This window comes from Heloderma suspectum, chromosome 4 (assembly GCF_057233095.1).
Source record: "Heloderma suspectum isolate Gila_16-S chromosome 4, 16-S_ref, whole genome shotgun sequence".
NCBI lineage: Eukaryota > Metazoa > Chordata > Lepidosauria > Squamata > Helodermatidae > Heloderma > Heloderma suspectum.
The window spans coordinates 140,517,252-140,661,430 of NC_139461.1; the positions used below are offsets into that span (position 1 = coordinate 140,517,252).

Consider the following 144,179-nt stretch of genomic DNA (forward strand, 5'->3'; position numbering starts at 1 on the left):
GGGTGGCCAGATGATGTCCTCTTCCATTTCTCTTACCACCCCACCAGCCAAAACCACCGAGGAGGGAAAGACAGCATAGCTTGACAATGTCTTTTAATTGCTAGGGTAGCACTAGGAGCCATCCATCTTGAAGCATCCCTAACAGGGCTACCCCTTGGAAATATGTGATAAGGTAGTGCTTCAGAGAAGTTTGCCTCAGTTGTTATGGCAAGTATAGCAGAGTGTTTGTCATGGGCATACTCAAATCTAGGACTGGAGGGCATGATCTCCAGTCCAGGGCCCCTGAGGGCCTTGACTGGAGTACATGCAGCTGGAAGAAAATATTAGTCTGTTGATTTGGTAATAACAATGCCAAGCTAAATTTAATTATTTATTATTACATTGGTAACCCACCTTTTTTCCTCTTGCAAGGAACCCAAAGTGGGTAACGTGGTCCTCCTCTCCATTTTATCCTCACAACAACCCTGCGAGGTAGGTTAGGCTGAGCGTTGGTGATTGGCCCAAAGTCACCCAGTGAGCTTCATGGCAAAGTGGGGATTAGAACCCAGATCTCCCAAGTCATAGTCCAATACTCTAACCACTACACCACATTGATTCTCTAGATGTGATATGATGGTGGCAACCATGTTTATGTGTCTGCTCTATCCATATATAAGTGGGGGGTCTAATATTTTTATAATAAAAGGTGAGGAAAATTAATGCTTTTCCTCACCCACCTTATCTCTCCACACTGTGCTGCTTCATACACTTTTCTCCTAGCCTGACTCCAATATCAGAAGTGAGCTGGGAGTGGCAGGCAGTGGGGGGAGTGCTTCAAATGACAATGTGGTGATGTATCGGGTGGTGGTGGGAGGAGGGTTCACTCATGTTCACCTTTTGCTTTTAAAAAAAAGCTGATTCCCACCACCGCCACCTCTCATACTATAATTGAATGGGGCAGAACATGAATAAACATGTAGTCCTCATCTGTAGTTTGGCCAACAGAAGGCCAGGCTCCCAAAATGTATACCAGATGTGGCCAATCCTAAGGCTTCATACTGCCTTCCAATCACAGGGAACAATGTAGCACACTATTCCCATCTGTACCTTCAGAGGACCCTCAAGCCTAAACGCACACAATCCTAGGTCTCTCACTAAATTAGATCCCAGCCCAATCTCTGGAATTCCTGATCATGGTTTCCTGTGCCTTAGTTTATGCCTCCAGTGAAGTCAGTTACCCAGTAAATGGTGTGCCAGGCCAACCCGAGGTACCCATAGTACTCATGGTCATAGGGTTACATTTTCACTGAGCAGGGTTACTGCCTTGGAAGCAAAAGGATCTGGCATGTTGAAAGATATTACTGCTTGTGTTGATGTGGCTGCTTCCTTGAGTGAAGGAAGCCTGGGGCAATTGTCCCTACTGTGCCCCCTTCCCCAGCTTGGGAATTCCTGATAAGATTCTGTTGAACCCAGGTTCCCCTATAACAGTTTGAAAACCGTTGCACTAGCCAATTGATGACAATGTAAGCAAAGTGCAATGCAGAGGAGGGGGAAGGGGCAGTCATATCAACTGCGGAGTTCTCATTATTATTTGAGATAAGGAGCATTTCTGTAGGGGGTGTCTTGTTTCAGTTGCTCAAGCCATCTGGAGTGACCTGCAGGGAACCTTCTGCACTGCACCCACTTCATGCTTGTGACCTCAATTGCATAAGATGTTCTCTGGGGGACCGGCAGGGATCCAGTCTAAACATTACTGGATTTTTTTCAGAGAAGAAAGTATAGAAAACATCCATCAGAAGAGAAGGCACAGACAGCGAGTTTAGTCAGACCACCTCCAAGGCTGAACCCATAAAACTCAGTTCTTTCCTTTCTACGTGTTCGTTAAGATGGTTCGGAAGTTAGGCACACAGGTTCAACATTAAAACGGTGAAAGGAAGAGAAGGCATAATCAAAGGGCTGGTTTTAGTGAAAAACAAAGGAGATCCCACAAACCTGGCCAAACACCTCTGCAGTGAGTGGCAAAAGCCTCCTGACAGGGCCAGCATCAGAGGTAGGGATTTAGGGGCACCTGCCAGGGCCCAGTCACCTGCTGGGGGCCCACTGTCAACAGCCCCCCCGCCGAGCCTTCTGGCCTTGCTGCTACTCCTCTTTGCTCTCACTGCCTGCTCAGCAGCCCTTTCTCAGCACGCAGTGATGAGAATGAGGAGGTGGAACAGCTTCCTTCACTCGCCTTCTGCTTTCCCTTTGGGCAGTTGTACGGATGGGGCCCAGGAGGACAGAGCAAGCGAATGGGCAGTGGGGACAGACATGAGAAGGAGGCAGTTAGGGAGACATCTTGGAGGCTGCAGGGCCTCCGGAAACTGATTAGCTGCTGATGTGGTGGTAAAACTTTGGCAGTTTCACCACGTCATCATCATCATTATCAATAATAATAATGAGAGGCAAATGTTCCTGGGACTGGAGAAGCAAGGCTACACACATTCACCAACCATGGGCTTCCTCACACATAGGCTTCTTCACACGGAGCTTTTATCCTGCGATTTGAGATTGCTCCTTCATGGAAGTTTGCGGGCTCTTTATATGACACCGTGAACCTCCAGGGCGTCTCCTGCACTAAATGCCCTTTGTTCCATTTTTAAATAGATCGCAGATACTGAGCTATCAAATTACCCTGTTGTGTTCCGCTTGAGTTGTGGAAAAGGAAAAGCAGAAAGAAGAGGCGCGAGATCAATGAAAGATAATGGAAGACTCAGCTATGGGTGAGAAGGAGGGGGGAAGGGGTGGGGGGAAAGGAAGCACGTGAAAAAGGGAGTCGTCGTGATCCTGCATCTAAAACGGAAGCAGAAAGCCCCATTTTAAATGCAGGATTTTAGGCTGGTGTAGAGATGCCCACAGAGCTTTTATCCTGCTATTGAGACTGCTCACTCACGGAAGCTTGCAGGCCCTTTAGATGACGTCATGAACCTCCAGAGCATCTCCCACACTAAATGACCTTTATTCCATGTGTAAATAGATCAGGGATAATGAAGTATCAAATTACAGAGATCAATGAAAGATAATGGAAGACACAGATAAGGGGGAGAAGGAGGGGGGAAAGGAAGCACGTGTCAAGGGAATCTGTTGTGATCCTGAATTTAAAAAGGAAGCAGAACGTCCCATTTTAAATGCAGGATTTTCAACTGGTGTAGAGACGCTCCATGCCGTGACCTTTTCCTCTGCCCTAGGAAAGATGATTGCACCGCAATCAATTCACACCCAAAAGGGTTATAAAAAGCAAAAACAAAATGCGCAGCACTTGAAATAAATGTCACAATAACAGGGAAAACACAGGAAAGCATTGGTTTGACATCTGATTTGTGTGAGCAAAGGGTACCAGAATCAGATAAAATGGCTAGCGTGGAACCACCTGAACTCATCCCTGGAATGATGTACATTCATGTGTGAACTGACTCTTTTCACCTGGTTGCTAGAGAGGAATAGGAAGGAAGAGTTTCCTGAGAAGACCCAACATTTTGAAAGAAATAAAGAGCAATTTCTTTCATCAAAATATGAAATGAACTTTAAAAAAAGTCATTTTATTAATAACTTATAGATTTGGCTATGAACTTTTAGTGATATCTAGCAGAAGAATGGCAATTCACACTGTTTAAAACAAACAGACAAGACAAACACTTTATCTGAGTCAGCTAGAAAGAGTGGTATGTTTTGGACAGATGACACACACACACATCGCTTAGTTTGCAACATCCCCACCTATTGACCTGCAGATAGCCTCCCGCACCCACCCACACTTCCCCTCCCCATGCCTCTTGTAGCCTTTCATCAGGACAGAGACACCCTCACTATGGAAACCAAGAATATTTGGTAAACATAACAGCTATTTCCCCCTTCCTCTCCCCATCTTTCTTATGTTCATCTGTCAGAGATTACCAGTTAAGTGTCCTACAAAATCTCTCTTTTTTTCTTTTTTGATGGAGAAAGCAGATGTTTAAAAGGTCTAGCACTTCAATTAATGCTGTGTGTGTGTGTGTGTGCACACGCACACGTGTGCATCCATGCAAAGCCAGGTTAGAGAAGATAATGGTGCTTTTGTATTATCATCGGCAGTCTGGTCCAAAAGTTACTCAACCTGAAGTCCTTGAATTTAAATCCAAGTGCTTTGGTATAAAAGAATTATTTTTGGTGAAATAAATGTTTCTTATACATTTTATTACTGGGATGATCATCGCAACTGAGCCTTGTCTATTCTGAAAGGGAGTCTATAAAGATAAAAATTATTTCCTGAGCATTCCCAATTCACAAACCACTGAATGTATTGCTTTTTTGGTTCCAGTTTTTCCTGAGAATTCTCTTGCAATCTACATTCTTAACAACAACACACAAACAAATACACAACAACATGGGTTTCCAGTCCCAGTGCCTTCCTGCTGTTCACTTCTGGTACTAAATTGAATGTAGATGTCATTCTGCCACTGCCTTTGCCAATGGCAAACAAATAGAGCTTTTTACACTAGACAGGTGCAGGAGTAGAGCTAAAGTGAAGTCCTGTCTACATCCATAGCCAGTCCAATGGTGGCTTTCAATTCAATTCCGGAAATTTAAGCTGTGTGTCACACTAGCCTTTTTCTTAACTCTATGGGACAAAAAAATAAACAAAGAGAGAATCAAATTTTCATCCTGGCTTAACTAATGTTCTTGGATTTCAGATAGTTTAAGTCCCATTGATCAAACTGTTCTTTGTTCGTTTGTTTAAATCAAGGGAATTGAGAGATGCTTTGCCTTTGAAGCTGGTGTTGTTGCTTGGTGGTGGTCCTGCAACACACAGTCATTTCAAATTTCAGGGCAGGACTGTCAGCAAGAACAAAGGCCCATGCTTGCATATATTCAAAATTAAAATTTCAATTAAAAATAGCCTTTGCCCCATCACCCAGGTCAACTTTATTTATTTAATCAATTTTTATCTTGCTTTTTAATAAATCCAAAGTGCCTTATACTTAGGGGCCATATATCCACAGAGAGAGATTTCTGTGCATGCACCTCTAGCTATATGAGGAACCACATATGCAAATGGATGCTGCACGTGATTCATCCTCCAGTCAAATTGCAGAGGCTCTGTGCATATAGAGCCCAGTTCCAAATCTGTTGGTTGAGCCATTCGGGTGTTCAAGAGAGAAAACTGGGAGCATGTATGTGTGGATTGTTCCCTTCTCCCTGACAAGGCATGGCCTTCAGGGGAAACCCAGATGGCTGGATTGGGGCCCAAGGAGAGCCGGATTTGGCCCATGGGCCTGAGCCTCCCCACCCCTGGCATATTGCCATCATGACTAGTAGCCACTAATAGCCTTATCTTCCATGAATGCATCTATCCTATATTATAAAGGGTTCACTGAAATACCAAAGAGCCAACTGTTGCAAAATGTGAATTACCAAAGTAATTACTGGTAACACCCACCCCCTCCCACTGCATTGCAGCAGAAAAACAGCAGCTGGCAGTCTGAGCCTCATGGTTCCAGACCAAACGATAGATCAGCCCCAAGAGAGTGACCTATAAGGCACCAAATCTCCAACTGAAGTCTCACTTACGCCATGATTCTACGAAACAAGCGAACGAAAGACACTTTCTCAGTCCCGTGCTTGCAATTTGGGGATAATCGGATGGCTCTACCTTACGGGGTTGTTTGTAAGAATTCCTGAGATATGGTATGTGATGTACTTCAAACACCCAAAAAGTGCTATAAAATGCTAAATATTATTAATTCCTTCTCTGTCTGCAGCTCCACAAGTGTTCATCCAGATGTAGAGTTAATTCCTCCCAACCGCAGCATGTTCCCCACAGTTGTCATTTCTTCCTTTCTTTTTGTTTAGTTTGATTCTGGATGATATTTTGTTATCGTCAGGACAACCTCATATGATGCTATAACCCCCCCCCCCTAAAAACACACTATGCCATAACTACGTTATAAATGTGCGTAACAAAGACTCCATTTTCATGTACCTTGAAACATGTGCAGATCCAGGGTTGCCATTAATCTGTTTCAAGAAAAGCTGCTGAGCGTGCCAACTTTTGCTCAGCACCAGCTCTCCATCGGTGATATCATTAGCAGAAGGCTTGCCAAAGGGAATACTCTGATAAATAAACTAGCCCATACCAGGCTAATAAGGAATCCTCCAGTGTAGCTGGGATCCATTTTTCTAGGGCTGGTTTTTAACTTGGGAGGGCTCCGGGGTGATTTGTAGAAGTGAAGTCCTCCTCTATATATCGTTAAAGAGAAGGCTGACATTTATTTAGTGCATATTTCACATAAAAATGTATCATTGTGAGAGCGGCAGAGGCCATTTTGTTGCTCTGCAGCCAGTCAGACTACTTCTGAGGTAAGCTCTCGAAAAACAGTTCTGAAAGCTTGGTGTTTGCAGCTTGAACAGTAAAGATCCATTTGTGGAGGGCCCCTATTGGCTGGTGCCTATATCACAAATAGTGCTTGGATTACCTTTTGCGATAGCCCCCTTTGCTAATGTTTTTAGAATTGTACGGGGGCGGGGGGTTGACTAAAATTGGAGGGGGTCAAGGGTTGGGGCTTGTGGATTTCATAATGACCCCCTGATCTTTCCCCACATAATTTGAGCTCTATTCACGAATGATCCTTCCTCTCCAATCCCCAGAGCTCTTTTGCAATGTTATTTTAAATCTTTGTGATTTATTTTCTTTGCAAGGCAAAGATCTTTTACTTGTCCATCAGCAGTACAGTTAAGGCTAGCCCTCATAGTCCCATGGCCCTCTTCCATGTTCTTTCAGTGCATGGAGTGTGTCTTGTGAACCTCCCTTATGTGTAACTGCAATAACTGCATATTCCTCCACTGTCTACCCCCGTTCCCATTTCCCTTTCTTTCTTCCATTGTCCCCCTTTCACCATTTTCTAGATTATAAGGCCCTTGGGGCAAGGACCTGTCCTCTAATTTTTTATATTTTTGTGTAAAGTACCATGTACATGGATAAATAATGAAAGTAAATGTGCATGCACTGCTTTAAAAACAATACCATGGCGTCACAGATTTCTTGGTGCAAGATAAAGGCACAATTTTGGTAAGATTTCCATTCATGCTCTTGGATATATTCAAGAAGTGCTTGAATTGTGGAGGAAGAGGTAGAGGGGTCCTTAATGAAATTCACAAGCCTCAGTCCCTTCCTGCCCCAAGTTTTAGATACGTCATGCTCACTGTAGTGTCTTAAAACAGCTGCTGGGGGGAGGAATAAAAAAAGGCAAGGAGGGCAGGTCTCCCTTATTCCATCCTGTAAATTGATCTTATATTCCCAATTAAATTACTAAAAGGTAACAACGCAAATTCAGTGGTCGCCATTTTGTTGCATACAGGCCTATTTACTATTTAAGGGTGCAATGTTGGCTAGGGCATGCTGGGAGTTGTAGGATTTTTTCTGTCTCAACATGCATAGAATTGTGCCCTAAAACAATAGTCAACAGCGTGGGTTGTCAAGAAACATAAATGCTCTTGAGGAGAATACGCGCACAGACAGACTGGGCGGGGGGGGGGGAATGTCACTCTCTCCCCTCCCTAAATGACATCCTTGAATATGTCCCTGGTCAACCCAAGACCTTGTGGTGCCGGGTGGCATTATGCCACTGCCATGGAGCCGCATAGAGGCTAAAGCACAGTTTTCAATATCTCCTGATGAAGACATTTTATTTATAGAAAATCCTGAAGGAATAAGAACAATTTGCATGGGTCATGAGTCACAGTTTGGAGGCTAGAGATTACCAATTTATAGGTTTGATGGATTCAAGATGGACATTTGTAGTTTAATAATGTGGGATGCATAATTTCCCCAAAGGGGTGCAGTTCAGATGATATTATTATTATTATTATTATTATTATTATTATTATTAGTAACAATTTAAGAAGAGCCCCTGCTGGATCAGGCTGAAGGTCCATCTCTTCCAGCAGGAATCCTGTTGGCAATGAGATGCCTTGGGGAAGTCCCCAAGTAGAACATAAAGGCAACAGCCTTCTCCCATTGTATGTCCCTACCATCTGGTATTCAGGAGTATACCACCTCCAAACACAGAGGTTCCATTTCGTTATCATGGCTAATAGGTCTACCAGCAGCTGTCTTCATGAATTTGTCCAACCTTTAGACTGGTTAACAGCTTCTGCTGTATTGAAAGAAATGCTTGCTGGTTGGTTTCATGCTTTTAGCAATTCGATAAACAAATTCCTTCTTGTTTTGCTTTATCATGAATTTACATTTGCTTTGTCAGGGTTTGTGCTCTTTTATTATTTTACTCATCTGAGCAATACTTTCTTTTCTAAGCCTTCTCGATATTGTTACGCTGGCATCCTCTTGGACTTGTTCATACCCTTTCTAATTTGTAGTATACATTTTTTCTGAGCCCTGATGATTTGACTTTTCTCTCACCCACCTCCACTGCCCCACCCTTTTTAACTAATCCATATATATATATACACACACACACATATACATACATACATACACACATACATACATATATATTCCCTCTTCTGAAATGAAATGTGATTGTACTGGACATTCGAGGCAATTTTCTGCTCACAAACATGTTGAATGTTACAGTATCGTGGTCACTTTTCCATGTGCTTCAGCACTGCACAGTATTCAATTGTTCTGCTTCTCCTCTTGTCAGCAGCTCCACAACTGTTACAAGGTACAATTTTTTTTTTTTTATCATATCTAGATTTTGTTTCTCTTTGTCATGACCTGGATAAATGTATATCCAGCTGCCTTCTGATTTTATTTTCCATCACAACATGGTTTGAGCTTTCGTCCAGGGGGTGATGGTCTCTCCCCAGTATTGTTTTTTGCCCCCCCCCTTTTACCAACAATGGTTCTGTAACGGTTTTTGTTCTTCCTAAGTTTCTAATTTGTCGCACTCAATCACGTCTTTAATTTATAGAGCAATGCCACCATCAGTAAGGTACCATTTATTATCATTTATAAAGTATCTGCAATTGACTGGTGCTGCCCGCAGGTTTATAATCTAATAATCAAATCTGTTCACCTAGTCTTATTAATATCTCTTTCCCTCTCCTCTTTTTAAAAATGCTCTCTAAATAATAGGTTCTCTTTCATCATCTTACTTTTTTTCTTCATTTTATTATAAATGGATGAATGCGTTATTTTCAATTTTGCCTTAAATATATAGTGAAGAATCACAAGACATTACAGTAAAATTGGTAGAGATGTAATGAGCATTTCTCATTAAATAAGTTTTTATGAGACAAAGGGAAATGCATTGTGTCACAAATGTTGGTTATGGATAATCTGGATATCAGGTGGAAATTACTGTAACTTTTAAAAATGTAAGTAACTAGTAGATAGGGGAATCTCAGGTTCAAATTTCCTCTATTTGGTTTATCAGTTAGTTTCAATAATCTGCACTATGCTATATTAACATTTGTTACTGCTACACTGACTCCTACACTGTCTGTAGGAGTCTTTCCTCGATAATCTTTGGTGCCATCTGGAGTATGTTACCTGGAGTTACAAGCCTTTATTAAACTGCTACAAAGAAAGCCCCATCACTTGTTGCTTGAATTTGCATATTTCTGTGCCCTTAATTACTAATGTGAGATTGTCATTTAGCTTTCACAGATTCTGGCACCTTAAACCAGGTGTCTCCAACCTTTTCGGGCCCATGGGCACATATGGCATTTTGAAAAAGAGCCCTGGGCACAACCACAAATTGACTGCTGTAGGGGGGTGAGGAACCAATCACAAAAATGTTAAGAGAGCCCCTTATCTGTGTTTGTGTGTACGTGCATGAATGTGCAGCCTGTGCATGAGCTACCCACTCTGGCTTCTCTCTCTTTCTTTCTCTGGTTCCTAAAGCTTTTGCAAGTGCGGACTGTGTCAGTGTGGTCCTTGAAAGTCCAGCTGAGCCACTGCCATGAAACTTTGAGGTCTCATCCAGGATCTGGCATTTGGGATAAATGACCATCCAAGGTCTCGAGGGACCCCGGCTCCAGCCATCCTGGGAAAAGAGGGAACCCATTTGAAAAATACCCTTAAGGGCTCGGATTCCTAAAAGACAGTGTGCGTCCTCCTTGTCCCTTGCCCAGATTCACAGCGGCAACATGGTGCTGCCCAGGACGGACTTTTGAAATGGTGAGCTCTGTCTGAGTCTCTTGTTAAGATGGGATGGTCTCCGGAGAGACCATAGCAACTTGGTGAAGTTGCCACCAGGAAAGGGGGTGCCCATGGAAAGGCATGGGTTTGTCTTGTTTCGTCTGTCTTTTGCGTTCCTGCATCAGCGAAGACGCCCAGTGAAAGCCACTAGCCAATCCAGGCATGGAGCTGGAACGATGGCCAGAACGTTGGTGAAGGAGGTGTTGTATTAGTCTCTGTTTACTGAGGAGATGGGGTCAGGACAAAGAAAGAGGATTCCCATGCCATCACCAGGAATGGGGATCCTGGTGACAATTATAGTCCCAAGACTTGTAAATGGTTAAACAAGTGCAACAGGGACATTGCAGGAGATCCCCAGCTCCAGTTCCCAACTGAGGATAGCTTTAAATTAGAAATCATTGTGTGTTTCGGAACCCAATTAGAGGGTCAATGTTCAAGGATAAATCAGCCTCAGAGGGACATATATTATGATTGGTACACAGAGAATAGTAAACATTTGAAACAGAAATTAAGGGACTTCGGAATTCTGGTCAGAAGTTGCAATGGAGCACCCCTAGACAAGATTTTACTGAAGATGAGACTCCTGAAGACTTTCCTTTTGATGCCTGCAGTCAGTCACCACCATGCAGGCCACCGCCTGGCTCCACTACATGGGTTCCGGTCAGGACCAAGAGAGGCCAGAGGAACTTCAGTGTTATGTGTGCCAAGTGCCTTCCGGGGATGAGAAAAGGACAGTGTTACTACATGCCCCATGGTCTCCACTTGATTTGAGGAACTTAGTCAAACCGTTCCCTGATCCCGGGAAAGACCCAGAGAAATTTTAAAAAGAAGAATGCCTTTGTGTTGTGAGTTGTTAAAATCCTAGTTGGGCTGATGTCAATCAGTGAACGCGTTTAACTGTTAGCCCAGTAGACTGGAATAAGCTGCAAACCCAGTCACAATGGCCGCAGAACCCACCCGCGGACCATGACACCGTGAAAGCCCGCCTAGATAATCTAGTGGCAACATTTGACCAGGTGTTCCCAGACATCTGTAATTGGGATAAAATACACAACACTTCCTCCAAGTGCCACCTCCAAGGGAGGCTCAGAAATTGGCAACAAGGTAGAGGGCCTTCTCAGTGTTAGCGCCCAACGGTGATCTCCTGGTGCTGGAGATCTGAGGCCCCAACTGAGGGCCACCTGGTGCTGACACTGTCATCTTTCCGGCATCAGGTTAAGACTGCCATCTACTCCCAGGCATTTTATGGCATATGATGGGGCATCTCTGTCTGCTGTTTTGAACAGGTCTATTAAAGAAAAATTGTTGACTTAAATTGTTTTTTAGCCGTTTTAAATTTTTTGTGTTAAATTTTTTTAGCCTGTTTTTATCATAATGTCATACTTTGTATTTTTAATGAGTTGTTGTAAACTGCCCAGTGAACTTTGGTTATGGGGCAGTATGGAAATGAAATAATAATAACAACAACAACAACAATAAAAAATATCCGTCTGGCTCCTCTCTCTCTGTCTCTAGCTATTCTTTCTTTCCTTCTTTCCTTCACTCTCTCTGATTCCTCTTTCTTTCCTTCTATTTCCTCCTTCTCTCTCTCACTCTGGCCCCTCTTTCTCCTGCCCCAGTGCCCTTCTCTGGCTCTTTTTTCATTCTTTCTTTCTCTCTGATCCCTCTTTCTCTCTCTTGCACACACTCCCTGGCACTGAATGAAGCAATTTCTCTATTCATTTGCATGGGGTGAGAAAAAGCCCCCCTGCCAACAATTGGCTGGGCGGGGGGAATCCATCCCACTGCCAGGGATCCTGTTGTCCCAAGGGTCCTTGGTGGGAGAGGACGTCACTCAACCTGTAGCTGTTTTTCGGCAGGGGGGCTGTTTCACTCCGTATGCAAGCCTATGAGGAATTGCTCCATGAGCGTACAAGGGAGCAAAAAAGCCAACTAAAATGAACTGCCCTGTGAAAAGGAATAACAGATGCTGGCTGCTGCCCCAAGTGGAGCTGGTTGTATTGTTCAGTTTTGCTTTTGTTTTGAGTATGTGGGTCTGAATCTGCTGTATTTTATAAAATATTAATAAATATTATAAAATATAAATTTTATAAATATAAATTTTATAAAATTTATGTTTAAATTTTAAATATAAAGAGAGTCACTGTAGTGTAGTGGCTAGAGTGCTGGACTGGGAGTCGGGAGATCCGGGATCTAGTCCCCACTCGGCCATGGAAGCTCACTGGGTGACTTTGGGCCAATCACAGACTCCCAGCCCAACCTACCTCACAGGGTTGTTGTTGTGAGGATAAAGTGGAAAGGAGGAGGATTATGTATGCCGCCTTGGGTTGCTCAAGGAGGAAAAAAGGCAGGATATAAGTGAAATAAATCCAATAAATAAATAAATTATAGGCCACTTCGGAGACTCTAGTCAAAAAGCAGGATACAAATCTTGTTGTTGTTTATTTGGTCAGTCGCTTCCGACTCTTCATGACTTCATGGACCAGCCCACGCCAGAGCTTCCTGCCGGCCATCGCCACCCCCAGCTCCCCCAAGGTCAAGTCCATCTCCTCCAGAATCTCATCCATCCACCTTGCCCTTGGTCGGCCCCTCTTCCTTTTGCCTTCCACTTTCCCTAGCATCAGCATCTTCTCCAGGGAATCCTGTCTTCTCATTATGTGGCCAAAGTACTTCAGTTTTGCCTTGAATATCCTTCCCTCAAGTGAGCAGTCTGGCTTTATTTCCTGGAGTATGGACTGGTTTGATCTTCTTGCAGTCCAAGGCACTCTCAGAATTTTCCTCCAGCACCACAGTCAAAAGCATCTATCTTCCTTCGCTCAGCCTTCCTTATGGTCCAGCTCTCGCAGCCATAGCTTACTACGGGGAATACCATTGCTTTCACTATGCGGACCTTTGTTGTCAGTGTGATGTCTCTGCTCTTAACTATTTTATCAAGAGTTGTCATTGCTGTCCTCCGTAGTAAACGTACAGAAGTAAACGTCTTCTGTACTTTCTGATTTCTGTAGATTGCTGATAGAAATCTACTAAATTAATAATCCCCACCCCCACCCCATGCATACATGAACCTGCCAACTTCAGGTTAACTCCTCATGCATCTGATGAAGCGACATTGTCCATGAAAGCTTCTGCCAGGTATGGGAAGCCTTTAGGGTTGGAAGGGGCCTACAAGGCCATCCGTATGCTTTTATGTAAATGGTTCTTGAACTTCGTATATTGTATTTTAATGTTTAAAGTTTTGTAAACTACCCAGAGAGGTTTGGCCATGGGGCAATATAGAAACGTACATGACAGTAATATTAATTATAGAAGGGCCAAATTACTTCTGGGCAAGTACTGCGGGGAGGGGCATCCAGCAGTGGGCGGGGCCATGCCCCGAATGGGCGGGGCCCCCGCCGCTGGCGAGGGCCCAACCGGCTCGCCCAGGCCACATTCACAAGCACACACATAGTCACACCTTCTGTCGTGGGAAACGCGTTCGTCTCGAAGGCGCCACGAGACTCTTCCCCGCTTTAGCGCGAACTAACGCGGCGTCCCCTGTGGAGATTCTTCCCGCTCGGTCTCTGCTTTCCTCCAAGCGAAAGGCGGCGCTCGCGTTGGATGTTGGGATTTGTAGTCTCCCTCGCCCGCGCTGCCTGTGGCGGGCGTTGTCTCGGCTCGAACAAGGGGGTGTCCTCCGAACTGCCTCGTCAGGCGCTTCGGAGGCCGAGTCGTTGACGGGGGCGACGAGCCGCCGCCGCGCGCCTCCCTCTGGAAGAAGCGCGGCGCCCTTTCCGTCAGGCAGCGCGAAGGCAGCCCTTCGCTCGCGCCCGGGGCCCTTTCTGGCGGCGTGTCGCGGGCCGGGGCGCGACGTCGGCCCTTGCGTCCGGACTTCCTTCACCGCATCGCCGCCGCCGCCGCCGCCGCCTCCTCTAGCGGGCGCCGGATGGGCGCGCGCGGCCGCGGCGGGAACCATGATGCCCGGGGAGACCCCGCCGGCGGCGACCACCACAGCGGGGATCGCGGCGGAGGCGGCCACGGCCTGCGCCAACTGCGGGGCCCTCCAGCAGGTGCGGCAGCCCCGGTGGGAGGCCCCGAGCTTGCCTCGGCCGCGGGGTGCTTATTTCAGTGCTGTCATTCTGTGCTGTTCTGAAACGTGCCTCAGAGCATGTAAAGAGGTCCTTTGGCCTTACATCCTCAGGAGCTGTACGCACAGCCTCCGTCTACGTAGCCTAGGGCGCGATCCCATGCGTGTTTAGACAGAAAAAAGCCCTACAACTCCCGGCATTCCCCAGCCAGCATGGTTGGGTGGGGCATGTTGGGAGTTATAGGACTTCTTTTGTGTCTAAGCATGCATAGGATTGCACCCTTAGCACGTAAATTCCCTAAAGGAAGCCATGTTAGCCAGTCGTAGCCAAAGCCGTGTCATCTTGTGGTACCTTACAGACAATCCTATGCATGTTTGCGCAGCAAAAAGTCCTACAACTCCCAGCATTCCTCAGCACCCGAACACAACTAATTCTGGCATCAAGGTTTCGTTGATTACAGCCCACTTTATCAGATGCCTGGAATCTTTTGGAGAGTTTCAGATTTACCAGTGTATATGGGGAGGAGGGTGAGAATTGTAAATAGTGAGGTTAGAAAGAAATTAAATATAAAAAGTGACAATCACATTATTAACAGTGGTCAATAATGTTAATTATTATAATTATAATATAATTATAATAAAGTTGTTGCTGATGTCACAAACACCCTGGCACTAAGTAAGCCAACCAACACATGTAGTGTGATAAAAGTGTTAATTATGTGATTGTAACTCTTTGTATTTAATTTCCTTCTGACTTCGTGGTTTACAGTTCTCTCTCGCACACACCCTTGCTCCCACATGTATATAAACTTGAAACTCCATAATACTCCATGCATCTGATGGTGGGCTATACATTCCACAATAAATTTGTTAGTCTTTAAAGTGCCACAAGACGGTTCATTTTAGCGCATAAAATTATGCTCTGTGGTGTATTTATGAATTTTAGAGTGTGGTGTTTGTTTTATTAGAAGAATGTATGAATGCATGAAATTATTTTAGTCATGGGAAAAGTAATCTGCCAGTGTAGAGTTGTCATATTAATTTGCTGGTTTCTTTCAGCACAATCCTGTGCATGTCTACTTGGGAAGAAAGACCCATTGAGTTCAATTTAACCTACTCCCTGGTAGGTGTCTATAAGATTACAGCCTCAGTGGTTTGATCATCTTTCCTGAAATAAACTGAGGTTCCCAACATGGTCTGTCCTAGGTCATGGGGTTTACTTCCAGTTAAATATGTATAGGATTGCAGCCTTAATATATCTTGGCTTTTGCCAGTTGGGAAAAGAGAAATGAAATAAAAGCCAAAAATAGAAACCATCAGTATTGTTGTGAACAAAAGGAAGGTTTTATTATCTGATCTTAGTATGTATACTTTGGCATTATCATACAGACATAGCCTCCCTAGGTTCAGTAAATATTCCTCTGTATAGAGTTATACATTTTGGCATGGATCTGATCTGTTATTCTTGTTGGTTAAGGGAGCAATCCTGTGGCCCCTAGGCATTGTCTGAGGGGCCGTAGGTACTGGAGATTCCCTTCTCCAAGGTCTGAGACAGCGCTTTGACCTCAGCATGGGGAGTCAGAAATCTGATCCTCCCCTGCCCCCTCACAGCTGGCACAGAGAGAACTGCACCAGCTTCCCTTTCAGGTTGGAAAATCGATCTTGGAGAGGAGGAAAAGGAGGCATTCCAGTGGACAGGGAGGGGAGGAGACCAGAGAGGCCAGGATACGAGCTATCCTGGGCCTCTGCCAGCCTCCTCCCCCCCCCCCCCCCAAGCACCATCACTAGATGGGCTGAAAAGCCAGCCTAGCAAAATATGCAGGGTGGGAGGATGAGGAGGCGAAAATTGCTTCTGCCACCGCTCCCATCCTGTGTTCGATGATTGGAAGTCTCCAAGATCGAGGGTGCCATTGATAGGATTGCTTGCACCCTAAGTGTGTATTTATTATTGGATCTTAAAAGGAGGAGAGTATGGGATGGTGTTCATATGCCTTTTCTGTTTGCTGATGATGTGATATTTTTTCCTTATGTAATTCTTTCCCTGAAAATAATTGTAAAAAAATACAAATGTAAACAGTGAGAAATAGAGCTGTAAACGCATATCTTCTAAAACGGGGTGGGAACTTGTAGCCTTCCAGATGTTTTAGCCTTCAATTTCCATTAGTCCTAGGCAGCATACTCAGTGGTGAGAGATGATGGGAGCAGTAGGCTAAAACATTTGGAAGGCCACATGTTGCTCACACCTGCCCTAAAAGGGAGCTAACAGTGCAGTCCTATGCATGACTACTCAGAAGAATGTCCCATTGAGTTGCAGCCTTAGTCTATCTGTTGTTTTGCCAGTTGGGAAAGATGAATAAAATAAAAGCTAAAAATAGAAAACATCAACATTGTTGAGAGCAAAAGGTCTTATGTGTATCTTGGCATTATCATATAGAAACTGAAGGAGGCTGTATTAGAAAGAGTTCAGAAAATAAATATTACTATAATGAAAATAAGGAATAGCATAAAACATAACATGAAACTTATTTTTTATTTATTTTAGAATATTTATATACCATTTCCCATTTTTAAAAGCCTGAAGTGGTTCACAACATATTGCAAAACAGTACATCATTAAAAGCAGAACAGCATTTACAGAAGTTAATGGTTGGGAAAAGTGGGTAAACAACATTTTAGTAATCGTCAAAAGCCCTTGATTGTCGACGCCTGACATATCACAGAGAGGAGGGTGTTCCAGATTGAGGGCACTACTACAAAGAAGGGTCATTACCACTAGACAGTGTGGGGCACAGACCGCATGGCCTCCCCTGAAGATTGTAGTGGTCTAACACCAGGGACCAGTCTCGCGGAAGACAATTTTTCCACGGACCGGGGGTGTGTGGTTTTGCTGGCGGACTTCTGGCCGCTGGGACGCAAATGGCGTCTGCATAGCAGACGCCATTTGCGGCCCTGTTCTTTGCAGTAATAGGCTACATAAAGATTTACATAGTCTATTACTTGAAGAACAGGGATGCAAATAGCATCCGCTACGCGGGCGCCATTTGCATCCCAGCAGCCAGAAGTCCACCAGCGGCTGGAGCCGGCCGGTAGCTCTGCGGACTCACCGCAGAGCGGAGCCAGCCAGAGCCAGTGAGGATTTGTGGGGGGGGGGACAGATAGCCCCCCCCCTGCTTACCCAAGGTATGGGGGTTTCGCACACCCCTGTGTCTCTCCTCAAATATTCATTAGTTTATTTCAGTTGAAGCAAAAGATGGAGGAATCTGAGGCAAATGAGAAGCAAAAGGATTTGGAGGCTATGGGTACAAAAAGCCTTTCTACCTCGCTCCTGGAATAAAAAACTTTTTTCCAGGAGCAATATGCTTGGCAGACTCCTCAGTTACGTGCTCCCTAGACCAAATATCTGACGTTGCCCTGTATTCTACAACATTTGAAAGTACTTTGGCAACATCAAGTCTTAGGAGTGTTGCTCGTTTAGGAACTTAGCCAAATGCTATCACAATTCTATCCCCACTAATATTACTGCCTTTGAATCTTGGATACATGGGATCTGCAGAAATATGAATAGGCTGTAGCAATATTCTTTTCACAAAATGCTTGTTTCTGAAAGAGAAATATTTCATACATAGTATTTACATTTCTCCATAAATTTCCAGTTTACCCATTTCAGGCCTTAGGGTGGGGATATGTGAGGAGGTCTTTTTCTAGGCCTCCTCATTTATATTTGGGATTTCAAGCCTTTCAGGAATAAACCCCTGAGCAGTAATTTATTTATTCCGTATGTCTGTAGCTTCCATGGTTCCAGCCTTCTATTTTGACTTTCTCTGCTCACCTTTTCCCTTCCATCGAAATGTAATGTTCCTTCTGGACTATCAGTCTTTCCTAGCCAGTATGTTATACAAATTGTTTGCTGATTTTCTTCTTCAGATTCCCTCCACATGCATAAAAATGTTCCTTTACAACTTTTGACTCATGTGTCTGATGCGAAAGGCTGTCTTTGTTACTGCTTCCAGCAAAGCTTTAAGTGGATATCTAACACTGTGTGGGAAGTTGCTGACCCAAACAGTTGTTTTCACTCTTCTCTCCTTCATACAGATTTCTGTTCACATTACCTGCAGCTGGGAGTATAGTAGTTACTGCCACCTCTAGTCAGTGGAGTAGTGGCCACATTCCTGGCTGCAGGAACATTTAGAACACTGCTTAATTTATCCAGAATCAGGAGTCTAATGTACACTACCAGAAGTCTGTAGGGTATGGATAGGTAATTGATGGGCTTGGGAGCAGAACTGATTTAAGTTTTATAGGGAGAACGGATTAATCCAGAAGATGGTTGTGTGTTTTTTTAAATACTTTTTATTCTATTTTTTAACTTTATAAATGAAATAAATAATACCAACAACCTAATCAATAACTACAGTTTCCCAACAATACAGTATTCTTAAGAGGACACAGCAATACTGAAAGAGAAAACAGAAGGAGAAGGAAGGGGGGGGGAAAGAAAAAAAAAAGAAAAAATATACAGAATTATTTAAAGAAATTAAATTTAAACTCCATTACACAGAAACTTCAAATCCCATTCTGCTTAAAAATTATACCTATAACATTGGCAATATTACAATTCAGTACAGCATAAATAATCAACCTAACATTTCAATATCATATCAGCCTTATAGCAAGGAAGCAGGCCTACAATTCATTTCCAGTAACCATATATTGCCCTTCAGCTAACATATAGTAATAAAGCTTAACAATTTAACCAGCCAAAGATCTTACTCGCCAGTAATAATGGTAATAATAATTTAAAAAGGAGATTTAAAAGGATATATAATAATAACAACAAATCACTAATAAATTTTATAATGTTATATAATAAAGCTTAAAATCAACATCACAACAATCACTAATATATTTTGTACTAGATATATAAATGAGTGTATACATTGTACAGTATATCATAAAGGATTTAAAGAAAAGAGAAAAAGTGTGGGGGGGGCATCTCTGGCCTAGCCTGTATCTTCCAGACTAAACATAGTCAGTTAGCAAAACATGTTTGTAGATTCCAGTTCATGGTGCTGGAACAGAAATCTCATGCGATTTTCCATTTAGCCACGCCTCCGCCATTTCATGATTTAGAAACTTCTTCATCTGACCTTCAGAAAAAAATGCAAAATGTAGCAGGATATCTTAAGTGCTATTGTAAGTTCATTTGTTTTGCCATATTTTTTGCCTTGGTAAATTGCCTTCTTTTATCAACAATTTCTTTGATGTAATCCGGAAATAGCATAACTTTATCTTGTTTCCAAAAAAAGTTTCCAGCCTATTGCCAAACGCAGGATATAATTTTTTATGGAGATTCTTGTAAATTGGACTATAAACGTATAACCAGTCCCTTTGGCATTTGACACATGGAATGCCTGCTCAGTATCAAATGAATAATCAGATGGCACAGGGAGTATCTCATGCAGGAACTTATCTACAAAAGTAGACAGATTTACAACAGTAGGTAAATATTTAATACCAATAATACATACATTTGCCCTGCATGCTAACGCCTCCAGTTGAGAAATTCTGACAGAAAAATTGTTGAAAAAAGCTTGTGACGTAATTTCATTCCCTGCCAGCCGATCTTGCAACTCGTTAACCTTTGCCTCCATTTTTTGCCAAGAAGTGTTAATTAAATCCACAATCCCTTAAATTGAATTCCACAGTGGTGGAATTTTGGATGGTATTGAGCCTCTTAGCCTGTTCTGCAAATTGCAAGGACAAAGTTTTTATCAAAGCAAGTAGCTCCTCTGTATCTCCACTTCTCAAAGCCTTTGCCGGAGGTGGGCGGAGATCCTTTTTTCACCTTAGTGTAGTCATTCTTCTCTTCAAACAAATATTGCAGGTCCTCAAATATTATTGATATTTCTTAATCCATTCCTCAGATGTTGTTGGTGTTTCTTAATCCAAAAACTACAATGGAGCACGTCAGCCCTATTTTCTCCTAATTAATTAGGAGGTTCAGCAGCTTTGAGCAATGATTAAGCTCTGGTAGACTAGCCCCCCTGCTACCATGCCGAGAGAGCTGTTCTTCCAAAACTTCATCCAGAGCTGCTCTCGCCTCCCCTTTTAATCCCAGGGGAGAGATAAAAAGGTTTTTCAACCTTTTAAAAAGCTGTTTGAGATAGCATCCCGCGGAGACCCCGCAGGAAGCTGCAAGGGCGACATTGGCGCCGACCGGAAGTCCAGTCCAGAAGATGTTAATTAACTGAGAGCATACAGGTATCAGTGTGGGTAGTTTGTTTGTTTGTTTATTTATTAAATTTATTAATCGCCCATCTGGCTGGTCACCCAGGCACTCTGGGTGATGTATAACAATAAAAACAGTTTAAAACAATCAAATTCTACATTAAAAATATCATATTTATTTATTTATGTGGTTCCATTGCCATGGCTTTGAAGACCTTAATTGACATTTCATTGCTTCCTGTTGAGGGAGAATGAGTGAAGGAGCCTGTGTGTTTGTGGCAGACAGAGATGTGAAGCCTTGGATAAAAACATGGAAAAATTTAGGAAAAAAAGTTCCCCCCCAAATTTCCCAAAAATTGCTGGGAAAAACATTTCCCCCTCCCGTTTCCCCCCCTCCCCGTTTTTCTAGGTTTTTTTTTCCCCAGGCCTTTACATCTCTAGTGGCACAGGGGAAAGGAGTCAAGATGTGATCATCCCTAGCATATGGGCCTGTAGCACAGCGCACCCCCTCTATAGCGTACATCCAGTGTATAGTTGTAACCCCTTATGAACGTTTGCATGTATGTGATGTCACCTGTGACTGCCTTGCTTTTTTCTCTGACCCCCCATTTTTCTCTGACCCCTCCACAGAAAATTCTCTTGGATTGCCCATTGGCAGTAATAGCTCTGGGAATCTCCACTAAATGGCAGGAAGGAGCCAGTTGCTCATACTCTACATAGAAGCGAAATCCAAAATGACAGCAATGCTATACAGCCGTAGGCAGGATTGGAGACCTTTGCATGTCTCTTTTAGGGTTGCCTGCTGCAAAAGACAACAGGTTCTTGCCCATTTAAAAGTAGTGTAGTTCTTGCAGTGTTTTCTTGTTATGTACAGTGTAATGTGGTATGTATGCTTTGGAATATACGATTCTTTATACAGTCTAGTGAGTTACAGTGCAGTTCTATAAATGGCTACTCAGAAGTAAGTTCTGTTGAGCTGAATGGGGTTTGCTTTCAGGTAAGTGTGTATAGAATTGCAAGCTAAGAGAGCAATCCTATGGTCCCTGGGAGAGCCAGCGTGGTATGGTGGTGAGAGTGTTGGACTGGGAGTTGGGAGAGACGGGTTCTAGTGCCCACTCAGCCACGGAAGCTCACTGCCTGACTTTGGGCCAGTCACAGACTCCCAGCCCAACCTACCTCACAGGTTTGTTGTTGTGAGGATAAAATGGAGAGGAGGAGGATTATGTACTCTGCCTTAGGTTGCTCAAGAAGGAAAAAAGACAGGATATAAATGAAATAAATAAATAACATAGGACTGTTTGGAGTCTCCTTCCCAAGACGTAGACACTGCCATGACATCAGAGGGGCCTCTAAGTTCCCCCACCCCCTCGCAGCCACCATAGAAAGAACAGTGCCAGCCGCTTCCTAAATTTGCAAATGCAGCCTTGGAAGGAGGGAAAAGGGGGCATTCTTGTGGGTGGGGAGAGGAGAGGCCAGGATATGAGAAATCCTATGGCCTCTCCAGCCCAGCCCCCAGCAGCGCCCCTTCTCTACATGGACTCAAAGGCCCATCTAGAGGAAAAATTAGTAAAAAGAGGATGGAGAAGTGAAAATCGCCTTCGTTGTTCCTCCTGCCCTGTTGGCAGCAGGGTGTTGGATACCCAGAAGCCTCGGAGACTGGAGGCTTCCTTCTAAAGGGAACACAATCCACAATCCAACTTTTGTAGTTTTTGTGGGTAGCTCACTGAAAATACTGATATAGGGCTCTGTATCCATTTAAGAACAGTACAGTGGAACTTCACACATAAGGTAGAGAGAAGGAAAATTGGGAAATATGAGGAGATTTGAATGGTTAAGGGCACAATCCTATGCATGTTTAGACAGAAACAAAGTCCTACAGTTGTAGGACTTTTTTTCTGTCTAAACATGAATAGGATTGCATGCTAAGAGTTAAATTAGCAAAGCAGGAGTGCATATCTTTAATATTTAAAGCATCACTAACCTGTTTTAAGAGACACTGACTATATGCTTGTGCTTGACAATGCAAGATGGTACCAGATTGAACCAAGGTGTACCTAGACCAGTGTTCTTTGCAAGAAGCCCAGCAAACTCTATGTGCTCCCCTGGGAATTGGTGGGTGGGCCACTGTACACCTTCTACCTGCTGTGTTGATTATTCATAGGGTTCATTCACACATGCATGACTTGCCTGCCTGATGCTTGATGAATGACAGCTAAACATGTGACTTGACTCTATTGAAAAGTATTGTGTTTGAGGTGACAATGGGAGATCTGAAAGTTCTGTCTGTGGTGGCTCATTCACCCTTGCATGTGTGGTTAGTTATATTACTGTTCAAAGAATACTTGGGTCAATTGACCGGTCAGATATGCTCAAATAATGGTATAGTATTTAAAGCAGCCTTACAAATAATTCTACCAAAAGTACAAACCCATCACATTTTTACTAGCCTACCTGCCCACACATGCCTGTGCTAATCAAAACATAAAACATTTAGGCTGGGGAAACTCCAGCAACAACTTCAGCAAAGTTTCACTGCTTTGGGAGCAATTCTTCTTTGCCATTCACAGACTTACAAGTGGCTATTTACAAGCCTGATTTAAAGCTTTAATTGTTAGCATTGTAATAGAGAGGTTTATGCTAGTTACACAACTGTTATGGTACACTGAAATTACATTTGGAACTTGATTTGTATCCTAATGTTTAGGATGTGCATAGATCTCCAACTACTGGAGTCTAGGAATTGGACAGCTGGGGAATGGAGAACTTTGAGCACTACTTCTGGTGTTTGGATTTAGCTACTGTCAGGATACTTGGTTAGATGGGCCTGGGCCACATGGGCTGCTGTTTACTCAGCTCAGTTCTGACCCTACTAAGCATCATTAATGGGCAATCCAGAATTGTACCCCTTTGATGATTGGAAGCAATCTCTTTTCCAGCCTAAAGTCATCCACAGGTTTGTTCCCATTTTTATTAAAAGTTTTCTGGCTTTAGTTTTAGTGACTTTTGGTTTATGTAGTCTTTTGCTACCTGCTTCATCTTCTCTATAACTGTGCTTCCTTCTTTTGCTCTCCACAACAAGTGGAACGCTACTAAAATGTGCCCAGTTTGGAGTGTACCTGGATACATTCTGATGGAGGGGGCTAAATTTATCACTGTGTTTTTTTCTTGCAGAATTTAAATGAATATGTAGCTGCCTTAATTGCATTAAAGCAAAAGATAATTGATACTGAGTAAGTACCTCTTTATCTCTTTTTTGCACAAAAGTATTCATGTTCACATGTATCTTTTTTCATGTTTCATTCATGGGCACATTTTGGCTTTTTGAAATCCTGTTCAAGTCCAGTGGTATCTAAAGCATCTTTGAGGAACTACAGCTTATGCACATGACCCTGGTGTAATCCAGCAGGCTAACCTTTTAGTATAGAACTACAGTAGCTCTGTTAGTCCACCTAAACTGTGTGTGGGAGGGACAGCAAATGGCCAAACCTTGAGAAAGGAGGAGAATAGCAGTACATTCCTTTGTGGTATATTGTGCATAAAGCGATGGCTGGTGTGGTAACTTGGAGAGCTGTTATCGTGTGCAAAAGAAGCTGATTTTTGCAGATACTATTTTCAGTATATATCAGGCAGAATGGTTTGTGTAGGTTTGTAGGTTGTGTCCACATCCTTAATTTCACCAGGGTTGGGTTATTTTTCTTTTTTTTAATTGTGGATCTACATCTAACCCTTTCCCCTCTCCCTCTCTTACAGCCACTTGCTGACAGAATACCAACAAAAGTGCAATGATATCCTTTTCTGTATTTCTTCTCACAGAAAATAATTGTTATGTATATGCAGTATGTATAAACCATACACCACTGTGGAAAATCTAAAGTAGCAGTTGTTGTTGTTGTTAAAAAATACATGTCAAAAGCTTTGTAATATATGGTGACCACTTCTCTGTTGGATCGTTGAACGCTGCAGATGTTGTTGTTGAAAAGGTAGTGACGTTTGGACATTTGAAATCTTGATGGTGTAATCTGCCAAGGCTCAGATTACTCACGGTTGCATCAGGCAACAGCATACAGGAAGGGACCAGCAGCCACGGCAACTTTGGCAGAAAACAGGCATCCTATTTCCATGGCAGTGGGAATGGCTTTTGAGCCATATGCTAAAGGACAATGGTGGGAAAGAACCCACTGTAAATGAAGCTATGGGTACATCCTGACCCCTCCTTTCTCTATGTGTTGAAATGCAAACGTTGTGATTTTTAAGAAGGCTCTGATTTTTCATTTAATTTTTATATATATATATATATTTGGGTGGAGGTGCTTTTGTACAAAATCTTGTTGGGATTTCCTCTAAAATGCATGCTGGAAAAGAACCAGGCTCCTGCTTACATGTATGTGAAAGGAAAAATCCAGAGTGTGAGTACCATACATCATAACTGACAACATTTATTTATTAGGTTTGTATCCCTTCTTTCCACCAAATGGTCTCATATGGCTAACAGCAATAAAATACAACATAAAGGAGAAAGTATTACAAAACATCAAAACATGGCAGGTAACACACATAAAACAGATAAAAACAATGGCCAATTGAGCAAAATGTATTTACAGTAGCCACAACAAGTTAGCTTATCAGGCCAGAGGCCTGTCTGAATAAAAACAGCTTCACTTGCTGGCAGAATGTAATTAGAGAAGCGACTAGATAAGCCTGCCTTAGAAAGGAGTTCCAGAACCTGGAAGCAGCCAACAAGAAGGCCTAGTCTCAAGTTCCTGCCCAACACACTTCAGATGTTGTTAGGACAGAAAGTACATTTTGGGAGATGGTGTAGTGGCTAAGAGCATGAGCCAGGAATTCCCCCGTTGAAAGCTTGCCTACAAGATATATGCATTATTGTGTCAGGTATGTTTGCACCTGTATAAATCAAAGCTTCTCCCTTTTAAATACATGCCAACATGTTGGGGGGATAATTTCCCAGTTAATATCCACATGTATTGTAAAGGTAAAACCAGCTGTTTATGTATGTTTTGTTTTGGGCACTGCCTAAGTTCTTGGGCGCCTGAGAAATAATACAATGTTCTGTATACTTCATTTGTAACAGACATAAAGCTCATCCATTTTGTACATGAGTACCAACTATCTCATAAGAAAAGACACAGGAGGCTGTATTGATCCATTGCTGTGGGTAGCTTCCTGTGCACAACAGTGATAGAACTGCACATTTATGAGAACAATGCCTTGAGTGCCATTTTTGGTAGAAAGGCAGGGCGCAAATCAAATAAAGAAATAAATGGGGGCTGCATCAGAAAATAGCACCACATCAAGTTGTTCCCTTTCTGTAATGTGTAGTAGAACTTAACCTGTAACTTTGTGACTCTGCTCCCACTTCATGTAACTGTTGCTAGCAGAGGCAGAGAAATGCACAGCTTGATGACATTAGGATATGGGATTAAGTGGCAGTCCACTGTTTCTTGTAGTGTTATTTCAGCTCTAAATGTGGGTTTTCTCTTTTTGTAAACAATCTCTCCTATATAATTTCATAGATAGACTGTTGTGAGAGGCGTTGGGTTTTTTCTTCTCCAATATGCTTGGTAAAGTATCGTGGTAACCAGGGGCGTCATTAGCAAAAGGCCCACCTGGGCACAGGCCCCAGATCTTTTTTGAGCTGTGCCCTGGATCTTTTGAGCTGTCCCAATCACCATTTTTTTTTTTTTACATTTTCACATTGGAAAACATAAAAGGCCATAACCTTTTTAGTTTGTATGATAAATACATGAAATCTGGAGACCTGGTAGCCCCCATGGATCTGATTGAATATGCCAAATTTAAGGCAGTTAGGTTTAGTGGCTTTTGTGCTAGTCATGGGTAAAATTTGCTATGTTCAAGAAAATCTGTCAAAGCAAAGAGCTACATTTTTTTTTGTGCTTCCACATACATAGAATCTGGGGACTTAGCAGGCCCCATGGAGCTGACTGAACCTGCCAAATTTCAGATAGTTAGGTTCAGTGGCTTTAGCGCAAGCCATGCATAAGGTTTCCTTTTCTCAAAGTCTAAAGCAAAGTGTAAAAACTGTCAAGTCACCCAGGGGATTAGAGATCCTAATCAGAAGGTGTTTAAGGTGACTATTAGGAGGTCACTGTCCCTAATCTCTGGTGTAGGGTGTTTTTTTTGAAGTGCAAAAAACCTCTCTCCCCCTACTTTTCTGCTCTTATATGCCCACTGTTGGGAGCTGGCCTGCAATGAAATTTTGAAGTGGGATAAGGAAGGGAAGAAAGAGCTCCATGTGAAATACTGGTATTCCACACAGCATTTGATTTTACTGCCCCAAAGTGGAACCTTTGGCTTCTGCAGAAGTGTAGTCGCTTCAGTACAGCAAAGGATCCAATCAGCCTCCACAAACTTCTTTCTCCCCCCTCACTTTAATTTCTCCTAATAGCTCTGGGACTCAAATAATCCCAAAGGGAGGGTTAGGACTATGTGGCATCATGACCGAGAAACTGCTGGGGCTTTAAAATAGGTTCTACAGTTTTAAAATGCTAGAAAAACCCCTTGGCCACCTCACCTCATAAAGTTCATTTAAGTACTTACAATCCTTGCAAACCCTGCACAGCCTCCCAAATTCCTCTGAAGAACCGCCTCTCTGAAAGGAGCCACTTGTCTTAGGAAATTCTCTCTACCCCTCACCCCTGTGCGCATTTCCAGTCACCATTCTTCTTCCCTCCCCTAGCCTTTCTTTCTCTTCCGCCTGGAGCATATCTTGGGGAATTCTTGAAGAGAATTCTCTTTGGGGGGCAAGAGAAGTTCTGAACTGTATTTGACTTTATACGAACAGACAAGAGGGTTGGTTTTTCTCCTCCTCACTCAAGTCTTTGAGAAGAGTGGGTTCTCATTGTTGCAGAGAAACAAATCTGGGGCTGTTTTGTTTGCCAGTTGCCATTATCCAGCAATAGGAAGGGCTGTAGCTCAGTGTTAGAGCACATGCTTGGCAGGCAGAAGGTCCCAGGTTCAATCCCCAGCATCTTCAGGTAGGGCTAGGAAAGAATCCTGCCTGAAACCCTGGAGAGCTGCTGCTGCCAGTCAGTGTCAACAGTATTGGGCTAGATGGACCCAGGGTCTGACTTGGTATAAGGCAGCATCCTATGTTCCTATGAACAGAAATCTTTAAAAAAATATGAGTTTTTGGTTTGTTTTTAAGTGGAGGGGAGATAAATATTGCTAATTTATGCAATCCTTTGTATCCTTACACAGAAGCCCCATTATGTTTAATGAGGCTTACCCTCAGGAAAGTGCATAGGATTCCAGCACAAGTTACTTTTGCGGGGAGGTTTGCACCTTGATGTTCTCCATGTTTACTCAGAAATAAGTCCTGAGTTGTGAGCATGGTACTGCAAGCTTAATACAGTGCCAACCCAATTCCATCTAATGAATTGACTACCCTTTCACCTCAGTCCTGTGCATGTTTAGTTATTTGTGGGTTTGGGGTTTTTTGCATGAACTCTAGCTTCAGTGGTGAGGGAAAGGCACTTAGTACATGCCCAGAGTTTCTCCATAACTGAGCCCTAGTTTGGAAAACAGACTCATTGGCTGAATCCTGGTGAAGTCTTGGCACAAATGAAGTTATGGGGAGGAAGATACAATGAGAGCTTGTGCATAACAAGGAGGAGGTAGAGGAGAATTGCACAAAACAAGACATCTGTTTTTATGAAGAGTTGCTGGAAGATGGTAGGATGAGGAAGGATGGTTGCATGGAGGGGAATAGAATTGGTAGGGGGAGAATGTAAGTGCTCAGCGGTGAAAGCAAAGCATTCTGCATATGCTCAGAGGCACTCTATTTAAGAACATAAGAAGAGCCGTGCTGCATCAGACCAAGGTCCATCTAGTACAGCATTCTGTTCACACAGTGGCCAACCAGATGGCCACGGGAAACCCACAAGCAGGACATGAGTGCAATAGCACCTTCCCACCCATGTTCCCCTGCTGCTACCATTGGTGAAATGTAAATAAATTTTAGTATTTCTAAATTTTCATGCATGTATATCCTTCATGCAGGTTTCTTGCCTGGGGGACACCTCTAACAACCTGTGCATTTTCATACAATCTTATCCAAAAACTATTGGGGAAGGGTGAATGGAAGGGAAAGCAAATCACTCCCTCCCTCAAATTGGAGAACTCCCCTTCCACATGAACTGCTGTACCTATCCTTCTGAAACTTTGCTGGTTTCTTACTTGGGGACAACTGTAGGCTGTCTGTAATTTTCAGAGCAATGGTCCACAAGGAAAATAGGGAGATGAGTATGTCCTCTTTTAGAGACCTCAAAATGTCAAGGCCACCCTTGCACAAAAATCCCTGTGGCTAGCATTCTGAAATTTGGCAGACATGATCTCCTCTGATGGGGCATTGAATCCTGAAAATGTTATCCAATTCTTCCAAGGAATTAAAATGCTATTGGCAGTTCCCTTTAAAAGAAAATCAAAATATACACCCTGCACCTATTTTTCTGACATTGGGTAGGTATAATCCCCTTCCAGGGGGCTACTATGCCTGAAATTATCATCCAGTTCTGACCAAGAGAAAAAAGTTAGTTTTTTTCTAATTTCCCATGGTACACAACAGGAAGCATAAAGACTCATTTTTCCAAACATTGACTCAGGTTTGGTGCTGAGCTGAAGTGATCCGACTACAAATTGGCCAGAGCAGAAGCAGGATGTTTTCCAAAATGTTGAATCGGGGTGTGAGTTGAAGTGGGGTGGGTGGTCAGTGCACACTTCTTATGTATGTTATGTGTGTATGTAATCTATACACGCAAGCACATATCACACACACACACACACAGACATGCACTTAGACTATATATATATATGCAAATTTGTGTTATGGGTCTGTGCCCCGGATCTTTTAAGAACCTAGCAATGTCCCTGGTGGTAACCCTTGCAATTCAGATTTTCTTTAACCAGATATCACAGCTTCAGATTGCTAAAAGGTAAGAACTAATTCCATTTGAATTGCCCACTGCTCTGGGTTTGGGTGTTACCAAGGAAGTCTGCTGGATGAGTCTCTGGATGTTAATAACTGGCTCAGGTGTGCCTTTGTATCTTCCCTAAGGCAAAGGAGCCAGGTGTCAGAGTAGGTTTTAGGGAAATAACTTGAGTGTGGGATGCTATATTATCAGAACATTAACATTTGTGTTTGTTACATGGCTTGGCCTGTGGTATAAGAAGTGTACAAAACTTAATAACTTGAAGGCTGTCTTAGTTTAAGATTTCTGTGTTTAAGCCTGTGCTTGGTCTCCACTTCTGTAATCCTAGTCTGTGATGTCTGTTTCAGAGAAAACAATACTCTTCATCAGCAAGTGGAACAAATGTTCCAGAAAATATCACCCCTAAAAAAGTGTCAAGAAGAGCTGGGGTCTGTGAAAGCAGAGCTGGAGGAGAAAAAGGTAAAATGGTCATTGTGAAATAGAGATACGTATTGAGCCCTGCTTTCAGACATCTAGACTGGCTATTCTTTGTACTATAGCAGACTGGGGTCTGTACCTAGAAGCCTATGGCTAGGCTCTAGCCTGAAAAAGAACACTAGCCCCACATAGAGAGCTGGTGAGTTGTTCTTTGATCCCGTAGTATGTAATGCACTTCGAGAAAGCTAATATAGCTGTGGGCACTTTGAGAATCCCACAGTCAAACCCTTCCCTTCTTGCACCAACACAGACCAGTAGAAGAAGAAAAAATCCAGAAATATTTATTCATTTGGTAGCAGTTGTAAACTTCTCCCCATAACCCCAGGAAAATAAAATAAAGCAGTGTTCCTCCTGCGGCTATAAATAGCCAAGCCACTCTCCTATGCTGCTTTAGCCACCCATTCTGCTCTCATCTAAGCTGGCCTTGTCTCATGCCTTGCATTGCTCTGGGCATGAGGTAGGCAACAGGGGTCACAGGTCCAGCAAATGCAGTAGTACTCTTTAATCAGACTGGCCGCAGCTCTCGAAGGTCTCAGGGAGGAGATCTTTCGCAACCCAGTTATCTGAGTTCTTGCTAACTGGAGAAGCTGTAGAATAAACCTGTGACTTTCTGCATACAAAGCATGTGCTCTACTGCTGTACTCTAGCTTCAGCCTCTTTCCAGGTGAGGAATGGGGTATATTATTGCAGATTTGCAGCTGGTGGTATAGTTCCTTAAAAAAAAAAAAAAGTTGAATGTGCTTTACTTTAAAAAAAAATTATGTTCAGGGCAGCCCAGTATCTTTCAATCAAAGTCTGTCAGGAAAAGCATTACATTTCCTTGGACACTTGATTGTGTTGTCATGGATATTGATGAAACATATGGGTTTTGTTCACTTTTGTGTTAGTGACCTATTTCTCCTCCTGTCAGTAGCTTAGGATCAATGTCCACCTGTATTTCAGTAGGCTTAAAAGAAAGAACAATGTGTTTGATAAGATGGAGTCAGCAAGGAATGTTAATTATGCAGTAATGAAAAGAAATAAGAAAAGAAACACTATTCCAACAGTCGTGCTGAGATCAAAGTATAAAATGCAAACTTTACCTCAGCTCATGCATAGTTAGTGAAACTTAAATGCAGTAGAAAATAATTAAAGAAGAGTCATTGTTATAAATGCTATAGAGGCATCTCTAGTTAACAATTTTTGTTTAGTCATGAAAAAATAAGACTGTGCTCAGAGAGGGACAGGATGCTTCAGGAAGAAAGATATAAAGACTGTACATCTGACCTGACTTTGGGGCAGCTTTTAGTAGCAGTGGTAAGATTCTGAGATTCGCAAGTTCCTTAAAATTAGTTTTTGTTTGTGATGCCTCCATACCTCCATACTGTGCATTACTCATAGATGTTTTATGTTTAAAGGAAGGTGAAATAGTTGGCAAGGACTTTGGTCTTTTGGCTCTCTGTTATAAACTACATGTCAATGCAAGACATCTGCTCAACCCACAGGAGTTGATGTATTTTCCTCATAGAAAATTTACATACTTCTGTTTCCTAAGCAACCTAAGGTTAATGTAAATACTGGGTTTGTATAAATGTGCCTATAGGAGTTAGCTGTGACAGTGTTCCAAGCAGAGGTCTGTCCCTGAATGATTTCACTTTTTCCCAGTGGTGAAGGACTTAATCCTGTTTGGAAAAGGCAGACTTAGGCTCAATTATCCATGTACTGTTTATATCCAAGCTAGATTAATGTATTTCTCTCCAAATGGTGCTACCTTTGAATGTATTTATTACATTTCTATACTGCCCAATAGGCAAAGCTCTCTGGATGGTTCACAAAATGAAGTTAAAATATAAGAACATAAAACACAGCACAACCCCCTTTTAAAACCTAAAAAACCAGCTACAGAATAAAGCCAAAGTAAAACCAGCAACAGTGCTAAGTTATAAAAAGCACAAACATTTTTTTAAAAACAGGAAGACTAAAAGGACAGTCTGGACACTTCAGTTGATTGAAAATGGGGCAAGATGGTCTGCATATTATACCAATCCTGCACCAGGTAGTAATTCATTTCTGGGTTCAATTTAAAGTGCTGGTATTAAACTCTAAAGCAGGAGTGGGCAACTCCAGATGTTTTGGCCTAAAAGTCCCACCATTTCTAGGTGCCATAGCCAATGGTGAGGGATGATGGAAGTTGTAGGCCAAAATATCTGGAAGGCCACAAGTTGCCCACCTCTGCTTTAAAGTCCTAAATGGCATAGGATAAGTTTATTTGAACATTCACCTGCATGCACATGACTCTACCTAGGCCTTAAAGATGGCATTCATTATTTTATGATTCTGTTGTGAGCTGGCTTGGAAAAGCAGGATATAAATTATTAAATAATACATTGAAAATAAGACAGACATGCCTTGACAATCAGTTACTATCTGTATTTTTTAAAATTTGCATTACTTTCTTTAATTAGAGTTCACTCAAGATATACCAGGAGACTCATCTCGAATATGTTCGGGTGAAAGATGAAATGGACAAAAGTGATACTGTGTGAGTCATTCCCATATAAATGAACCAGCTACTGAATTTATACTAATTATCGCTCTGTTGTTAATTGAAAGTGTGTAATTAATCTGAAGGTAAGTTCAGACTACTGTTAGGGAAAGAAAGTTTTTCTATCGTATCGGAAAGAAAAAGTGAGAGAAGTCTAGAGAACTGTAAATTGTTGTAAATCAAATGAATTCATAGTGCTGCTTAGCCTATATTGAAACACACCACATTAAATCAGTTTTAGGTAGTGAAGTCTATCAGTCCAAAAGGAGAGGACCTGTGGCTCAGTGTGATAGAGCACATGCTTGGCATGCAGAAGGTCCCAGGTTCGATCCCTGGCATCTCCAGGTAGGGCTGGGAAAACTCCTGCCTGAAACCCTGGAGAGCCGCTGCCAGTCAGTGTCAACAATACTGAGTTAGATGGACCAAGGGCCTGACTTAGAAGAAGGCAGCTTCCTGTGCTCCTATAAGAGGCAAGTAACCCATTCTGAATGTATTCCACAGCTGTCTTTTTTTCTATTCCTAGCTGAGGTTAACACTCCAAAACTTGGATTTGGGGAGGTTGGAGGGTGGGGAGGCAGAATTAGGGGCAAAGCTAAGATTGTTTTAATCAGTTTACTGGAACAAAATGATGGGTTGACTTTGATCCCCATACAGAATGCAAACAATTAATCTGCCCCAGAATCCTCTGCATCAGACGACGCCAGGTCATAATTCCAGCTTTTTTACAAGGCAGGTGCTCAAGTCCAGCCAAAAGCAGTGCATAATGGGAATCATTTGCTGCTTCTGACCTAGCTGACCATCCTGTATGTAATGGGAATGCCCCCTGGATGAAAGGACTCTAGGACCCACTCCCATTTTATGGCCCCTGCCTCCATCTGGTATCTTCTCATCCTGGGACAGGGTGAGTGGTGTAACCTTTGCTCTGATGAGCAGCTCTCCACTTGCTGCCCATTCAGAGAGGCCAGAAGCCAAAACAAGTTGCCAACCAGGGCAATATTCTGTCTCTACTTTTTCACAACTTCACTACCTTCTCCTTTCCCTTGATACATGTGGCATACTTTATGAACAATCCTTATAGCGTGATGAGGATTATAGGTACTTAGTATCTCATAAAACTGGCTAGGGATTCAGGTTCTGATTCAAACTCAACTAAAAATGTACTGAACCAATTAAGGTGATATTAAGCTTAAGTACTGTATTCAAATTAGGCAAAAAACCAACAACCCAAAATCTGTATTGAGAGAGTATATATCTCATTTTTTTTCCTATCGATGTTGTTGTTGTTTACATGGTCAGGAAGAAAAGACTGGAAACTAAAGTGAAGAAACTTGAAGGTAAGCAGCCTTTTCCCCCCACTGTGGATGATAATTCATGTTTGTTTATAAATCAGATGGATAACTTATTTGACTGGATGAAGAAAAACCTATAAGACTATTCTACCACATGTCTTTGCTCTAAAGGAGCTGTTTACTCTCATATATTTTGTAAACAGTCCTCCTGCCACCTTGCTCTCTACTACTCCTTTACCTTATCTCTGTGCAATTACACTGTTAGGAAAAGTGTTTCATGTAATTCCATGTATTAGTGTCAACCAGCAGCTTGGAATAAGCCAGCCCTGTTGCCTGTGATTTAACATCTAGTTGCAGGCCTGTCACAGGAGTGCAGGGTGAGAATTTTTTGCTTCATATCAGCAATCATAAGGTGATGTTCTTGTCCTGTAGTTTTCTTTTGCAAGTGACTGTCTTGTCAGTGAGTTATGTGAAGAGGAAAGCAGGACCCATTTTCTCTAGCCAAGCAGCTGAATATCACATTTTTGGCCCCTGTAAATCACAGTCTACCTTTAGTAGAATCTACATCCATTTTAAATGAGGTGCCCTCCGGTTTCTTATATACCACAGAAACCACAATCAGAAATGATGTATGCCAAGCTATAGGCTGGTCTGAGCATTGCTTGTGAAATGCCTCTCAAATTGTAGGGCTTCTGGAACTCTCTGCAAAATGTGGTTCAGTGTCTCTTGCTGAAGGAGAGATCCCCTAGACCAGGGGTCCCTAACAATTTTGGACCAGGGGACACATTTGGGAACTGGAGAAACTGGTTTGGGCACCACAACAAAATGGCTCCCATGCTGGATGTGGCTAGTCACATAATGGCTGCCATGGGGGCCTGGCTAATCAAGAGGTGTGTGTGTGTGTGTTGGGGGGAGAGAAGTAGCATGGCTAGAGGCTGGGAGGGAGGGGGAAATGAAGAGAGTTGCTTCCTGGCCCGCCCAATCTTCTTTGGTCCGCACAGACTTTCCCCTTTGTGCTGTCTCAACTCCCAGCCTCTGGCCTCACTATTTCTCTCCCCCAGCCCATTTCCTCACTATTTCTCTCCCTTCCCCATCTATAGCTGTTTCCTTTCTCTCCCTTATTAGCCCCTAGCCTTGCTCTTCCTCTCCCACTCACCCCTTTATCATGCTGTTTTTCTCCATTCCCAGCCTCTAGCCTCGCTATTTCTCTCATCCCCCCACTTTACCTCACTGTTTCCCCCTCCTCCTAGTCTCTCGCCTCGCTCTTTCTCTTCCCTCTACTCCTTTGCCTTGCTTTCTTTTCCTGCCCATTGAACAGCTGATCAGCAGCAGGCTTGGGAACAGGAAGGAGAACCTGGCATCCTAACTTTTTTTTTTAAGGGGGCAGGGAGTAAAGAGCTTTGGAGGTGCCCGCAGATGCTGTGTGGGGGACCCCTGCTCTAGACAGGTAGAAAACTGCTAAATTCAGACAGAGAAAATATCTAGTAGAGCTACAGGGTCAATATAGTGGGGATTTTCAGATGATCAGTGAGGGAAACAACGCAACGTCAATTGTTTCCCCCACACGTGCTGGTTGCGTGACCAGGATTATCCATGCTATGGGTTGCCATGTTGTCCGAACCCTAATTACCCATGCCACATCATGGGTTTCTGTGTTGTCTTGAACGTGGTGTAGGTGTAGTGACTTTTCACCCACCCTACAACCCCTATTGTAAGCCATGGGTTGTAGGGTGGGTGAAAAGTTAATATGCCCACACCATGCTCCAGGTTCAGGTGATGCGGTAACCCATGAGTGGGTAATTAGGGTAATGCTGGTCGCACAACTAGCACACACGGGACAGGGGAAACAACTGACACTGCATTGCTTTCCCCACTGATTGTCCAAACCCGGGCAGTGGCTTGTTGTAAGAAAAGAGATAATGTTGTTGGATAGCTTATGTATGCATTGGGTTGCGTCAGGAGTGTGTTGACTGTCTTTACTTGGCAACTTGCTAAAAGCCTGTGAAGTTTAATAAGAGGGTGGGGGGAGGGAGATTTCTAGTCCTTTCGTCAGTTTCACCCCATTCCACCTCATATACCCACTGGAGAAACTGGCCTGATCCCTACGTCTTGCTTTTCCTTCTAGAATGGCAACACACTATTTTATTTATTTATTTATTTATTTATTTATTTAATTTATTAATCACCCATCTGGCTGGTCACCCAGCCACTCTGGGCGATGTACAGCATATAATAAAACAGTTTAAAACAATAAAATTTTACAATAAAAACATTTTCTAAAATACCCTAACCCACCCCAAATGCCTGCCTGAACCACGTTTTTAATGCACAGCAGAAGCTCATTAAAGAGGGGGCATGGCGGAGTTCCCTAGGGAGGGAGTTCCACAGAGTGGGGGCCACCACAGAAAAGGCCCTCTCCCTCGTCCCCACTAGCCTAGCTGTCCTGGCTGATGGGACACAGAGAAGGCCATCCAAGGCTGATCTTGTTAAGCAGCCTGTCTGGTGTTGCTGGAGGCGCTCCTTAAGATAGGCTGGGCCGGAACCATATAGGGTTTTAAAGGTCAAAACCCACACTTTGAATTTGGCCCGGAAAACAACTGGTAACCAGCACAACTCCTTCAGCACTGGAGTGATGTGATCTTGCCGGTGGCTGCCTTTAATCAGGCGAGCCGCCACGTTCTGTACCAGCTGCAGCTTCTGAACCATCTTCAAGGGTAACCCCACGTAGAGCGCATTACAGTAGTCTAAACGAGAGGAGACCAGGGCATGTACTACCGATGGGAGCAGATGGTCGGGAAGGAAGGGGCTCAGCCGCCATATCAGATGGAGTTGATACAGCGCTGTCCGGCTCACAGCTGACACCTGAGCCTCCATGGACAGCTGGGAGTCCAAAATGACCCCCAGGCTGCGGACCTGGTCTTTCAAGGGTAGCCGTACCCCATTCAACACCAGGTCAACATCCCCCAGCCTCCTCTTGTTTCCCACCAAAAGTACCTCGGTCTTGTCAGGGTTGAGCTTCAGCTTATTCCTCCCCATCCAGCCACTCACCGTCTCCAGACATTTGGACAGGGATTCTACGGCCATCCTTGGTGAAGATTTGAACAAGAGGTAGAGATGCGTGTCATCCGTATACTGATGACACCGCACCCCACACCTGATGATAGCCCCCAGCAGCTTCACATAGATATTAAATAGCATCGGGGAGAGGATGGAACCCTGTGGCACCCCACAAGTGAGCGGCCACGGGTCCGAAACCTCCTCTCCCAGTGCTACCCTCTGGTACCTGCCAGAGAGGAAGGACCGGAACCACCGCAGTACGGTGTCTCCAATGCCCAACCCTCCAGGCGGTCCAGGAGGATACCGTGCTCAACTAAACCTTGAATGGGCCATGAGGAAGAGAGAAGAGCATTCACCCACCCTCTTGGTCCAGTGTTATGGCCACTGCTGTGGGTGGAACAAGGGCTGTTCTTCCTAACTTGGTCCTTCCCCCTCTTACCCTAAATTGACCATGTTTTCCTGTCAGTGAGAAAGCAAGTAAGGAAGACTTACCTTTTGTAAACCAGAAACTGGATTTGTCATCCCCCCCACCCCAATCCCATAGGAATGAATGCAACTATTCACTTTTGTGGAAGAAACTAAAGGGGAGCGCTTAGGAAAATTGTGGAATAGATTGTTCCTTTTCAAACTGCTTTGGGGACTTGTAGGCCAAAAAGCAAGATACAAATAGAATATTATATAATAAACTATTGGTAGACGATAATCCTGCCCCTGTTAACCCCAGCCATGGAGAATCAAGTCCGCTCCTTTCTTCATACCCCCACCGTGGATTCTGATTCTTGGCCATCCTAATAGAATGTTGGGTAGTGGCTTTATATATGCTGGCTAGCGGCCTGTCAAATTTGGCAGGTGGGAAGGGCAGGCAGATGGAGATTTCTAGTCCTTTGCCCACTCCAGTCCCCTGCTTATCCTCTTTCCCCATCCTCTCATCCAACACTGAAACCATTGTCTAAATGGGGCCAGTCTGCTTTTACTGCCCCGTTTCTTTGGTCTCCTAAACTGAACACAGCCTCCAGGCTGTGATGAGGGGTAATACCTACAAATCAGTAAGTGCATTCAGGATTGTTCCATATTCCCTCCCAAACCCTGGTCTTGGTTGGTTGGTTTTTCCATGGGCAGGGAGTGCCAGAAATGTCCAATCCCTTCAAGTGAGGAAGGATGGACATTGCTTTCCCCGGTGAGATAAGTGCTGGCTAGGTCATTCTGATCCAGGTTTTGTCTCCACCGCAGCATTGTTCCTAAGTACAACCTCTTACTTTCCCCCCATGGGAGTAAATGACCACCATTAAGAAAATGTGCAGAAGTGAAGGCATGCACTCAGGGACACCATCATGAGGTGATATTCCCTGCCTCTGTTGACCTTCACCATTAAGAAGTCAAGCCTGTTCCTGTCTGCATAGCCTTACCCTGGTACTGTTTCTTGGTGACACTGGTATATGATGGAATGTTGGATGCTAGGTTTTATGTTTAGCTCGCTCTATAATAATAATTAATGTAGTAATATTAATAATAATGCTGGCTTTCCACAAGCTGGACATGTTTTTATGTGAGGGAGCATTCATACATGGAATTGCTTTTTTAATGCATGTTTCAATTATGTCTTAGAGATTCTGAGGTTGATCAGCTGACAAAAACCTAATTTAATTGCTTCAGAAATTTTAATCTGAGTATTATATTCTGAAAAGATCTTATATATTCTCATGATTATAGTCTTTTAAAGACAAGGGTGTTTGTTTTATGTTCTGACAGGAAACCTTGAAGTACTGTTTAAGAAACTGACTTCTGTTGAAATGGAAATGTGCAAATATATTTTATCATATGGAAACAGCTTGTTTTTAATAGTATTTAGTAAGAATCATATTCTAGTTTCTTAGGGCTCATTAAGCAGGATTTGAAGGCATATGGCCTTTTTCTGCATTTGAAGAAAAAGCTATGAAGCTGGTGCATACAAAATTGGTGTTCTAATGTGACTCTGACAGAGCCTAGCTGCATGCATCCAGTGTGATGAAATCCTAAGAAATACATGATAGTGCAGAGCTAAGTGCTGCAAACCTTTAATAAACTGTCAGAGTTTGACAAAGCAAAACAGGAAGGTGGCACAAAGTGAATTTCCCCTTGGTTGCTGGCTTTTGTGGTAATTTTGGAATCTAGCTTACTGGCTTTAACACATTTTGATTAATTTTTCCCTTAAATGAAGAGGCTGCAGCAAAACACATCCAGGAGTTCAAGCAGTTGAAAGTGGAAAAGAAAGTTCTTGAGAAGGAATTGAAGAAAGCACAGGTATTCCTTAAGCAAGGGTTCATGCATGTAGTCCTTTTTCAATTAGGTTAAAATAGAGGGGTCTTCCTTGAGCACCCTGCTTCTGCATGCTTCACCTGTTAATATTATAAACCACAGAGTAAGTGTTAGTCACCCAGCATGTTCCCAAGACTCCTAATGATCTTTTCCAAGGTATGGAGACTGTGTCTTATAGATTGTAGTTAGCTTTTCTGTTGGTGGCTCATTCCCCCTCATCGCTGGACTCACTTCCTTCCCTCCTGCCTCCTTCCAATGTGCTTATTATTGCTGGGAAGTATATTGATTCAGGATTTGCTGTAGAAAAGGGACTGATCACAGAAACTGTTCTAGCTTGTTGGCTTTGTGGTCCAGTACTATGTCAGCAGAAACACCATCTGTGGAGAATAATGGTACCTTGGCTAAAGGCTGTAATGATAGTGATGGTGATAATGATAATTCTACAGTACCAAGATGCATGGTACTTTAGGGTAACATAAGTATGTTTTAAAAATACAGGTCTCCCCCTGCCTCCGGAGCATATAATCTTAAGTTTTGGTGAAGGGAAGAGGCAAGGGTAACCAACAAACTGAGAGAAAGGAGAAATGGAAGAGGTTAAGCGTAACATGGGACAAATGTGACAAAATACAATTAGACATTTAATATTTGTTCTGGTTGGGGATGAGGACAAACTGTTCTAGAATGTGCAGTTCCACTTTTATATCAGACCTGCAAAGTATTTGAGAGGTTATGAGGTAATTTAAGCAGTAACCAAAGACAACCCTTTTTCCACTGTCAATACTACAAATGATGGATGTACTTAATTTTAATGGTAAATTTTTTCTCCTTAATGTTGCTAGGAAAAAATTGATGGCTTTCCTAATGCAAAGCAAAAGAAAGGTGACTCTCCATTTTTTTTTAATTTGGCTTTTCAATTTTAGGGTTACCATTTAATTGTTGATCTGATATGTGTTTATCTATTTCCTCTCAGTGCTGAAGAATGCAGAGACCCAGAGTGAGAGAGAGAATCCAGTAGCAAACCTAGACAAAGGTTGGTATGTATAAATCTGTCTCCTCTTGAATAAGAGTGTTGCGGTTGCTCATAGCTGCTGTTCTCTGAATGGTCATCTTTGTAGTCAACACATTCTGCCATAGGGTTTCACACTGCAGCTCTACCTGGGGTCTTGCAGGTCTTATGAAGGAGCTGATTGGGAAAGCAATTGCATCACTTCTTGGAGCACATGCAGTGGAAGGAAAAATCAGGCCAGGCCACTTCTGTTAGAAAGCTCTAGAAGGTTCTGTACTTTGGTATGTGTGTCTGACCACAAAGTAGAGAAAATGTTCTGTAGGCTTGGAAGGATTTCGTACTCTGCTGAATGCTAGTTTTTTCCTCCCAAGTACTACAAATGGATGGCGATAAGTGTTACAAATTATGAGTCAGTTGTTGCCTGATGCAAGGCTGACAAACATAAGGCAAACTGTAGCTTCCTACTGCACTCTGTGCAAATTATTGAACCATTGAATGTTCAGGCTAAAATATCAGTGGCTGACAGTGCATGTTTTGGCCCTGTCCTGTCCTACTGTTCCTTTGAAATTAGTATCACAGGTGCCAAGGAGTGCAGTGAGCATAGGAAAGCAGAGCGCAGTGCATTGGAGCACAGCAGATTGCAGAATTTGCCATTTCTCCAGTTTTGCAGGGTAAGCAGTCGTCTAACAGTTTAGATAGTAGAAATCTGCAAGATATGGGGGTGATCAGAGTGGAATGGGAAGAAGCTATTGATGCCAGTGGTGGTTGTGGTGGAGGAGTTTTGGAAGAAAAATGTGGAGAGGTGGCTCATTGGAACTGATTGGTGAGAGGAATTTAGAATTTATCCTCTGGTCTTACCACTTCTTCGTACCATCAAAACTGATTATGAAAAACATGAGCACTGGACATCTGCTGGGTGATGAGTTTGGCCCTTCAATCCATTTGAATTAAACACCTCTGGCAATACAGCAAGCTGAATAGGTCACTAAAAATAACAAGTGTTTTTTGTGTAGGAGGTCATATCTGAAGGGCGCTTGTCATTTTCAGATCAACACAGCCTTGCCAGCAAAGCCACAAAAATTATTATCCTATCAGACTTTACTAGCCCACCTGCCTAAGCATGCGTATATTAGTCATGTTGGGCACATTGGTTGCTTGTAATAGGGGTGGGGGTGGGGAAGAAGAAACCAGTTTGCTTTTCTGCCTGATCACCTTGAAGTGATTTCTCTCATGCCCCCAGTGGCTGGCCTGTATTCATGCATTTCCTTTCACATGCAAGCACCAAATGGTAAGTCAGTGCCACCAAGTGCTTGGAATTCCAACAAAGGAATAAAATCTGAGCTCTTTATTTTATTACATTTTTTTAGTCCAAAGTTTTAATTAACAAAGAGGCATGCAGAGACAAGAAGGAAATGATGCAATTTAAATTGATGTGGTTGGACTTCTTGCTATTGTTTATCATGCCAACAGGGCTGAGCTCTCCAAGGAGGCACAAGGCTCTGGAGAGTTGGTTGCAAAGAAGGAAAAGAAGCATGCTGGCTCACTCATGATTTAACACTGTGTAAAGTCAAAACTTCTGTTGAATTTTTACAGAGGTGTTCTTCTTGCACTCTGATCAATATTGTGTTGGAAATATTTGCTCTAATAGCTATTTTGGATTTCTCTGGGTTTCCTGAAATCTTGTCATGATACAATTCCTTTACAAAAGTTTGATTTTAAAAAATACTTTCTTTTGACTTAACTAGCTTGGTGAATGGGCATTCTGCAAGCGTAGATCCATGTTTTTGGTGCTATTAGAAATCCCGCCCCCCAGCAATTGAAGGCTGATTCAACTGTGTAAAAGGGACAGTATTGTAATTTATTTGTGACAAGGTATTTTTATACTGCCCTTCAATCATATTCCCAGAGCAATTTACAAGAAAATAACTTCCACAACCCAATGGGAGGATGGGTTTGCATCCTCTTTGCTAAGGTGCTGTCCTTCAGGTCCTGAGTTTTGACCCTTAGATGTACAAATATCCAATTTTCAGTCTTTTCTAGTAATGAGATGTCTTGAACTATATATGTACCAATTGTGTGATCTCTAGTTGGTGTAGACGTACCTTAACATTTTGGGCATACGCTTCATACTCACTGCTTGAGGGAACGACCTACTAATGTCTCACTTTAATTTATTTTCCATTAATCAGTGTCTTAGACTACATGTGTACCATATTTCAGCATTTTAAGTCATGTGGAAATACCACAACAATGTAGATATCCCTTTGATTATTTTACAGAAAAAATTAAGCTTCTACTTGAGGAACTCTGGATGTGTATTGACAGTGCCACAGGCAAAAGTCAGATCAACAAAAATGACTACATCTTAGGTGAGAGCAAACATTACAGTTCTAGGCATAATTGAAAATAACTCCTTTTAAAAGGTCTGTTGCTATTTTCATTACAAATAAATGGCCTATTCTCCCCACTCTCCCACCCCGCCCTACCAACACATGCAACAGCTGTTTATTATGGTCATTCAAGAACATGGAAAAACAACTGAGTACCTTTAGGATGATATTGCAATTGGTATTTCATATTTGTACAGTTACAGTATAAGACTTACATTTATGTATATAAACTAATTATGAGGAGGTGTTGGAGCTATGCAGGGCACCTAAGGTTTGCCTCTTAGAGCTCCCTTTTTCCTTCCTCCCTTTCTTCTCCAATTTCACCAGGAATTGTTCATGTCCTGGGCTTGTTTAGACATAATTTTCTCTCTGGAGAGAGATCAGCAAGCAGATCTTTGGCCCATACACTCTCTCCCCTTCTCCTTTTACCTCTGGAATAAATGAATGATCAGAAGGGGGGATCTTGTAATACTTTGTGCAATTTCTCTTGACCCTTGGCAGTTGAACTCTGGGTCAGGAAAAGTCCCATTTTTGGATGGACCTCCAGATTCAGCTGGTAGGCTGTTCAACCCCCTTTGGTTTCATGAAAGGAGAACGCATAGGGCTTGTCCCTAACCATTCTCCAGAGACAATCCCAGGGAAGAAATCTCTGTACATTCAGCCCATAAGCACTAGAAACTTGCTTTTATTTACTTATTGTCAAGATGCCCATCTTTCTAACAGGATGTATGTTTGAAGACAGAGGGTTTGTATGTGCACATGTACCCCCCCCCCCCTTGGTGCATCCCTGTCAGTGAGGTACAGGCCATCCAGAGTCCTGAGTGGAGGGCAGGTACTGCTCTCACCACAATATCCTACATGAAGTGCAATGATTGGTTTTCCTTCACAGAAGTAAATGGCAGCCATTCACTTAAATGGGAAAAAGGAAAGGATTGCACTCAGAGACACAATTGTTGTGTTCAGTCGTTCAGTCGTGTCCGACTCTTCGTGACCCCATGGACCATAGCACGCCAGGCCTTCCTGTCCTGCGCTCTCTCCCGGAGCGTGCTCAAGTTCATATTCATTGCATCCGTGATGCTATCTAGCCATCTCATCCTCTGCCGTCCCCTTCTCCTTTTGCCTTCAGTCTTTCCCAGCATCAGGGTCTTTTCCAGGGAGTTTTCTCTTCGCATTAGGTGGCCAAAATATTGGAGCTTCAGCTTCAGTATCTGTCCTTCCAATGAGCACTCAGGGTTGATTTCCTTTAGGATGGACTGATTTGACCTCCTTGCAGTCCAGGGGACTCGTAAGAGTCTTCTCCAGCACCACAGTTCGAAAGCATCAATTCTTCGGCGCTCAGCCTTCCTTATAGTCCAGCTCTCACAGCCATACATTACTACTGGGAAAACCATAGCTTTGATTAGACGGACCTTTGTCGGCAAGGTGATGTCTCTGCTTCTTACTATGCTGTCTAGGTTGGCCATAGCTTTCCTCCCAAGGAGCAAGCGTCTTTTAATTTCATGGCTACAGTCACCGTCTGCGGTGATCTTGGAGCCCAAGAAAGTAAAATCTGTCACTGCTTCCATTTCTTCCCCTTCTATATGCCAGGAAGTGATAGGGCCAGATGACATGATCTTAGTTTTTTTAATGTTGAGTTTCAAACCAGCTTTTGCACTCTCCTCTTTCACCCTCAACAAGAGGCTCTTGAGATCCTCTTCGCTTTCTGCCATTAGGGTGGTATCGTCTGCATATCGGAGGTTGTTGATAATTCTCCCAGCAATCTTAATTCCGACCTCTGATTCATCCAACCCGGCATTTCTCATGATGTACTCTGCATATAAGTTAAATAAGCAGGGTGACAATATGCAGCCTTGTCGTACTCCTTTCCCAATTTTGAACCAATCGGTTGTTCCATGTCTGGTTCTTACTGTTGCTTCTTGACCCTCGTACAGGTTTCTCAGGAGACAGGTAAGGTGGTCTGGTACTCCCATCACTTTAAGAATTTGCCACAGTTTGTTGTGATCCACACAATCAAAGGCTTTAGCGTAGTCAATGAAGCAGAAATAGACATTTTTCTGGAATTCTCTTGCTTTCTCCATGATCCAGCGAATGTTGGCGATTTGATCTCTAGTTCCTCTGCCTCTTCGAAACCCAGCTTGTACTTCCGGTAGTTCTCGGTTCGCAAACTGCTGAAGCCTAGCTTGTAGGATTTTGAGCATCACCTTGCTGGCATGTGAAATGAGCGCAATGGTGCGGTAGTTTGAACACTCTTTGGCATTGCCCTTCTTTGGAATTGGAATGTAAACTGACCTTTTCCAGTCTTGTGGCCACTGTTGAGTGTTCCAGATTTGTTGGCATATTGAATGCAGCACTTTAACAGCATCATCTTTTAGGATTTTAAATAGCTCGGCTGGAATACTGTCATCTCCGCTAGCTTTGTTGTTACTAATGCTTCCTAAGGCCCACTTGACTTCACTCTCGAGGATGTCCGGCTCAAGTTCAGTGACCGCACTATCATGGCTATCAGGGACATTCAGATCTTTCCTGTATAGTTCTTCTGTGTATTCTTTCCACCTCTTCTTAATCTCATCTGCTTCTGTTAGGTCCCTGCCTTCTTTGTCCTTTATTATGCCCGTCTTTGCACAAAACGTTCCCTTGAAATCTCCAATTTTCTTGAAGAGATCTCTAGTCTTTCCCATTCTGTTGTTTTCCTCGATTTCTTTGCATTGTTCATTTAAGAAGGCCTTCTTGTCTCTCCTTGCTATTCTCTGGAACTCTGCATTCAGTTGGGTATATCTTCCCCTTTCTCCTTTGCTTTTCGCTTCCCTTCTTTCGTGAGCTACTTGTAAAGCCTCATCAGACAGCCACTTGGCTTTCTTGCATTTATTTTTCTTTGGGACGGATTTCGTTGCTGCCTCCTGAACAATGTTACGGACCTCCGTCCATAGTTCCTCAGGCACTCTGTCTATCAGGTCTAATCCCTGAAATCTATTCCTCACCTCCACTGTATATTCATCAGGGATATGATTTAGGTCATACTTGAACGGTTTAGTGGTTTTCCCGACGTTCTTCAATTTAAGCCGAAATTTTGCAAGAAGCAGCTCATGATCTGAGCCACAGTCAGCTCCAGGTCTTGTTTTTACTGACTGTATGGAGCTTCTCCATCTTTGGCTGCAAAGGACATAATCAATCTGATTTCGATATTGACCATCTGGCGACGTCCATGTGTAGAGTCGCCTCTTGTGCTGTTGGAAAAGAGTGTTTGCTATGATCAGCATGTTCTCTTGGCAAAACTCTATTAGCTTTTGTCCTGCTTCATTTTGTACACCAAGGCCATGCCTGCCTGTTATCCCAGTGATTTCTTGACTTCCTACTTTAGCATTCCAATCCCCTATGATGAAGAGGACATCTTTTTTTGGTGTTAGTTCTAGAAGGTGTTGTAGGTCTTCATAGAACCGATCAACCTCAGCTTCTTCGGCCTCAGTAGTTGGGGCATAGACTTGAATTACTGTGATGTTGAATGGTTTGCCTTGGATTCGTACTGAGATCATTCTATCATTTTTAAGATTGTACCCCAGTACTGCTTTTCCCACCCTTTTGTTGACTATGAGTGCTACTCCATTTCTTCTAAGGGATTCTTGCCCACAATAGTAGATATGATGGTCATCTGAATTAAATTCGCCCATGCCTGTCCATTTTAGTTCGCTGATTCCCAAGATGTCGATGTTCAATCTTGCCATCTCATGTTTGACCACCTCCAGCTTACCTTGATTCATTGATCTGACATTCCAGGTTCCTAAACAATATTGTTCTTTACAGCATCGGATTTTCTTTTCACCGCCAGACACATCCACAGCTGAGTGTCCTTTCGGGTTTGGCCCAGCCGCTTCACTCTTTCTGGCGCTACTTGGAAATACCCTCTGCTCTTCCCCAGTAGCATATTGGACACCTTCCGACCTGAGGGGCTCATCTTCCGGCGTCATATCTTTTAGCCTTGTGATACGTTCCATGGGGTTTTCTTGGCAAGAATACTGGAGTGGGTTGCCATTTCCTTCTCCAGTGGACCACATTTTGTCAGAACTCTCTGCCATGACCTGTCCGTCTTGGGTGGCCCTGCACGGCATAGCTTATGGCTTCACTGAGTTACGCAAGCCCCTTCGCCACAACAAGGCAGTGATCCATGAAGGGGAGACACAATTGGGGTGGGTTATAAATCCATTTCCTCCTATGGGTGAGTTCAGCTAATAAGAATCAAGTCTACTCCTATCTGCATAGCTCCATATTGGGTTCTGTTTGTTGATCATACTAGAATATGATAGAATTAACATTTATTTTGATGGAAGAGTTTCTCATAAATAGCAGGTTCCACCCTTAAAGGTGGCCTAAAGTAATTTTAGATTGATGCAGAATGCTATAAAGGCATGCAATGACAAAACAAACACACATGCTCTGAACTTAATTTTGCCAAGATAGGGACAGATGCGTCCTAGAAGCAGAACTTTTAAAATCCTGAATTGATTCTGTTCTCCCTCAGCACAACACTATTGGATCTCCTCCCTGCCTCCACTAATTCCCACTTAGAGAAGTCAAAATTAAAAACTGCACACAATCTGTCCTGAGTTGAGTCCTTGCATGTAACTCAAATGTTATAGTTCAGTTATAGACCAAAGCAAATACAGCATTCTGGCTAACAGAACCAAACAGCTAGAACAAATACTTTTGGAAAGCATATTGTTTTTATCTTAAACCTTCCGGAGGTAAGAAAAATACAGAAACCTTGTTTAAACCGCAGATAATCTTCTGTCCCATAGAAGCAGTGCAGAATCCTCAAATATTCAAGAAGCCTCAAGGAGAGAAGCCGCCTAGTTGTTGTTCACCTGGAACCTGTACAGCGCAAACCTCTTTGGCGTCGTTGCAGATAAAATTGGACAACAGGCCTGCCAGATATGGTGGTGCGTTAGAAAACAAGGCCATGGAAACTACTGAAGCTTACAACAGCAACAGTGCTTTTTATGAAGGTGGATCTCTAGCAGTCGTTGCTCAGACAGATTTAGCAGCATGTAGCATGGATCTCTTCAGCAAGGAACAGGAAGAACTTGGTGAAAACCTGCGAGATGTTTTGAAGTGGGGTAGGCCTCTTCCCCCTCTACTGTCTCCCATACAGTTTTCCCCTGCCGCTACTCCAGTAAGTTCCAAAAATGGATTAAAATTAAGTAGCATAGTAATATCATGAGCTTGATTGACTTCATAAATTGCAGGAAGACTGCTATGGCTGCAGATAGATGGTAGCTGAAGGTGGCATGAGAGAATCATTGTTATCCACGGTGAGCACTTGGCCTACTGTCACCTCTGGTAAACAGGTTTTGCAGTTTTTTGTAGTGTTTCAGAAATGGAAAAGAAACTGTTTTCCCTAGAAATAACAGAACAAAATCCACGAGTGTGCACATCCCAGGGCAATGATGCCTTTGTTGTAGCACCTTCAACGATAAAAATGCACACTGTTGCCTGCCCCCAGGCCCTGTTAGCTCCAAGCTTAGAGAATTGAGAAAATAAATAAATTTGGAGGTGGCTTCTGTTGTGGTACAAGAAAGCTACTGTTTTACCAAAGGAAGTTGTTTTTTGCTTACTTACTGAAGTAAGAACTGTGAAGCAGGAATTTTCTCAATTATGGTCACCAGATAAAAACAGATTGTTTTTAGGAAGGTCTTTTAGAACATACTGAGTGACTTTCACATTTCTTGGATTTTAAACTTCTGGCTGCTTCTGTTTTCATGTTTGTATTTGTGGCATTCCTGCCCGAGGTTCCACCTTTCTCCAGCCTCCTCCTCCTCCTCAGAAGCTGAGAATCAAAGTCCTCAGGAACACCTGCTTTCACTTTGGGACAGCTGTTCCCACTTCCCCACAAGTTCCAGCCCTTTTACTCTTTCTGGGTTCCAGATAAACTCAGTATGCTCAGTTGGGTCTCTCAACCCACTACAGGAAAAGTAGCAAGGATATAGATAGAATAAAGGCAGTGTAAAATCAAATAACACGTGGGAATTTGGATTTTTAAAAACAAAATTTATTTAACACAGGAAGAATTCTATGTTATTATTATTCACTAATACTTGGTCCTAACTTCTCTACCTACTCTACCCCTTCTAAAATCCTGTACACAAACCTCACTAACTAGATGTTGCTTCCACAATCCCTAAGGCCCTGTCTGGCTAACTGTCAGTTCATTCATTTTATAACCTCAGAATCCTCACACACACTCAGCCCCTCCCACTTTTCACTCACTCCCTGACATACTATTAACCCTATCTTATCTGGGTTAAATTTAACAATATAAAACCATACATAACAAAACAGGCAGACCTTACAACTCTCCCCCCCCACTACAAACCAGAAGAAAGACCCCCCCCAGTTCATTTCAGAGGTTTAACCAGAAAAAGTGGTAAAGGAGTCGTTTCAATAAAATTGTCCATCAGTTGAGCTCACCTTTAAAAAAGAAAAAAGAAAAACACAACAAACCCATTAATCAACCCCCCCCCTTTTCCCCCAGTTAGGAAAAAGAAAAGTATCGCTCTGAATACACAGTTCAAAAGAACAATGCTTAGTCCTTGGTTGATTGACGATCTTCACTTGATTGCACAATAGGAACTCTCTCTCCTGGACAGTCCATCAGCAAATGTTCTTTCAACCTAACCACCTGTTGGATCTTGGCTCAATATTCTTGAAGTTTCTGCAACCAGCGCTGCAACAATGTTTTTTAGTTCTTTTTTGTCTGTTCCTTGGATTTCTTTTCTTTGTCAACTTTCTCCTTTGGCGTTTTGGTGCTGCTTGTAGACTTGGATTGCTTCCTCACCTTTTTCTTTGTCAGCTTCTCTAGGCCACTCTGTACTTTAAGCTTCCCCTCTTTTGGTTCTTTTACACCAGCATTCCCAGCTGTCAACCAGGTTTCTGGTTCTTGGCTGGCTTCTCTTTCATTTTAGCCCTAGTTGACTTTGTATTTGGAGTCTTGACTGCTATCACAGGAGTAGCTTGTGTGTCCTCTGGGACTTCTGCACCAGGAACATGGATGACAGCCTCCTTTTTACTCTCAAAGCTGACTCCCACGGGACAAGCTTTGGACAGCAAGGGCAGTGACAATTGTACTTCAACAGTTTCTTTAGCTTTTCCTTTGCTCTGAGGTCTTACTCATCTTGACCTCAACCATTTCCCTTCCAGAAAAGGACAAGGGACTTATCTCTGCCTTTGCTGCAACAGTTTCTGCAGCATCTATGTCAGAGTCACTGCTGTCTCTTAATGAGTTGTCAGCAGAGGATTATTTCCCAGAAAGCTTTGCAAGGGCCCTTATGACAGGCATACTAGTCTTTCTAGAATTCTGTTTGAATAGCACTGGGGAAGCGCTGTTGACAGTGGAGGTCAAGATTTTCAAACAACCTGAAACACTTTCCAAGAGGAACTTATCTTCTCCTCCATTCTATCTGATAACAATATAGGTGGTTATATCATGTTTGTTCTTAACCACATAAGAGCTTTCCCATCCAGTTTCTAAACTGTTATGCTTCCTTGACTGGAAGACCCTAACCCTTACATCAAAGCTTAGGAACTTGGCTTGAACATCATACTACCGCTTTTGTTGTTGTTGAACAGTGACCAAGCCAGCCCGTGCCAGTCCCATCATTTCTTTCTAGTTTTGTGCTACTGACATGGCATGTATATTCCTAAAAGCTTCTGCGTCTGGAAAACATGTTGCAAAATCAACCACTGTTAAAACATATTTCTTCCCAGACTGTGTAGGCTTGAGAAATGGTCCTACAATATCCACAGCTACCTTATAAAAGGCTTTCCCTATTAAGGACATTGGCTGTAAAGGAGCTTTGGTCTTCTTACCTCCTTTCCCAACCTTTTGACACACTTCACAGGACTAACAATATTCACTAACCGCTTTAGACCTATTAGGCCAGTTGAAATTGACAGCAAAACGTTTATAAAGTTCTTCCAAGGTTCATATTGGCCAGCTATGGGCACATCTTGAGCTACTTTTAGCAACTGCTGTTGGTATGCCTGAGGAACAATCAACTGCTTTTCTGCCTCACAGTTTTGCACTCTTATTTGGTGGCAGCCATTTCCTGTATAGAAGACCATTCTCCCAAATTATTTGTTCTTTTTGAGCTTCTTCAAAAGAGGTTTCTTGCTCTTGTGCTGTGTTTTTAAGATTTCTAAACTCTTATTTTTAATAGCGTTTTAACATTCACTGTCCATTTGAGCTGAACTATTCGATTCAACTAAATCCATGGTTTCACGGGCTGGCATTTCACCTTGGTTGCTAGGCAACAGTGTAATGAACAAGTCTGTCTCCAACATTGTGTAACCAGCTCCTTCTTTCTCTGCCATGATAGAATCACTCTCCTTCACTCCTTTCTGGGAATTGGTCATGATGTATATTTGTCTCTCATGAGACGTAATATCTTTTCTCAAAATAAATGACTCACATTGTTCAGAGTTAACCCCTGTTTCAAACTCTCCCTCAGAATCTCTCCGGACTGCTCTGATCTTTTCCAAGGGAATTTGGATAGGTTCCCCTCTTATACCTTTAATTTTAATGGTTTTCTGAGGTAAAATCTCAGGATTAACTAGCTCTGAATGTATTAGGGAAATCTCAGCACCAGTGTCAAGTATAGCCACAAACTCCTCTCCATTTAGGATCAAGTTCTCCCTCAGTGTCGTCAAATTCCTCCACCTGATCCCACTTCAACGTATAACAAAGTGAAGCCTCAGGTTGATCAGGTTCTGTGTTTCTTTGAATTTTAATATGCCTGACTGGGGTGGATTTTTCTTTCTTCTCACCCATTCTTGGACAGTTTGGTTTTATATGTCCAATTAAACCACAGTTCTAACAAGTTTTGTCTATGGTTCCAAATAAAGGTTTTACTTGAAATTTCCTCTCAGGATTCTCAGAGGTTTGTTAATTTTTTTCTTTATCAACTTCTTTCTTAAACCCTCCAGATTTATTCATATGTGTACTCTTTATTTGTTCTACCAGTAAGATTGAATCTTCTGTTTAAAGCAAAGTTGTTAGCTAACTCAGCAGCGTCTTTAAGAGTTTTTGGATTTCGATTCTGAACCAAAAGTTTTAAATCCTGAGGTAATTGATGTATGAGCTGATCTAAAATACTAAGTTCTCTCAGATCTTCTTTGGTTTTTACGCTAGCCCCACTGATCCATTTTCCAAAATACTCAGTAAGCTTATAACCAAATTCTACGTAGGATTTACATGATGTTATGGTAGTGTTCTTATACGTTTTTCTGAAAAATTCTCACCCATATCTAAACCTTTGATATGGACTACTTTGTCCAGCAGAAAACTATTATATACCTCAGATAAATCTCCTGTAATCAGACAAGGAATAAATCTCATATACTCATTTGGAGATATATTCTACATTTGAGCAGCCTTTTCAGATGTGGTGAAACACTTGTGGATCCCCACCAACCTCATATGGGGTGAAATCCTTAGGGGATAATTTAGGAGGTCTGGCTTCCTCCTCAGTTATCCTTTTATCTTCCCTCACTATTTTCTCTTTTTCCAATTTAAGCTTTTCCATCTCAGTTTCTCTTTTTAACTGTCTGTCTTGTTTTTGCTGTCTTAATTTCTCCAGTTCAGTCTCTCTATCTCTTTCTTTCTGTTCAATCTCTACCCTCAGTTTCTCTCTTTCAAATTCTAAGTATTGAGGCAACATTTCTATATGCAGATGTCTTAGGGGAGTTACCTCCGCCTCTCCGCCTCTGAGGGGATCTGTTAACGTCGTTTTCAACTCATCTAGTGATTTTCCCTCATAAGGGAGATTTAAACTCTTACGTTTATCTAAGAGTCTTTTCTCATGCTTAAAAATTCAATTTTCTCCTCAGTTTTCTTTCCCCAAACAATGTTACTACTTGGGCTTTTTTTGAGATAGGTTTAAGGATTGCTATTTTGTTTTCTTAGTGTACTCTTTCTTCCTTGTCACCTTCTGTGACTAAAAATGTCTCCGTCACTATTATTCTGTGGTTTATGAGGAAATAAAACCTCTTTATTTCAGATCCTGCCACCACTTGTGACGACTTGTGATGTAATAAAACACACTTTTTTCTTATCCCACCCCTGCCACTACTTGTGGCATTCCTGCCCAAGGTCCCACCTTTCTCCAGCTTCCTCCTAAGAAACTGAGAACCAAACCCTCAGGAACACCTGCTTTTACTTTGGGACAGCTGTTCCCACAGTTCCACAAGCTTCAGCCCTTTTACTCTTTCTGGGTTCCAGAGAAACGCAATATGCTCAATTGGGTCTCCCAACCCACTACAGGAAAAGTAACCAGGAAATAGATATAATAAAGGTAGTGTAAAATCAAATAACACATGGGAATTTGGATTTTTAAAAACAAAATTTATTTAACACAGGAAGAATTCTATGTTATTATTATTCACTAATACTTGGTCCTAACTTCTCTACCTACTCTACCCCTTCTAAAATCCTGTAGATTTAACAATATAAAAACATAAAACAGGCGGCTGTTACAGTCTTGTATTGTGGTTTTGTTGATTCTACATCACTTCAGGGTTTTTTTAAATAGGGAAGTGAGTAAAAAGGTTTTTTGGATTAAAAAAATTACTCTTCCAAGTGAATTAAGCCCTATAAGTGGCTATCTCTCTGTTGCCAAGAGATGTATTCGAGGTTAACTTGGTCTTAGTTTATTATTCTTGGTGTTAGTTTATTAGTTTGCACTGAGCTAGTAAAACCACCATACTAAGAGGTTGCTGAGCATGGTGAACTAGTTCTCAGGGAGAACTTCTCCATATTTTGCTCTCTTTTTAATGTTTTGAGGTATTGTTTTGTTTGATGGGTATGGAGGGGCATGCCATCATGTGAATCCTCCACCTACAGCCTGAAGTGATACAGCCCAGATGCTGCGAAGTTATAGTTTCTGTAATTCTCTGTTTAGGGATGCTGTATTATTTTTGTTAGTAAAGAACAATATAGTATGGTTGTTCACATAGCATTGTACACTTGTGATTACCAAACTATCTGTTCTCATTTATCTCTTTAAGGATATCCTATTTGGAGACATAACAGATTCCAGTGATGATGAAATGGACCAGAATGCACAAATGCTCGAAAGTATTATAGAAAGATGTGATCAGGATGAACCAGTAGTTGAAACTCTACATGAAAAACATTCAGCAGAACCTTGGAACAAAAGCAGCTCTTTTAGTGTTGACAGTGCAAATAGTGATTCTCAGGAGTCACCTGAAAAACTAAGAGAATTAAGGAAGGAAGTGTCAGCTCTTTGTTTTGACCCTGTGACAACAACATCAAGATACCTTAATGAGAGAGATGCCACATCGAAGGATGAAAAGGAGCATCTAGAAGAGAATTATGACTTTATGGAAATACACACAACCACTGAAATAGCAGCATGCAGTACAGAGAACTACAGTGAAAAGCCAGTTAATATAACAAAAACAAAAGACAAAATATTGATGCCTGATTTAATTACCATTAACTTACAGGGTCAAGAAGAAACAGCTAAACCAATGCATGTGACGAAAGTGGTTGCAAACAGCATTGTACATGCACTAGAAAAGTCTAGTGACTGTATGAAAGAGGAGGAGGAAGAGCTAATTGGAACAATAGAAGATTGGCCTCAAACTCCTAAGGAGAGTGATAAGCAGAATACCGAAGAGTTCATTTTAGCTGCTGAAAATGTGCTGGTAGCTCCTGAAAAATTTACTGATGGATCTAGCGATGTGATAGGTGGTGGAGGAGTAGTGGAAGATGCCTCCGAGGACATCCAGATACAATCTAATTTAGGAAAATCAAGATCTCTTGATGAAGAGCATGGTGAACATGTAACAACAGATGAACAAAATACAGCAACTGAAGGACTTGGCACAAGCAGAAATGATGAACCATTAATGGAACAGAAAATGAACTTCAACAACTATAAATTCCTTTCTGAAACGGAACATCCTAGTGAACAAGTCGAGCAACAGGGTGCTCAGGTAACCTTTACACCGCCCATTAAAAAAGATATTCATGCTCCAGATGCATCCTTCAAAGCACAATGTGTGGAAGAAAACTACAGCAATGAAGAGAGATGCAACAAACAAAATGAAGCTGAGATAAATGGTGAGCATAAAGTACTGAATGTAGATGCTTTGAGGCCACATTTGCATATTATGGAGGCAACTAATGGATATAAGAAATCATTGTGTCATGTAGATGAGACAATAAAGACTGAGAGTGAATGCAGCACTGCCCCTTTTATACCTACGAAAAATGGAGATGATGGTCAACTGAAAATAGCTGATAGCATTACTGATGAACCCAACTCAGTGGACATAAGAAAGGAAGAATGCCTACAGCTAGAACAATTCACTGACCAGAGAGATTCTGTTAAATCACTACAAGAGAAGCCAGATTGTGAAAGTAATCCTATGTTACCAGCCCAAGCATCTATTATCAAAGATTGTTTGTTGCAATCTGGGGGACCTGTTGAAACTAACCATGTGGTCTCTGAATCGCAGAACATCACTCGAAGCACTTCAGAACCAGAGCAGGTTGAAGACGCGGACACTGAACCTGAATGCAAATTCAAAATCTATAGCATTTCAAATACCTTTCAGTTTACTGACATTTCTAAAGAAGATCAGTGTTCGACATCAGAAAGATTTGAGGAAGACAATGAGCAACTGAAAATTACAGGAACTAGGAGTATGCAGTCTCTTATAGCAGAAAAATGTGACAAAACATCTGCTTTTGGAACTGCATGTAACAGAAATGAAAAGTCCAGTTTGATATCTAGAAATTTGCAATTTGGAATCAATGACATATATCAGGGAATGGCAAACTGGAATGATAAGGGCAATTCATCTGATCTAAAGAAGTATGATATGGAAGAAGCAGAAATGAAGTATGAGTGCTCTGTAACAAATGAAATGTCATCAGAACAGAACATGAATGAAGATCCAGCTCAGTCTATACAAGATGTGTCAAAGGCAGAAAATGCAGATATCAAAACAATTGTGCCCGTCACAATGGGAGTTGGTTCTCAGTCTGCTACAGAGTCCATGGATGTCACCACTTCCAACCCTGAAGTCGATGTTGAGGTTTTCAGCCGAGTTGGCCAAAGCTCTAATGGTGCTGCAAGCACACTGTTTTCTGACGCAGTATGTATTGCCCCTTCCTCTCCAACCAGAGAAGATGCTTATCAAGTTGACTGTCATAATTCAGGAATAGACTTGAAGGATAAAGAGGCAAATGTTATTGATTCTGAGGGAAACTACCATAAGCCCCTGGATTGTTGCAGTCCTCATAACAATAAAGTTGAAGTGGAAATTGACAAAGCCAAAGAAAAGTCAATTATCAGTGAACCCCAGGTACCAGTTACTGTTAAAGACCCTTGCAGTGGAGATATCTCTGAAGCACTGACTCCTGAGGCATTTAGTCGAAAAAATGTTAACACAGCAGATACTTTTGTAGCAAACAAATCCATTCTAAATGATGAGGAGCGTCTTATTCCGCCCGATAAGAAATTAGGCAGTCCTTCAAGAAACTGTGCTGTAGAACATACTGTTGATGAAGTTACAGTTAAAGAAACAGATGAAATATTGAGCAGTGGTATAAGTTCTGGAGGGGTGGGCGAGATGAAGATGTCAGAAAATACAATTACAGTTATGAATTTATCTGTCTCAGATTCATCAGAAGAAGAAATAGGCCTAATAAGAAAGGTGAATTGCACAAAAATGCTTCCATGGCTTGCAGCGCCCAAAGATAAATTCGGTACCATTGGGAACAGTCATGCAGATGCCTCATCTGGTGCGACTCTTTCAGGTGATGGGCATGAGTTGTCCCTTGACTCAGAAGATGCATCCTCAAAAGACAAACCGGCTGCAGTACGTGACATTGACTCCTGTATTGATGAAATTGTTGAACAAACATGGGAACATTCATATGCAGCAGGATGGACATGTAGTAATGAAAATACCTCATTAAAATCAGAAGCCTCTATAGCAATAAACAAGTCAAAAGTGAGGCAAACAGAACAAAGTATTTCAGCAGTTGCTTTATTGCCAAGCCAGGTGTCAGTGTATAATAGGAAGCCTGTGTCCAAACAGTCATCTGCCAGTAATCCAAATGTTAATGCTGATGTAGTTGCACCAGACACACAGTACTGTGATGCTAGTGTAGAACCCTCAGGAGTTCCTTTAGACTTTAATAAAGGGAAATTGAGTGCTGAGCAAGAAAGAAACGTTGCTGTTTCAGGGTGCAGCTCAAACTTGGAGCGAAGCCTTTTAACATCCTGCCATGTTGATGGTGGCTCTAATATATCCCATAAGAAGGAATGCCATATAAAGAATGATGTAAAAGGTCTTGCTGCTAAAACCAGCTGGAATTCTGTACCACCTGTCTCGGAATCTTCCAACCCCAGCTCTAAACAACAAAAAGCAGTATCTGAAAAATTAGAATCACTAGTTGCTGTTGCGCCTTGCACAAAGAATGGAGCAGAGCAGGTACTTAAAGCACCAGAGTCTATAAACGTTTCAGCACAAGCAGGTGTTAAAGGTGGTCATAACAGGTTGCTCTCAAGAATACCTAGCCGTAAAGGGGAAAGGAAAAGTCGGCACACCCTACTAGCTGAAACCATTTTAGCCAGTGCGGATACTTCCACACCAACAAAACATTATCCAAGAACACTAACAAAAATTAGGCAAGAGATGGGTCCACCATTACCTCCCTTGCTCACACCTCTAATAGCTACACCTCCAAGAACTGTTCGGCCTATTTCCCCAGTAATGTCGTCTAGCCAGTCCTCCTTGCCATCCCCACTTGATGGATTGATTTCTCCTCTACATGCAACTCCAGTTCCTCCTCTAATGTCACCACTGTCAGATACCCCAAAACACAAGTCCCCTGCTACGCTTACTACTCCATCTCCTTCTGAAATGTCAGTAGGTCAGAGAACTCTGTCTTCCCCTCTTCAGTTTTGTGCCACCACTCCCAAGCATGCCCTTCCTGTACCAGGCAGACTTCCTCCATCTGCAGCTGGCAGTGCAGCTCCACCTGTGCCTCAGGAAAACTCAGTGAAAATTTTGGACAGTATGTATCCAGAGCTATCTGCCCGAGCAAGAACTCTCAGCATCCTCAAAGGTAACATTCAGCTCAGTAGGTCATCTTCTCTAGATGGCAAGAATATCCCACAGCCTGTCCATCAAATCAGTGGCTTTAAAGCAATTGCTTCCACATCCACTGCTTTTGTTAAAACAGGGACTAAATTCAAGTCTGACCCTGAGCAACCATTCTCCATGGTGAGTGAGTCTGGGAAAAGGATGTTGGCTCCCATGGTCCTGCCAAAGAGTACCAAAAGGCCAAGGCTAGATAGCAAGGCACCAAAATTGGACCTCTGCAAGAAAGAGTTTTCAGCTAGAGTCTCAGATCCTGACATATGTTGCCCTGCTGATGAAACTGTCTCTCTGAGCAATGGAGATGTTACTCAGTCAACAGGTGACTGTGATTCAGAATTGCTTTTGGCAGTGGAGAAAACTTATGATCCTGATAGTAGGGCTGTGACTGTAGCACTGGAAAAAATTTCCGAAGCCTGTTTTGACCTGTTACCTGTTATTCGTAGCCACGTTCTTGTGGGGAATACCTCAAGGGTTCCAGTAATGAGAGATGAGGAGAAAGAAGTTGTCTATGAACTTGGTGTTGCAAAGAAGGTCAGTTAGATTTTGTAAAATTACCCATAAACTTGTTTTGGCTCATGCAAGCAAACACAAAGCATAGAACTTCCTGGAATAATATGTAGCTTCACTGTAACTGTAGAGGTAATGTCTAGAGCCCCTCTCTCAGCAAAGTTCTCATGTTGTACCTTGCAATTCATGCATTGACATGTAATTTATTTTTATTATGGCTAATTGTCTGGAGATGTTGATTCTTATCTCAATTCTTGTTAATGACATGTAGGTGGATTTGCATGGCTCCCCCCCCCCCCCCCGCCCAGCCTCCCACGCCAGAACATGACTTTTCAGTCCTTTGTTGGTAGTATTTGTATTCATGGTAATTCACAGGCATTTCAGTTTGTGTTTAACTTGGTGTTCCTCAAAAATTTTAAGTCCTGTCCTGTCTTCTAAACTTGCTATAACTTCTGTCACCCCCATCCCAGCACCAGGTCATCTGTTCCACAGATGAGCATATAGGAGACCTTGCTCACAGTTCTGTGTAAGAGAGGATCTGTGGCTTCAGGTAGTAATACCAGCAGGGGCACTAGAACGGGTGGGAAATGTGTGGCCCTCCTGATGTTTTGGCCTACAAGTCCCAGCAGCCCTAGCCAGCATAGCCAATGGTGAGGGATGACGGGAGTTGTAGGCCAAAACACCTGGAGTTGCCCACCCCTGCATTAGAAAAAGAATAATATTTTTCTGCATTAGAAAAAGAATAGAATATGGATCTCTTATCCCCTCTTAAACAGCATAAAAATAAACTAGCAGCTCTTTGGGGTTGATGGGGTTCACAGTGAAGATTCAGCCACCCCCATAAAACCAACATGCATCTGAGAGGGTCCTTTGCAGTCACTGGTTTCAACTGCACACAGAGCCTTGAGTGCATTTTTTAAAAAGTGACTTACACTTTCAAAATACTTTTGCCCTAATGCTTGTTTGAGCAGATTTGGTCTTCCCCTCTTGCCTGTATCTTATACATTTTCAGCTCTGAACATGATAATTATTTCGGTCCCAGGACAGTAATATATTATTTTCTCAATAATAATTTCTCATAGTAATGTATATTTCACATGTTGAAATACCTTCAACAGCAAATACTGTTTTGCATGTTACAGTACTTAGCTGAGCCAGCATTACAGGCTATTCTGAATAAGCTGAAGAAACAGAAGATGTCCTTGGGCCACAATTGTATTCAATCCCTCTGCAGGGTGTATGTTGGAATATGTCGGCAGCTGGGAGACCTAGAAAAAGCACGACTCTTTTGCTACACTCTCCTTAAGGAAGGTATGGTATAAATGACTGAGTATTTTTATGGTGAAAAGCATCATAGGAATGGTGTTCTGATGGAATCCTTCACAAATATATACTGCTTCAGGACAGGTAGCCAATTACAGAATTCACAGCCCTGCTTGATACACTTTAGTCAGGAATAGCATTACAGTAGTATAGTGGAGCAGAGGTGTAAGCTCTGTGACACAGCCCCCACTACAAACTGCACAAATAGCTAATTGGGCAAATACTCACCTGTGTTATTTCCTGCCCTTCCTTCCTTCCTTCCTTCCTTCCTTCCTTCCTTTACTAGGAGATAATTGTGTGAACTGGGCCTATGCATGATAAGGACCTCATTTACATTTGGGACTACCTTCATGGTGAAGAAGAGGGACTTGGGCTGCTCCTGTGCTGCGTTGATTCATCTTACTGCCGCGTTATTGATTCATTTAAAATATCTTTATACCGACTTTTGAGGTGTTTATTTGGAGTTTTAGAGTATATTATTTAAAAAATAAAATATGAACTACAGATTAAAACAGCAGCCTAAAACATTTATTACAGCAGCAATGAAAACTCACATTTATAAAATAAAAATGGGCATCCGTTCAGTTAAAAGCAGACTTGAACACTTGAGTCTTTCAAGCCTGTTTTTAAACAGTTGGAGAAGGAGCTGTACACATATCTCATGGTCAGGCATTCTTCAAGGATGCCATTAAATATGTACCTGTCTCGTTATTTTACTTTGTAATTTGCCCTGGATTTTTTTTATTTGAGAAAGAAGAATTTCAGAAACAAAATTGCAATATAATAGATGGATAACATCTCCATAGTCATAGTCAATTTATATACTGCATCTCCCACAAATTTTGTGCTCAAAGTGCATTATGGAATAGACAATTTAAATACGATCATCACCATTATAATACATTACAACATTATATTAACAACTCAATTACAGTCCATTTAAAAAAATTAAATGAACATAAGGTATACCAATAGGTCAGTTAACAATATCCAATACCAATTATGCCAGTGCTATACTCATATTAAACAATTCATTAAACAATTCATATTAAGAGTCTAATAATAATACATATCTGTCACATTCATTACATTTTTAAAGCAACATCTTTTTAAACATTCAGCTTATCTTAATTCTCATCTCTTCATATCAAATTATATACAAGAGTTACTCTTTCATATTACTAAAAAACAGAAATAAATATTTGGATATATTGTATTGTACCAAAGTCAGTAAAATTTTTACCAGTTTTCTGCATATTTATTCCATCTTTGTCTTTTTTCTTTTCATATGTGTCTATGAATATTCTTCCCAATATTTTGTGCCTATGTAATCCTGTAAGTTTTTACTTGCTCAGCTTCACTTTCCTATTTTAAGAGCATCGTATTTTAAGAGCTTGCATGCTACGAGTTACCTTCCATTAATGGTTACCCTAATATTGAGGCATTTCAAAATGCTGAAATGTTTTTAATCTAGATATTTAACTTGTACTGTGTGTGTCTTACACTTCCATTTTCTCCCAGCATAATGCAATTGAGAGTCCTGTTTTAAATTCAGCTGGCATTTCTTTGTCATAGAGATTAGTCAAAATAAGCTTATGGTTGACTAATCTCCAATTTGCTTTGTTTCAGTAAAGCGGTTCCCACCATTTTGCCACTTGTCCCCTAGATCCTTAGAACTAAATATTAGTGGTACAGCTGCTTGAAGAGAAATATATGTTTCATATATATCTAAAGGCATAATTTTGTCATAATTTTGAGAGAAAGCAAGCGAAAATTGTAGCTAGTGTGGAGCTGAGGTTAAGAGACTGAGCATACTCAATGACCTCCAGGAGTCATGGAACACTGTGTATCAGATGGAAATGAAAAACGGAAAGCTCTTGGGGTAGAGGGAGAACTGGCCTGCTTTAGCCCCTTATTGCTAATACTACAGTATGCCCAAGGGAGAAGATGACTGGCTGGCTGAAACCCTGAACAGGGGGCACTTCTGTTAATGGGTGAGGATACACTGAAGGTCCTACTTGTGCATCATGGAATTATACTTCTTTATTTTAATCTCTCTTTCTCCTTGCCAGATTTTCCCAGATTTGACAAGCTAACTTTGTTTATTGGAAACATGTGGAGTGAGATATTCTCCTCTGAAAGTGTGATCAACAAAGCTATCCAGTTAGTAGCCAGACAGCGTGCAAGAGGAGAAGTGCTGAAATGCTTGAGAACTTATCTGAATTGGGAAGAGGTATGAGTACTTGAAATGGTCCCTTTTGCATAAAGCAAGAACGGGGACAATTTTTGATTAGGCAGGTATTATACAAGAGCAGAATCAAATTTTGTCTGCAGTTTAACTAAGGCATAAGTAAGGGCCACCATGCATATTTCTTAAATTATCTGTTAATTAAATGGTGCTTTGGAAAGCATTTGGCACAACCTCTGAAGAAAAGGGCTTTTCGCCCTAAGTTTGAAAGAAAGATTTGACATTTGGGAGACAGCCGGACAGGTGGTGCTGAACCCAAAATGAACCAAAGCAAACCACATTACCAGCATGCACAGTATCTTGCTTCTATAAAGTTCTTTATCACTGTGAGCTTACACAGGAATGATAGTCCTGATACCTTAACCTTGATTTTAAAATGTTAGTGTTAACTATGATTAAAATCATTGTGGGCACAGCTAACCATGGTTAAGGGCCCTGGTGTGGGAGGTCAGGGGGAATTTGCAGGGAAAGAGGAAGGCTCTGAGCCCACAGGGGAAAGCTTTAGCCACAGCCTCCTTTTGATCCTTCAGCATAGTTTATGGGATTAGGGGTGTTCTGTCTGTGTACGTTCTGTGTACGTTTTCTGTTGTCTTGCTAATGAAGAGATATACAGAGCCAGTCATGGTTTCAAAATGCTTTGCTGTGTGTGTATGTGGGAGTGGGGGTACAATAGTAGTGTTTTTACAAAATCAATACCCATGGAGCCTGCTTCTTTTTTCATCTTGTGTTCCATGTGCCTAGCAAATAAGGCTATGGCCTGGTTCACACATAACACTTCCTGATGGTTTATTAAAACATGGTTTGTTGCCCTATCCAGGGTTTATCTGGCAGACTCTTGAACAAACCGTTGTTTGATTTCTCAGTCTCTGGATTGTTTTCCTCTTCCTTCACTCACTCCCTCCCTGTATCCCAACTGCCTTTGCAGCGCTGCAGTACTGGCATGTAAAGAGGCTGGTTTTGTTTTTTTTACTGCTCTTGCCTGCTGCCTCTGTAGCCTGGTGAAACAACCCATGATTCTGGGTTCATACATAATGACAACCCATGGTTTAAACAACCCAGAGTTTACAACCCAACAACAAACCATAGGTTCTCTTAATGGGTTGTTCGTAGTTAACCCATAGTTAAACCATAGTTCCAAGTTTGCATATAACGACAACCCACATTCAACAAGCCATGGTTAATTAAACCATGGTTTTAGTTATGTGCAAACCATGTCTATATAATGCTCTATTCATGAATTGCCATAGCAATGAGGAATCACTTCCCAGTGGTTTCTTCCCATGCTGCTCTAGTAACATCTAGAAAGAGGAAAAAGATGGCTGAGGCAAATGATACAGAGTGTTACTGTGTATATTTCAAGCTAAATATATAGGGCATTTTGGCCAACAAAACTTTCCTGCACTAGGATGTATTCAAATGTACTTTCTCGAGTTCTTAGAGGAAAACGTGTTTCATCTTTTGGGGAGGTCTTTGTGGTTGCCTTGGATAGAAGATAAGCTTTCTAGAATAATGAACAATTTTAATGTCTCCCTTGTGACACCAACTGTAGTGCATAACAGTATTTGACCCAAGAAGAGAATTGTAGTCATTATCAGCGAGTGGATGTCAGCTCTTTTTAAGTCACAGGCAAAAAGGAAAAACAGAAATCCGTGAGAAGGGTTCAGTATAATTTTGGGGTGCACATTCTCCTGACATGGAAAGATAAATCAGCATCCTTTATTTTACGTTTTTTCCCAGACTGCCCCAGTGGATATTGGCATGATGGTCTCCAGCCTGCTTTTGGCAATACAATTGTGTCCACAAATGGAATTTCAGTTGAGTGAACAACGTGGAGAAGACCTGAAAGAGAGTACATGGGAATATGTGTTTGCTATTGATCTGCTGTGCTCACATCAAAAGTGGTGTTGGACCCATGACAACATCATAAGGTATTATTAGCTTTTTACATTAATACATTTTCTACATGGCCTTTCCAGCCTTATCAATACCCACATTAGTATACAATGGTAAAACATAATCATGGCAATCTTAATAGTTATGTTCCCAATGTCAGTCTTAAGTGGAAACATTTATCTGGTGTAGGCAGGAGAGGTATGTTTAAATCAAAGCTGTGGGGTTGGGTGACAGCGGCAAAGTAATAGACTGTGCTTGGGGAACATCTGACTTTTCTTATCAATAGAAGCAGTACAGAAAAAGTGTGAGATCAGCAGGCAAATCCTCTTGCTTTCTCTCCCCCCGCCCTCGCAATTTTGCAATCATATTTGGCATTTTCAAACTCTGAATGGCAGGCTGAGCCATGCTGCAGCTTTCACAATATGGCATCCCTCCCAAATCTACAAGTCACAATAGAAACCTGTGGGGGAAAGGTGCCACTGCTGGTGGGACGAAGTGTGGCAAAGCCCGCTGAGAACAGGAAAGTGAAGTTGGCTACCACTTGGCCATCTGCTCAGGCACAGCTTATCATCATGCCTACATTCCCTCATTTGGTAGCCAGTTTGCTATACATCAATGGACAAGCAATATCAGTGGATGCTTTCAGATCACTATGAAAGGAAGTAACAGTATATATGCATAAAAAGAACTTACAAGGGATTCCACATGATGTAGAGGTGTAGGAGTGGAGATACAGAAAACTGGAGAAACTATAATGTGGCTGTAGAGCACCTTCCCTGTAATAAGGCCCTCAGCATACCAGGGCCAAAACATGCTTGGGGTTTGACAACATGCTAAGCCCATTAGCCCCTAAAAATCCCCCATTAATGCCTATGATAGCCCTTCTGTGCAAGCTGGTACAACCCTACACTGACATATTTTCATGCAATAAGTGCAGTACTTTTCCATCTCTACCAGCTATTAAGTTGGTTCTTTTGGAGGAGGCAGCATAGTAAATCAAGATGAAAATGACTGAGTGAATAAAACATACATTATTTTGGCTGGTCATTTGGTTTGGTCATTTGATGTAATCGTTTGGCTTACCCTGCTTCAGAATAATTGAATGTTAAACAATATTAATTCTTCACTGGATTTTCAAAGTGGCTGGTTTTGTTTTTTTCGGCTCTAGTCAGCAACTAATTCTTAATGAGAGCCAGATTTTTTGTTTGAGCAAGGACTGTGAACGAGCCCATAGTACTGGCTCTGCCTACTCCCGCTGACAAAATGGCACAGGGCTCATAGAATCATAGAATAGTAGGGTCGGAAGGGCCCTATAAGACCATCGAGTCCAACCCGCTGCTCAATGCAGGAATCCAAGTCAGAGCCTGACAGATGGCTGTCCAGCCTCGGCTTGAATGCCTCCAGTGTGGGAGAGCCCACTACCTCCCCAGGTAATTGGTTCCATTGTCATATTGCTCTAACAGGAAATTTTTCCTGATGTTCAGCCGGAATCTGGCTTCCTGTAACTTGAGCCCATTATTCCGTGTCCTGCACTCTGGGATGATCAAGAAGAGATCCTGGCCTTCCTCTCTGTGACCACCTTTCACGTACTTGAAGAGTGCTATCATATCTCCCCTAAGTCTTCTCTTCTCAAGGCTAAACATGCCCAGTTCTTTCAGTCTCTCTTCATAGGGCTTTGTTTCCAGTCCTCTGATCATCTTTGTTCCCCTCCTGTGAACCCTTTCCAGTTTGTCTGCATCCTTCTTAAAATGTGGTGCCCAAAACTGGACACAGTACTCCAGATGAGGCCTAACTAGTGCTGAGTAGAGGGGAACTAGTGCTTCCCAGGATTTGGAAGCTATGTTTCTATTAATGCAGCCCCAAATAGCATTTGCCTTTTTTGCAGCCACATCACATTGTTGGCTCATATTCAGCTTGTGATCTACAACAATGCCAAGATCCTTCTCGCTTGTAGTGTTGTTCAGCCACGTATCCCCCATCTTGTAACTGTGCATTTGGTTTCTTTTTCCTAGGTGCAGAACTTGGCATTTATCCCTATTAAATGTCATTCTGTTGTGTTCTGCCCAGTGCTCCAGTCTAGCAAGATCACTTTGAATTTTGTTTCTGTCTTCCAAAGTATTAACTACCCTGCCCAATTTTGTGTCATCTGCAAATTTGATCAGCAGTCCCTGCACCTCCTCCTCCAAGTCATTAATAAAAAGGTTGAAGAGCACTGGGCCCTGCGGTACCCCACTCGTTACCTCTCCCCAGTTTGAGAAGGTCCCATTGATAAGCACTCTTTGAGTCCGATTCTGTAGCCAACTGTGGATCCACTGGATCATTGTTTCATCTAGCCCACTTTGAGCTAGTTTGCTCATCAGGATATCATGGGCACTTTGTCGAAAGCTTTGCTGAAGTCGAGGTATATTATATTCACAGCATTCCCACGGTCCACAAGGGAGGTGACTTGAACAAAAAATGAGATCAGATTCGTCTGGCAGGATTTGTTCTTGACAAATCCCTGTTGGCTTTGAGTAATCACTGCATGGTTTTCAAGATGCTTCCAGATGGATTGCTTTATGATCTGCTCCAGAATTTTCCCAGGGATTGATGTCAGACTGACTGGTCTGTAGTTCCCAGGTTCCTCCTTTTTACCCTTTTTGAAGATAGGAACAACATTAGCCCTCCTCCAGTCATCTGGCACTTCCCCCGTCCTCCATGATTTCTCAAAGAGAATAGACAGAGGTTCTGAGAGTTCTTCTACCAGTTCCTTTATTACTCTAGGATGCAGTTCATCTGGCCCTGGAGATTTTAAATCATTCAAAGTAATGAGATGTTCCTTGACTATCGATCCCAAGCTGCAATCCTGCCCCTTCAGCCTGTACTTTGCCTTTGCCAGGCGGGGTCGTAGACCCTCTTTTGGGAGAAGACTGAGCCAAAGTAGGAATTGAGCACCTCTGCCTTTTCTTTGTCATCTGTTATCATTTTGCCATCCTTATTTAATAGCTGAACCACCATTTCTTTCCTCTGCCTTTTACTATGCACGTAGCTGAAGAAAGCCTTTTTGTTGCTTTTAGCATCCCTTGCTAACCACAGCTCGTTCTCAGCTTTAGCCTTCCTGACACTATCCCTGCAATTCTGTGCTACCTGCCCGTACTCTTCCTTTGTTGCTTGGCCTTCTTTCCACTTCCTATATGTGTCCTTTTTTGTTTTCAGGTCATCTCTTAGCTTTTTGTGAAGCCACATTAGCTTCTTCTGTTGTCTTCCACCTTTTCTTCTCGTTGGAATTGTTTGTAATTATGCCTTGAGAATTTCCTTTTTTAAAAGCTCCCACCTATCTTGGACTCCTTTTCTCATTAGAGTCGCTTGCCATGGGACCCTACTTATAATTGTTCTGAGTTTATTAAAATCAGCTTTCCCATTTTCAGGGTACGCATTTGACTACACTTGGCTTTTGCTTCCTTTAGAACCAAGAACTCAAGTATAACATGGTCGCTTTCCCCCAGAGTTCCTGTAACTGCTGCTCGATCCACTAAGTCATCTCTGTTGGTTAGGATCAAGTCAAGCATAGCCAATCCTCTAGTTCATTCCTCTACTTTCTGTAGGTGGAAGTTATCCACCACACAAGTCAGGAACTTCCTGGAGGGGCCATGTTTTGCAGAATTTGTCTCCCAACAAATATCAGGGAAATTGAAGTCCCCCATTCCTACTACATCATGCTTCCTTGAAACATTGGCAATTTGCAATTTGAAACTCAAAAGTTTCATCCTCATCTTCTCCTTGATTGGGTGGCCAGTAGTAGACTCTGACCACCAGGTTCCTTTTATTCTTTGCTCCATTTATTTTGATCCAGATGCTCTTGATGGGGCTACCAAGCTCATCCTCCTGTATTTCTGTGCAGAGATATGTATTTTTCACATACAGTGCAACCCCACCTCCCTTTCTGTTCCTCCTGTTCTTTTTGAACAAGTGATATCCTTCAATTGCTGTATTCCAGTCATGAGAGTCATCCCACCAAGTCTCAGTTACACCTATCAAGTCATAATTTTCCTCTTGTATTAAGAGTTCAAGTTTGTTCTGTTTGTTTCCCATACTCTGGCATCAAAGACCATGTGCTTCATAGTCTGGCTTTCTTCCTACATGTTTCTGAAGACTATTATTGGGTGCTATTAGAGCTGTTCTCTCTGTTGCGGTGCATGAGCCTTCGTCCATTGTTACCCCCAACTGTACGTCTCCCTTCCCCGTAGGATTCAGTTTAAAGCCCTCCTGATGAAGTTCTTCATGCTGTGGCCAAACACATTCTTCCCAGCCTTTGTGAGGTGCAACCTATCCCTTGCCAACAGCCCAACAGCTCTTTAAATCTTGGCCCACCCCTTTACCGCCATGAATAGCAACTTTGGCAGAGCCCTCCTTTTATAACGCCCTTCTGTCATTAGGTCTGAGCCACAAGCAAAGGGCTCTTTAACCCCCTTACCCCAGTGTGAACAGCAGTAGAGGATTTTTTAGCATTCTTCCCTTTATGCCCCTCAATTTACCTGGGTTGCAGCTTTCACATACACAAAAATAACTAGGATGCATGTTAAGGGAGGGCTTTTGACACTGGGGAGGAGTGGAATAAAGCGGCCTTTGCCTTCCTATACCTTGGTTCCATGAAGGAGAGAACGGATGAGATGTGTAATGGAAATTGGCAGCTGAGGGAGGTGTCCTTGAAATCAGGAGCTAGGCTGGTCAGATAAGAAGTGCCCAGGAGCAAGACTGAGCCTTTGGGCTCCCAGTTGTCTGTCCCTTGACAGCAAAATATATATGATCAGACTTGTGTGGCCTTGTCTATTCATTCTCCTTCAGCGTGGATAGGCAGTTAAGGCAGGTGGAGAGGTGTTACAGTAAGCCATGTTCTGTAATAAATATAATTTACAATGTTTTCTCAACCAACCCCTTTTTTATTTTTCAAAAGCAGTGTGATACAGCTCTGGTGGGTCATGCTAGTTTCAAAAGGAAAGTGTGTCTGGACACATTGTCTATTTTCTTTCACAGTAAAGAACTCTGGCCTATCATGGATAAGTGGATAAAGAACAGAAAGGGCAATGGAGGTGTTTCTTCCTCTTCTGATATAATTGTAGCAACAGTGCTCCGGCTGATTGGTAAGTATGTAGAGCTTTTTCTGCCAGAACTAGGCTCTTTGGAATCTTCTTGTTTGTTTACCATGAAGATGATATCTCCTGGTTAGTCTACATCTGTTTGCATGAACAAAAGGAATTATTAATTTGAGATTATGCTGGCTTTCATGTCCTGGCTGCAGGCTCTGAGAATCAAGAGGATAGGATTCTTATTTCCCTCAGAAGTCATCAGAGCCTACAAGAGATGCAGCTGGATATATGATCTTTACGACATCCTGTCTTCATTTTGTTCTCACTATAATGACAAGATGGAATAGTCATTGGAATCTGAGGGCAGAACATGGCTTTGGAATTGGAGATCACTTCTTTATTAGTCATCCACCACATACACATAGTTCTCTCATCCTTGCTGCCACATTGAAGCCAAGGAGTACATCCAGGATCTGACTCCTCCATTCTCCACATCATCCCTTTTTACTTTTCCCAGATTGAAGAGCAGATGAGCAACCGATCTCTTGTCTTGCTCCTTCTGCCCCCCAAAAGTACTTTCTGTCCATTCTCTCTCTCTCTCTCTCTCTCTCTCTCTCTCCCTCCCTCCCCCCTTCCACAGCCACATTGGATTGGAAAAAGTGAAAGGGGAGGGAGAAGAGAGACGGGGAGCTGCATGAGGAAGAGATTTTCCAGCTTGGAAAGAGAAACATGTGGGTAGGGGTGAATTTTCTTCCCTGTGCACCCTTTTGTGTGTGTATTTATCCATCAGCCTTGAACACAGGGAGTAAAGGAATGGGAGCTAGCCTTGTCAGCATGTCACTGCAGGGAAAGATCCTTTGCTGTCCCCACTCTGGTGAAATTGGTTGCTCATCAAGGGCATCAATGAAACATAGGCATGGTACTCAGTGAGGTGGTAAACTTGTGTCTGGGCTGTACCACTTGAGACTGCAAACTAGAGCTGGCATATTTGGATACTCCTCCATGCAAAAACTTCCCTGCCTTTTAACAACTTGAGGTTGGAGGAAAGAGCTGCTCCCTGACATCTAGTTAGTTTATGTTGAAAATGTGTATTCTTTGTATGGCAGAACACTCAAATGTATGAGCTCCCACCTACAATCTGATATGGCACAGCTCAGGCACAAGTTTACCAGCTCAGTGAGAAGTGGGCCATAATCACCTCTTTCTGTTAGCTCTTCACAGGCTACTCCTAAAGCCTACGTGGAGAGAGATAGGCTTTAGGAGTAGCATGTGCCAGCCTCCAGAGGAAAGAATTACTGTTCATTTTAGAACAAGAGAGCGAACAGCTTCTGAAGAAGGAGATATCCCGAAATACGTAGAGCATGATACATTTTGCTTTTTCAAGCACCGGAGCTTGCCTCCCCCTTCTTTGTCGTTAGACCATGGTGCTTCTTCCATCTTCACTTCTTCTTCTGGCTCTTCACAGGTCGACTAGGCCAAATAGGACTGAGAGAAGGATTTTTTTCTGCTGTGGAAAATATCAGTTCTGTAATTGGAACCTTTCTCCAGCACACCAAAGAAAAAGGTAACAATCCTCTGCTTTGTATTGTAATGTGCTAAAGGTGGCAAAATGCCTAGGAGCCATTGTCCTGTGCTGGAAGGATGTCCAGGAGCGTTCATCAACATTTGGTTGAGGCAGTGAAGCTTCCAGCAGTATGATCAGCTATCATATCAGTTATCCTGTATCAACTATCGTAGCTGTAGCTCCTGTATCAGCTATCGTATCAGTTCCTGTGTGAGGGGCACTGAAAGGTGACTTTGGCCTGGAAAACCCAGTGTTTGAGGTCCTGAGCCCCTAGAGCAAACGATTGCACTTAACTGGCTTACATTTTTTTGAACGGCCTTTAGTCATGGACGCTATTGATTGTTATCTTTCCAACCTTTGCAGATGTGGCTTGGGGAGTCCAGCTGGCAGCAGCATATGCACTCTGTGACTTGGGTCCTAGCAATCCATCTAGAATACTAGAGGCCATCCAAGCATGGAAAGAAGTTGGCACAAACAGCCTTCCCCCTGCTGTCACAAATGGCATAGCAGAAGTCAGCAGTCTGCTGAAGTGTGCACGGACAACAGAAGACAGCTCATCAACATGAAGTCTTCTTTCTTTTTTTACCATAGAGGAAAATAAGGCAGTGCCTTCTGAAAGAAACTTGTTCAGAACAGTAGTAGTGCAGGGGAAGAGCCATGCACCTCTCTCCTTAGAGGGCAGCAGAAAGCATTGACTGTTATGAGAGCTTATGAAGATGTCTTTGTTCAATGTAGCCTGAAGTGCTTGCTGTTACAGTCGAAACAATAAGTAATTGAGCATTGCCTCATCTGCTACAAGAGAAAAGACAATACATTGTTTTACTGATTGTACTGATGTGAGTACAAGCTCTTAAGTCAGAAAAAAATCTATGCAAATAGAAGCGTACCCTTATAAATGGTCTTCCAGGATGTGAACTTCAGGTTCCCGAGATTTTAGTCTTCCTTTAGTTATGCCAAATGCTCTTCAAAAAGCTTTCACTGAAAACATTTTAGCAAATTCGTTTTGCCTGTTTATGCTGAATCATACTAGTTTCTTTAGGGAGTTGAAGTCAAATTTAAAGAGGGATTGCTACTTACAGTGTGAACACTCATCCCACCTCTGCCTCTCTAAGAAAGGTTTGTGGTATCGTTTCAAAATCCTTCTAACTTTTTTGAGCAGAGATGCAGTGAGGCAAAAGAAATACATGCACATCATGGGAAGTGATGCCTCACTACTTGAAACTCTTAAAAACTGATTTGTATCCTCCCTAACATTGTTGATTTGTCTCAAAAGGAAAATAGAAGAATTTGGACCAAATCATGTCCTTCAAAAATTCTAGTAGCCCTTTGGATTTTAATTGTTTAATGCTGGGGTGGGCAATTTATGACCCTCCAGATATTGTTGGACTGTAGCACCCATCATCCTTCACCGTTGGATTTGCTATTTAGGACTGATGGGAATTGCTTTTCAACAACATCTGGAAGGCCACAAGTTCCCCACTCTAGGTTTAAAGAAAACGTGATCTGATTTCTGTAACTCTTAACATCTACAGTATATAGAAGATTGAGATGCCTTCTCTGTGAGAATGTGTATATATGGTATATTCATATAATGTGTTTCACATTTCATGTTGTTCCACTTTGGGAATTTTACTATCTGTATATAGAAACTGGAGTAAAAGTACACACAGCACCCCCCCCTTGCATTGTTTAAACCTCTAATGTAGCTTCACTTGTTTTCAGATTTTTTTTATATGTCTATATAAATGTTTTTTCTAATAAATCTGGTTTGTGCATTTAATAGTTGTGTATTTCCCAAGCTAGTTGATGCTGCCAAAATGTGATTGAAATGACTCTCCAGCTCAACCTTCCAGGGTACTTCACATGTACACTGAAAATAAATATTTACATGGGGCGGGTTAGGTTTTGTCTCAACAGTTACTGATTTTAATAAGGATTTCAATGGTTTATAAAATGAATTACTCATTCTCTGCTTTTGAAAGTGCTCAAAGTAACTAAAACTCATCCAAATATAAAATAGACAAAAGCAGTGTTTGAAACAAACCAGCAGTCATGACATTACAGCTTAGAACAGGGATTGGGGAACATATGGCCCTCCAGATATTGTTGGCTATGCTGGCTAGGGCTGATGAGTGTTGCAGTCCAGCAACATCTTGAGGCCCACAAGTTGCCCACCCGTGACCTAAAACAAATCTGCAATGCAGGTTTTAACAGCAGCACTGAAATATTAGCAATTAGCAAAGGCTTTCCTAAACAGAAATATCTTGGCTTGTTGGCAAAACAAACGGAGGAAAACTAAACAGCTGAATCTCTTTGTGGCAGGGCATTCCAGAGTACAGGCGCCATGACAGAGAAGGCCTCTTCTGGAGTGGTGTGACATTCTCCACCACCCCCGCCCTGCCCCCTTCTAAGAAAAGTCCACTTGTGTTTTAGAATGTACCGATATGTACCTTACAACTTAGGCCAATATTCTGCATGAGGATTTAGACTTGAGGACCTCCAAATGAACACCTCATGAGATTGTAGGAAAATCAGTAAATCGTTAAAACAAAAGCACAATACAAGAAATGTTAACAGAACCAGGATAAAATCAGCTAGGAGGTATGAAGATACAATTCATCATTCTACCAGACCACTGCCTTATGCTTTCTGAAAAAGCCTGATCTTAAATGCATGGCAGAAGGCCATCGATGATTGGGCCAGATGAGCCTCTTCCAGCAGTTAATTTCACAACTGTGAAAAAGATACTCTCCCATATACCAACCTGCCACATCACAGATGGCAGGTGAATGTGAAGAATAAGTTTGCCACCTGTTCCTTTTTGTAACTGTATCTGCAAAAAACAACATTAATACATTTCAAGGATAATATATTATAATAAAGCACCTTTAATGTTCTGACATTCATAGTATGTCATTTTGTTAGCAGCCTTGGAGTGTCTCTAAAGACAGAAAGGTGGAATATAAATATTTCATAAATATACATGATTGTCTATATAGCAAAAACAACAATGTCTGGTGATACCTTTTGCCACAAGCCTACATTTTGGGTTGGGCCTGGTTCGAGACCCTGGAAAACCTCAGCACAATGCTCTAGTATGCTCCCAGTTTGTCCGCCAGAAGTGAAACAGCTGAGCTTAAATCTGTCAACCTTAACAGCCCCATTGCTCCACTGTGAGTTACAGTTGCTGCATAGGTCCAAGAAGGTATGACAGCAAGGTCTGTAGCCACATAAATGTGGCTATGCACACAAAGTGGAGATCCCTTCTTGCACACGTTGTACCAAGCAATTGAACACCAGTGTGGGTGGGATGGGCAACCCCCCTGAAAATGCCATCAAAATGTAGCAATGGGTAATACATAGGGTGTGAAGCTCTATCAGGGTGGTACAAGGCAACATATATATATGGGCATACAAGGCAGCAAGGTGGTGCATACAAGAGGAAAAATTCTTAGCCTGGGAAAGTGGGTTCAGCCTTGGAGAGGAGGGTAGTGCTAAAAAGGATAACAAGGAATGAGCAGCAAGCCCAATAAACTCCAGGAAGATCTTGGAGCGACAGTAAATCAAGCACTGAGAAGTTGGTTTCAAAGGCAATTATAGTGTTCAGGTAAAGAGCACAAAGTGGGCAATAACTCTGGCTGGTTTCAGAATGAATGTAAACAAAGGAATCAATAGCTTGACACTGGGGAATGTACAGGAGTCTTTCAGAGATTCCTGGCTTCCTAATGCTGGGTAAGCCTTGCAAAACCCATGCTTCTGAGAGGCAATTGGGTAGAGGTAGCAAAAGAGACTGTGGGGATAACCAGATGATTCTTTAAGCAGCTGATCCATCAAATGTGATGATGCTTCAGGAGTGGACCAGATTCCCTGCCAAGGCTTAGATTGGCCAATTTAAAGGTATCCTCATGGGTTGCTTGGCTAGGGTGGAGACTTGAAAGTCAGAAAGGTATTTGCATTTGTCCAGAGTTCCTAAGCTCTGCTGACTGCAGAAGGGCAACTCCTTTTAACTCAATTGAGATAGAGGACATACAGGTCATGAATTTACATCTAGATCTACTGCTCCTAGCTGCCATGAGGCCCTTGTTTGTGCAACTTTTTCCAGAACAAAAGTCATATTTGACAAGGTGTTAGGAGGATACCAACAAAAATTGTTCAGTTGTTAAGTCGTGTCTGACTCTTCGTCACCCCGTGGACCATAGCACGCCAGGCCTTCCTGTCCTCCGCTCTCTCCCGGAGCGTGCTCAAGTTCATATTCATTGCATCGGTGATGCTATCTAGCCATCTCATCCTCTGCCGTCCCCTTCTCCTTTTGCCTTCAATCTTTCCCAGCATCAGGGTCTTCTCCAGTGAGTTTTCTCTTCGCATTAGGTGGCCAAAACATTTGAGCTTCAGTTTCAGTATCTTTCCTTCCAATGAGCTTTCGGGGTTGATTTCCTTTAGGATGGACTGATTTGACCTCCTTGCAGTCCAGGGGACTCGGAAGCATCTTCTCCAGCACCACAGTTCAAAAGCATAAATTCTTCGGCGCTCAGCCTTCCTTATAGTCCAGCTTTCACAGCCATACCTTACTACTGGGAAAACCATAGCTTTGATTAGACGGACCTTTGTCAGCAAGGTGATGTCTCTGCTTCTTACTATGCTGTCTAGGTTTGCCATAGCTTTCCTCCCAAGGAGGAAGCGTCTTTTAATTTCATGGCTACAGTCACCGTCTGTGGTGATCTTGGAGCCCAAGCAAATAAAATCTGTCACTGCTTCCATTTCTTCCCCTTCTATATGCCAGGAAGTGATGGGGCCAGATGCCATGATCTTCGTTTTTTTAATGTTGAGTTTCAAACCAGCTTTTGCACTCTCCTCTTTCACCCTCAAAAGAGGCTCTTGAGATCCTCTTCGCTTTCTGCCATTAGGGTGGTATCGTCTGCGTATTTGAGGTTGTTGATAATTCTCCCGGCAATCTTAATTCCGACCTATGATTCATCCAACCCGGCGTTTCTCATGATGTACACTGCATATAAGTTAAATAGGTAGGGCGACAATATGCAGCCTTGTCGTACTCCTTTCCCAATTTTGAACCAATCGGTTGTTCCATGTCTGGTTCTTACTGTTGCTTCTTGACCCTCGTACAGATTTCTCAGGAGACAGGTAAGGTGGTCTGGTACTCCCATCTGTTTAAGAATTTGCCACAGTTTGTTGTGATCCACACAATCAAAGGCTTTAGCATAGTCAATGAAGCAGAAATAGATGTTTTTCTGGAATTCTCTTGCTTTCTCCATGACCAACGAATGTTGGTGATTTTATCTCTAGTTCCTCTGCCTTTTTGAAACCCAGCTTGTACTTCCGGTAGTTCTCGGTTCACATAGGGATGTCAGAGAATTCTGCCATGGATCTCGGGGAGGCCAAATGCCAGCGTATTCGGCCCCCCAAAATCGGTGGCGGAACGGTCTGCCCCCCCGCCCCCCCTGGGACGAGACTTACCTGGGGCGGATCTTCCTGGCGGCGGCGGCGGCGGTTCGGCTGCGGCAGCTGGTCTTCCGACAGGCTGCCGCCACCACCATTTCCAGTTTAAAAGAAAAACACATGATAGGCTACGTAAATGTTTACGTAGCCTATCACGGCTAAGTTTAAAAAACAAAAACAAAAAACACGCGTACGCAAATGGTGGCGGCCACAGCCGCCGCCATTTGCGTTCCTTATTTTGGCACATCTTAGTCTACATCAAGATTTACGTAGACTAAGACAGCAAAAAAATAAGGGGAACGCAAATAGCGTAGCATCCGCTACGCTATTTGCGTTCCCCTTATTTCCGCCATCTTAGTCTACGTAAATCTTGACGTAGACTAAGCCGTGCCAAAATAAGGAATGCAAATGGTGGCGGCCGTGGCCGCTGCCGTTTGCGTACGTGCGTTGTTGTTGGGGTTTTTTTTGAAGTCAGCCGTGATAGGCTACGTAAACATTTATGTAGCCTATCACGGCTGACTGCAGGGACACAAATGGCGGCGGCTACAGCCGCCGCCATTTGCATCCCTGCTAGCCAGTGGCCAGATGTCCGGCTGCTGGCGGAGCCGGCCAGCGGCTCTGCAGAATCCCTGCGGAGCACAGCCGGCCGGCCAGGATTCCAGGGGGGGAGGAACGGAGCGCCTCCCCCCCCATCCAGGATTCCGGGGGGGAGGGACGGAGCGCCTCCCCCCCTACCATCAACATAATCCACGAAAGGTAAGTGCCTTTTGTACATACTGCTGAAGCCTAGCTTGTAGGATTTTGAGCATAATTTTGCTGGCATGTGAAATGAGCGCAATTGTATGGTAGTTTGAACACTCTTTGGCATTGCCCTTCTTTGGAACTGGAATGTAAACTGACCTTTTCCAGTCTTGCGGCCATTGTTGAGTGTTCCAAATTTGTTGGCATATTGAATGCAGCACTTTAACAGCATCATCCTTTAGGATTTTAAATAGCTCAGCTGGAATACTGTCATCTCCGCTAGCTTTGTTGTTAGTAATGCTTCCTAAGGCCCACTTGACTTCACTCTCTAGGATGTCCGGCTCAAGTTCAGAGACCGCACTATCATGGCTATCAGGGACATAAAGATTTTCCTATATAGTTCTTCTGTGTATTCTTTCCGCCTCTTCTTAATCTCATCTGCTTCTGTTAGGTCCCTACCTTCTTTGTCCTTTATCATGCCCGTCTTTGCACAAAATGTTCCTTGAGATCTCCGATTTTCTTGAAAAGATCTCTAGTCTTTCCCATTCTATTGTTTTCCTCAATTTCTTTGCATTGTTCAGTTAAGAAGGCCTTCTTGTCTCTCCTTGCTATTCTCTGGAACTCTGCATTCAGTTGGATATATCTTCCCCTTTCTCCCTTGCTTTTCACTTCCCTTCTTTCCTCAGCTACTTGTAAAGCCTCATCAGACAGCCACTTTGCTTTCTTGCATTTCTTTTTCTTTGGGATGGATTTCGTTGCTGCCTCCTGAACAATGTTACGGACCTCCATCCACAGTTCCTCAGGCACTCTGTCTATCAGGTCTAATCCCTGAAATCTATTCCTCACCTCCACTGTATATTCATAAGGGATATGATTTAGTTCATACCTGAATGGTTTAGTGGTTTTCCCTACATTCTTCAATTTAAGCCGAAATTTTGCAAGAAGCAGCTCATGATCTGAGCCACAGTCAGCTCCAGGTCTTGGTTTTACCGACTGTATAGAGCTTCTCCATCTTTGGCTGCAAAGTACATAATCAATCTGATTTTGATATTGACCATCTGGTGATGTCCATGTGTAGAGTCGCCTCTTGTGCTGTTGGAGAAGAGTGTTTGCTATGATCAGTGTGTTCTCTTGGCAAAACTCTATTAGCCTTTGTCCTGCTTCATTTTGTACACCAAGGCCATGCTTGCCTGTTATCCCGGTGATTTCTTGACTTCCTACTTTGGCATTCCAATCCCCTGTGATGAAAAGGACATCTTTTTTTGGTGTTAGTTCTAGAAGGTGTTGTAGGTCTTCATAGAACCGATCAACCTCAGCTTCTTCGGCCTTAGTGGTTGGGGCATAGACTTGAATTACTGTGATGGTGAATGGTTTGCCTTGGATTCATACTGAGATCATTCTATCGTTTTTGAGATCGTACCCCAGGCTTTTCCTACCCTTTTATTGACTATGAGTGCTACTCCATTTCTTCTAAGGGATTACTGCCCACAGTAGTAGATATGATGGTCACCTGAATTAAATTCGCCCATGCTTGTCCATTTTAGTTTGCTGATTCCCAAGATATCGATGTTCCATCTTGCCATCTCATGTTTGACCACCTCCAGCTTACCTTGATTCATTGATCTTACATTCCAGGTTCCTAAACAATATTGTTCTTTACAGCATCGGATTTTCTTTTCACCACCAGACACATCCACAGCTGAGTGTCCTTTCGGCTTTGGCCCAGCCGCTTCACTCTTTCTGACACTACTTGGAAATTCCCTCTGCTCTTCCCCAGTAGTATATTGGACACCTTCTGACTTGAGGCTGTCATCTTCCAGCGTCGTATCTTTTAGCCTTGTGATACGTTCCATGGGGTTTTCTTGGCAAGGATACTGGAGTGGGTTGCCATTTCCTTCTCCAGTGGACCACATTTTGTCAGAACTCTCTGTCATGACCTGTCCGTCTTGAGTGGCCCTGCACAGCATAGCTTATGGCTTCACTGAGTTACGCAAGCCCCTTCTCCACAACAAGGCAGTGATCCTTGAAGGGGACCAACAAAAATATCAGTCTACAAAAACCATCATGGCTTAGCTCCTCAGGATTAAGTGCGGAAAGTAACCACTTGATAGCACAATCCTATACTTGTCTTCTCAGAAGTAAGTTGTATTGAATTCAATGGGGCATATTCCCAGGTAAATGGGTATAGAATTGTGGCCTTACCATCTTGTATCTCAAAATAGTTTTCTAATATGTAGAGCTCTTGGCTTGCTTGTTTTTGGCTCCATCAGGCTCCACTTGCACATTTTACCAGTAGGGGGCACTTAGGTAAAACAATTGTTTTCTTGACATTGCAGGGGAAATTCAGCTGACTGGTCAAGGTACTGGATGCTTTAGCATCTCATAAGCAACAAGAAAGAGCCAATATCTTGAACTTTCAGTCTAAATTTTAGCAGTGAGGACAGCCAACAGAGGAAAGGAGGAATGTCCAAGCCTTTCAAGGGATGAACATGAGCCATTGCCTTTGTTTGTACTTATTCTTTGTTGGGGGGGAGAGAGAGAGGATGGAGAAATTAACTGAAAAGACTTCATAGAAGATGTGAGTCTTGAGAAAAGATTCAGAGTGGAGGAGAGATGGCACCATGAAGGTGGTATGGGAAAATGTGGGTTTTAAGGGAGTATGTGTGGTGTTGAAGAAGAGCAGTGGATCTTTGGGTGAACAGAACTGTAGGATCGAAGGTTAGACCTGACAGGAAATGAGGGCAGAGGAAGGGATGGGATAGTGTTGTTTATCCATGCTTTTTCAAGATAACATCTAGATTGAACTTTCAGTTACTTAGGCAACGGCAGCTGCTCTCTACATAGGGAGTGAGAGACCGGCCGCTTCATGTGCAGAGACTAATCAAGCTAGAGTATATAAAGTTTAAATTAACAAAAGAGATAAGAGGGGGAGGGCAGAAGAAAAGAGCTCATTTGTGTGGGAAGTGTTGCCTACCGGGTTGATGTAGAGTCCTAGTGTGATATATATGTGGAAAGACCATAGCAGTTGGCTTTGCATGCACAATGCCTCAGGGTTCACCCCCTGACATCTTCAGTTAAGAGATCTCAGGGAAGAAGACCCTTCCCCCTCACACGCCTGAGACCCTGGAGAGCTGTGACTAAATATAAGATAGCTTCATACATCCACATAGTTTCTTTTGTCCCAGTCCACAAGATCAAGAGCGAGATATAATGGATTGTACTGTATATTACATGTTTATCAGACCATTCTTCCAAGAAGGGGGGGGGGAGTATTCCATTTTATTCTCTCCATGCCTTTCTCTCCTCTTCCTTTCCCATCCATTTTCCTTTTGTGTTGTGCCTTTTAAACCGTAAGCCTGTGGGCAGGGACTGTCTTATTTGTGATTTTTATAAGTCACTCTGGAGCCCCTTTTGCTGAAGAGCGGGATAAAAAATCTTTAAATAAATACATAAATTCTCACAAAAACAAACTTGTATGATAGGTCAATGACTGGAGCAAATCCTCCCAGTGAGTGTCATATCTGACAAAGAATTTAAACACAGGACTTCCCAGACCCAGGCTGACATTCAATCTGTCTGCCACATTACGTGTGTCTTTACATATCTAATTAGTGGACGACAGAGTGGTGGGCTTAGATCCACTCCAGCAATTGTTATGTTTATATGTCTGAACAGAGTGGTGAGAGTGTTGACAGGCTAGAGGTAAGATGCTGCCTCCCAACATTAAACTTCTATCCTGCCCTTCTTCCAAGGATCTCAGGGCATTATCCCAGTTTATCTTCACAACAACCATTTAGGGTAGAATCATAGAATAGTAGGGTTGGAAGGGGCCTACAAGGCCATCGAGTCCAACCCCCTGCTCAATGCAGGAATCCAAGTCAGAGCATCCCTGACAGATGGCTGTCCAGCCTCGTCTTGAATGCCTCCAGTGTGGGAGAGCCCAGCACCTCCCCAGGTAATTGGTTCCATTGTCGTATTGCTCTTACAGTCAGGACGTTTTTCCTGATGTTCAGCCGGAATCTGGCTTCCTGTAACTTGAGCCCATTATTCCGTGTCCTGCACTCTGGGATGATCAAGAAGAGATCCTGGCCTTCTTCTCTGTGACAACCTTTCAAGTACTTGAAGAGCGCTATCCTATCTCCCCTCAGTCTTCTCTTCTCAAGGCTAAACATGCCCAGTTCTTTCAGTCTCTCTTCATAGGGCTTTGTTTCCAGTCCTCTGATCATCTTTGTTGCCCTCCTCTGAACCCTTTCCAGTTTGTCTGCATCCTTCTTAAAATGTGGTGCCCAGAACTGGACACAGTACTCCAGATGAGGCCTAACCAGTGCTGAATAGAGGGGAACTAGTGCTTCCCGGGATTTGGAAGCGATGCTTCTATGAATGCAGCCCAAAATAGCATTTGCCTTTTTTGCAGCCACATCACATTGTTGGCTCATATTCAGCTTGTAATCGACAACGATGCCAAGATCCTTCTCGCTTGTAGTGTGGTTGAGCCACGTATCCCCCATCTTGTAACTGTGCATTTGGTTTCTTTTTCCTAGGTGCAGAACTTGGCATTTGTCCCTGTTAAATGTCATTCTGTTGTTTTTTGCCCAGTGCTCCAGTCTATCCAGATCACTTTGAATTTTGTTTCTGTCTTCCAAAGTATTAGCTATCCCTCCCAATTTTGTGTCATCTGCAAATTTGATCAGCATTCCCTGCACCTCCTTCTCCAAGTCATTAATAAAAATGTTGAAGAGCACTGGGCCCAGGACTGAGCCCTGCGGTACCCCACTCGTTACCTCTCCCCAGTTTGAGAAGGTCCCATTGATAAGCACTCTTTGAGTCCGATTCTGTAGCCAACTGTGGATCCACCGGATCGTTGTTTCATCTAGCCCACTTTGAGCTAGTTTGCTCATCAGGATATCATGGGGCACTTTGTCGAAAGCTTTGCTGAAGTCGAGGTATATGATGTCTACAGCATTCCCACGGTCTACAAGGGAGGTTACTTGATCAAAAAATGAGATCAGATTTGTCTGGCAGGACTTGTTTTTGACAAATCCATGTTGGCTTCGAGTAATCACGGCATTGTTGTCAAGGTGCTTCCAGATGGATTCCTTTATCATCTGCTCCAGAATTTTCCCAGGGATTGATGTCAGACTGACTGGTCTGTAGTTCCCAGGTTCCTCCTTTTTACCCTTTTTGAAGATAGGGACAACGTTAGCCCTCCTCCAGTCATCTGGCACTTCCCCCGTCCTCCATGATTTCTCAAAGAGAATAGACAGCGGTTCTGAGAGTTCTTCTGCCAGTTCCTTTATGATTCTAGGATGCAGTTCATCTGGCCCTGGAGATTTGAACTCATTCAAAGTAATGAGGTGTTCCTTGACCATATGCCTGTCGATCTCAAGCTGCAATCCTGCCCCTTCAGCCTGTACTTCGCCTTTGCCAGGGGGGGTCATAGACCCTCTTTTGGGAGAAGACTGAGCCAAAGTAGGAATTGAGCACCTCTGCCTTTTCTTTGTCATCTGTTATCATTTTGCCATCCTTATTTAATAGCTGTTAAATTATTTAATAACAACCATTTCTTTCCTCTGCCTTTTACTATGCACGTAGCTGAAGAAAGGCTTTTTGTTGTTTTTAACATCCCTTGCTAACCTCAGCTCATTCTCAGCTTTAGCCTTCCTGACGCCATCCCTGCAGTTCTGTGCTATCTGCCTGTACTCTTCCTTTGTTACTTGGCCTTCTTTCCACTTCCTATATGTGTCCTTTTTTGTTTTCAGGTCATCCCTAAGCTTTTTGTGAAGCCACATTGGCTTCTTCTGTTGTCTTCCACCTTTTCTTCTTGTTGGAATTGCTTGTGATTGTGCCTTGAGAATTTCCTTTTTTAAAAGCTCCCACCCATCTTGGACTCCTTTTCTCGCTAGCATCGCTTGCCATGGGACCTTACTGATCATTGCTCTGAGTTTATGAAAATCAGCTTTCCTAAAATCCAGGGTACGCGTTTGACTACACTTGGCTTTTGCTTCCCTTAGAACCAAGAACTCAAGTACAACATGGTCGCTTTCCCCCAGAGTTCCTGTAACTGCTATTTGATCCACTAAGTCATCTCTGTTGGTTAGGATCAAGTCAAGGATAGCTGATCCTCTAGTTCCTTCCTCTACTTTCTGTAGGAGGAAGTTATCCGCCACACAAGTCAGGAATTTCCTGGAGGGGCCATGTTTTGCAGAATTTGTCTCCCAACAAATATCAGGGAAATTGAAGTCCCCCATTACTACTACATCATGCTTCCTTAAAACATTGGCTATTTGCTTTTCAAAAGGTTCATCCTTGTCTTCTCCTTGATTGGGTGGCCGGTAGTAGACTCCGACCACCAGGTTCCTTTTTTTCTTTGCTCCATTTATTTCAACCCAGATGCTCTCGATGGGGCTACCAAACTCCTCCTCCTGTATTTCTGTGCAGAGATATGTATTTTTCACATACAGTGCAACCCCACCTCCCTTTCTGTTCCTCCTGTTCTTTTTGAACAAGTTATATCCTTCAATTGCTGTATTCCAGTCATGAGAGTCATCCCACCAAGTCTCAGTTATACCTATCAGGTCATAATTTCCCTCTTGTATTAAGAGTTCAAGTTCATTCTGTTTGTTTCCCATACTCTGGGCATTAGTATATAGACATCGAAGACCATGTGCTTCATAGTCTGGCTTTCTTCCTACATGTGTCTGAAGACTATTATTGGGCGCTATCAGAGCTGTTCTCTCCATTGCAGTGCATGCGCCTATGTCCATCGTTACCCCCAACATTACATCTCCCTTCCCCGTAGGATTCAGTTTAAAGCCCTCCTGATGAAGTTCTTCATGCTGTGGCCAAACACATTCTTCCCATCCTTTGTGAGGTGCAACCCATCCCTAGCCAACAGCACATCTTCCAGGAAATATAGCCCGTGGTCCCAGAATCCAAATCTCTCTCGTCGGCACCACCTTCGTAGCCAGTCATTCACCCGGAGTATTTTTCGTTCCCTTTCTATCCCTCTTCTAACTACTGGAAGGATGGATGAGAAAACTATCTGGGCCCCAAAGTTCTTGAGTTTCCTTCCCAAAGCTTCAAAGTCTGACGTGATCTCTTCATAGCTCCGCTTGGCGGTATCATTTGTTCCCACATGGATGAGAAGGAAGGGGTACCTGTCAGTGGGCTTTATGAGTGCAGGCAACCTTTCAGTCACGTCTCTCATCTGTCCTCCCGGGAGACAACATACCTGGCGAGTCCATGGGTCTTCGCGACATACTTGGGTCTCGATCCCACGCTGCAAGGAGTCTCCCACTACTACCGCTCTTCTCTTCTTCTTCTTGTAGGCCTGGGTTTCATCGCTTCTGTTTGACCTTTAGCCTCTTGCTCACTCTCATGCAGGTTCCCCTGTGATTCTTCCTCTGCAGGCTGTCCTCCAGTCTCATCTGCAAGTACCTGGAATCGGTTCCACAGCTCCACTGCTTCCACTGGTGCAGAGTGGTGTCTAGTTCTTCTTCTCCTAACTGTCACCCTTTTCCAAGGAGTATCCTCTATTCCATTTTTCTTCACCTCAGCATTTCCCACTGCCTCAGCTTGCTGTTGCTCTTCAAGCTTCTGGTCTGCCCTTTGCTGCTGTAGTTCCCCCATTCTGTCCAAGAACTCTTCGTGTTCTCTTATTCCCCGGAGGGTCGACAGTCGCCGCTCCAGTCCACTTACTTTTTCCTCCAGCAGCGTGATCAACTTGCACTTGTTGCAGGTGTAGGCCATGTTGTTCTCAGGCAAGAAAACAAACATGGCACGCACCTTGCAGGTCACCACCACTGGAGAGTCTTGTCCTTCCATAGCCTCTTTTCCCTTTTTGTGTCTAGCTTTGTGATTGTTCTAGACTAGCCTGTGCCTGCTCCTCTACTCAGTAGAGGTTAAAAGCAGAGTCCCACTGGTGTGAAAGTGTGTGTTACAAGACAAATAAATGGAAAAAAGTTAGTTAAAATAAAAAATAAAAATAATTAAAAAAATGTTAGGGGCCTCCCCCTTGACCTCCCCTGCCGAACTCCCCTGGCCAACTCCTGTTTGCTCCCCCTGTCCGCTCGCCCTGGTTGCTCGCTCTCTGGGAGCTTGCCTGCTTCTGTAGTCCCTGGACCAGCTGGAGCAGCTTGCTCTGCTCTGCTCTGCTCTGCTCAGCTGGGAGGTGGGAAACAAACCTACCACTGGGAGGCAGTAGGTTTTGCTTGGAGACTATCTGACCCAAGGTCATCCAGTGAATTTCATAAATGAGGGATTTAAACCCAAGGCCCCCACTCCCAATTGTTCTAGCCAATACAATACACTGGCTCTCGATTTTCTTGGGTCACTTCTCCACTAGAACTCTAGTGCTGCTAAGGCCCAATGCAATGAGCTAGCAGCAGAAAGAAAATTATGTTTTGACCTAGTGCTAATATACTGCTATAAAGGTAAAAAGGTAAAGGTGTCCCCAACCAGTCGTGTCCGACTCTAGGGTGCGGTGCTCATCCCCGTTTCTAAGCCGAAGAGCCAGTGCTGTCCGAAGATGCTTCCGTGGTCATGTGGCCGGCATGACTGAACACCGAGGTGCACGGAACGCTGTTACCTTTCCCGCCGAGGCGGTACTATTTATCTACTTGCAATTTCTTGCTTTCGAACTGCTAGGTTGGCAGAAGCTGGGACTGAAGACGGGAGCTCACTCCGTCACGCAGCACTCGGGTCTCGAACTGCTGACCTGTCGACCTTCCAGTCTGCAGTTCAGCGTCTTAACCACTAAGCCACCGCGGCTCACTAATATACTGCTATATTCCCCATTAAAAACCACCACAATGCCTATCTCAATGGACCAAAACATATGGCTGTCAGAAGTGAGTCGGTTGGTTCTAGAAAGTGTGGTCACAGGCTTGCAGGGTTCATTCAGCAAAGGTATCCCCATTTGAGGTTGTTTAAAGCAACATCTGCTTCTCTCATCCACTTCGGCCCTTTGCAGGCATTCAGCCGGCACATGTGAGGGCTAAACTGGCAGTGGAGGTGAGGGCACACACACAAGTCCCACCTTAACATACCTGGCTGTTCAGGGACCTCTAAAGATGTTCACATCTTTAGCGCCAAGGTCTGGAGGTAGTGGTGTCGTAAGTGTGTTCAGCTAACCATGCTTCCATGCCTGCCCATGTTCAGGAATCCTGTCTTATCAGGGTTCCCAATTGTGGGGAAATTTGTAAGCACATTCAGGTGAACATGCTAAAAAGTTCCCTGAAGACCTTTGTGCACAATGCATGAAGATCTACCGAAGAGATTGGCACACAGGGAAGCTGGGAGCTTGCATGCATGCCCTCACCCTATGTACTTTGAGGCCTCATCTGTGCAGCCTGAACATCTACATAGGTGTATTACTGAAATTGGGTGTTAAGTTAAGTAACCTTAACTGTTCATTTCTATTTTCCTCCTGGCCCCTTAATTAGTCATTTCCTCTTTGCAGCCAGAGCAACCTCATCATTTGCTTGCTGTTTTTAACTGTGAATGCAAGCAATTGCTCTGTCTTGAGAAATTTAAAAAGGCAAAACTTGCTGAAGGGAAAGGAACCATATAGGAAGACATGGTAGTGACAGGGCAAGCAATGCAGCTTTGGGGTATCATCAACTGCTTCATGAACCTCCCTTCCATGTATAACCATGTACATCAATGGCATTTTGCTAGTCCACCCTGGATAGCTTGGCACTAGGGATGTACGAATCGTGTAATATCTGCTCCGACTGTGTTTCGCAGCTTGTTAGGCACCTTTTGTTTTGTCATCTGCTCACAGATGGATTTGATTTTTTTGTTACACGGAAAAATACACAAATAATTCCATAAGAGGGTTTGCAACATTTTACATCATTTACCTTAATACGTAACATTTAGTGTATTGTCCCCAATTCCATTCAACTTTTCCCCACGTATTTTTACCAGCCTTAGCAGAAACTTGTATATTTTCTTATGAGTAATTATGCACACATTTCAGGAAAATTTTTAAAAGGATGCAAGAGTCCACTAACTCCACATGGCCTGAGGAGGTCGGTCCACAGTGGATTCTGCAGATTGGATTCTTAGAAATCCAAGCTCATTTTAGTCCATCTCAAATTTCTCCAGCATCCCTAGTTGGCAGTGCAACTGCATTTATATTCAGAAAAGTCACTACTGCCAGGAGTTGGAGCCATACATATAGACCTACTGAAATTATAGGGCTTAAGTTAGTCATTACTAACTTAAGCCCATTTATTTCCATGCATCTACTCTAAGCATAACTAAGCCTGGATCCAATCCCACATCTTTGAGAAAGACTGAAGGACAGTTAGGAAATGCTGGAATGCAGTGTTTTGGCAGTGATGCCGTCTGGATTCTCTAATAATGGTGTGAATTAATTAGGTCAATTCCAGAGGAAATGGCGAATGTGGAAGTAACCTTAAATATAATTTGGTCACTACAGTGGCAAAAACTGCACAACACATGCAAGCTTTTGAGGCTGAATGCTGCTCCAATGATAAGTAGATATGTCCCTGCTCTCCACTTCACAACTTATCTTTGTGAAAATGAACGGATACTACAATTGGCATCAGACTTTTCTGTCATAACAGAACTGACTCTCAAAAGCTGCCCGTGAAATTGCCTACTGCTTGGGTCGAGTGGTGAGCATGAAACAATATTTTATCAATCCTCCAGCCCTCCTTTGGTCACACTTTAGATATGATACAACAAACACTATAAAGAATATACTGGAGACACACGCTGACATCTCTGTTTCTTCCTTTTTCTCCTTTCACTGCAAATTAGACTTTCTTTGCAGAGAACCGAAACAGATGGTGAAGGCTTGATTTAAAGTGCTCATTACAATAACGTATAGTGCTATGTTACAATTGCTTTTTTGCATTTTGGGCACTTATTGAAAGGAAATTGGATGAATCAAGTCTTTAGGTAAAATATGCAGCATGTCTACAGGTCAGTTTTATTTGACATTTAAACAATGAGATTCTGAACCATGCCACCAAAACAAAACTCAAATTTATAAGGATCAGGCCACAAATTCCACAGTGGAATTTGGCCTCTGCATGTTAGAAGCAGAATAACTTCATAGCATCAGATCATATAATCACAGAGATGGAAAAGGCCTCATGGGCCATCCAGGCCAACCCCCTGGTCAATATAAGAAATCCAGTGTTAGAGCACTAGGGTTGCCTCTTACATGTTGCCAAATCGGAGGCAATGCATCACGGAAAAAGCCACTAATCTATTTGTACAGATGTACTTTTAAAAATTGTTACTAGAGCTTTGTGAAGGTTTGAGGCCTACAGAGGTAAGGAAAAAGGTCAGGCCTGGAGTTTTTTTGTTGGGAGGGGGTATCCCTGAGAGGATGTCAGGGCTCAGCTTCAGTACTGCAATGGGCCTTGAAGGTTATAGCCAGGATTTGATTGGAAGTAGCCTGGAAGGGCTTGGGCCAATTCAGCCTCTGGAATGTCAGAGTCTGTGTGAGCTCATCTCTGCCAGTGTTCTCAGCGCAGAGCCAGGGGAGTCACCCAGCTCCCTGTCCACCTGCTGGTCTGGTCTTCGCAGGCAGGGAGGCTGGGAGCTGTCCGTGAGAACCTGACAGAGGTGGGGTGGGGTTTGCAGAAGGGTTGCCCAGGTTGAAGCCTCACTGCTGGAGGGCTGAGCAGTGCCGCCCTGTTCAGACAGGGGCCTTGGGCCCTTGTCAGTCAAGGGATCTGGAGAGGGTCCAGATCCTACAGTCCTGCCTTTCCTTTTAAGCTGATGCAAAAGCGAAGAGCCTTTGCTAGGAACATCTCATCTTCATTGTCTTCTCTGTTTGGCTCCATCATCGTCTAGGCTTTTGGATGCACTCTGCACATGGACCAGAACTTTGGATTGTTACAGACTTGCCATGAAAAGTACTGTGAGGCTTTTCATAGACTTGAACTCTCGTTGCTGTGGATTGTGTGTCTGTGTTTGTAGTCAGCTCAGTGTATAGCAGCCTGGGTGTGATCTACGACTGTTGGACTTCCCTCTGCCAGAACTCATGCAGTGTGGAGTTGCCAATGCGAAAGCGGTAGCCTGGAACTCCTTGTGTGTGTGGATATGCCCTTCCCTTGATCTTGATGGACCTTGACCATGTAGCCTGGAGTTATCAACAAAAGATTCAAAGTTGAACTCTCTATGGGTGTGGGTTGTTTAGGACTTTCAAGAAGTTATCCCTTGATTGCCTGATTCTGTTTAAGCTTGTCAGGGTTCCACCGTTTACCTGGATCCCCTGAACAACTCCTTAAGGATCTCTTGCCTCCTTAAGAGTTCCACCTTCCTTCTTTTACCTTCCCCTTTCATTCCAGGACTCATTCCCTTTCCATGTCTGGGGTTGGAACCCCATGAAAGGATTGTCTGGGTTAAGTACCCAGGAATCCAGAGTCCCTTCCCTTGTGTTCAGAACCGTAGAGATGGCAATGGAGAAACCACGTTGATGAGGTTCTCAGTCATGGTAGTAGTGTTTAGCTTTAGACTACTGTGGAATTACATAATGCCTATAGCTACTGACCATCAACTATATGATTTCTAGAGGGTATAACCATTAAGCTTTTGCCGTAGGATTCCCTGCAATAAAGAAATCTCACTGATTTGGGTGTGTGGTGTCAGATTGCCTGAGCATGTGCACTGGGGGGATTGGAGAACCTGACAGAAGAGTAGTTTCATTTCTCCAGTTAAGTTACATTTCTTCAAGTTTGAAGCAGTACTTTTGATTTTGGAGGAGGAGGGTATAAAAAGAGAGAGTCAGAAAGACCAGAGCAGTAAGAGCAGATTTGGGGTGACCAGAACCTGAAGAGGGAGCAGGAAAAAGCAGCCTGAAGAAGTCTCAGTACAGCTAGGATAAAAGAACTTCATTTTGCAACTTTTATTTTCTCTTAATGCCTTTTGTATCACTCAGCTCTATTGTGTAAATACTTCTAGTTGCGATTTTCTTGCTTTAAGTTACCAGTAAACTGTTGTGGTTAAATCCTGTGTCTAGAGTGTCAATCACCCCACGCCTACAGCCTAAACCCCATGTTTTTTGAAAAGGGAAGGTAAGAGAAGGAAGGTGGGACTCTTAAGGAGGACTCTTAAGGATCCTTAAGAGGTTGTTCAGGGGGTCCAGGTCAACAGTGGAACCCTGACAAGCTTAAACAGAAACACAAGACATCTCAGCATAGTGGGGAAGACTGTGACCAGATGACCTGTGTGCCTCCTCACTCTGCTGTTGGTAGGCTTGCAAACTTTGAAAAAGAGGACCACTTAGCAGCATAAGATCAGCGCATAGCTGGTTTCTTAGCCACATCCAAAACTGCCTGGGCTTCTACAAGGACCTGACTAGTAGTACTCACTGCCAAATTCTCCAAACTGTGAGTTTCAAGGTGTCGCCATCTGGATGCCGAATCCTGCCTCAGTCCCAAGAGATGAGATCCACGGTCTGTGGAAGACATAGGGACTCCCTGTTGGGCAGATGCAGTAGGGTTGTGAACCATGGCTGCCTTGGCCACCAGGGAGCAATCAAAATACAATCCATCCCATCTTCTGCAAATTTCTGGAGAACCCCCAAGAGGAGGGGGAACGGAGGGAATACGTAGAACAGTTCCCCATGTCATCAAAGTTGAAAGGTGTTGTCCAACGATGATCAACTGATCTCCACTCTCGTGCAGAATTTTTTGCAAATTGCATTAGATGGGGTTGCAAACAAATCCACCACTGACCAGCCACATTCTCGGAACAGGTGATGCAGGATGGATGTGGACATCTGCCACTTGTGGAACAATTGGTATGACTGACTCAAAGGGTCTGCTCGACATCGTCTTCCCCTGCAATGTGGAGAATGCGCAAAAGAATGCCTCAATGGATTGCCCACTCGAATATGTCGATTGTGAGATTCACAAGCTTGGACAAATGTGTGCCCCCTTGCTTCTTGACGTGCCAAAGCACAGCCATATTGTCAGTCAGGATTTGCACATGCCTTCCCCATAGGTAAGTCTCAAAGGCACACCTCACTTTCCAAATGGCAAGGACTTCCAGGTAATTGATATGTTGTTTCTCCACTGCAGACCAGGTTCCCTGGATTCGAAGTGGACCACAGTGGGCTCCACATCCTGAAAGGAAAGCGTCTGTTGTCAATATCCATGTAGGGGATGGTTGGACAAAAGGAGCACCTTGACAAAGGGTTGCGTGGCTACATCTAGCACAGGAAGGAGTCTGCTGTCTTGTCTGAGATCCTCAGGTGACAGTATCAAGTGTCAGTGGTGAAATCAAAGTGTCAGAGCAACCAATTCTGCAAAGGTCACATCCGAAGCCTTGCCCAATGAACAACTGTGACTGTTGCCACCATATGTCTGCGCTTCAGTGTTTAAATTGTATGAGCAGTGACCAGCCAATGAGAATAAAGGGTATTCACGAGGGCGATCAGCTGATCTTGTCACTTTCGAGGAAGGTAAGTGCGTACAACTGTAGAGTCCAGTCGCGCCCCTATGAATTGGGAGTCTTTGAGTTGGTTTCAAAGTTGACTTTTCTCTGTTCACATACAAGCCTAATGCTCCCAGAAGGTTCAGAACAATCCTGATGGCACGATGAAGGGAATCTTTGGAATCTGAGAAAGGAGCCAGTTGTCCAAGTTCGAGTAGACTTTGATGTCTTGAAGCCAAAGGTTCAACTGCCTACCCACAACTGCCATGCACTTTGTAAAAACTTCCGGTGCAGTTGCTAGACCGAAAGGCAGGACTTGAAATTGGAACATGTTGGTACCAATGATGAAGCGCAAGTACTTCTGGTGAGCCTCTCTGATCGCTATATGTAAGTATGCAGCCGCAAACCAAACACTCTTCCAGAGGAGGGGAAGAATCAATGCCTATGTGGTAATTCTGAACTTTCTGGGGGTAATAAACTTGTTCAAGTTCCTTAAATCCACGATCAGACGGAGGCCTCAGCCCCATTCCAGTACGATAAAATACTGGGAGAAAAAGCCGTTCTCTGGTTGGTATGGGAGAACTCTTTGAATTGCTCCTTTCTGTAGCAGAATAGTCACCTCCAGAAGTAGGGTGTCCGACAGAGGAGTCACTCACACAACACCCAATGGGGGGAGGGTGTGAAACGCTATTTGGTAGCCCTGACTGATTATATGTAACACCCAGCTGTCCATTGTTATTGTCATCCAGGTGGGAAGGAATCAAACCAGGATGGAACTGAAAAGGGGTGGACTGGGGAGACTGGACATGGTAAATATTGGAAAGTTAAAGCCGCCGCTTAGATTAAGAGTCATTCCATCTGCATCCTTGATGGTATTTAGAAGAAGGGGTTTGCTTCTGCTGCTGCTGAGAAGGCTGATATCAAGAGTAGTGCTTGAAGGACTGTTTAGCCAGATACAGTTGATGATAGAACCACCTGAGAGACTTGTAGGGCTGTTGTTGCAGTTGAGGACCCAGACCCATCTTTTTGGCCATCATCTTTGCCTTGTGGACAGAGTCCATTTATTCATCTGCCTTGGCATTAAACAATCCCTCTCCTTTAAACAGCAAGTCCTCAATTATGGATGGAGCCTCAGGAGTCAAGCCTACAGATCATAACCAGGCATATCTCCTGAGCATGATCACACCCACCATAGACTTTGCACTGCAGTCAGCCTCATGGCAGGAACTGTTAATCTGCTGCCTTGAGAGTTTGACAGCCTCTGCATGAAACATCCTGGCCAGATCCCTTTGGTCATCTGGGAAGAATGCACAAAGACCATCCATTTTTTCCCAGAGAAACAGCTGGTACCTGGCCATCACAGCCTGATAATTTGCCACTTGGAGGCAGAGAGCAGCCGACAAGTACATTCACTGACCCAACAAATCTAATCTTCTGCCCTCCTTATCCACAGGCGATGCATGGATCTTTTGCAACCGCCCCTGAGCCAACTCAATTATGACTTAATTAGGATGTGGATGTGAATATAAGAATGCCATGTCCTTCTCCTGGACCCGGTACAAAGACTCAAGCTGCTTGGATGTAGGGGCCATTGAGGATGGGGCCTTCAGGATTACTGTAACATCTGAAGAACGGTTGGAAGAAAGGGAACTGCCACTGGCTTCAGTGATTCAGTATGGATGGCGTCAAACACTGGATCCTAGATATGTTGCTCTGGTTGTTGAACCTCGATACCCAGAGACTGAGCCATTTGAACATGACTTGTTCTGAAAAATGGAACATGTCTTCAGATGGCAACGCTCCCTCCTGTATCCCAGCTACATCATCTGGAGAGGGATGGACGGCACTACCAAAGCATAAGATGATGAGTTGGACTGGTTGTGAGGTGAAACTGGTCTGTTTGCAGGAGCAGACAGTGGATTTGGAGGTATGACAGGTGAAGGCGGCAGTGGTGTCAGTTTGACTGATGTCAGTTGACTCCTAATTAAAGACAACGAGTGAGGAGTCACAGACGGAGGTGATAGAAACTTGCCTTCCACCTGTGGTTGAGAAAGGTTTGCCAATGGATGAGGCAGACATTAAGGGAAGGTGGCTGCAAGGTATCTGGTGTGGTCATAGTCGTGTTCTTGATCCCAAGAGCAATGCCAGTCATCAAAAGCATGATACCTTGGAGGAGGAGAAGACTATTCCGAAATCTATCCCAATCTCTATGTGGAGACCTGGACCTCTCCCTATATTGGCATCCATACCAACGGTCGACATTTTCAGACCCAAAGGACTCCGAATAATAGGATCGGTGTTGTCGATCCCCAAAAGGAGAAATATTCCTTTGTGGAGGAGCACTCTCTTGCAATAAGGGGGAGGCCTGGTGCTCTCGAGGCAGAGAGATCACTTGATCCCAAGGAGCTGGTGGTGGAGACAACTCCAAAATTTCGCCTTCCGAGGCCATAGAGATTGGCTCAAATCACCAGAGCATTGAATACCAATGGAACCACTCAAATTGGTGAGTCCAGTAACGCAGAGGGTGTTGAAACCTTAGTCTTTGAAGGCTTATCAACAACCCTCTTTTTCTTTTACTTTTTTGGGCTATCTGATCTCGACTTTGGAATCTTAGCCTTCTTAGAAAGCTTCTTCACTAATGAGAGCTTTAAAAAGCATCCCGGAGTCAGGGGGTCTACTTGCTGAGTAGCGGACGTTGAAGGACGCAGAGAAGAGGGCTTTGACGAAGACATAGAGGTCACCATTTTCTTTTTTACATGAGAGTCAGACTGTTTTTTATGGTCTACCACCAACAAGGCTCTCCTCCAAAGTTCTGCTTTCAGTCTGTCTAACCTATTCTTTCTCATCTGTTTGGTGAAAGATTGGCAGAGCAAACAAACCTCAGTCAAATGAGCCTCACCCAGACAAAAGACACAAAGGAAGTGAGGATCAGTAGGAGGCAACTTGCTCCCACATTTCACATACTTCCAAAATGGAGCCTTTGTGGCCATATGCCACAAGGACCGCAGCTGCAGTTGAAGACAGAACGATAAGGAAGACTGCAATAATAATAAAAAAATAACAAGAAGAAAAAAGGTTGGGAAAAAAAACTGACAGAATAACAACAAAAGAAGACCTCGGTACAATGCAAAGCACCAAAAACCATTCTCTAAGGATGGAGGAAGCTCCTGTAGAGACGACCGGCTAGTTGTTCGAAAGAGAACTGAAGGAATAAGTGGGAACCCGCTGGGACATGCAGAGCGGATGCTGAGGGGAGGGTTCCTACCATAATGTTCCTCAGCTTTAGAAGTTTCCTGAATGAGGCTCAGTGCAGGTGAAGAGCCCATATGTGTGATGCATAGAGGCCATGAAGAAGAACTAGCAAGAACGTCTACTGTGGAATAGAATTGCCTGATCTCTTGAAGCTCACACCCTGAGATGCAAGGGGTGGAGCCTGGGAGCTCAAGAGTGGTGCTGGGCATATCAGGAGGTAGGGCAGGGACAGGACCTAGTGGTGGGGAGAGTTGCATATGGCAGGTTAAAGGGAGGGCCTGGCAATGTCTGTTCACTTGGATGGAGCCTCTTGGACAGAGGGGAGCTGAGTGAAAGCTCTCAAGCCAAGCATAACATAGCACAACTCTCACCTTGAGATTATACTCCTTCCTCTGAAAGGTTAAGCCCTTGAAGCAGAAGTTCAACCACTGATACAAGCAACCCTGTCATGGAGGGAGGTGATGGGAAGCAGCAGCAGTGTGGCATCCAAACCCTCCCCACGCAGAAGTAACCAACCATTCAGCCTATGCACCCAAACACCAGACAAAACATAAAACCTACTGGTACTCAGAACGAACAACGGTACTCCACCCCCTCTTAAAGAAGTCTTTAAAATAGTTACTGAGGTTTAGTTGTGACTGAGGAAAAGCTGAGCAAAGTTTAGCTGTTGACCACACAGGAACAAGAGCTTTCTGATTCAGCAGTGGAGATGCCGCTCCAGAAAAGGCCAAATTGCTCTGGAACTGCCCAAGCTCAGGAACAAGCTGGCACATGTGGGAAAAGTACACGGCATGTTCCAGCAACCATTAAAGAAGAATAAGAAAGAAAAAAGCATTCCAGACCAAAGGAAACAGCAGAGAAAGAATTTGCAGAGTTCACCGGCGCAATGAAGGGAGATCAAAGATGACAAACAAGACAAGTGGGAGTGGTGATGGGATGGGGGTGTGGCCAGCTATCTGATTTCATTGGCTGGATCAGGGAGCTTGGAAGGTTGGATTATGCCCAAGGGCTGGAGATTCTCCATCTCCAACATAGTCTGTCAGAAATTTTCCATCCCAAACCTTCTGACATGGCATTCCAATTAAACCTTTTAACCACCTATATCTGGGGGACCTTCTCCAGCCCCCTAAACTGGGGACCCCATTAAAGAATGGAAAGATGATGATGGAAGGAGTTTTAAACTCATGAGTATAACATAGCAAGCTTGAAAATGCTAGCTTGTGAGAACTTTAAAATATATTTGTTTAATTGAACTGATTTCAAAGTGCTGAGATACTGTGAATGTTCCTTGTACTAAACGACATACATACAACTGTGTTTTAAACGGTTCAATTAAGGCAGCTAAACAACCTGGATCCCACTGTGCACGATGTATCAGCAATGATAATAATCTGCTGTTTGTTTTTGCTGATCTTTAAACTCTGAAGAGCTTCAGTGATAAATTTTCCTTTCCTGTTTGTCAGTGTGCTGCTCTGCGGCTGCCAAGGACAGATCAACATCTTCAACAGAAAAATGTGTTCTGGGCCACAAACTCTTTTAACTTTTCCACACATAGGTTGCTGTAGACTGGGGATTTTCCAGAGTTTTATTTCCTCTTTCCAGTAGAGTGGCCATGTGTCTGTCCTACATTACAGTGGGTGGTCCTCTATTTAAAGGGCAGAGGACAGGCTTCTATTTGAAGGCATCCTCTATTTCAGCCTTCCTCAACCTAGTGACCTCCTGTTGGACTACAGCTCCCAGCATTCTGTACCACTGGCCATGCTGGCAGGGGAGACACCATGATCATGAAGGTGGTTTTCCCAGGGTGAGGCTCATGCTGGCAGAGACTGATGGGAGTTGAAATCCAAAGCACCTGAACAGCACCAGGCTGGGGGAGGCTGTTCTATTTGAAGGGCTACCCATTCCAAGCCCAGAAAGATCAGGGGGCTTGAAATGCTATCAATAGTTAGCACTTGGACAGCAGCCTGTGTATTTCTATTTAAATTATAGTAATTATTTCTATATTTGCATCTACACTTATAAATTACTACATGAAAAATGTATGCAAACCCATGTCCTCTTTTGTCTCCTTTTCTGCAGATACATGTCTTCTTTTTTGGCAGTGCTCAAGAGGCTACTCCACTTTCCAGTGCTTATTACTAAATTCAAAGATTCTGTATTTCAAAGAAAACTAATTGCACTGTCTACAAAGATTCAGACACTGGTAAATTGTTGCTGCAATTATTTTCTTGATCAATTTGATTTTCACCCTTCTACTAAGAAAATGACACTCAGGCTACCTGTTTAAGGGAAGCAAAACTAACCCAGCTCCTATACCTGAGTCAGTCTGATTTCTCCTCTCGGCTCTGCCCAGCATATGGGCTGCATCTAATGGTGTCCGTGTGCCAGTAGAACAGGTGTCCTTCTCCCCTTGCAGCCCCCCCATGCCCCAAACTTTGTTCCAGAACAGATTTGGGGGGCACACTGGTGGGTGCAGGGAATAGGAGAAGAACGGGAAGTCCTGTTGCATGAGCACAAGGCCATTCGCATGATGTTGGATGTAGTCCTATGAATTTATAGCATTGTGTGTAGTTTGTAGTAGTTTGCAACTCATGTGTGTCGGGAATGAATCTGACTATGTGGAGATATCTAGCAGCTCAGATTCAGAATCAGAACAGCCAGAACAGGGGGAGGCTCCCTCCCTAGTGAGCTCAGATATGACAAGGCCTTCTTCCCAGGACCTTGACTCACAGATGGCTCAGCCTAAAGGCCCCCCGCTTTCCTCCTCCATGAGAACCCAGGTTTTGGGGGAGGAGGAGAGAATGGGGCGTGACTTGAGAGATGTCTGTTGCAGGTCAAAGTGGGAAAAGTCAGAGGCAGAGCTCATACTCTCCACCAGGTTGGCTATGCGTGATAGCCTACATAGGAGGGAGCCACTGTAAGGGTGGGGCAGCCCCCCTAAGCTAGTTTGGCTCAGAAGTTCTTGTTCAGGCTGCTAGCAACTTCTCTAACTTCCACTTTGGCTCCTCTATGGTTATTCGTAATTGTGTGGGGTAGCTGTTTCCATTGCAGTCTGAGAGTTTCCTAGAATTTGCATTTCTAAGGAAGCTGGTTGTTAACTAATAAAGTACTGAGCCTGAAGCCTGGTAATCTGGGGTGTGTTGATTGTGAAGGGGGAGGACAAAGAAATGTGACAATGTGGTTGGAGTTTTTGCTGCATTAAATATTTGGAAGCACAGCATCAGAAGTCATCAGAAGTCACTGCATCATTAATAATAATTGATCATTATTCAGTAACAAGAAAACAAAATTTCTTCCCGTCTCCCCCTCTTTTTCAGGCCGCATGTGATTATTTCTCAATTGCATCTGTATCTCTAGTTAGCTCACTGCTATTACATGCTCACGATATTCGAAAGAGTGACTATTTGAATGCTCTCCTTTGAAAAAGTACATCATGCATCCTACATGTAGAAAGTGAGGGACATAACAGGTTAACTGGTGAAAGGGAAGGAGGGTTGCTTGCAAGATGTAAAGAAAGTGAATAGAAGAGAAGGGAGAGAAAGCTAACCACCTTTGGCATTCTGTTTTCTACAAGTATGCTCTGATCACAAGATTCAGTTTGGACCCTGATTCAAGTGATTTGGAAAACAGTCTGATTCGGCTCAGACGATTTGGAGGCTGCCTGATTTGACTCAGGAGCTAAATCTGAATCTCTCATTGACTATAATTGGAAACACACATTTTGGAGACACACTGTCTATGACTGTGTGTCTCTCTGAATCCCAAATCTTCAGGAGTATTCCAATTCAAATTCGGCCTTGGAGAAGTTTCACTTCAATTCAGACATCTCCTGAATCTGTCCAAATCAGCCTGATTGAGTTCAGAATTCAGGATTTAGCCAAATCTGAAGCACACCTTTACTATTTTTCTATGCATAAGGAAAATGTTTTGTTGTGGAGTATTCAAAGATGTAATCCCCTATCTGCTGCATGAAGAAGCCCAGTCCAGGAACACATTGGCACTCTGAATGTATATGGCAAAAGCACACACTATGCAAAATGCATCCTATGAATGCACTTCTAAAGCACACTATGCACTAAGATATTATGAAGAAAATCTCATATCTATGGCAACAGCACTTTCAAATCTACTCTCTAAAATCAGCTATTCTCTTTTTGTTCAACTATTCAAATACTCTCTTACAGAGTTTACTTTCTAGGAGTGTTTCATAGTATTAGGGAAAGCTCCCAGTAAAACAGGTAAAATAATTCTGACAAGTATTTTTTTAAAGAAAAGTTTAACTATTTTGGACCCTGCATTTTCACTGCAGCCACCGAAGATAAAATTAGAATCTAGATATGTTTACCATGTATTGACCTGCTTATAATGAACAACCTTTGAGTAATCGTTTTCTAGAAATTGTAGTGATCAATGTTGAAGCTTACAGCACTTATTAATATTAATGGCATTTGTGAGGGAGATCCTTTTTCCCAGATAAATTGCATGAGGGCCAGTCTACACAACCAGACTGTTGAGAATGAGTTGAATGGATCCACACACAGTTTGGCATATAGTGTGATTACTTCAACACAGTCCTCAACCGTTTTCTTTGAGTTGGTTCATCCATGGGTGCACATCACTTGTTGAGAAAGACTTGGGGCCAGTTCACATATCTAGTTCGTCCGGTTTGAGCAGATGGGTACTTTCCAGAGTGTTGATGGTGTCTTCTTCCCCCTCCCTCTTTCTTATACTGGTGGCTACCAGGAGGGGGACCTTTTCTGCTGTAGCCCCCCGATTGTGGAATGAGCTCTGTAGAGAGGTTCACCTGGTGCCTATGATGTTCTCCTTTCAGTGTCAGGTGAAGACCTTTTTATTCTCCCAGTATTTTAGCATTTTAGCTTCTTAATCTTTTAGCTCTGGTGTTTTAAATCTGTATTTTAAATCTCTGCATTGCTGCTAGGTTTTATTCTGGTTGTACTGTTATATTGTGGTTTTAAGCTTTTATATTTTATATTGTTTTATGCTGCACTTCGTGGTTTTAATTTTTGTGAACTGCTTTGGCTATTGGGTGGTATAGAAATGAAATGGAAGGAAGGAAGGAATAAATAAATAAATAAATAAACTTCAGTTTGCCAACAGGCTTCCTCTCTTCTCCCAGCCACCCCCTCCCACTTTTAAAATTAAAGCAGAAATACTGCCAGGCATCCTGGTAGTGGGGAAACATGGTGGCTGTCCAGGCGCACCATGACTTTATTTGTAAACAAGGGAAGGAAATGGAGACAAGATGAAGCTGCCTGTTGCCATCCTCATAGGCAGTGGCTTTTAGAAAGGTTACAGAAGGAGAGGAGAAGCCAGTAAACAGTCCTCCACCTCAACTGAATGAACTGATTCAACTTCCCTTCTGAAAACAACCAAAAGAGCCACCCTAATTTGTCATCAAGTGAACAAGGGTGGAAAATTGGGGTGGCCATTTTGGTTCAGTCCTATACTATTGCAAAGTCAACTATTAAATACTTTCAAGTGCTAAATACCATTACCAAAATACTGGCATAAAATATCATAGGAGATCAGATATCAAATATTTGGCAGCTATTCTGTGAATATTCCAACACTGAAAGAGTATCTGGAGAATATTTGACACCAACCTTCTCCTGAAGACGTTGTGAGAGAAAATTCATGTCAGCTCTAAGGTCAAGAACTCCATTCATTCAGGAATTCCATCTGATTAGGATTTGAAACTGGGAATTACCTACAAAGCCTCCTTATGTACCAAAGAACAATACTGAGAGAAGATGTGAATTGCTGCCAAGAGCAGTAGTATTTCCATCTCTGCAAGCCACTGTGAATCAATATTCCCAGGGAGGGAGAAAATTAGACCCATCAGATTGTTTTTTCAGTGATTGAAAGGAGAAATTATGAACACCTCTCCCCTCCCCTGCCATGCACTCAATACACACAATGCTCCATGAAACTCCTCCTAATGTTTTCAAATATACTGAGATTCCAGAGAGGTGACTTGTAATGCACCAAACCAAATGTAGCTTGCCAGTTATTGGACATCCCCTTGCTTCAGGAGTCCCAGACAATCAGCAAAAACAGAGGTTTCTGCCTGGCTTTTAATGGTTTGCAATAAATGACTGAATGTTTTAACTCTACTCCTCTTGATTTTAAAGTCTTCGTTTTATTTTTTTCTGTTTTGTTTGGTTCTGTTGTGTAAACTGTTTTAGGGACCCTTGGTAGGTCTGAAAAGCGGTATAAAAGTGCTTTTGATAAATAAACAAACAAACAAACACACACACAAACTAAAATAATCTGGCTGGCAGGGATGAAGCACATTTTACTAAAGGGCTGTGATTTTGCAAGCATATAATTAACAACCTCAAAAAAGATAATTTCCATGAATTATCTTGATAACAAGCTGTTCATGCATTCCTCTCAGGGGTTTGCACAGTGCAGCTTATTAAAACTGCACTGACAAATATATCCCTATGGTTTTTAAGTATTAGATGACGTGCAGTAATTAGGGAGTCTGTCTTAAGATGCTGGTAATTTGGAAAAAGACAGTTTTATGGCTGAAAGCCTCTGTTTACTCTGCAGTTAACTTCTTGGTTTCAACGGAACTTTGCTGGAGTAAATGTTTTGCAGCACTGCAGGCTTATGGATTTAACAGTGTAAAATATTAAGCTGCAAGAGATTGTGGGGAAATAGGAGTATTATAAACAGCTGGAAAGTAACTTGTGAAGCATTAAATTAAGGGAGATGTGAGCTTTTTGTATTTTCTGAAATATATTTCCAGCTGCGATATACTTTTCAGGAATCCCTGCTGCCTATATATTTACAAACTGGTGCCCCAATGGGAATTTCACACTGAAACATTGGCAGTAAGCAAGCAGCTTATTAATATGCAAACGCCCTTTCAGAAACTGCAGTGTTGAACATAGCTGTTTAACGTAATTTAAGTTGCTAGCGCTGGGTGGCAAAAAGCGGCCTTGGGAAGTTGTAAGGCAGGGGTCCCCACTGCACCCACAAGACCAGACTGAGGCACCCACAGAGCTATTTTCCCCCCATGCAAGTGAAGGGAGCGATTCCTCAGAGGTTTATATAGGGAGCAAACAAGCCCCCCTGCCAAAAAATCGCTGGAAGTCAGGCAAGAGAGTGGAGTCAGAGAGCAAGAGAAAGGAAGGAGAGCCAGAAGGAAGGAAGGAAGGAAGGGTCACAGAGAGAGAAGGAAAGAAAGAGGAGAGAGAGGAGTCAGAGAGCAAGAGAAAGGAAGAATATCCGGAAGGAAGGAAGGAAGGAAGGAAGGAAGGAAGGAAGGAAGGAAGGAAGGGTCACAGAGAGAGAAGGAAAGAAAGAGGAGAGAGAGGAGTCAGCAAGAGGAAGTAGGGAAGGGGAGCCAGAGAGATGGAAGGAAGGAAGGAAGGAAGGAAGGGGCAGAGAGAGAGAGAAGGAAAGAAAGAAAGAAAGAAAGAAAGAAAGAAAGAAAGAAAGAGGAGAGAGAGAGGGGAGATGGAAGGAAGGGTCAGAGAGAGAGAGAGAGAGACAGGGGGAGAAAGAGAAAAGAGGAGCTAGAGAGAAGGAAGGAAGGAAGGAAGGAAGGAAGGAAGGAAAGAAAAAGAAAGAAAGAAAGAAAGAAAGAAAGAGGGGAGGACAGAAGTAAGGAAAGAAAGAAAAAGAAAAGCCAGAGAGAGAGGAACCAGGAAGGAAGGAAGGAAGGAGAGAGAGAGAGAGAGAGAGAGAGAAGCCAGAGTGGGTAGCACACATACAGGATGCACATTCATGCACGCATGCACAAACACAGATAAGGGGCACTCCTAACATTTTTGTGATTGGTTCCTCACCCCACTACAGAGCAGTTAATTTGTGGTGGTGCCCAGGGCACTTTTTTTCAAAATGCCAAGTGTGCCAATGGGCCCAAAAAGGTTGGAGACCTCTGCTGTAAGGTTATATGGAGGGGGGAGAATGGGGTGTGTGTGTGTGATGGGAGAGAATGGAAGCTATTTTAGTAATAGCAAAGCTTTTTCATGTGCCTACTGGCCCAGATATTACAAGAATTGCACAAGCCTCCAGAAACTGACTCTGTAAAAGGCTTTCCCTTGGACTTTCCCCATGCTTGGGGCAGTGAAGAGCACAAAATATGTTGCTTTCAACCTATTTAGGAATGGAATTGACTTAAAAATAAAATTTAGGGTGTAGACAATTGTTTTATTTATTTTATTTTATTATAATATTTATGTATCCCTTTTCAGTTGTTCAAAGCAGTATATACTGAGTTGAATAGCTTATGAGCATAACAACCAGCCATTTTGCAAATCACGGAGGATTGTCCGCGGGGGGGGGGGGGGAGGCCAGCCGGTCCTCCCCCCGGAATCCTTCCCGGCCAACTCTGCTCTGCGGCGGGTCCACAGAGCTGCCAGCCAGGGCTGGCCGCTGCCAGACTTCTGGCCGCGGATGGTCTGCGGACGCCATTTGCGTGCTTCCCTTTGGCCATGATAGGCTACGAAAATATTTACGTAGCTTATCACGGCAAAAGGGAGGCACGCAAACGGCATCTGCTATGCCGGATGCCATTTTACATCCGCACAGGGGCAGTGGACAGACCCAGCTGGACCCGGCGGTGCCAGGTAGGATCCGGCCAGGTCGGACTTCGCGGGGTGGCGGGGTGGGGTGGTCCGTTCCACGGTGGAATTCTCCGCCATCCCTACTAGAGCCCAAAGAATGTACAGAATCCTACTGAGATGTGCACATCCCCAAGGCCTGTTAGACATTATGCATATTGAACAGCCACAAAAAAAACAGCTTCAGCAAATCTGCTTTTCTGCCCTTGCACAAAGGAAGCAAAGGGGTAGCTGACCTAGGCTAGATCTACGCTACTGCTTTATAGAGGTATTGAAATGCACTGATAACCGTTCGGGCACATTACGCATTCGATATATTGCCTTTGTAGTGTTATTTCCTGCTTTTTATTCCACATTATCCAAAATACCGCAACAAATGTGAAGTCATGAGCCTTTCTGGCAGTTTTCTTTCACTTCTTATCTTCAGAAGATAAAAGGGTGTTTGTTTTAACTTTTTGCTTTCTTCAAACGTCTTTTTGCAAGCATCCACGCCAAAGACCAACCCGGTGTTGGGGGGTCGTGGGTGCTTGATAAAGCACAGCGTTGAGGGGATTTGGGCCCCAATACTATAGGTTCAAAAGCCTCCAGTTGAGTTGGGGCAACAGCCTCCACTGTTTTCTTAGGACCCTCGACGGATTCCAACATGGACTCTCTTCCACAACACGGCTTTCAGCCGGTCAGAGCAATTTTTCCATGCCTGTTTGGAAAAGCTGTTGCAGTGATGGCAAATCTCTACAATGTGCCCTTCTCCTAGGCAAAACAGGCACAGACTATGTCCGTCTTTGTGGGGTAATTTTGCCCCACAGCGGGTACACTTTTTGAAAGGCACCCAGAGGGCCATACACCTGCAAGGGCAATCACAAAAAAAGATAGTCGGAGAAAAGAAAAACCCCAGCTTTTCGATAAGGAATGCTTTATCAAAGGTCAAAACACAGAGCAAAATTCCCTCAAGGCACATGCAATGGCGGTCAAAAGAGAACTGAGGGGAGAGGCAGGAACCTGTTAGGGATATGTGCACGGGACAGTGGGGGAGGGGTTCCTACCAAAAATTCCTCCGTTTTAGAAGTTTCCTGATTCAAGGCTCCACGCAGGCCCAGAGCCCATATGTGTAATGCACGGAGACCACGAAGAAGAATTTTGTTTCTCTAACTGGAGTGCCAGATCCATGAGTACCTCTAGGCTCTTAACCTGATCAGAGAGGGTTACACAAATCCTATCAACCACAGGGAGGCTGATCCCTTCCAACCCATTGCTCCTTCCCACCAGCATTACTTTTGTTTCATCTATGCCGATCCAGGGCAATTAAATGGCAACTATGCCCTTATCTGAACAGAGATAGCCTAGCTACAGTTATCCATGCTCTGATAACCTCTTGAGTGGATTACTGCAATGCATTATACATGGGGCTGCGTTTGAAAACAGTCCAGAAATTTCAGCTTGTCCAAAGCTAGTGCCTGGATCCTAAGATCATCCTCAGTGGTCCTTCTCTGTGAGCCCCTGCCAAAGGAAGTGAGGTAGGTGGCTACCAGGAAGAGGGCCTTTTCTGCTGTGGCACCCCAGCTGTGGAATGAACTCCCTAGAGAGGTTCACCTGGTGCCTGCGTTGTACTCTTTCCGGCACCAAGTGAAGACTTGTTTATTCTCCCAGTATTTTAGCATTTTAGCATTCCAGGTTTTTTTTAGCTCTGCCGCCTTAAATCTGTATTTTAAATCTCTGCATTTTTGCTGGGTTTTATTCTGGTTGTACTTTTATACTGTGGTTTTAAACATTCATATTTAATATTGGTTTATGCTGCACTCTGTGGTTTTAATTTTTGTGAACTGCCCAGAGAGCTTCGGCTATTGGGTAGTACAGAAATGGGATGGGATGGGATGGGATGGATGGATAAATAAATAAATACCTGGCACTCATCAGAAGAGAGCTGCTACCCCTGCTGCCAATCCTCATCTTTCTCCTCTTTGCTAAGGCCTCTCTTCCCCTCACCTCACCCACCCTGTAATTGGCAAAAATAAATAGGAGGGAAAGGACAGTACAGGACCAGACCACTTGCCTGCCAAAATGGAGCCAACTTTGAGCCAGTCATTCCAGATCAGAAATGGCCCCATCTGTGCTCCAAGGTGCCACAGTATTCACCAGATATTCGTTTGGGGCCAGAATAATCTGAGACCCTCATAGATTATCAGGCTTTAAATTAGATTTAGCACGACTTCCCTGTCTGGATTTCTCAGACACAGATGCTATGAGGTCATCATTTGGGGATGGGAGTGGGCCTGAGGAAAGACCTGCCCCGAAGAGACAGATCAGCAGAGGTACTGTGGCTTTGCAGAATGTATCAAAGTCAGACAAAACTGGAGAACATCCAAACACAGCATGTACACAAGATAGGCATACATCGCCACTGTTTGGTGCCTTATTTTCTTCTTCTTCTGAAGTTCTACTTGTACATGAAATAAAACATGGTGTATCTTTGCTTCTTTTCCTTATGAGCTGAACTGTCAAAAAACATTCTTAGTGCAGCTTGATAAAAATCTGGGTGCCAGATGAAGGCATCTTGAAGGATGGATCCAGCCTCTGGGCCACCAACTAGCTGCCCCTTCTCCAAATTATTTCTGGAATAGACTGGAGGGAAACTGCCTCTCCCTAATTGTAAGACTTAGTTCAGTGAGGGGGGAGGGGTTGACCTAAGACATTTTGCTCCCTGAGGCTGAGCAACAAATGCTCCCCACATGTCAAGGTGCATAGTACCCCTGAACATGCACAGAATTGGCCTTAAGAGAGTACTTTCTTGTAGATCAGGAGATAGGGCAAACATAATGCACACTACTGTGACAGCTGCCTCCTCTTCTCCTAGAACTGAAGATACTAGCCCCCCAAACCCAAAGAACTGAGGCAGGGCCAGAGAGAAATTGTTGCCGTAAGGTACAGCATATCCTACTGGTTTAGGCCCGTGTATGTGTCTCCCTTTCACACACACACCCGATTTGTTGCATTTACCCATGAAGAACTGCTTGTGCAGCCTGATCTTATTCATGTTGTAGGGGCTCCAGAGGAATAGCATATGCTGCCAAGGCAGCTGCCTCACTTGGCCTAGTGGTAGGGCTGGCCCTAGTGAGGGATATGTAAATATTCAGTTCAGGTTTACTTCAGTTCATGGTGGGAGGGAAAGTGATAACGGAGAATGTGTGGGAGGAGAGAAGTGCCTTCTCAAGTAAGGTTCACTCATTTCCGTCTGTTTCGCAAAATGAATGTCTGAAGCACTTATTTTTGTACTTATGATGGGCCATCAACCAGAACAATTCATCAGCCTGTATAATAAAACACAAAACATGTAATTACTTGTGCATTTGTCAAGGCTTCCTGAGCCCTTTCAGTTTATGCAACTACTGACAAATATAACCTATTTCTTGCTTACAGCAGGCTGTTGCATGAACAAAGGAAATTGAGGGGTTTATTTTTACAAGAACATTTTTGTGTTAGCTAGCAACAAGTTCTTCCCAGTATGTTGAATTTTACTAATAATGTTTGTTAGTCGAAGCAAATACCCATAATTTCGTGGCATTCACACTATAGATGCTGGAAATAGAGAGAAAGAATAGAGGGAAGTGTAATAACTTGAGATTAGAGTTAAGATCAAAATAGTTTACCCTATAGAGCAAAATGTACATGATAAATTATATATGACTCAATCAAAGAAAACTGTATCAACAATCTTTAGACAGAATTTGTTAAAATTGTTACACCAATGGTATATTATGCCAGTGCATCTTGGAAGGAATAGCAAACACAAACAATACAAATTGTTGGAGAAATTGTAATCGGCAAGGTTTATCTATTCATATGTGGTGGTCATGTCCTGTCATGTTAGTTTTGGAACATGATATTCTCAAAAATGGCAAACATTACACATCAAACTATGTATCTTACATCAGACTTGGCTCTCTTAATAATAGGGGGAAACAACATGCAAAAGTGACATCTAAGGAATTAATCATGTTCATGCTGATGGCAGTTTGCAGGGTAATAGCTAAAAATTGGAAAACCACAGAACTTCTAACACTAAAGTCTAGGTACATGGAACTGTGACTAAAAGCCAGGGGAGAAAAATTGACTCACCAACTGAAATTTACCAACTAAAGGCAATGTCAAAATATCTGATTGATAAAATATGGCATGATTTTATTGTATATACAAATCAGGGACATACACAAAGCTTTTCCTCAAATTATGGAAAAGAGATTAACTATATTTTGTTATTATGAAGAACCATAAAGAAAACCTCCAAACAGCCAATGGATTTCACCTATATTTTTGTCTGTAAAGTATAGCGGGGAAACATTAAATTTACTACCCTCTGTCAGCAACTAGATTTAAATTTGATGTATTTGCCTGTTTGCCATTGTACATAAAAGAGAATAAAAACTTTTAAAATAATTTACCCTAAAACATGCTGGGATGGAAATATATTGAAGATTTTGTTATTCACTTCAAACACTTTTAGCCTGCTGATTCTCTTGAACCTCTAAGAGGCTTTCGATACCATCGACCATGGTAACCTTCTGGATAGGCTGTCTGGGCTGGGAGTTAGAGGCAGTGCACTGCAGTGGTTCCGTTCCTACTTGGATGGCCAATTCCAGAAGGTGGTGCTGGGGGATTATTGCTCTGTCCTTTGGCAGTTATGCCATGGGATGCCACAGGGCTCTATTTTATCTCCCATGCTGTTCAACATCTACATGAAACCTCTGGGGAAGGTTATCCAGAGGTGTGGGCTAAGGTGTCATCAATTTGCGGATGACACCCAGCTCTATCGCTACTTTATATCAAACCCAGGTGAGGCAGTAGGTGTTCTGAACCAGTGCCTGGGTTCAGTAATGAACTGGATAAGGGCCAATAAACTGAGACTTAATCCAGCTAAGATGGAGATAGTGTTAGCGGGTGGTTCTTCTGCCAGGATGAGTGATATTCAAGTGATATTCTGGAGGGGGCTGCACTCCCCCTAAAGGATCAGGTTCGTGGTTTAGGGGTTCTGTTATATCCAGCACTGTGATTGGAGGCACAGGTGGCCTCGGTGGCACGGAGCACCTTTTATCAGCTTAGGCTGATATACCAGCTACAATCCTATCTGAGCAGAGAGAGCCTAAGAACAGTTATCCACGCTCCGGTAACCTCTTGTTCAGATTACTGCAGTGTGTTATACATGATGGGGCTTCCTTTGAAAACAGTCCAGAAACTTCAGCTGATTCAAAATAGGGCAGCAAGTTTGTTAACAGGGACTGGTCAATATGACCATATTACGCCACTGCTTTATGATCTGCGCTGGCTGCCAGTTTATTTCCAGGGCAAATTCAAAGTGCTGGGATTAACTTACAAAGCCATAAAAGTCTTGGGGCCAGGTTACCTGACAGATCATCTCCTATATATACCTGCCCAGACAGACCTTAAGATCATCTTCAGAGTCCCTTCTCTGGGTGCCCCTGCCAGATGAGTTGAGGTGGGTGACTACTAAGGAGAGAGCCTTTTCAGTGGCAGCACCCCAGTTGTGAAATGACGTCCCCAGAGAGGCTCCCCTGGCACCTACATTGTGGTCTTTTCGGCACCAACTGAAGGCCTTTTTTCCCCCAGACGTTTTAAGCACTTCAGTTTTAAAAATTGCTTTAGAGCATTTTTAGATCTTTGCACTGCTGTTGGCTTTTGGTTACTACTTTGGTTTTATGCTGTTTTAAACTTATGGTTGCATATTAAGTTTTACTATGTTATTGTATGCTATGGTTTTAAGCTTTGTCTTGTAAACCACCCAGAGAGCTTTGGCTAATGGGCAGTACAGAAATGTAATAAATAAATCAATTTATCTGACTCATCGACTTCTCTAGAATATCAGAGCTCAGCTGGGTCCTAGTTCCGATCTTTAAACCTCTTCATATTTACAATGGAACAAGTGTTGTGAACTGCCCAGAAAGCTTTGGCTATGGGGCAGTATAGAAATGAAATAAATAAATAAAATGGTCTACGGATTGCAACATCCAATATGAAATCTTAATTCTGCACACTTAAAGGATCAGTGCAACTACTAGGCTGTACTAAAGAAGACTACAGCAGCCCTATGTATGCCCAAGGACAGGGAGTCAATTGCTTGTGATAAATAAGGTAGCTGTATTTAAAATGATGGGCCGTGGTGGCTTAGTGGTTAAGACGCTGAACTACAGACTGGAAGGTCGGCAGGTCAGCAGTTCGAGACCCGAGTGCTGCGTGACGGAGTGAGCTCCCGTCTTCAGTCCCAGCTTCTGCCAACCTAGCAGTTTGAAAGCAAGAAATTGCAAGTAGATAAATAGGTACCGCCTCAGCGGGAAAGGTAACAGCGTTCCGTGCACCTCGGTGTTCAGTCATGCCGGCCACATGACCATGGAAGCGTCTTCGGACAGCGCTGGCTCTTCGGCTTAGAAACGAGGATGAGCACCGCACCCTAGAGTCGGACACGACTGGTTGGGGACACCTTTACCTTTTATTTAAAATGATGGATACTTCCTCCTGTCAGACGACCAGATGAATCAGCTGGTGAGGAAGCCACAAGGGAGGGATGTGTAGTCATATAGAAGGTCTATCCCTTGAATACCAGAAACTTGTTCTAATGTCACATTTGTGTTTTCAGACACAAGATCTCTCTAACCACAAGGGCTAGAAACACACTTGAAAGAAAGAGCGGTCTCCGGATTCCAACATGTCAGCTTGAGTGCCCAGTGTCATAATCTGCACGATCCAAACAAATTCTTTGCATGCAGCCATCCAGAATTGGCCCTGTTCTGAAGATTCACAACAGCAGGTGTATCCTGGAGTTCCAGGCCAGTTTTTACAGTGGCCCCATAGGCTGTCTATGAAAGCATGCCCATACATTCCAGGTGTATATAATTTGGGTACTGTGAGATTTTGGGATGCCTGCCAGCTCCCAAGGCTTAACTCGATGCTTTGTGGTTTATGTCTCCTGCTAAGCATCTCCAGACAAAGGAGCAAAACCTCACAGACACATCATTTTACTCCCTGTGCTTTAAAAAACAAACAGAAACATTCTAAAGATATGGGTGCGTGAAATGCATTGTGCCCTGAAAGTGAAATAAAGTCATTTATGCATAGTGCAGCTTGACTTGAACTTTTGGCATTAGCCCCATCTCATTGAACACAAGGCTTGACTCCAAACCTGCCACATGCTTTAAGGCTCTGCCCCATTACCTGTAAAACGCAACCCCCTGCCAGGCGACATCCCTGAGCACCCATGCTTTGCAGTGCACCCTGTTTGAAGTTCTTTGAACCTTTGGATATCTGAGAACCAGCACAGGCTCTAAACTGTGGCCATGTATTCTTGCGTTCTCTTTCCATTGCTAGCAACTGTTTCTCCAAGTTGTGTGGGCTGCTCCAAGAAAGTCTGCTGTCATGTCTTCTCTCACGTCTGCTAGTTCCAGCACTGACTTCCACCAGTAGCATTGGATCCTGTTCCTACTGTGAGTCACTGGCCTAGCTGTCACTGAAGTGGTAAACCTGTCTAGGCTTTACCACACCAGATTGCGGGGGCGGGGGGCTGTCTCACCTGATGAAATGCCCTGCATACAAAGGAAAAAAATCACCCAAACTGATAACTAGATGTCAGGATAAAGGCTGCAGACTAGACCTCTCCCTGAAGTGCAGGTATTGTCATTTATGGAAGCATTCAACTGTGTAAGCCCCAGTCTGCAACTGAAGCGATGAAGCCTGGACACAGGTTTACCACTTCAGTGAGAACAAAGAGTTTGACATGAGGATTTTGTATAATGCAGAACCTGATTCAAGGTCCACCTCCACTGAAGTTTTGCATCTTGGTAGTGCTTTTGCCACGTGTCTGCTATTTGATCTCATTGGTGACATTACAAAACAGTAGCTGTTTCATAATACCATAGCAGTAGTTCTATCTGCTCCAGCAAAGGAGATTGTTACCTTGTCATGGTGCTGGAGCTTGAGCACCTCAATGACGTCATGAGCTAAACCGTGAAGGGACACCCAAGACGGGAAGGTCATGGCAGAACGGTCAGACTAAATACAATCCCTGGGGAAGGAAACGGCAACCCACCCCAGTATCCTTGCCATGAAAACTAAATGATCTGTACAACCAGAGATATGTCAGTATACCATCAGAAGATGGGAGTCCCAGGTCAGAAGATGGTCAAAATGCTACTGGGGAGGAACAGAGGATAAGTTCAACTAGCCCCAGATGTGATGACGCAGCTAGCTCAAAGCTGAAAGGACGGCTAGCAGCCGATGGTGCTGGTGGTGGTGAACGATGAATTTGATGTTCTAAAGATCAACACACCATAGGAACCTGGAATGTAAGATCTATGAGCCAGGGCAAATTGAATGTGGTTATTGGAGAGATGTCAAGTTTAAATATAGACATTTTGGGTGTCAGTGAACTGAAATGGACTGGAATGGGCCACTTCACATCAAATGACCACCAGATCTTTTACTGTGGACAAGAGGACCACAGAAGAAATGGAGTAGCCTTCATAATTAATAATAAAGTGGCTAAAGCAGTGCTTGGATACAATCCAAAAAATGACAGAATGATCTCAATTCGAATTCAAGGTAAGCCATTTAACATCACAGTGATCCAAATATACGCCCCAACCACAAATGCTGAAGAAGCAGAGGTAGATCAGTTCTATGAGGATCTGCAGCACCTACTGGATAGTACACCAAAAAAAGATGTTATTTGCATTACAGGAGACTGGAATGCTAAGGTGGGTAGTCAAACGACACCTGGAATTACAGGGAAGCATGGTCTGGGAGAACAAAAGGAAGCAGGACATAGGCTGATAGAATTTTGCCAAGACAACTCACTGTGCATAACAAACACTCTCTTCCAACAACCTAAGAGATGACTTTATACATGGACTTCACCAGACGGTCAACACCGAAATCAGATTGACTACATCCTTTGTAGCCAAAGGTGGCTAGGGATGGCGGAGAATTTCTCCCCGAAACTTCGGGGGGCCGAGCGCCAATGTGTTTGGCCCCCCGAACAAGTTTCGGGGAGAAATTCTCCACACACACCCCCGCACCCCGCACCCCCCCCCCGGGACGGGACTTACCTTTCCCGAATGTCCCTCCTGGCGGCGGGTCCGGCCGGCGGTTCGTCGGGTCTTCGTCTGGGGCGGGAGCGGCAGCCGGTCTTTCAACTGGCTGCCGCCGCCGCCATTCCAATAAAAGAAAGAAAAAAAAAAACGCCCCCATGATAGGCTACGTGACGATTAACATAGCCTATCACGGCTAGATTTGCAAAGTCAGCCGTTATAGGCAACGTAAATCATCACGTAGCCTATCACGGGTGACTTAAAAAAAAAAAAAAAAAGCGCGTATGGATAATGGCGGCCCCCATAGGGAGCCGCCATTCACGTTCCTTATTTGGTCGCTGTAGTCTACGTAAAGATTATGTAGACTACGGCGATCAAATAAGGAACGCGAATGGCGGCTCCCTATGGGGGCCGCCGTTTGCGTACGCGCTTTTTTTTTTTTTAAAGTCACCCGTGATAGGCTACGTGACAATTTACGTAGCCTATCACGGCTGACTTTGCAGATCTAGCTGTGATAGGCTACGTTAATCGTCACGTAGCCTATCACGGGGGCGTTTTTTTTTTTTTAACTTTTAATTTCGCGGCCGGGCGAGGCGAGGCGCCTCCTCCCCGGCCTGAATTTCGGCCGGGCGAGGCGGGAAGCCTCCCCTCCCTGGCCTGAACTTCGCAGGGAGAGCAGCGAAGCGCCTCCCCCCCACCACGAAAAGCTGCGAGACCAGGTAAGTGACTTTCGTGCACCCCTAAAGGTGGCAGACATCTATGCAGTTGGTAAAAACAAGACCTGGAGCTGATTGTAGTTCAGATCACGAACGTCTTATTGCACAATTTAGAATCAGACTAAAGAGAATAGGGAAGACCCACAGATCAGTTAGATATGAGCTCACTAATATTCCTAATGAATATGCAGTGGAGGTGAAGAATAGATTTAAGGGACTAGATTTAGTAGATAGGGTCCCGGAAGAACTACGGACAGAAGTTCGCAACATTGTTCAGGAGGCGGCAACAAAAAATGTCCCAAAGAAAAAGAAAACCAAGAAGGCAAGATGGCTGTCTGCTGAGACACTGGAAGCAGCCCAAGAAAGAAGGAAAGCAAAAGGCAACAGTGATAGGGGGAGATATGCCCAATTAAATGCAAAATTCCAGAGGTTAGCCAGAAGAGATAAGGAATTATTTTTAAACAAGCAATGCGCGGAAGCAGAAGAAGATAATAGAATAGGAAGGACAAGAGACCTCTTCCAGAAAATTAGAAACATCGGAGGTTAATTCTAGGCAAAAGTGGGTATGATCAAAAACAAAGATGGCAAGGACCTAACAGAAGCATAAGAGATCAAGAAAAGGTCGCAAGAATATATGGAAGATCTGTATAGGAAGGATAATAATACCGGGGATAGGTTTGATGGTGTGGTCAGTGAGCTAGAGCCAGACGTGAAGAGTGAGGTTGAATGGGCCTTAAGAAGCATTGCTAATAACAAGGCAACAGGATATGACAGTATCCCAGCTGAACTGTTTAAAATCTTGCAAGATGATGCTGTCAAGGTGATGCATGCCATATGCCAGCAAATTTGGAAAACACAAGAATGGCCAACAGATTGGAAAAAAACAACTTATATCCCCATACCAAAAAAGGGAAGCACCAAAGAATGTTCAAACTATCGAACAGTGGCACTTATTTCACATGCCAGTAAGGTAAAGTTCAAGATCTTGCAAGGTAGACTCCAGCAATTCATGGAACAAGAATTGCCAGATGTACAAGCTGGGTTTAGAAAAGGCAGAGGACCTAGAGACCAAATTGTCAATATCTGCTGGATAATGGAGAAAGCCAAGGAGTTTCAGAAAAACATCTATTTCTGTTTTATTGACTATTCTAAAGCCTTTGACTGTGTGGATCATAACAAATTGTGGCAAGTTATTGATGGTATGGGGATACCAAGTCATCTTTTCTGCCTCCTGAGGAATCTGTATAACGACCAAGTAGCAACGGTAGGAACAGACCATGGAACAATGGACTGGTTTAAGATTGGGAAAGGAATACGGCAGGGTTGTATACTCCCACCCTACCTATTCAACCTGTACGCAGAACACATCATGCGACATGCTGGGCTTGATGAATCCAAGGCTGGAGTTAAAATCGCTGGAAGAAACATTAACAATCTCAGATATGCAGATGATACCACTTTGATGGCTGAAAGTGAGGAGGAGCTGAGGAACCTTCTGACGAAGGTGAAACTGAAAGAAGAAAGTGCAAAAGCTGGGTTGCAGTTAAACCTCAAAAAAACCAAGATTATGGCAACCAGCTTGATTGATAACTGGCAAATAGAGGGAGAAAACATGGAGGCAGTGACAGACTTTGTCTTTCTAGGCGCAAAGATTACTGCAGATGCTGACTGCAGCCAGGAAATCAGAAGTCTCTTACTTCTTGGGAGGACAGCAATGACAAATCTTGATAAAATAGTTAAGAGCAGAGACATCACACTGACAACAAAGGTCCGCATAGTTAAAGCAATGGTATTCCCCGTAGTAACCTATGGCTGTGAGAGCTGGACCATAAGGAAGGCTGAGCGAAGGAAGATAGATGTTTTTGAACTGTGGTGCTGGAGGAAAATTCTGAGAGTGCCTTAGACTGCAAGAAGATCAAACCAGTCCATACTCCAAGAAATAAAGCCAGACTGCTCAATTGAGGGAAGGATATTAAAGGCAAAACTGAAGTACTTTGGCCACATCATGAGAAGACAGGATACCCTGGAGAAGATGCTGATGCTAGGGAAAGTGGAAGGCAAAAGGAAGAGGGGCCGACCAAGGGCAAGATGGATGGATGATATTCTGGAGGTGACGGACTTGACCTTGGGAAAGCTGGGGGTGGCGATGGCCGACAGGAAGCTCTGGTGTGGGCTGGTCCATGAAGTCATGAAGAGTTGGAAGCAACTGAACGAATAAACAACAACAGTTCTATCTGAACATGGAACAGAAGGCTGACTGCTTTGTAATAGGCATCTATACTGGAATATCCATCTATCTCATTTCATCTCATTTAATATCCTTCCATGTCCATCTGGCACGCTCAACGGTTTATTACACTGAAGCAGCTATCGTCGTGTAACTCCGGTAGTGAACAGGATATGAAATGTTGCCAGCATATATTCACCATATAAAAAGCCAGCTCCTAACTTCATCTATATTACTCTCAGTATATTGTTGCAAGCATGATCCTTGGATATGCAAACTGATCCTTCAGTAAGTGTTTGTCTAGCAGCTATACCATTAGTGCAGTGGCATAGTTCCCACTTTTCACAGCTGTCATGCACTTTTCCAGTAAAGCACCAATTTTACACTTTCAGGGGACTAATACATGTGATCATTTTCAGATAGTGGGGCATGTGGTATTGCACATGTATGTGTATGCACAGCCAATTGAGATTGTGATATGAGTCGCTTTGTGTTCTACCAGTCTCCATCAGCTGCACATATGCGCACATGTTATACCACATGACTCCATATTTGAAAATGATCATATGAATTAGCCCACAAATAATGTAAATTTGGCACTTTTCTGAAAAAGTGCACAATAGTTTGGCTATGGCATTGCACTCTACACTTTGATTGTTGAAGATGCTTGCTTAATGGCCTTTGACAGGTAGTGACTTCTGTAGCCACTGGAACTTTTGCGTCATTTACCACCTGAGCATATGGGGAAGGAGACAACCTAGCATTTTTTTAAAAGCTAGAGAAAAAGAAAGAAGTCTGAATTTTTGCAGACTTGGGTGGCAAAAAGCGGCCTTGAGTGGGAGTGGTGTATTTTTGGTTTGGGAAAGTGGTGTCACTTTGAACATTAGTATACTACTGTAAAAACAGCAACATAGCTATCTCACCTATGTTCCCTTTCTCAAACTATAAAGCTTGGGTCTATGGAACTCCTTGACATGGTGTCTAATAAAGTTCTCAGATAAACCTCTCAGGTAGGGAATACTGCATTGACTATAAAACTACTGCCAACAAAATAAACCTTTGTACCTTGTAGAAACTCAGTATTCACCACAACCTCACAATATGGCTTCACGACAAGCTTCCCTACAAGCTCATAGTGCAGCTTCCTGCTTTCATCAGCCATCAGCACTGGTCTTCAGGCCTTCTTCCAGCAGCACTCTCTCAGACTGCAAAGCTTGCTCCTTCCTCCTCTCTGAGTTCTGCTTCCTTCAGCCACCAGCTCTGATCTTCTTCCAGCCAACATCCAACTGACCCAATCTGACTGGCCTTTTAGTCTCTCCTAGCCAGAACCTCTAAACCAGGGGTGGGGGACCTCTGGCCCATGGGCTGAATCCAGCCTGCAGGGCTTCCCTATCCTGCTGATGAGAATCCCTTCCAAGCCCCGCACCCCTTGCCCAGCTCTAAAGAAAGGCAGCCTTTCTCTACATAACAACATATGAAGAGCCATGCTGGATCAGACCAAGGGTTCATCTAGTCCAGCATTCTGTTCACACAGTGGCCAGCCTGCTGTCAACCAGGAACCCACAAGCAGGTCATGAGTGCAAGAGCACCCTCCCACTCATGTTCCCCAGCAACTGGTGTACATAGGCTCACTGCCTCTGGTCCTGGAGGTAGCACATAGTCATCAGGACTAGTAGCCATTGATAGCCTTTTCCTTCAGGAATTTGTCAAACCCTCTTTTAAAGCCATCCAAATTGGTGGCCATCACTACATCTTGTGGTAGTGAATTCCATAGTTTAACTATGTGCTGTGTGAACAGTTCCTCTCTAGCACTGAGAGGAACTGTCCTTTCTCCATGCAGAGAGAAGGAGCAATTGCATGGAGGAACTCCTTTCTCCATGCACATACAGGCATGTAGCAATCACTCTGAACTATGCCTTTCTCTACACAGAGAAAAGGATCCCCATGACATCAGTAGGTGCTGCCCCCAAGGGAGGGGGACCACCCCTGACATCACCTGCCCTCCAGGGGCTGAATCGAAAGGCAGTCCAGCCCCTGGGGCCAAAATAGTTCCCAACCCCTGCTCTAACCAATCACGTTCTTATCCCTGTCAGCACCCTCACCTATTGGCCTTCTTTTAGTGACCAATCCATGGTTCTATATGGACCTCCTGGCCACCAATCAAATTTGCTGACCCCTTGCAAATTTTATAACCAAAATTTTTATAACCATACATAACCAAAAGCAGTTTCTCCCACTAGTTATTTTCAAACTTTTAGCTTGAAGTATCCCCACCCCCTTAGCAGTTGTTACTAAGGCAGCCACAACTGTTTTTTCCCCCAATACAAACTAGTAGAGGTAGGCTTTTGGCCTACCTGGTTATAGTATAATCTCACTCAGGGGTTACTCTCAGTAAATGTTGCAAAATATAAGCTAACAGATAAAAATACAGCATTTCTTCACAACTACATTATCAGAATGTCTGCCTACTCACCAATGCTCAATGTTTATTTATAAACACATTTCAAAAACTTCCTCCGTACTATTCCCTCACCAAGGAACTGATTCTGCAATGGCTGTCCTTAGAATCTCCTAACTTTCATAGCAGTGTGAATTGTGAAACAATAAAATAACGTGTCTGGATTCATATTTTGTTCACACTTAAGTCTTTGTGAGGCAAAGAGTTTCAACTGCAATCACCTTCTCAGCTGCAAAGATGGAGAGGGAAGAAATAAAGTCTGATTCCATGCATGCTTCATCTCACTGACAGGGCTTGCTCCAGGCTTGGGGAACCTCTTGTGGTCCCCCTTCCACACTGGACCCCCACTCCAATGAACTTTGGTGGTCTTAGCTGGTGGTGAGCAGCGGCAGCAAAGCTCCAATCTACATTTCCTACAATGCTCCACAGCGTCACTGACATAGCATCACTCTGGGGGCATTGTGAGGAATTTTAATGACAGATTTCCCACAGTGCCCTGAATACTACATTGGGGCTATCCAGGGCATTGTGGGAAATGTCTATCGTGGCTCCAAACCTCCTCAGCATTTCCCAAAGCACTGGAAAAGAGGAGCCAGGGTAGGAATCAGTGGTAAGCCGTGCCAGAGGCAGCTGCCAGAGGATGCCAGGGGCTGATGCTGGCCCTTCCCACTTATTTCCAAGCAAGTATGAAGAAGATTGCAGTCTTAGTAAACACACATATGGAGGTGTAAATCTCATTGAACACAGGTCAGCTTGTATAGGATTGGGCTGCATAGCTTTCTGGCAATGATCCTCTAAGATCTCAGGCAGAGGTCTTTCCCTACCTTGCTACCTGGAGACTGAACTTGATATGCATGCAGGAAACGTGCTCTATGACTGAATGCATGTGCCACCAAAAGAAGTATACTCCTGTACTCATATGTGTAAACTAACCTCAAGATAGACAGAAAAGGTTAAGACATTTCCCCCCTCTTTGATGTCTACTCTCTCTTGCCATCTAATGGCTTTTAGACTGGAGAAATGTGGAAGATTTTTGTTTTGTTTTGAATGAAAGTAATTCACAGCAGGATAATTGACGTTCCCACTATTTTCTGAGGACATAATAAGAGGCTGATAATCTTTCCCTCTTATTTACCTTAGAATGGGCTGATAATTGTATGTGTTCATCCTACGTGACAAGGAAGATACCTCCCCAGTTTACTAGCCCCACTTCACGTTCTATTTAGCACATTTATTGTTAAAAGCCTGGATCTTTGTCACCAGAAAAAAATGTGGCTCCTTTTGTTACATGCGGCTCATCCACATGTGTATTGTTCACATGTACAGGATGAACATGTGTTTTCGGATCTTGAGCTAAGAGTCATGGCACACCATGGGGAGATTATACTTAAACCAAGGGGAATTAGCAGTCAAACAACAGACCAACACTTAGAATCAAACATTTCAAGGACTGCTGTGGGCTTGTATCCATGTAACATTTTTCTCCCCAATCTTGGAGCAGTTTTGCAAATTCACCCTACCAAAAAATGCTCTAGTTTCTCTTCAGATTGTCTGATTCTTTTGCCTTACTAAAAAAAATGAGATAAATCAAATAATCTCTGAATTATAGTGTAAGGGGAATGGAAGAAAAAACAATCTTATCTACTTTCCCCAAACTATGCATGATATTAAAGGGGTTCAGACAACACAAACACACACACACACACACACACACACACACACACACAGGCTGTTCGCACATAACAACAACCCATTGGTTTAAAAATGCGTTTTAAAATTGATGGGTTGTTGGAAATGCATGGGTGTGCTGTAGGCTTTATTCCACAGCCTACAGTCAGCTCAGCAACCCAGAGTCAGCTCCTGCTGAGTGTGACATCTGAACCCAGACCGCTGGGTTGTTTAGGGGCTAAACAACACAGCAGTCTGGGTTTGGATGTCATGCTCAGAAGGAGCCAATTGTTCTGAGTAAAAGTGGAAGAAGCTGCTCTCTCCTGTTAGTGCATGACAACCCATCGGTTTTTAAAGCAGTGGGTTGTCATTACATGTGAACCAGGTCGGTCACACACACACAAAAGAATACATGAGGGGCCATGGGGTTGCACAGGCTAGCCCCACCATGTCATCCACATGCACAGAGCAAATCAGAAGGGGCTCTAGGCATGTGTATTAATGGACGCACATAGAGCTTCTCCGAATGAGGGGAAACCTTGGCCTAATCAGGATTCGCTCTTGCATGAAAGAGTTCTACACATGTATATCACTGAGTCCCTTCTGCCGCGCTCCAAATTCAAAGTGCTGGCTTTGAGCGTTAAAGCCTTAAATGGTTTGGGACCAAGTTACTTGAAGGATCACCTTCACCCATATCAGCTTGCCCACACTTTAAGATCAGACAAAGAGGCCCTTCTCATTTGCCCACCCACAACAGCAGTCAGGTGGGTGATCACATGTGAGAGGACCTTCTCTGCAGGGGCCCCACACCTTTGGAACAAGCTGCCATCGGAGGTCCGCCATGCTCCGTCATTGCAGGCTTTTAAGATGGCCTTAAAAACATATTACTCTACCATGGCCTTCTCTTAATATGACTGCTGTTATTGTCATTGTTGTTGCTGGTTTTATATTGTTGGCTTTTATTGTTGTATTTACTGTTTTTATTGCTTTTAATATTTTAACTGTTTTATGTATTTTATTGCTGTAAGCCACCTTGGGAGGGCTTCTGCCCTGAAAGGCAGCCAAGAAATGTTCTAATTGAATGAATAAACAAACATGAAGATGTGGGCGGTGTGGCCGTCAGGCAGGGAGGGGGAAGACAGAAACTTCTATCGTGTCCCCTCTTAGTCACCGTTTTTCTAAAAACCTCCACAAATGCTTAATCTTTCCTTGTAGTCTGCCAGGAATGTGTATGGAAGTTTGTAAGATAAAAATCTAAAGTCTGTTTAATCCAACCCTCTGCCCCACAAAGAGAGGCATTCATTCACCAACAGACACCCCTCCCATGCAATTCAGACCACAGCTTGCCACAGACAGACTCAAGTGAAGTAATCCAAGTTCTCATGTTTCCCAACCATTACTATCTCTTTTATCACTGAGCTATAGGTCCTCTAGCAGTGGTGTGCTAAAACCCAATGTATATATAGTATGCTGTCAGGCTTCATGTAACTACCTTTATGCCAGGAGGTGACGAACTCGACCTTGGGGGAGCTGGGGGTGGCGACGGCCGACAGGAAGCTTTGGCTGGTCCATGAAGTCACGAAGAATCGGAAGCGACTGAGCAACAAAAACTACTAAAATGTCACTGAATTATGTTGACAAGCTATGAAAAATCCTTTCTTCTGAATTATTCTTGTTCTTTAAGTGTGGCCTTCCTTTCTTGACTTGACTGGATCTCTTTTTGATGGCTGGTAGATACTGCACGTATGTGACCAGGGCTTATATTCAGTACTGAGGGCCTGTGACCTCCCGATTTCAGTCTAACCTAAAATCAAATTTTTACTAACCTTGGGTCCCCAGAGACTACAAACCCCATCATCCCTGACCACTGGCCATACTAGCTGGGGGTGGGGGGGAGTTGCAGTCCAACAAGATCCAGGGATCCAAGGTTGGCTTACGGGATGCTGCAAAGTTCTTTCAATCGTACAAGGTCTGTTGTCTGTTAGAAGCAAAGTTTGCTTTAAGCTGAAGGTTGCATCAAATAGAGAAGACCTTGAGATCTGCCAAAGAGAGATTATTCTAGCTGTTCTTGTGAAAAACAAAAACACTACCCTATTGAGAGGTGATGAAATTACTGGTTGAGAAATAGATCATTTCATGGAACCCATTGAATTTAGAAGTTACTAATGATAGGATTAATTGAGACTGTTAGGAAAGTTACTTCTCTGAACTTTTGGTTTAATGTAAAGATGGCATAGTCAACACAAGTCATATACGTTACATATTCCAGAGTATGCTAATCAAGCCAAAGTAGTTTATCTAACCCAATCATTGCCTTTGGAATTGACTGTTTGTTTCCTGCGAACTCATGTAGTATGTAGTTTTAAAATGTAAGCTGAAAGCTGATTCATGTATTCCAAACCAAGAGATAATCTGGTACCAGAAACATCGAAAACTGTGCATTGTCTTTCTCTGAATGTAACCCACTGAATAAGGTTGGCTTAAGCTTTATCTGTACCATCTGAAGTCTGTCTGTGTGTGCCTGTCTGTGTTTCTGCCCTTTATAAGGAGAGAAATCTATCCCATGAGTTGGACAGCTTAGGACCTAACACCATAAGAGACCATACTCTTAACACTTCTGACAGGTAATATCTACTAAATGTGCCTCACCTATTTTGATGTTTACTGAAAAACAGCTTTTTTTTAATGTAACTACTGGAAGAGAAGGACTTCTTAATTTTTCCTGCTGTCTGGCAAGCTGGAACCAAGGTGAGCTCCATGGGCATGCCATTTACTTTTGAAGGAACTGATGCTGCTGTTCAGATCAGCACTGTCTATTTGGATATCAGCCTGCTTCCCCATGCTCAACAAGTATCTGTGAAAATAAACAGTTATTACAAAAACACCACAAGACTCCAGTTTTCTCACAAGGAAACTAACCCTTTGAAAGGCTACAGTTGAAACTTCCTACTGCTTGGAGAAGGAGTGAGCATGAAACACCATGTTCAAACAAGTGCTTTTCTCTTTTTCAACATTAAAAAACACTTGTTTTCATTAATCCTCCATAAGGTTTGCCTGGGAGCCATTTTTCTGTCACATTATCTGACTCAGCTTATGTAACAACTGTTTGCATTTAGAGCAATTCATTTGAAGAATGCTGCACTCTGCCCATTAAAGGACAAAATGTTTCCTTCCTAGAATCAGGCAAGAGCAGCTGAGATAAAATGGCTTTTGTGGAGTCAAAAGTTGCAAGGCCATTAGAAGCTGAGTCAGCTAATGGATGCTATCAAGGCAGCCACCTCTGTGATGATAAGAGTGATAGGCAGCAGATCTTTTGGGGAGGTTGGCTTCTCAAGACAATAATCAAATAATTAAAAAAAAAAACCCTGGGGAAAACATTTCAAAGCAACTATCAAAGGCAAAACACTTTCTAAAGGAAAGCTCTGGACAGAATATTTACTTTCTATTGTGCTACTTATTTCTTTATCTGTGTATAACAGCTGAATACCAGCATTGTGTCTCTTTGTCATACTCTGGCATGACACTCTGACATGACTAAGAAAAGGACCCCAGGTGAGAGAGACTACACATTATTGTAAATGGTGCTGGCAATATGCAGAGAAGTGCAAGCTTGATTCTCAGTAGTTCCTATTAAGATCTATGTGAGAAAGCGTTTAATAAGGTGCAGGATAGTGTTCAGTAAGGCGCAGTCTGGGTTAAAGGAGATAGGTGGCTAACCCGCCCTTTCCTCCAAACTGGAGTCATCAGAGGCAGGAGAAAACACATCTGGCTTCCAGCCTAGGAGTATCCCTAAGTGCACCTCTTTACTTTCTCCCATATAAATGAATGGTTGGCACTCACTCCTATGGAGGGAAGTCAAACACTGTACATGATAATACCACTGTGGCATGGACAAACCTTTGATTCTGGGAAACTTGTGGCTTGGACAAACCAAGTTGGGAAACTCCCTCTTGCCATTTGTACTTCAAGTCAGGACTGCAAAGATGTGCTGAGAGATGTTCTCATGGGAGCTGTCCGTCAGTTATGGAAATCTTTTTTCCTGGAGGCTTCCACAAATGGTGTACAATATTTTTAGGGTCTGGACATTGTAATTAGATATTTATTAACGAGATATTGTTAGCCTGACATGGGTGCACAGCTCCAGGACTTTTTTACGAGCATGAGTGATGACTTCATCTGCCAGAGTGCCAGGGTAACTGATGGACCCTCCTTGCTCTGGTAAGTGAATGAGGTGATAACAAGGCTTTCGATGAGAGGGAACAGTTTGGAGAAGAGGGGCTGAGCTGTGTCTGTTGAACCATCTGCCTGCCACTCAAGGCTCAATTCAGTGTCTTCTGCTCCCTAATAGGTATATAAGGCCAGGCTGCCAGAGGTAGTGCCTTGGTGCACACCTCAGCAATGCGCCAAGTGCGCACAATCGTTGTACTGGGTGTAGCACTGGGTGCAGTCCTGGGTGTTTTAAGGGTTGTGTAGGTTTTAAGTATTGAAAAGTCTTGGTTGTTATAGTTTAATTATTTTATTGTCTTGATCCTTAATTTGTACTGTAGTTTTAGTGGGTTATATATCTGTTTTTTATATTATGAAATGGGGCAGCCAATTGTGGAAGATGAGGAGGAGGTGTTGGAGTTTACCTTGTCTCCTCCAGTAATCCACCAGTTACAAAGAAGCATTCCTTTAGTTATTACTCCGATCTCAGATTTTAAAAAGAAAGATGATCAGTCTGGGAATATTTTACCCTTGGGAGGAGTTGAGGAGGTTAGTGTTCCTCCATCCCTCTTGATGCAGACAGAGGGAAATGGAGAACTAACTATGTGAGATAATGTTAGAACAGGGGGGAGGACGGTACAGACAAAGATGACAGACTTTATTCCATCATATGGTAACACTGTTGCTGGCTCTGAGCATAGCTTTTTATTACCCTTGGATGTATTAGACACTTGTCCAATTGATATTTAATTACTGATCCAATAGATGAGCAGGTCTTGGGAAGTACCTGCTTAAATAGCTATTTTAGTGTGGAATTTGGTAAAATGAGAAAGTCAGGTTGCTTACCTGTAACTGTAGTTCTTCGAGTGGTCCTCTGTGCATTCACACATATGGGCTCTGCACCTGCACAGAGACTTGTTCGGGAAACTTCCAAGCTGAACAGTTTTTTGGTGGGAACCCCTCCCCCATCGTCTCTGGTATATATAGCGTGGGTTCCCGTCTTCCCCTCAGTTCTTTGAGACCGCAAAGCAGTCCAGGACCGAGGAGAAGGAACAACTTGGTACAACAAATCATGTTGACACTGAAGTAGGGATGGTGGGAGGGTTGTGTGAATGCACAGATGACCACTCGAAGAACTACAGTTACAGGTAAGCAACCTGACTTTCTTCTTCGTGGTCTATGCGTATCACACATATGAGCGAATAACAAGCTGACTTACCGGAGGTGGGTCGGTGTCTTACTGTAGTACTGAAGAAAACACAGCCCTGCCAAAGGCACAGTCTGCTTGAGCCTGAACATCTAGTCTGTAGTGCTTTATAAAAGTAGAAGGCTTAGACCAGGTAGCCGCCTTACACAAGTCCACCAGAGGCACACCTCTTGTAACAGCCGTGGAAGTCGACACTCCCCTTGTTGAATGTGCTTGGACTCGAGGCAGTAAGTCTTTCCCCAAGAGGTGGTACACCAAGCAAATAGCCTGAACTAACCAGACAGCTAGTCTCTGAGAGGAGACTGGAAAGCCTTTATTATGTCCCCCATAGCACAAGAACAATCGTTGCGACTTAAAGAAAGACTTGGTCCGTGATTTATAAAAGGCCAGGGCTCTCCGGACATCTAAAGTGTGTAGTCTCTTCTCCAAATCAGAAGTCGGAGATGGAAAGAAAGCAGGGAGGACAACCGGCTGATTCACATGGAATTCCATCACCGCTTTAGGGAGGAAAGCTAGGACGGGCCTGAGTACCACCTTTTCCTTGTGGAAAATGGTGTAAGGTGAGTCTATTTGTAAAGCGGAGAGCTCACTTGCTCTTCTCAAGGTCGTAATCACTACCAGGAAGGTGACCTTCCAAGAAAGCAGCCTCAAGTCCACTGTAGCAAGAGGTTCAAATGGCACAGATGTTGAGCACTAGTGACAAGTCCCATTGAGGGACGAGGTCTCTCATGCAGTGAGCCAAATTTCTAAGTCCTCACAAGAATTGTTTGCATAAGGGGTGGCTGAAGATGGAGCACCCGTCTATGTTACCCCTCATCGCAGAAATCACCAAGGCATATACTCTGATGGTAGAATAGTAGAAAAGATGGTAGAAAAGAGGTAGAATAGGCGATCCTTCCATTCCAGGAAAAAGGCATCGCCTAGCGATCCTCAACCGACTCCGGCCCTGGAGCAAAATTGTCTGCAGGCCGTGTTCGCTGGAGTCATGAAGAGATCTATCTCGGGTCGACCCCATTGCCTGAAAATCAGCTGCAAAGTTGTCCAGGCCATCTGCCATTTGTGAAAGCACCGGAGCAGGCGACTAAGAGAGTCTGCCAAGGGATTGTCTTCTCCCACGATATGGAGAGTTGTCAGATGAATGCCCCTTGTAACTACCCATTGGTAAATGTCCAGAGTGAGAGAAAGGAGGTGGGGGGAGTGTGTTCCCCCTTGCTTGTTTAGGTACCAAAGAACTGTGGTGTTGTCTATGAGGACCTGGATGTGTCGATGTTGGAGGCATGGCTTGAAGGTGCGGAGGGCTTTCCAAACTGCCATCAACTCCAGGAAATTTATGTGGTAGAGTGTTTTTGTGGATGAACAAAGACCCTGTGCTCATAGAGGTCTGCAATGTGCTCCCCAACCCAGTAAGGAAGCATCTGTGGTCAGGACCCCCAGATGGAGGAGCAGGGAGAAATGGCATCCTTTGGGTCAGATGTTTGGGGTCCATCCACCACTTCAGGCTGACAGCAACCTCCTCCAGTACCGCAAGTGTGATGAGGAGGGGGTTGCCAGTCAAGTCGAAGGTTCGGATGAACCAGTTTTGCAGGGGCCTCATCTGCAGCCAGGCCCATTCCACAACCAATACTGTCGCTGCCATATGACCAAGTAGTAGGCATTGAATGTCGCATGCCTTGGCATGGCGATCAAGGAATATCAAAGTGGTATGTGCAACAAGGTTTTTGACACAATTTGCAGGAAGTATGCCTGGCCAGTTCTGGAGTCGAGGATGGCCCCTATGAATTGAACTGTTTGTGTGGGGGTCAGATGGGATTTCTCCCTGTTGATCCTTAGTCTTCCCGAGAAGAGTCCACTAGCAGCCAATCATCGAGATATGTGGAGATCTCTATTCCCTTGAGGCAGAGTTAAGCACAAACCACAGCCATACACTTTATGAATATATGTGAGGCTGTTGAGAGACTGAATGGTAGAATATTGAACTGGAAGAGTTCCGCTCTGATCACAAAGCGGAGAAATTTTCTGTGTGAGTGTTCTATTGCTATGTAGAAATATGCATCCTTGAGATCGACCATGGCGAACCATGAACCCTTTTGGAGGAGTGGGAGAATCGTGGCTAGGGTTGTCATTCTGAATGTCTTGGGAGAGACAAATTTGTTCAGGTCCCGAAGGTCTAGAATGGGTTGGAGGCCTCTGTCCCATTTGGGTATGGTGAATTACCTGGAGGTTTGGATGAATGCGCTGGATGGCACCCTTCCTTAGGAGAGATTGTGTTTCCTCCTGAAGGACCTTCAAGGGTGGGATGATCCGGACTGAACCCAGTGGTGGGGTGTGTGTTGAATTCTACTTTGTATCCTCGATGGACAATAGTTAGCACCCAGTTGTCTGACGTCACTCTCATCCAGGTCGAGTAAAATGTGCTCAGGAGGTCTCTGAAGGGTGGTTTGTAATGGTTGGTATGGAGGGGAGAGAGGTTGGAGTCAAAGAGGATGCTTAGAAAGTCCCTCAGCCTTTGCCTTTTGCTGGAACTTGGGAAAGGAATAACTTTTCCTTTGTTGCTGTTGTTGCTGCTGTGGGTGTCTGGGTGCCTGATCCCCAGGTTGCTGAGGGGGGTAGGTCTGGTGTTGTCGGTACCAGCAACATTGATGATAAGGGACGTGATGTTGCTGGTGCTGGACTTGGCCGATGCCCATCTTACGAGCAGTCATTCTGGCTTTCTGCACAGAGTCCATTTGCTCGTCTGTTTTTGCATTGAATAAACCCTCACTGTTGAAGGGTAGATCCTCTGTCCTTGAGCGAGCTTCGGGAGTTAGGCCTGCAGAACAGAGCCAGGCATGTCGCCTTACGGCAACGGAGCCCACCATCCCCTTGGCACTGCAGTCCGCCTGATGACAGGTGGTATTGATCTGCTGATGGGATAGTTTGGATGCCTCCACGTGGAACATTCTGGCTAAGTCGCATTGATACTCAGGAAGGTATGCGATGAGAGAATCCATTTTTTCCCAAAGGAACAATTGGTACCTGGCCATCATTGCCTGGTAGTTTGAAATCCTAAGCCCCAGTGCCGCTGAAGAATAGGGGCAGCATACGACGAGATCGAGTTTATGGCCCTCCTTATCCACAGGTGAGGCATGCGTTTTTTGAGAGCGGCCTTGAGCAGACTCTACTATTATTGAGTTCGGTTTGGGATGTGCAAAGAGGAAAGACGCGTCCATCTCTTGAATCCTGTATGTCGATTCTAGCCTCTTGGACATCGGGGTCAAGGGTGAAGACATTTTCCATGTCTGTTGCACTCAGCAGAGCTGGAAGAAAGGGAATGGCCACCGGGGTGAACACGTCTGCCATGATGGCATCGAACACTGGATCATGGAGTTGTTCTGGAGGTTGTTGCACCTCGATGTCCAATGACTGTGCCATTCTAAGCACTTGCTCAGAAAAGTGCCCCATATCCTCGGGAGGCGAGGCTCTATCTCGTGTCCCAATGACATCATCTGGGGATGAGGTCAATGGGGGGACCAAGGAATAGGAGGAGAAGTTGGATTGATAGTCCTCACCGGATTCCTGTGAGGGGGCAGGTCACTGTGCCACATCAGTCGCACCGTGAGGTGGAATTGGAGGCGGCGGGGCTTGACGGTTCCAGCCAGATTGGTGTAGTGTTAGAGACATAGAACGTCCCGGTACCGGAGGAGGAGGACAGAAAGTGTCATGTATTTTGAACCGTGGTCGTTGCCCGGGTTGAAATGGAGTATGTAATGAAGATGTTGCTCCTAAGTAACTAGAGCAATCCAGGAAAAGGTCACAATCCATCCTGAGTCTCCAATCTGCATTACGTTGCTGTCCATGGGGAGGAGACGACGAGACTGAAAAACGATCCCAATCACGGGATCCCAATCAGGAGAGATCATGGTCATATTGTCCCTGCCAATGATCCATATGGTATCGATCCAGAGATCAGTATTGAGGAGGCTGCCAAGGAAAGAGTGTCGGCTGATACCAAGGTGATTGGATATCGTAGCGGCATGGTGTTGGAGACCTCGATCTCCATTACAGAGCTGTGTGAGGTTGGCGTGTCCCTCAACTCACTCTCTGAGACCGTGGAGGCCGGATCCAAAGTCACAACCTCTGTGTGGGGAACTACAACATGGATGGGAGAATCAAGTAAAGGAGGGGGAGGCAGGGCGTCCCGCTCCTTCTCCTGCTGTTTAGAGGTTTTCTTTCTCCTCTTTTTCTCCGGTGCGTTTGCTGCCGGTTTAGGGCATTTTGCCTTTTTTGAAAGTTTTTTAGTTACTGAGATAGTCAGGTTTCTTCCCGGAGTAGGTGGGTCTACTCGAACTGGCTCTATGGTCAACAGAGGAGAAGATTAGGCCACAGGAGCCGCTCCCCTTGCACTTGTGGAAGGAGCAATGGCGGGCTGTTCTCGAGGTGTTTGAACCTTAGGCATATCAACCGCTTGAAGGGCCCGATGCCAAAGGATTGCTTTTAGTCGATCTGCTCTGTTCTTACGAGCCTGCTTTGATAGCGATTGGCAGTGGTGGCAAGATTTAACTTTATGGAATTCTCCCAAGCAGATTAGGCACAAAGAGTGACCATCTGAAGAAGGCACCTTACTGCCACAAGCTGTGCACTTTGTAAATGGGCTTTTGGGCCATAAGCCGGAGGAGAAAAAATGCATCGCTGCTGAGGCAAACGACACTCTCCAAATGCTCTCCTTCTCTCTCTCTCTCTCTCTTTCTCCCTCTGTTTCTCAGTTTTTAGGTAAAGGAGAAAAATATAAAGGAAGAAAAAGAGGCAAGGAAGATAAGATAAAGATAGAAAACACAGCTTGACAGAATATTGAAGAAGTTCCCCATGAAGTAACATTAAGGTGGTCAAAAAGGAACTTAGGGGAAGGTGGGAACCCACACTGTATATACCAGAGATGGTGGGGGAGGGGTTCTCGCCAAAAAACTATTCTACTTGGAAGTTTCCCAAACGAGTCTCCACGCAGGCACAGAGCCCATATGTGTGATGCACAGAGACCACGAAGAAGAATGGAAGATTTGTTATCTACTCCGGTAGAGAGGGAATCCCCCTGAAAATTAGAACAAAGTATTAAATACAGAGGAAAAAAGGAAGGTACAGGGTACCTCCCTGGTTGGAGAGTCACCTGTATCTACTGTGGTTAACAAGGAGGGTGTTGGATTTACGGCTGCATTTACCTTAGACTAAGACCTTTACGGCTGCAAATGGCATCCTGGACGCCATTTGCATCCGCAGTCAATACCCCTCAGCCAGCGATATTGCATGGCGGCCTTATCGCTGGTGTTTCGGAGCCGGACAGCAGCTCTGCAGAATCGCTGCGGAGCGGAGCCGGCTGAAGAGGATTCCGGGGGGAGGAATGGATCGCCTCCCCCCAAAAGTAGATTCCCAGCTGGACCAGCAGGTAGGGAATCTGCCCATCCCTATGTGTAGGGGCAGAATCCCTCTGAGTTAGCTTCTGCCCCAGTTCCTGAACAGTTTATCAAAAATAGAGATTTTACAACTAAACTATTGGTAGGAGCGAAGGTCCCAAAAGGGTTGAAGGAAGATGTTAAGAAGGGGAAAAAGAAATCCCATGGTCTTGGGAAGGGGGTAAGAGCTGTGAAGAAATCTCTTTTAGAACCCTCCCCAGCTGTGTGTGGTTGCAATAAACCTAAGTATAAAGTATGAAAATATCAAAGTACTAAGGATGCAAGTTTTAATTTTAACCCTCTTTTTAAGATTATAGATAAAATGGATGCTGTTGGTAAGAGCACTTGTGGTAAAGGTAAACAGAACAAAGCAACAGATAAAGACCCCTCTAAAGGAAAAGCAAAATCCGGGAGTAAAATTATGGTAGATAGGGAAACAGCCTTTGAACCCATTTATTTCAACAATATTGAAGTACCCCCAGGAGAGGATTGTGTTCATAGTAAATCAGAATCAACAGTGGAAAGGATGAAATTATCTGATAATAGGAGGCTGATAAAACTGGATTCAAAACAGGGGAAGTTTAATTTGAATATAGGCTCCAATGAGGGTGTTTCCCAAGTTTATCCGATCCCTGTTCTAATTTGGAATAGATTCATGACATCCAGAGCTAAGAATATGAGACATAGAAGGAATGATGGCCCAGTTTGGAATAGTTATGCAAATCTAAACATGATTCCTACTCCCCGGAGGGGTAAACAGCAGTTTTGGATTAGGAGACATGATGGTAATTGGGGGGTTAGACAAGACTCTGGAAGTAGGCATTGGTTACAATATGGTCACTGAAATGAACTGAGTGTAAAAGACTCCAGGAATAAGATTATTAAATTTATATCCTGGAATGTAGCAGGCTGGTTTAATAAGCTGGTTGATAATAGTTTTGTAGATTATATCAAACAATTCCATATAATTTGCCTTCAAGAAACATGGGCCAAAGAAATCTCCTTACAGAGGTTTGTTTCCTAGTCTCAACCTGCTATTAGAGATAAAAATAAAGGGAGGAGTAAGGGAGGACTGGCATTATGTGTTTCAACCAGCTTAAATGTGGTAGTAGAAGAATTTACAACAGTTTCTCCTCATTTTCAAGTAGTTTACTTATGTAGCCCTGGGATCTTCAGTTTAGTCTGTGTTAATGTTTACATTCCACCCACAAGCTGTAGGAACTCTGGGAGTAAAATCTGGGCACTGTTAGATACGCAGTTTGGGAAAATTATGGAAGAATACCCACAAATACCTCTCGTGATGGGTGATTTTAATGCCAGATTAGGAAGTAGCAACACAGCTGTGGCAGATAGAACTGGTTTATTGAATGAGGATCTGGAGGATGTAGTTCCCAGACAATCTAAAGATAAGAACATTAGTGAATCAGGAATTAGTTTGTTTAACATTATTCATAAATATCATCTAACCATTTGCAATGGGTCAAGGCTAGGTGATCCTGAGGGCCAGTTTACATTTTCTTTTTGCAGAGGTGGACGTGTGATTGATTATATCATCTGTAGCAGTCCCTCCCCTTCATGGATCACTGCCTTGTTGTGGCGAAGGGGCTTGCGTAACTCAGTGAAGCCATAAGCCATGCCGTGCAGGGCCACCCAAGACGGACAGGTCATGGCAGAGAGTTCTGACAAAATGTGGTCCACTGGAGAAGGAAATGGCAACCCACTCCAGTATTCTTGCCAAGAAAACCCCATGGAACGTATCACAAGGCTAAAAGAGATGACGCCGGAAGATGAGCCCCTCAGGTCGGAAGGTGTCCAATATGCTACTGGGGATGGCAAACCTAGACAGCATAGTAAGAAGCAGAGACATCACCTTGCCGACAAAGGTCCGTCTAATCAAAGCTATGGTTTTCCCAGTAGTAATGTATGGCTGTGAGAGCTGGACTATAAGGAAGGCTGAGCGCCGAAGAATTGATGCTTTCGAACTGTGGTGCTGGAGAAGACTCTTACGAGTCCCCTGGACTGCAAGGAGGTCAAATCAGTCCATCCTAAAGGAAATCAGCCCTGAGTGCTCATTGGAAGGACAGATAATGAAGCTGAAGCTCCAATATTTTGGCCACCTAATGCGAAGAGAAAACTCCCTGGAAAAGACCCTGATGCTGGGAAAGACTGAAGGCAAAAGGAGAAGGGGACGGCAGAGGATGAGATGGCTAGATAGCATCACGGATGCAATGAATATGAACTTGAGCACGCTCCGGGAGAGAGCGCAGGACAGGAAGGCCTGGCGTGCTATGGTCCATGGGGTCACGAAGAGTCGGACACGACTGAACGACTGAACAACAACAAGCAGTCCCTATTTTGGGGAACTTTTATGTGAGCAGAAAACCAGAAAGCGACCATTAACCCCTATTGATAGAAATGGATAATTTTAGCACTTCAGTTATTTTAGAAGAAAACCAAACTCCAGCTTATGTTCAATGTGACCAGCGCCAGCTTAAATGGGACTCGAATGTCTAAAGTAGGGTCCAGAATGTGCTATTTAGCTCTGATATGATAATCTGGATAAAATAATTTTTGAGGGAAGAGGCTGAGGTGTGGGATATTTATAATTATCTTATCCCAAAGTTAAAACTTTTACTAAGTAAATCATCTGGTACTGAGAGCAAATCTAAGTCTGGTGCAGAATGGTTTGATGTAGAGTGTAGAAAAAGGAAGCAAGAACTAATTATCTTAACAAGGAAAATAAAACATAATGATAGCAGTTTTACACTGTCTGAATTGGTGCATCAATGAAGAAGTTACAAGCAACTCCTAAAGAAGAAAAAATGCTTCACTGCAGACACCTTTGGCAGGAGTTAAAGCAGGCTGCAGTTGGGAACGACTCTGCAAAATTCTGGTCGTTGGTGGCTCAAAAATCTAAGCAATTGAGAGTTGGAGTTGATGCTCGTATTCTGGCTGAAAAATGGGAAGATTTTTTGACACAAGCTTTTAATTTAAAGTTTCCTAATGCAGAAGTAAATTTATGTGTTAAATTCCCTAAACTGAGTGAAACGGATCGGTGGCCACCAGTAACATCATCAGAGATTAAAACATTGATTAAAGCATTGAAGCGCAATAAAGTCCCTGGTGAAGATATGTTACCTTCAGAATTATTTCTTGGTAATCTTCACTGGTGGACTCCTGTGCTTGCAAAACTGTTTTCTTATATAAATATCTGTGGTAGACTTCCCAAAGGTTGGGAGACAAGTATAACAGTTCCAATTTATAAGAAAGGGGATAAAGCTGTTCCTGGTAACTATAGGCCTATAGGTCTCCTGGATGTGACATCAAAACTGTATGCATGGTATTTATTGCTTAAAATGGAAGACTGGGTCGAGTGTAATAACGTCATTGTAGAAGAACAGGAAGGTTTTAGACGTGGAAGAAGTACTATTGACCAATGCTATGTTTTGAATCATCTTATTAATAAGTATGCTAAGGCGCCTAAGAAATATTTCTTTGAAGCATTTGTAGATCTTACAGCAGCCTTTGATAGAATTAACCATGAAAAGTTGTGGATAAAACTTTGGAACTCCAATATTGCCTGAAGATTATTCACACTTATCAGAATTTTATATTCTGATATATATGAGAGTGAGAGTAAGTTTGAATGGGCAGCTGTCAGACTTGATTCCCACCTCAAATGGAGTATGTCAGGGCTGTTTGTTAGCTCCACTTCTCTTCAATTTATATGTAAATGATGTAATTTTGGAACTTAAGCAACCAGAATATTTTCCTGTTTCAGTTTTGTCCCAAAAGATATCAATTTTACTATATGCTGATGATATGATTTTGGTTTCACACATCCAAATTGGGATGAGACGTTTGCCAAAAGATTTTGGTGCATTTTGCCACAAAGAACAACTTAATGTAAATTATACCAAGACAAAAGTTCTAGTGTTTGGAGCACATCCTTGTAAGTATAGATGGTTTGGGATGGGCAAGTAATTGATCAAGAGACACTTTAACTATCTTGGTATAGGGTTTACTGATAGCAGCAATTGGACTCATCACTTGACCTCCACAGTACTGAAGGTCTCAAGATAATCACAAGCAGTCTTAGGTTTAATATAACCAAAGGCAGTAATATGATCACTCCTGCCTCAAGAGTATACATAGGAAAAGTGCTCCCACTAATGACTTATGGGAAAAAAATAAAATTTTTAAAAATTTATTTTGAATTTGGTGAAGGATATGTCTGGTGATGATCAAGTTAAGATTGTATATTTGTTGTCTGATTCGGATCAGTTTGCAACAGATGGAGTCGCAAGGTTTTCAGTGGCTGCCCAAAAACTGAGTAAGCGTTTTGCTGAATCGAATGTAATGAATTGTAAAAATGTTGTTTAATTTTTTATTAATGATTACTTATTGTATTATTGATTGTATTTTTAAGATACACTGATTTAATTTATGTCTTAAAATTTTATGTGTATATATAAACACATATTTTTATGTGTATATATAAACACATATGTATATATTATATGACAAATTGATATGACCATAATGGTTAAATAAATATACATACATAGGCGATAACAAGGCTTTCAAGTTTTGCTATTGCTTGTGACAGACTAGCATATAGGAAGTCAGAGAATGAAGGAAATATTCAAGCAAAGGCTGGATACTTCTCTCCTTTTCTTTGATGGAGTTCCTACTTCACTCTAGTAGTTTAAATGGTAACACTTCTTTGAAAGATTGTTTGCATATCTAATTAAAAGTTAAAGGTTGCACCTCAGCTGACTGAAGGTCTTTAGTTAAAGCTCAATAGCTTGGATCCAGAGTTGTGCTTAGAAGAGTTCCACTAATGTTGGAGGAAAGGAGAGGACAGGTGATCTTTGCCGATTCTTCTTTTTCCCTGTAGCCTCCTGTGCCTCTGGAAAAGCTGCTCTGGAGAGTTGGGGGACCCTCCAGAGCAGCCTGAAAGGCTGCAGGGGGGAAGGAAAATCAGTGAAGTTTGCCTCTCTCCTCCCATTCCTCCAGTGGAAAGTCTCTGCCAGGTCCCGGTGCCTTCTGTTCATGCGACAGCCAGTCTGGATCCAACCCAACGTGTTTTACAAGTTGAAATGTGCAGTCGGAAATGAGCACCATTCGGTTCAACGAAGCTAACTCCCAGATAACTATGCACAGGACTCCAGTCATGCTGATCCTAATAAATTGGGTATTATGCTATGTACTGCTGCTCCTGGAGGGGAGGGAGTGTATACACACTGTCATGATGAGCTCCTGGACTTCAAAATTTACCACTACACATCTGCACAGGCTAGAAATTAGATTAATCAATAAGTCATCTTTTGGGATATACATCCCCAGTAGTAACGTATGGCTGTGAGAGCTGGACTATAAGGAAGGCTGAGCGCCGAAGAACTGATGCCTTCGAACTGTGGTGCTGGAGAAGACTCTTATGAGTCCCCTGGACTGCAAGGAGGTCAAATCAGTCCATCCTAAAGGAAATCAACCCTGAGTGCTCATTGGAAGGACAGATACTGAAGCTGAAGCTCAAATATTTTGGCCACCTAATGCGAAGAGAAAACTCTCTGGAAAAGACCCTGATGCTGGGAAAGATTGAAGGCAAAAGGAGAAGGGGACGGCAGAGGATGAGATGGCTAGATAGCATCACCGATGCAATGATTATGAACTTGAGCACACTCCAGGAGAGAGCGCAGGACAGGAAGGCCTGGCGTGCTATGGTCCATGGGGTCACGAAGAGTCGGACATGACTGAACGACTGAACGACTGAACAACAACAACAACAACAACAACAACAACAACACACACACACACACACACAGATGTTTTTTAAAAAATTCCAGAAACTGAGGCATTTGTGTCTCAGGTGATCAAGGAACCTCCAGTAGGTGGAATAACAGATGTTAATGTGATAGCTAGAAGGAAAAATTACCAGTGTAATTGAAGATTCCCTAATGTTCTGTTCTCTGCCAAAGGGGACACACCTTAAATGGAGTAGAGACACATGCCAGATGGTGCTGAAATGAGATTTAATTATAAAGGACAATCAATGACAAAACAGGCTGATTGGACCCCAGAAAATTGTCTCTGTTTGCTCACCTGCATAAATAGTAAAAGCCACAGAACAGAGGGGCAGATTTCAGAATGGTAGGATTCAGGCAGAATTGTGATACACAGCTTTTTGGTTAGGAAAAATGTTTCCTATAAGGACAGGGAAGTTAACTCATCATTTGTGATTGTAATGCTTTATTGGAAACAGGGCTAAGGAAAGTCTTATTCTCATATGTCCCCTTGACCACACAATACTGAGCTGGCCCAAGACGTTTTCCCATCAGTTCACCTCTGGCCTTTAACCAGAGGTGTGGTGTACACAGCAGGTTTATGCCCTATGCTCCTAACAAAGTGGGGTGGGGAATAGCTACTACGGAAATGGCAAAGCAGGGGATTGTGACTAAAGGAGCTCCGGTGCTGGTGGCAATAGTGTGCTGCACGGAAAGAGTTTGATAGGTTTAGGAGGAAAGAAGCAGAGCAGGTTATATATAAGCAGTTATAATATAATTATAATATATAATTATATAAAAGTGTGTGTGTGTGTGTGTTTATAATTATCTTCAGAGTAAGATAATTATATTCTGAAGATAATTTATAATTATCTTCAGAATATAATTATCTTCAGAACCTAAAGGACTCCACTTCCTGGTTGGTTGCAAACAGAACAATGCTGTGGGTACAGACAACTCTTGGGTTTCTCTGCTTTTAGTCATGACTTTGAAAATGGGGCTCAAGCAACCTAGGCACTCTTTGAGTCCCAGGTTGTCAAAGGACAACAAGATGGCTGACAGATCCAAACAGACTCTTGATCTCCTGGTGCTTGCAGTAAGGACGGAGAGACAGAACAGAGGCAGTTAGTTTTTATTATGGGCCTCAGATCACAGAATAGCAGGGTTGGAAGGGGCCTATAAGACCATCAAGTCCAACCCCCTGCTCATTGCAGGAATCTAAGTCAAGGCATCCCTGACAGATGGCTGTCCAGCTTCATCGAATGCCTCCTGTCTGGGAGAGCCCACCACCTCCCTAGGTAATTGGTTCCATTGTCATACTGCTCTAACAATCAGGAAGCTTTTCCTGATGTTCAGTCAGAATCTGGCTTCCTGTAACTTGAGCCCATCATTCCGTGTCCTGCACTCTGGGATGGTCGAGAAGAGATCCTGGCCTTCCTCTCTGTGACAGCCTTTCAAGTACTTGAAGAGGGCTATCATATCTCTCCTCAGTCTTCTCTTCTCAAGGCTAAACATGCCCAGTTCTTTCAGTCTCTCCTCACAGGGCTTTGAGGAGACACCACACTTTGGCTAAAACAGAATTTGGATGACACACCTTAAAATGGGGCTTCTCCTTAATATTCCCAATGAGATTAAAAACGGTTGTGCTCAGCTTGAGTACTTTAGTTAGTAGCCACTTCCCCAGTGCTCTGGGCTCAAAGTTCCCATTTTAAAAAAACTGTTCTGATAAACTGTAAAGCGATACAGTTTTACATAACAATCTTATCTTTCTTGGAAATCCATGGTGCAGCCACCACCAGATCAAAAGTTTTTGTGAACCGCCCAGAGAGCTTCGGCTATTGGGCGGTATAGAAATAAATAAATAAATAAATAAATAAATAAATAAATAAAAGCCCTGCTGGGCTAGCCGGGTGGGGGTGAGGGTCCGTTCCCTATTTGGGGCTTATTTTTTGGTGGCTATCTATTTCAAAGTTTCCCTTCCCATTAGTTTCAATGGGAGGGGAATTCAGTATTTCTCCCATTGAAACTCCAGCTGATGTAACTTTTTGCCCTTGCTGGGGTGTGTCAAGGAAATGGGAGGGGATTGGATCCAAGTCTTTTCTTGATCTACCCTCATCCTGTTGTGGCATGCCCCCTTTCCTCCTTACTGTTGTCTGAGAATTGACGGTGGAGGGATGGCAGTGAAGCGTTCTGTTGCCATAATGAGGAGTCCTCAATGGCAGACCTCATGCTCCACCTGTGAACCTCCTTCTCCATCCACAGAGATGGGGATCCACACTATCCTAAAGCCCCTGGGTTGCTCTCCCAGGGGCATTCAGATTGCACCCCAAGAATCATAATATTATACATCTGAACATACTATAATGGAAACGTTACATCTGATAAATAATACTTCATTGATCAAACAAGAGTAAGGACATTTTCCAAAGGAAAATACGTATTATTCTTGTGGCTCAATATTATGTAAGGGGACCAATTTTCAACAATGAACTTCTACATGATGTACCTTCCTGTAACTTAAAACGATGAACCAAGCTAGTAATGAACATAATGTCCCATATTCTCCTTACCCACTCTTCTATACAGAAATCTGCACAGACTTCCAATTTTAGCTCCGTCTCTGTGTGTGTATGTTCTAGACTATCTCTTTGTTGATGGTGGTGTTTGTTTGTTTTTAATAAAGCTTTCCCACTAATACTAGTAACATTGGATCTGGGGGACTGATTTGCTATTATTCTCACTACACCTTCATAAACATGTATTTACCTATCCAGAATTCTGTAGTATATGAAGTCAAACCCCTTGATTTCTGCATCCCTTTTGGCATAGCTCTGTGAAAGGCAGCTGCTGGCAAGGGGACACCATGAGGCCCCACCACTATGGACAGATATTTTACAGATGCATATTCATTAACGAAAGGTAGAAAGGTGCATTATACCCAGTCAGACTATTTGTTCATCTAGCCAGTATTGTCAACATTGACTGGCAGTGGCTCTCTAGGGCTTCAGGTGGGATTCTTTCCTAGTCCTACCTGCAGATGCTGGGAATGAAACCTGGGACACCTGCCTGCCAAGCATGTGCTCTGCCACTGAGGTATGACCCTCCCCTGAGAAGTGAGAACTGCAAGAGAATCCCTGCATTGTTTGTCGCTTTGCACTGCTTGAAGGCTGATGAAAATAGGTAGATGCTTTTTTTTTCTCATGTTGGAAGCTGAGAAATGTAATTTTGCAATCCTCTCGCATTAGCCCCATGGCTGGCCAACAGTTGGAGCTTTGCTACTATCCTTCATAAGCACTACATTTACACAGTTTATAGCTAAAGATACCTCTGCATCCCAGTTTGTTTCCCAGTGTGTCATTCATATTGATCATCGTGCAACATGCCTTTCTTCACACACATTCCCAGTTATATGAGAGTCTCTAGACTCCTATTATAACATATCCTCATGCATAAGAAGGTCATGCTGCAATCATTGAGACTTTAATCATGCATATGTCAGAATAAAAGTTCACATGGTGACTATAACTCTTTCTATTTCCTTCCGCATAGAACTACAAAAATTGCAGTTTTAATGGTATGGCCTCTGAGGAAACGTCTCTGAGGAGCTTTGAAACTCAAGTTACTCACCATGTGACAGAAACCTTTGCTCTCTTTTGGCCGTCCTGGATGTGAAAAGTATGTTCTATGGAAAACCCCACAAATTAGCACAAATATTCATCTGTGAATTCTATCAGGAAAGGAAATATGGTGCTTCAAATGGACTCTACTTCATAACGTAATGATCATCACAGAGTAAATCATGCAGCACGTTTGTGCAGTTAGCATCCTTCAGCTACCCTGCACAGTCCACAGATGACCACAGCAGATGACCCACAGGTAGAACAATTATATCACCTCAGAAGCCAATGCTTTTTAATGGAATCAATTAATGCCTTCAGTTGCAAGATATCAAATGTCGAAAAATGGCCCATAATCTATGCCAGGCCTTCCTTGCATGTGCTGCATCAGCCAGCCAGTCACTTTTTGTGATTTTGAAGGAACCTTTGATATTAATAATATAAGAAGAGCCCTGTTGGATTTAACCAAAGGTGAATCTAATCCAACCCTCTCCAACCTGGTGCCCTCCAGATGTGTTGGACTGCAACGTCACAGGCAGCATGGCCAATGGGAACATCACATCATTCCCATGCTGGCTCGTAATGATGGGAATTGGAGTCCAATTCATCTGGAGCACACCAGGCTGGGGAGGGCAGATCGCATCCAACTGCATTTTTCCAACAGTGTCCAGCATGTTCCCTCTCAATGCACATTCAGCTATCTCAGTTTTATCAGCCATGCATTTGCCAAATCTCCTTTAACAGCCATTTACATCAGTGGTCATCACTATAGCTGGGAGCAGATTCTGTGAGGTCAAATTGGACCCTTCTGGGTCCTAAGCCATGACCCCTCTCACATATATCAGTTTATGATTTTTTTTTTGGTAAAGCTTCACTTTCTACAGCACACAGAAAAAAACCAAATCTGTTGTGGGCTTGTTTACAATATCGATTGTAAGTCAAGAAGCACAACATCCCAATTTTTACACTCGCCTTCTTGTTCTCAGCATGCAACAGATGTTTGAATTCACACCCCATACATTCCTGGTGGATGCTGTCAAAACGGGAGCAGGTGGCTTCAGCACTCACAAAGGCTTGCTGGCAACATTGGGCATGGGAATAGGCAGGGTTGCTGGATAAGTCTGTTAAAAGGGGGGGGGGACTGGCAGGTTGCCCTTTCAAGAGATTATGAGTGTTTCTAAGACAAATCACATGTTTTGCATGTCACTTTGCTTTTGCCTTCAAGCCTGCTTCTGATTCCAAATATACACTTCTACTTCTGTTAACATTGGATCCGTAATTCCTAGGTTGTCTCAGCATTCATGGAAGAAGCCAGGGAGGGGGAGATCTTTATAAGTGAAAACTTTGGGGCAAGCTACGGTCATGTAATTAAGCCCCAACAGTTTGAAAAAGAAAACTAGCCCCAAGAAGCTGCAGTTTGGGGTGGGGGGGGGATGATAACTTTTCTGATGCTGGTTTTTACATTTAAACTCACCCATAGTTGTTTTTACCCCCACAAGTTTCAAGATGTCTGTTTACAGGACTAAGCATTCCTTCCCGGCCCCCACCCCAGCCAATCCTCTGCTAAAAACTGCAGCACTCTGAGGTTGCTTTTCATTTTAAAAAGCTCCACTGCCCAAAAGCATTTGCCCCTTAGGCTGCAATGGAGAAAAAAACCCAATAAGCCAGGATCCCAAAATCCATATTAGCATAATACCTTCATTAGACCAACCAAAAGATCATAAAAAATGTGCAAGTGTAACACTTTTCTTCAGGGTCTCTAAAGGGATTCACAGCAAAGGCTTTGTATAGGGACAATTAACATATATTTTAATTTATATCTTAATTAAAAACAATAATGCACATGTAATAATTTTACATGCATAACCCATCAAAACAATAAAAGAGCACAGTCCTCCCAAAGTTCTGTCTTTTTTTTCAGCTTGAGTCTACAACAAAAATATAAATAAAATAAAACTTCTCTCTGAAGCTTGATTATTTCTGCTGGCTGAAGAAGGAAAAACAGTCTTTGTTCCATTCACTTCAGCTCCGCAGCAGTCTTCTCAAAATTGGAACAGGATCCAACAACACAGGAACAATGTAAAGAGCCCTGTCTTAAGGTTCAGGGTCTTACAGGGAAGAGAAAACAAGCTTCTTGTACACCGCTATTTTGGTAACTGCCTAAAATGGTGGCCACTCCCTATCTCACTCTTTTACTGAGCATGCGCAGGAATATTTCTCAGAATTCTTAAAGAAAAATATACCAGTGGGTTACACAAACTTTCAAGATCTTCTGATCTCAAAAACTTGCACATTCTTTGTAATCTTTTGGTTGGCCTAATAAAGGTTTGATATGGTTTTGAGATTTTGCTTATGGCCAACATGGCTTGTTTTGCCAATTATCCAAGTTTATGCTTTACTGGGCCAGGTCTACATAGAAATGGAATGAGAAAAGCTTTTCTGTTATATCTGGATTTTCCTGAAATTGCTGTGGCCCATCGGGGCACATGAAGCAAGAAACGCAGATTATACAATACCTAAAAACCCACTTTCACGGGTCACACAGCACTTGAAATCCCCATACTTCAGGGCTGGGTGGGTGGAGTAGAACTGAATATCATCAACCCAGTAGGTGAAGCTCAGTGAAGAGAGAGGATTGTTCCCAGCCCCTGTCCATGCTCCCCTACTCAGGGGAAGTTTACTGGAAGCAATGAATTACGCCCCCCATAGTTTACCCCACACCTCTCCCCTCTCATCCACCATTGGGATATTGTGAAAGATTAAAAATTAAAACTGGGCTTATATGAATGGGAAAAACAGGTGGCATTTTCTGAATCTGTAAAGCCACTACTGCAGTATTCTGATTGACTGGAACAGCAAAACTGCACTTTATGAATCAGGAAAACAGGCTGCATTTCGTGAATGAGTAAAGCCACTACTGTGGTATTCTGACCAATTGGAACAGTGAAACTGCGGTTTTTGCTACGTTATCTCAATGGGTAAAGCAGCTTGTGAATGCTTGTGAATGGGAAGTAGCTCTAAGTGGGAAGAAGCCTGTGCCTAAAAGCACTAGTTTGAATATAAAGAAGCTACTTCACTATTCTGAATGATTGAAAGCGCGCTATTCCGATACTGATCTTATTCTAAAATGAAATACAAGGTTATTCTCAGCTACACTCTATGCTTTTAACATAACATGGAGCTTGACCCTGAAAGAAAGATCATATTGTTTACCCAGCTACTTTTCTGGAGATGGAAAGAAAGGTAAATCAACAGCCACTAGGCACCCAGGGGCACTTTATCTCTCTTTGAATTTGTTTCCACATGCAATTAAAGTTCACTAATCATATAAACAGATCACAGACTGAAGCAAAAATAATGTTTTTTTGTTTTTAGTCAGGCCAACAGGCTGCCTATAGAATCACTTTTATGTGCAGTCTTTTGTCTAAAACCTGTTTTTATTAAGTACCCCACATGTGGGAAGTTGTGAAGTGCACATCTATTAGAACCACGGTAACACATCTGTGGCTTCAAAGTAAATTATGAAACTCGACTGAAATTTCACTAAACACGACTCACTCTGTCTGTGTCAAAGCCATAAAGCTCTTTGTGTAGCTTCAGTGCAGAATGAGAAACAAGAGGCAGTACAAATCATATGAGAGAGATACCAAAGAGGGGTTAAACCCCGAGGAACAGATGGCAGTCAGTCTCTTAGAGACTACAGGGAATAGGAAGAGAACCAATTAGTAGAAGATTTTATTACTAATAACCCTGCATAAGACTGGGAATCTGTTAGCCTGGGGAAGCAACAAATATGAAAAACACAGAGCCAAGTGCTTGACTGTATGGTGAATTTATATAGGGCTACCTTAAGAGTATGTTCAAGCCTCAGTTTGGAAAAACACCTCTGGTTTCACTGAATTAAAACTATTACAGGTCCAAATATGTCAGCTATGCTATCAAGTGTTCATACACCTGCACATCCTCCAATACGATATATGCCAGCCTTTCTCAACCTGGTGCCCTCCAGATGTGGTGGTCTACAAGTCTCATCAGCCCCAGCCAGCATGGCCATTCGCCCTGCTGGCTCAAGGTAATGGGAGGTGTAGTCCAGCACATCTAGAGAGAGGGCACTAGATTGGGGAAGACTGATATATGCCATCACTTGGCAACAATGCCTTTCTGTGATTTCGTAAGAATCATAGAATAGTAGGGTTGGAAGGGGCCTATAAGACCATCGAGTCCAACCCCCTGCTCAGTGCAGAAATCCAAGTCAAAGCATCCCTGGCAGATTTACATAAGCCAAGCCAGACAGTCTGTGCAAGAGAACGAAGAGACGCAAATTGGACATGAGAAATGGCAACACACAGAAACTAGTGGCTGAACATTTCAGTCTTCCAGAACATTCCATTCCTGAACTCAAGGTCGCTACGTCCACGATAATAATAAATAAGGGGTGAATAGTGTGAGGCTGCTGAAGTGGAGTGCATTGACAGATCTGAGAAATTTCAGCAGGCCTTAATCATGATTGGGTTGGTTAACAGATTGCATAAATTCCTCACCTGTGCTTTAATTGGTTGAGTCATGCATCAGACCTCTGTTATCTGCATGCACTCATTCTTTCCGATATAAAATGCTCCTCCCCTCTTAGCCTCACAACAACCCTGAGAATAGTGACTTTCCCAAGGGCACCCAGTATGCTTCACAGCTGTGGAGAAGTGCTAGACCCAGCAATCTACCATGCTGCATTGGAGAATATTATTATGAGAGTTCATACAAGCCTCCCTCTTCATGCATACAGAAATGTATGAGGGGCGGAGGGAGTGGAGTTGTGCTCAGTGGCCACATCTCCTCCATGCTGATATGCATACTGGCCACACATCCCACCAACTATGTGTTTAGCACCAGTGTGAAAGGACGTGAGGAGCTGTCCCTGTGAACATATGGCCGTTCATGCTGTCGCCAAACACGTGGACAGTAGGACCATGGCTGGTGTGTGCATAAGCATAGAAAAGGTGAGGCCAGAGAGCATGATCTCACTCCTGCCCCCATCACCACATAAGGGGTGTTTGTTTCACCACTGGGACAGAGCGC

The 144,179-nt window shown here is 43.3% G+C and overlaps 1 protein-coding gene and 1 pseudogene across 5 annotated transcripts; one reads left to right on the forward strand and one right to left on the reverse strand.

Moving 5' to 3' along the window:
* Positions 1-13,989: 13,989 nt before the first annotated feature.
* ICE1 (interactor of little elongation complex ELL subunit 1) lies at positions 13,990-72,003 on the forward strand. 5 transcript variants are annotated; one of them, XM_084850679.1, is made up of 19 exons: positions 13,990-14,202; positions 23,619-23,677; positions 24,198-24,232; positions 29,398-29,416; positions 29,761-29,872; positions 32,335-32,411; positions 33,711-33,748; positions 38,958-39,040; positions 39,895-39,934; positions 40,026-40,085; positions 42,341-42,430; positions 47,242-47,615; positions 53,504-58,171; positions 59,290-59,458; positions 61,543-61,703; positions 63,456-63,646; positions 68,625-68,731; positions 70,143-70,241; positions 70,605-72,003. In XM_084850679.1, the coding sequence occupies exons 1-19, from the start codon at positions 14,107-14,109 to the stop codon at positions 70,805-70,807; spliced, it is 6,681 nt and encodes a 2,226-aa protein (XP_084706805.1). In that variant the 5' UTR covers positions 13,990-14,106; the 3' UTR covers positions 70,808-72,003. The 5 variants fall into 5 exon arrangements, with proteins under 5 accessions (XP_084706805.1, XP_084706808.1, XP_084706809.1 ...); XM_084850682.1 differs by lacking the exons at positions 13,990-14,202; positions 23,619-23,677; positions 24,198-24,232; positions 42,341-42,430; positions 47,242-47,615 and having other exon boundaries at positions 29,143-29,416; XM_084850683.1 differs by lacking the exons at positions 13,990-14,202; positions 23,619-23,677; positions 24,198-24,232; ... (4 more) ...; positions 38,958-39,040; positions 47,242-47,615 and having other exon boundaries at positions 39,904-39,934.
* On the reverse strand, positions 50,663-53,490 carry LOC146347457 (uncharacterized; annotated as a pseudogene).
* Positions 72,004-144,179: the final 72,176 nt, after the last annotated feature.

Excerpts from the sequence above, each read along its gene's own strand:
- ICE1 (XM_084850679.1), top strand. The coding sequence starts at position 14,107 with ATGATGCCCGGGGAGACCCCGCCGGCGGCGACCACCACAGCGGGGATC. Across the intron at positions 42,431-47,241 it reads CAAAAATGACTACATCTTAG|AAGCAGTGCAGAATCCTCAA; the intron begins GTGAGAGCAAAC and ends TCTGTCCCATAG. Across the intron at positions 47,616-53,503 it reads TTTCCCCTGCCGCTACTCCA|GATATCCTATTTGGAGACAT; the intron begins GTAAGTTCCAAA and ends TATCTCTTTAAG.